The 140,800-nt window shown below is 42.1% G+C and overlaps 2 protein-coding genes and 1 pseudogene across 7 annotated transcripts; 1 reads left to right on the top strand and 2 right to left on the bottom strand.

Annotated features, from left to right (window-relative positions):
* Positions 1-3,879: 3,879 nt before the first annotated feature.
* KCNE5 (potassium voltage-gated channel subfamily E regulatory subunit 5) lies at positions 3,880-5,364 on the bottom strand. Its single transcript, XM_008272870.5, has one exon. The coding sequence runs from the start codon at positions 5,190-5,192 to the stop codon at positions 4,773-4,775; it is 420 nt and encodes a 139-aa protein (XP_008271092.2). The 5' UTR covers positions 5,193-5,364; the 3' UTR covers positions 3,880-4,772.
* Positions 5,365-13,502: 8,138 nt separating this feature from the next.
* On the top strand, positions 13,503-14,026 carry LOC100340185 (peptidyl-prolyl cis-trans isomerase A pseudogene; annotated as a pseudogene).
* A 10,527-nt stretch (positions 14,027-24,553) lies between these two features.
* ACSL4 (acyl-CoA synthetase long chain family member 4) lies at positions 24,554-115,054 on the bottom strand. 6 transcript variants are annotated; one of them, XM_051827238.3, is made up of 16 exons: positions 114,850-115,054; positions 80,163-80,216; positions 65,337-65,576; positions 64,935-65,112; positions 61,757-61,866; positions 61,131-61,269; positions 57,223-57,373; positions 56,961-57,084; positions 52,063-52,134; positions 46,750-46,889; positions 45,184-45,356; positions 42,293-42,367; positions 39,404-39,595; positions 37,524-37,638; positions 34,328-34,485; positions 24,554-27,477 (listed from the first exon to the last, which is right to left on the bottom strand). In XM_051827238.3, exons 3-16 carry the CDS (start codon positions 65,562-65,564, stop codon positions 27,320-27,322), a joined length of 2,013 nt encoding a protein of 670 aa, XP_051683198.1. In that variant the 5' UTR covers positions 65,565-65,576; positions 80,163-80,216; positions 114,850-115,054; the 3' UTR covers positions 24,554-27,319. The 6 variants fall into 6 exon arrangements, with proteins under 6 accessions (XP_051683198.1, XP_069922518.1, XP_069922516.1 ...); XM_070066417.2 differs by having other exon boundaries at positions 65,337-65,573; positions 80,159-80,216; positions 114,850-115,033; XM_070066415.2 differs by having other exon boundaries at positions 65,337-65,867; positions 80,159-80,216; positions 114,850-115,028.
* Between the last annotated feature and the right edge of the window lie 25,746 nt (positions 115,055-140,800).

Raw genomic sequence — 140,800 nt, 5'->3', positions numbered from 1 at the left:
CTCTGCACCCTCCCTGACACATGTAAACATTTCAAGGTCTCTCTCCTAGACCCCACTGAAACTCACAACCAGACATTCTCTCACTTTCTCCTTATCCTCAGTGAATATGAATACCGTTAAGAGGGGGAGTCATCTGAAGGAATGATTAAGCTCTGTGCTTCTGTATGAAGTAATTTAGCTGTGTGTCTCTTTCTCTGACTTAATAGGGCACCGTGGCCCAGTAATGTGAGTGTACTTATGTTGTGGGCTAGGCTGGGCCTAAATTCCTGTCCCAGACTCTTGCCTGTTACTTGGAGAAGAATTCTAAGTATAGGCACAAACACAGCATGCAGAGTGATAAGGTTTATTTACAAAATGAGAAGAATACAAGGCACTTGAGGGCTTTATTTAGGGAGATTGAGCCAGGAAAGGTAGAGAGATTTCCACTCCTTGCTAGCTAGGGGCCACCGGGTCGGGTGGGGAGGTTGGAGGGGGGTGGAGAGAGAGACCCTTCCCTTTTACCAGGCTTCTTATGGGCTTCAAAAAGGGGAGTGGTTACATAGTACCGCCCCCAGGTCCCAGGTAAGGGGAGGTGCACCCGGGGGAGGGGTCATCTGATGGACAAGAGGGTGGATAGGAGTACGTGGGGGAGGGGCAGGTGTGACCTCCAGCTCATGAACTTAAACTATCTCCCTGACTGTTCCCACATCACTTACACTATTAAACTGTACACCTAGGAAAATGACTGACATAGTAAATGCTGTGTTTTATAGATTTTACCACAATTTTTTAAAAGATGTTTTGGGCCGGTGCCGCGGCTCACTAGGCTAATCCTCCGCCTTGCGGCACCGGCACACCGGGTTCTAGTCCTGGTCGGGGTGCCGGATTCTGTCCCGGTCACTCCTCTTCCAGGCCAGATCTCTGCTGTGGCCCGGGAGTGCAGTGGAGGATGGCCCAGGTCCTTGGGCCCTGCACCCCATGGGAGACCAGGAGAAGCACCTGGCTCCTGCCTTCGGATCAGCGCGGTGCGCTGGCCGTGGCGGCCATTGGAGGGTGAACCAATGGCAAAGGAAGACCTTTCTCTCTCTCTCTCTCTCTCTCTCTCTCTCACTGTCCACTCTGCCTGTCAAAAAAAAATGTTTTGGATCTATTCCCCTGCTTGCTCCGACTGCCCGCTCTGCAGAGGATGAGGCCTGGGTTGTGGCTTTGACTCTGACTCTGTCCTCCCTCAAGACACAGCTCTTGTGGCACAGATAGAGCCCCCAGGCCTCGTGCTCTGAGCCCTAGCACCGAAGGAGGAGTTGCCTTCATCACATTACTCCTCTTCCTGAAAAGATTATAGGTTGTGTTCGGCAATCAACAGGCTGAGAAGTGACTTCCCATCTGTCTTCTCCCAAGGCCGTTTTTTGGATGAGCGGCTCAAGTTGGCTGGCCCACAGTTCTGGTCCTGCACTCTCTCTCAACCCAGCTTGGTGCATTTGCTTTAGCTGCCAGGCTAGACCGTTTGGAAAGCAGCCCAGGCCCTTTTATCTTTGTGGATACAAATTATGTGCCAATTGTTTAAAAGCAGTGGCAAATTAAGAGAAGGTGGTAGCTACAAACAGATGAAAAACCCCATTTGCATTCCTCTACAAAAATCAAATTGACAACACAGAAATACATTTGTAATGGAAGAAAAGCTTCCATTTATTTTTGTACTGTCAAGGAGCACTTGCAGACATTGGAACGCAAAACATCTCCTAGTGCATCTTTGTTGAAAGTCTGAAGTTACAAGTAAGGAAGCACAGGTCTTCTGCTTCAGTATTTTTATTGAGCAAAGATCTGAAGCTGAACTGAAACAGTTCTGCTTAGGCAGAAGGGAGAAACAGACTGCTGAGTGGCGAGAAAAAAATAATGACTTATTACAATGTGTAACATTTTTAAAATCACTGCAATTTCTGCAGTCAGCCCGTGCTATTTGGAGATGTAGTATCAGAACTGGGAGTTGGCTAAGCACTTCATTTTTCTTTCTTCTATCTTTCCCAACCGCAATAGGATCATTTCAATGTTGTTGCTACCTTCTTTGGCCGGTAGAAAGCAGAGGGTCCAGACATCTTGGAAACTTGATTATCTGAGACACAGTTGCAACACTGAAAATGCTTGGAAAAAAAGCAAAGCACTCCCAGGAGGCCGATTTAGGAGAGTTCTATGGTTACTTCCTATACATGTTTCTTTTTTTCTTTTTCTTTTTGACAGGCAGAGTTAGTGAGAGAGAGAGACAGAGAGAAAGGTCTTCCTTCTGTTGGTTCACCCCCCAAGTGGCCGGCGGGCTGCACCAATCTGGAGCCAGGATCCAGGTGCTTCCTCCTGGTCTCCCTGCAGGTGCAGGGCCCAAGGACCTGGGCCATCCTCCACTGCACTCCCGGGCCACAGCAGAGAGCTGGACTGGAAGAGGGGCAACCGGGACAGAATCCGACACCCCGACCGGGACCCCAGTGTGCCTGCACCTCAGGCAGAGGATTAGCCTAGTGAGCCACAGCGCCAGCCCTGATACATGTTTTTAATGGATACCCAGCATCATCATAAAAGGCCCAAATGTTTTTGAAAGTAGGAATATTTCTCTATAGCATTTACTTCCCATAGCTGGCAAATTAATGCTTCCTTGGGAATTGTCCCAACTACTCCCAGATTCCATTATTCTGTTTCAGACAATATAGTATTTTAAATGTCTATGGGAAACCGGTACAGATGTGATTTGCAAAGTTTCACCACCTAAAGCGGTGATTAGGGCTCATTCTCAAAATAATCTTGTGTCTCCAGTTCTGCCAGCTAAATAAAGAGCACTACTGTATTTAAAACCCAGGGTTGGATGCCTGTGGCATCTCTGTACCTGCTACCCTCCCCTGACACAGCCTTCAGGCCTCCATGTCTGGCTGAGATGCCCTCACTGCATCCTCTCTTCCAGTCATTGTCTTGGAATTTGGCCCAACCCCTGGCCCCCACCATCAAGGAGAGGGGGTGGCCTTACATGGCTGGATTAGGACTGGAAAGAAGCCAGTGAAGGGCGATGCGAGTATAGCTTCAAGGAGTGAATCCTGGAATGAAAGTACATTCAGTGAATTTACTAATAGCTCCAGTAAAATACCAGATGGGCTGGGAGGTCAAAGCCAATGCCTCGAGTGAGGTTTGTATATTATCAATGCATTCATGTTAATCGTAATATCTTTGTCCTGCGATTACTGAAAAAAACAGCTGCATTTAGGCAAATAGGTTTACTGCTAAGCCGTGATTTTACGTGTGTCTGATGAAATCCAACCAGCATCATGTATAAGCATTTCCAGGCCTAAGCAGGCAAGTTTCTGCCAACTTTTTGGAGACAAGAATAAATGAATGAACACCTCTAACTTTACCCATCAATTGTTAAGATTGCTAAGCTCGAGCCTCTTCTCTCGGACTCAAGATTTACAGTTCGATGGGTTTTTCTTCTTTAACATGCCCCATTTTGTGATAGTTAATAAGGTAGCTTCTAAAACTTAGCTTTGACAATAGCTCCTAGTGATGGGTTCGGGGAGTTTTGGTTTTGTTTTAGTGCATCCTGAAAAACCAGAAAACGCAAGTGGACAATCCTTATTTAGCATTATGATATTTCTAAGGGCATCAGATTTAGAAAGAGGAAAGGGACGTAATAAAGCAGCTAATACATTTGAAATACTTGACATAACAACTCATTTAGCCATGTAAACCTTTTCATCACCCACAATCACACCTATAGTATTAGAATTGGATGTTTAGATACACATATCGTAACAACCCAAGCCCAAAGCCAAACATCATTTCCAAAAAAAAGGGGGGGGGTTCTTCTCTGCTTCTCTGTATGGTACTGGGTCTCAAGGCTGGGGTCTTGGAAAGAAGACTCTTAGGTTACTGCTTAAACAATCTTTATTACCTGCCTCTGACAATCCCCTAGGGTAACAGAGCAGGGTGCACCTGAGCCTCAGGCGCCATGGATGAAGCAGACACTGCGCTACCAACTGAATCTGTCTAGGAGAAGTTTGGAAGCACTGGAATGACACACCCACTAATGTCTCCCCTCTGCAGAGGACAGCAAAGCTAGGAGAAATCAGCTAAGTTACCTCTGGGATGACAACTGGGGAGGCGAGAAAACCATACAGTTGGGCTCATGGATCCTCCCCTCCCCACTGGGACTCCCTCCCTCAGTCCCCACGAAGTCCATTCCATCCCAGTCCTAGTGTCCGGGGAGCTCCCTGCTGAAAGACAGAGGGCGGGGAAACGGTGTCTGAGGCCTCTTCCTTTTCTTTGTCTGTGTCCCTAAGGCAACAGGAAGCAGGAGCTGCTGCAGCCGGCCTGGCAGGGATGGCAAGCCCGTTGGCTCTGCAGAGTGAGCAGTCCCTGGCTGCCCCTGGAGCAGCTGCCAGTTAGACGGCCCAGAGTTTTGATAGGACTTCATTGCTTCAGTTTAACGCCAAGTGTTGGACGTGTCAGATTCAGTTCCCAGAGGGCTGGAGCGTGATGTTGGAGCTGTCTGAAGACAAGAGAGCAGAGGCAGTTTAGTGCAAGCTGCATGTGCCGCGTGGGGGTGGAGGCGTGAGAGGAGAGAAGGGTGAAAGCGGCCAGCAGTGGCTAGGTGGGGTGGTGTTCTCCTTCCAGGTCCTTCCAGACAAAGTCTCCTGGCCTCTTATTGTCTGGGCCTCAGGTGAGGCGGGCCCTGGAAGGGGAGGAATGGGCAGGAGCTGCACTCAGGGAGAAGCAAGGAGATGAGGCATGCGCGAAGGAGCAAGCTAGGGTAGTGGTGCTTAGACCCGCTCGGCACCCTGGGCGAGAGCAGGCAGCCCCGCGGAGGAGAGCTGGCGGCAGCCCTCGGCCCGGGAGGAGCCGGCGGCAGTCTCGGCGTCGGCGGCCGGGGCCCATTCGTGCTCAGCGCAGGTCTGGGACAGCTCATCCTTGGCCTCGACGAGCTTGCGGGAGCGGGTGTAGGCCAAGATGAGGCCTCCGGCCAGGCAGGCGTAGAAAATCATGATGAGCAGGATGTAGAGATAGGCGTCGTCGCCCTTGGCGCTGGTCACCTCGCGGCCCACGAAGGGGTCAGGCACAACCCCCATGCCCATGCTTGGGCCGGGGCCGGCGCCCAGGCCGCTGGCGTTGCCCTGGTGGTGCAGCTGGAGCAGCAGGTGACTCAGGAGGGTTTGCAGCCGTTGGCTCTCGCTGCAGTTCATGGCTGTCGGGGAGCGACACGGCGGCTCCAGGTCGGTGCTGACCTTTCCCCCTGGGCGAGGGGAAGGGAGCGGAGAAGAAGGCCGAGCGCGTTGACGGCGACGGCGATGGCGGCGGCACAGGGCTCTGGAGCTGGCGCGCAGTGACAGGGGGCGCCGGCCGCCGCCGCGTCCTTATCCCCTCACCCCCGCCCCTCCTCCCCTTCCCCACCACGCCCCCTCAGGCCCGCGGCCGCCTCTTCCCAGGCTCCGGCTGTCTCGCCGCTCCGGGAAAAGGGGACAGCTGGTCGGGCAGAAGGAGACTGGGAGGGGGTGAGACCGGGGGAGGGGCATAGGGGGCGGGGGCGCGGAATGTGCGAGGCCCCAGGCAGCCGAGGCTTGCAGGGGCAGCTTACTGGGGCCAAGCCGGGACCCTGGGCTACGGAAAAGAATTCCTTCCAAGGTTCTGGTGCTTTGGCTCTGCTACAGCATCTGGCCCCCTCAGGGGGTCCGCTCGAGTGCGACCACAGACGCCTTCCCTTCCGTTAGCTTTCCGGAAACATGGCAGCAGACTCCCCTTGTGCTCTGTGGCAGTTACTCCCAGAGCTAAGGATCTTGCTTGGCCTATCTCTGTAGCCCTCAATACGCACATTCAAACCCCTCTCCCCAAGCCCCCATCCTCCAGCCCTGGTCCGAGGGGAGCATCTTATTCAGAAGATGGACAGGTCAAGTTCGGTGACTGAGTGCTCCGACACCTGGCTAGAATCCACACCCATTCCTGCTGATAGGACCACACTCCCTGGAAGTAGCTCCGCCCTGACTCCTAGCCCACCGTTCAAGGGGCAGTATATGTTAGCGTGTGCGTGTGTACCATGCGTGCCCTTGGTAAGTCATCTTCCCGGAAGTGAAAGCAAGTTCTTTCATGAAGAGGAGGGACATGAAAAAGGCCCTTTGACTACACTCTAGGTGTCTCAGGATCTGAAACGTGCCAGCTCTGGGGGATATGCTCACCACACTCCTGCTTAGATTGGCACACAGCTCTGTGCCCCTCCAAGGGCTTGGGAACCATCTAGATCCCGATGGCCTGTGCGGTGGCCTTTTTTCCCCTTCTTGTCAGAGGGCATTTTTTTTTTTAGGAGAATACAAGGCACTAAGGCAAAGCTCATTCCAGACTGTTAAACCAGACACAGACACAGAGTTTCACAAAGCAAAAGGGTGAAATTTCAGGTAGTAAAGAATAAAAAAAGGAGATTGTACTGCTCAGATCTGGTCGGACATAGTCACCAAATAAGAATAGAAGGAAGGAGGGAAAAAGTATTATGACCTTACTCATTCCTTGAAAACCAAGCTATCTGTTCAAGATCATTTAGTCCAGGGCCAATCAATATGTAGGTGCCAGAGTTGAAAAGAAAAGAATACTTTCTGGTTCCTCTGCCCTGGTCATCCATTGTCCCTCCCATCCACAGGCCTCAGACACATTCCACCTGACCCTGACCACTGGCTACCTTCTAATCACCATGCCCAAGGGCTCTCACCTCAGAGTGGCTCATGGGAAAATTGCTAGAGTGACTTGGCGTGAATGCCAGAGAACAGAGCTAGGGGATTTTTTCAAAGCCATCCCAACCCCGGGGATGTGACTGTTGAACTGAAGGATTCCCTTTATCTGTTAAAACAAGCCCAGAAATACCGGGTGTTTTTTCCCCAGGGGCAGGGTAGCGGAAGAAGCCCTTTCAGTATAACATATAAATACTCCTTTAAACTTCATTGTACTTTTCAACAGCCTTATAAGCTAGTAGGATTATTCCCTTTTTCAGAAGTGGGAACAGGTTCAGAGCGGTTAAACAGCAGGACTTGAATGAAAAGGTTTGACCTTGTGCTCAATCCTTAGACATCACTCTAGCCCTGTGACTAGTCCTCGCAGTGCCTCCATTTCTCCACTGCCACCTCCCCCGGAACCCTCTAGAGTCCAGACTTTCTGCCAAAACTGTTCCCTGTGAGTTTTCCAAAGACCTACTACAAGTCCAATTGAAGGGTCTCTGCTCAGTTTGCATCTTTGACCGGGAGGATGAATTTGATTCCATAAACCACTCACTCCTTCCTGTAGCTGCAGTACCCTTGCTTCTCATGGCATTGCATTCTCAAGTTTCTCTGATTCTCTCTCTGACCCATCATTCTCTGTGTCCTTTGCTAGCTCCTCTTCTTTCCTCTATCCATTAGCTGTTGGAATCCCTGAAGGGTCAATCCTCAGATATTCTCTCTTAATATCGATTTCCTTGGAAAATGTCTCCTTACATAGTTTTACCTACCTGGCAAACATTTAGCTAAATCTGAATCTGTCGCTTCAGTTTTTCTTGGTAGAACTCTAAAATGCATCTGTTTCTTCCTTTCTGGCTTTATTGCCGTGAGCTTAATCCAAACTCTCATTACCACAGGTCAAATATGCAAACTGAGAATCTCCTGGCAGATCTCCCTGCCTATAACTCAACCCACCATGCTATGATTAGAATAGTTCTCCTCCAACATCATTTCCGTCAAATCACCTCTATATTCTGAAACCCAGAGTTGCTCCTCATTGGTTCTCCCATAGAGCCCGATTCTCTTTGATGGATCTTAATTCCTTGCCACTAATAGACACCACCTTCTCTTTGAATTTGAAGAACAGCATGTTCCCAGAGTTCTTCAATGTTAAGCCTTTTTCCTCCCTCAAAGTTGACTGATTAAAGGAAGCCTTGCTCAGTATCCCTGTGACTCTTTACAATGCGCTCCTCCTGGCTCTATGCTAACTCCGACTGCAGCATTCAGAGCAGAAATCATGGACAACATGGAAAAGCACCAAGAAAAATGTGACTAATAGTATACACAGATGCAAACACATACAGTCATTGTTTCATAGCCCATCTTTCTCACTTTTTTTTTTTTTTTACAGGCAGAGTTAGACAGTGAGAGAGAGAGACAGAGAGAAAGGTCTTCCTTCCATTTGTTCACTCCCTAAATGGCTGCTACGGACAGCGTGCTGCGCCAATCCAAAGCTAAGAGCCAGGTGCTTCTCCGGGTCTCCCATGGGGTGCAGGGCCCCAAGCACTTGGGCCATCCTCCACTGCCTTCCCGGGCCACAGCAGAGAGCTGGCCTGGAAGAGGGGCAACCGGGACAGAATCCGGTGCCCCAACTGGGACTAGAACCCAGGGTGCGGGTGCCGGTTCTGCAGGTGGAGGATTAGCCAAGTGAGCCGCGGCGCCGGCCAGCCATCTTTCTCACTTAATAACATTGTGATTTTTCTCATGTCATTTACTGTTTTTCCAGAACATCATTTTACTGTGTACACAGTATTCCAGACTATGAATCTGCCACAATGTATTTAAATTAGCCCATATTGCATGATTTCTCTTATTTCCAGGTTTTTACTATTAATAATATTTTAATGAACACATGCAAGGACACTTTTAACCCCACTAAAAGAAATAATTACAGGACAGAAAGCAGAAGACTAATGTGGGAAGTGATAGATGTGTAGAAGAGGGTGGAGACAGAAATGGAAATGGTCATAAAATTTAAATAGGCACAAGTCTCAGAAAAAAACAACAGATGTGTGTAGGGGGATTCTGGCCTTTTTTTTTCACACCAGGGGCTGCTGGGTATCCTTTTAAATCCCAGTCCCAGGCCAGCCCTGAATGGCTGAGATGCCGACCCTTTTCCCTGCCACACTTAATGAAATAGCAATTTCATCAAACAAGGATCGGTCCTCATTCCTACCCACCCTTCCATCCCCCACTCCCTCAGCTTCACACCTGCCCCCATACCTATCATACAGTCATCTCTTTATCCGTCACCCAGAATTCACTTATTTCCTGAAAGGTAATCAAGTGTGTTGACAAAGGGAACTCATTTATAAGCATGTGTTTGGACTTTCAGAAAGTCTGGAAAAATGTTCTGATCCCTGCCAAAATTCTTTCAAGAGGACAATTGAGGCGCCATGGACTAGGAAATGCTTTTGCCATTCCTTAAGGCTGTGAGTGCTTCCTGCCAATAGTGCAGTTCCATGGGAGTGCGTTGAATGGAACTAAGTTGAGTTTGGCTAGTTTCCAAAGGACAGGCACAGATGGTAAGCACTGTAGGCGTCCAGGAGGCTGGCAATTGCCATAATGTGCCCCAACGAAGGGGAGGGGAAAGGGTTTCATGAAGTACCAACTACAGACTAAGGAACAATCATTCATTCGTTTATTAATTCATTCAACAAATATTAATTTTGTTGCATGTTACTTTCTTCAAGGCACTATGCTGGGTCTTAGGCACATCAGTGATCAAGTCACATCTATGAACAATCTATGCCTTTATAACTCTCAGAGCTACTTCTTTGTGAACTAGGGACATGGAGCTGAGAGAGCAGTGGGAAGGAAGGCCAGCCTGGTTTGGAGAGAATTGTGACTCTGGACCTAAGCGCCAATCACTAGAGTCCTAAGACTTATTCTAAAAGAAGAAGACCCCAGGTGGTCTGAGTCCATAGTTTGCTGCCATGTTGCAACCTTCCTTACCTGCTGTAGTAAGCACCATCTTTAGGGTGTGGCCTGCCAGAAGTCCCCACCATAGATCTGTTCTCAAAAGATGAATGAGAATAAAATGTGACAGTTCCTGGGTCCAATTTGGGCTTCTCAGTTGTTCCATGAGAATATGTACCATATTTAGGGGCACTCATGGTTTGATAAAGCGCTGGAGTGGGCCTCATGGTCTTCAAGTTCCTACTTTAGAGACTTCGTGGGGATCTTATGCTGAGATTATTCCACACCCAGGCCATACACTGGAGTATCAAATATTGTCCCCAGTCTCACTTATCAAGGGCTCAGCATGTGTCACACATATTATATACAATATATTCAGTAGTCTCACAACAATCCTATGAGATGAGCAGAGGTGATATTTAAAATAGTTAACAGCAATGTATCTTGGGCACTGGTGAGCACTGTTGGCATCCAGAAGGCTGGTAATGCCATAATGGGTGCTGCAGGCAAGGAGGAAAGGCTTCAGGAAGCACCAGCTACAGACTAAGAAGTTATTGTTCATTTACAAAGGGATGCATTGACACGCAATCAGAATAGATGTTGGCTGTGAAGAACCAGGATGGCCTTATACAGCCACATCATCACAGGCCAAGAAGAAGGGGCGCACAGACTCTAGAGCGTCCCATTTCCCAGAGGATGAAGCCAGGATCTCAGTTCCTGGGGCATCATGGAGCGCTTGGGTCATTCTGGGCCTCCCTTGTCTCTCCGGATGCTTCTACTTGATCCCTGTGCTCGTTTCAGGTACCTGAAAGCTCCCTTGCCTGCCGGCCTCCCTAAAGCAATGATGTCTACTGCAGCTGCCATTCTTGCCAAGCAACTTCATAACATGTTATTCCTTGGCTCAAAATTCTTCACTGGGTCCGCTGGACTGGCAAAAGATCACCTCAGTGTGCCCTTCAAGACTCTTGGTGCTCTGCCTTTGATTTTCAACCATATTTCCAGTAGTAACTATCCCAGATCTCTTCAATGCCAGATACTCTAGATGAAGTCTCACTCTCCATAGCAATTCATTAGCTACAATACCGTTCCCATTACACTGATGAAGTAATGGAGGCCCAGAGAGGCTACGTAACCTGCCCATAGTCATGTAGCTCAGAGGTGACCAAGCTGAAACTTGAAGTAGCGAAAAGTGATCCCTGTTAGGAATTTGGAAAACATTAGGCTGAGTGAAATAAGCCAGTCCCAAAGGGACAAATATCATATGTTGTCCCTGATTGGTGACAACTAACTGAGCACCAAAAAGGAAACCTTTTAAAGTGAAATGAACACTATGAGAAACGGTGACTTGATCAGCCCTCACCCTGACTGTTGATGAACAGCTTGATACGTTATCCCTCCTAGTATTTTTGTTTGTTTGTTCTACTTAATACTTTTGGTTGAATACTGTAATCAATACACAGTTATTCTCAAGTGTTGAAACTTAACTGAAAAGTGATCACTGTTAAATATAAGAGTGGGAATAAGAGAGGGAAGAGATGTGCAATTTGGGACATGCTCAAGCTGACTAACCTCAAACGGTAGAGTTAGAAACATACCAGGGGATTCCAATTCAATCCCATCAAGGTGGCATGTACTAATGCCATCTCACTAGTCCAAGTGATCAATTTCAGTTCACAATTGATCATAATGATAGGACTAAGAGCCAAAGGGATCGCATAAACAAGAATAGTGTCTGCAAATACTAGCTGATAGAATCAAAAAGGGAGAGAACGATCCAACATGGGAAGCAGGATACACAGCAGACCCATAGAATGGCAGATGTCCTAAACAGCACTCTGGCCTCAGAATCAGCCCTTAAGGCATGCGGATCTGGCTGAAAAGCCCATGAGAGTATTTCAGGCATGGAATGCCAAGACACTCTGGCAAAAAAAAAAAAAAAAAAAAAAAAAAAAAAAAAAAAAAAAAAAAAAACACCACACCAAACCTAAATGAAAGATCTCCGCGAGTGAGATCCCAGTGGAAAGAACAGGTCATCAAAGAAGGAGGTACCTTTCTCTGAAGGGAGGAGAGAACTTCCACTTTGACTACGACCTTGTCTAAATATGATCAGAGTTGGTGAATTCAAAAGGCTTCCATAGCCTTGGCAACTCATGACAAGAGCCTAGGGTGATTACTGATGCCATTAACAAGAGTGTCAATTTGTAAAGTCAACAACAGGAGTCACTGTGCACTTACTCCTCATGTAGGATCTCTGTCCTTAATGTGCTGTACATTGTGATTTAATGCTATAACTAGTACTCAAACAGTATTTTTCACTTTATGTTTCTATGTGGGTGCAAACTGTTGAAATCTTTACTTAATATATGCTAAACTGATCTTCTGTATATAAAGAGAATTGAAAATGAATCTTGATGTGAATGGAAGGGAGGAGGGATTGGGAGATGGGAGGGTTGCAGGTGGGAGGGAAGTTATGGGGGGGAGCCATTGTAATCCATAAGCTGTACTTTGGAAATTTATATTCATTAAATAAAAGTTAAAAAAAAAAAGAAACTTGAAGTAGCATCTGTAATCTTTATGATCACTTATCTAGCAGAGGCTAACAGTGATGGAAGTGCTTTTCAATGGCCTCCGCCATCCTTTTGAGGACAGGATTTGTGTCTACCTTATTTGTATCTTTCACCTTCCTTGGCACATAGTAAGTGCTCAGGAGATATTTACATTGATCTGTTTACATTGGGCTCTGTCTTCTTCTAACAAAGCTGTGCAAAAAGTGTTTGAAAAATGATTTCGTTGCTTTAGGGAGGCCGGCAGGCAAGGGAGCTTTCAGGTACCTGAAACGAGCACAGGGATCAAGTAGAAGCATCCGGAGAGACAAGGGAGGCCCAGAATGACCCAAGCGCTCCATGATGCCCCAGGAACTGAGATCCTGGCTTCATCCTCTGGGAAATGGGACGCTCTAGAGTCTGTGCGCCCCTTCTTCTTGGCCTGTGATGACGTGGCTGTATAAGGCCATCCTGGTTCTTCACAGCCAACATCTATTCTGATTGCGTGTCAATGCATCCCTTTGTAAATGAACAGTAACTTCTTAGTCTGTAGCTGGTGCTTCCTGAAGCCTTTCCTCCCCTCATTCAGGGCCTATTCTTTGTGGAGAATGTGGAACATGTAGTTACATATTTTCTCCCAAAATATTATATAAAATTTCAAAGAATTTTACCTTGTTACCACTTAGATTCTGCCACAAATATTTTCTTGTCCTGGCCTATCCATCACTCACCTGTCCATCGCTCCATCTATTATCTTTTTATGAACTTGCAGACATCAGGATACTTCACTCTTTTTTTTAAAAGGATTTATTTTATTTGAAAGACAGAGTTACAGAGAGAGCTAGAAACAAAGAGAGAGGTCTTCCATCCGCTGGTTCAGTCCCCAGATGGTTGCAACGGCCAGAGCTGCACTGATCCATAGGCATGATCCAGGAGCTCCAAGGACTTGGACCATCTTCCACTGCTTTCCCAGGCCATAGCAGAGAACTGGATGAGAAGTGGAGCAGCCGGGTCTCAAACCGGCGCCCATATGTGATGCCATGCTTCAGGCCAGGGCTTTAACCCACTGCACCACAGCACTGGCCCCAGGATACTTCGCTCTTAAGCACTTTTCCCATACCTATCTTTCAGTTCAACATTTGCTGGTTTTCTTCCTTTTGAGGTAAACTGTACATACAATGAGATGTATAAACATCCATTGTACATTTGAGGAGTCTTGACAAATGTATCCTCTACTAAGATATAGCCCGTGATTACCATTCAAGAAAGGGTCCTTGGTTTTGCAGGCGCCATTGTCACCCGCAGCTGCTCGCCCTCGGCCATGGTCAACCCCACCCTGTCCTTTGACACTGCCAGCACTGGGGCGCCTGTGGGCTTGAATCTCCTTCAAGCTATTTGCAGAGCAAGTTCTAAAGACAGCAGAAAACATCCATGCTCTGCGCATCAGAGACGAAGGACTCGGTTATAAGGGTTCCTGCTTTCACAGGATTATTCCAGGGTTTACGTGCCAGGGAAGGCACTTGACACACCATAATGGCACTGGGGGCAAGTCCATCTATGGAGAGGACTTGCCCCCAGTGATGAGGACTTCATCCTGAAGCATACAGGTCCTGGCATCTTGGCCATGGCATTTGCCAGACCCAACACAACCGGTTCCCAGTTTTTCATCTGCACTGCCCAGCCTGAATGGTCAGATGGTGAGCACACGGTCTTTGGCAGAGTGAAAGGGACATGAGTATTGTGAAAGCCATGGAGAACTTTGGGTCTCAGAGTAGCAAGAAGATGAGCATTGCCTACTGCAGACAGCTCTCATCCATCTGATGTGTTTTCTCTTAACCACCAGACCATTCCTTCTGTGGCTCAGGCGAGCACCCCTCCCTCCCATTTGCTTGTCATGTCCTTTAATTGTGCTGTCACTCCAGTTCTTTGGGTTCCATGTTTTCCTTACTGCCTCTCCAAATGTAGCAGGATTTCAGAGATAAAGATATGATCATGAAATAAAAACTAAATAACAAGTTGTCCTTAAAAAAAGGTGGGAGTCCTCTTGTTTCTTCCTAGGCAATTGTCTCGCTTCACCCACGGAAGCAGCCAAGACACGGCCAGGAGCCAGGAGTTTCTTCCAGTCTCCTATATGTGTGCAGGGCCCCAAGGACTTGGGCCATCTTCTGCTGATTTTCACAGGCCATTAGCAGGGAGCTGGATCAGAAGTGGAGCAGCCAGGACCCGAAATGGTACCCACATGAGATGCCAGCGTCTCAGGTGGTGACTTTACCTGCTATGTCACAGTGCCAGCCGCTGGTTTGTAGTTTTATTACTTAAAACCTCCCTGTGTTTTGATAGCGACCAAATGTGTACAAGAAAACTCTGGACAGTTACTAAAATGTGAGTCAGTTCTATGTGACACTAGCTTTTACTGAAAGTTTATGTATAAGCACTGCGTTAAACATTCCATGTGCATTGTCTCACTTAATCCTTCAGAACAACCCAGTGAGGTAGCTATAGTATCATTCCCACTCTACAGATGAGGAAACTGAGGGCCAGAGAGGTTAAGTAACTTGCCCAAAGTCATGGACCTCATTGGCAGCCAAGTTAGATTTGAACCAGGGTCCAAGATCCTTATTACCATCCTTCTATAATGCTTCTGCCTAATGTCCTTTGTGCAGACGCTAGCAGGAAAAGCACAAGGTTTCCCAGATGGAAGTCTCACCTAATCCCTTTATTCTATAGCTGAGGATGTTATATATTGATGGATGTTAGCCGGCACAAAGCACACCAAACACCGGAGTAAGGAAAAGGTTTATTGGGGAAAACCCAGCAGGCTGGAGGGGAGGGACGAAGAAGGATAAGAGAGAGAAGAGAGAAAGAGGAGAGAGGAGGAGAGAGAGGGGAGTGAGAGAAGAGAGAAGCCAAGAGGTCAGGAGAGAAGAGCCAAGAGAGAGGAGCCAAGAGAGCACGTGTTCAGAAACAGGCCCTTTGGAAACTTAGCCGGGGGGGCGGGCAGGGAAGCAGGAGCAGTGAATCCCATTAGGATGGGGGTGGAGCTTGACCACAGAGGTTGGGCCATGTGGCCACCTGGCTTCCAGCAATGGCAGCGGGGGCTAGAGCTTGGGATGTAAATCAGGGTGTAGATCGCACCATAGATGAAACTGTGCCAGTTTCCTAACAGAGGACACGCAGGTCCAGAGAGGAGATGGGCGTGCCTGAAGTCCCCAGGAAGTTAATGGCAGTCCCACCAGAATCCTAGCTTGCCTCTAAGTCAAGGAAACTTCCCACTGCATCGCGCAACCTCCTTCAATACTTTGTGGAATTCAGATTTTATTGCTAGCTATTTAATGGGCCTGAAAACCACGCTGAGCTGTCTGAAAGAAGTGCAAGAATCTGAAAAGATGGGGGGTAAGGTCATCCTTTTAGGCCAAGACATAAGGTCTGCAATGAGATTGTCAAATTGGTGTCAATTCCTGCCTAAACAGTATCTTGAAAAGGTTTCTCCCACGCACTCAGCACTCAGTGTTTTCGGGACACAGGACAAGGAAGGAAAACCATGTGGACACTTGGCTTGTCTGTGGGAAATGAGTAGGAAAGACAGACAGTCCAGACTATACTTTCTCTTGGACTCCCACAGCCCCATCTGGTGGAGACTTGTAGTTTTCATTCCTCATCAATGTTTTGTAACTAATGCTTCTTGCTCCTTTCTGCGGCCTGCCCTGCCTTAGGCACTGGGCATCCAGATGATACTTGCTTCCTACAGGGACTGGGCTCCAGCTGTCATGGAGCTAACATCCTGCGGGAGTGGGGGTGGGCAGAGAACGTTACCCAGACCACTGCAACAAGGTGTGGCAAAAGCCCAGTTAGAAGTAAATAGTTGGGGCAGGCATTGTGACTCAGTGGCTTAAACTGCCACCTGTGATGCCAGCACAGTAACGGGTTCCTGTCTTGGCTGTTCCACTTCTGCTAGAGCTCCCTGCTAATGGCCTCTGAAAAGCAGTAGAAGATGGCCCAAGGCCTTGGGCCCCTGCACCCACGTGGGAGACCTGGAAGAAGCTCCTGGCTCCTGGCTTCGGATCAGCACAGCTCTGGCCGTTGCAGCCAACTGGGGAGTGAACCAGCTGATGGAAGACTTCTCTGTCTCTCCCTCTTTCTCTCTGTAACTCTTTGAAATAAATTAAATAATTTTTTTGAAAAAGAAAGAAGTAAACCGTCAACCTTAAGAACAACAGCTCTAGCCTCACACTAACCTGTTTTACAGTGCTGGCTTGGCCACCTATCAGCTGTGTTATCTTGAAGAGCCTCCCAATCTCTAGTTTCTTCATCTGCAAAATGGACATAATGATCAAAGTACTTAGCATAGCAAAGGATTAAGATAATGCTTGTAAAGTGCCTGGAAAACTTTTTTTTATTCATCTTTTATTTATTTGAGAGAGAGAGAGAGACAGAGAGAGAGGTTTCCATCTGCTGCTTCACTCCCCAAATGGCTACAACAATCGGGGCTGGGCCAGGCCGAAGCCAGGAGCCAGGAGCTTCCGCTGGATCTCCCACATGAATGCAGAGGCCCAAGCACTTGGGGGCCATCCTCCACTGTTTTCCCAGGCCATTAGCAGGGACTGGCACCCATACAGGATGCTGGCATCGCAAGCTCCAGCCTTACCAGTCATGCCACAACACCAGCCCCCTGGAATACTTTTTAAGAGATTTATTTTATTTGAAAGGCAGAGTGACAGAGAGAGAATCTTCCATCTTCTGGCTCATTCCCCAAATGCTCCCAGCAGCTTGGCTGGGCTGAAACCAAGAGCCAAGAACTCCATGCAGGTCTCCCACATGAGTGACAGGGACTCAAATACTTGGCCCATCATCTGCTGCTTTCCCAGGTATATTTGCAGGGAGCTAGATTAGAAGCGGAGCAGCCAGGACTGGACTGGTGCTCCAATATGGCATGCTGGTGTTGCAGGCGATGGCCTAACCCAGTGTGCCACATGGCAGCCCCCTTGAGAATATTTAATGCATTGGGGCCGGCGCTGTGGTGCAGCGGGTTAAAGTCCTGGCCTGAAGCATGGCATCCCATATGGGCGCCGTTCTAGTCCCGGCTGCTCCTCTTCTGGTCCAGCTCTCTGCTATGGCCTGGGAAAGCAGTAGAAGATGGCCCAAGTTCTTGGGCCCCTGCACCCGCATGGGAGACCCGGAAGAAGCTCCTGGCTCCTGGGTCCAGATCGGTGCAGCTCTGGCCGTTATGGCCAGTTGGGGAGTGAACCAAAGTATGGAAGACCTCTCTCTCTCTCTCTCTCTCTCTCTGCCTCTCCTCTCTCCATGTAACTCTGACTTTCAAATAAATAAATAAATCTTTAAAAGAAAATATTTAATGCATTAACTGTTGGTGTCATTTTATGATGAACAAAACGCATGAGGTGCTATGAGAACCAGAGAGGGGGATTTACCTCAATCTCAGCTCAGGAAAGAGTTCCCTGAGGGTGTGACGCCGGAGAGGAAGTTTGAGTAGGAAATAGCCACTCAGATCCTTCCTCTAAGTGGAAAGCAATGCTTCTAACATTAGGGGAGAACAACAGAGTTCCCTTCCCCCCACCCCCGCATCAGGAGGGATGGTAGAGCATTATGACAAGTAAATATTTGGTTCAAAGACTGAAAGTTACATGCACCTGAAAGTCCTTAGGCAGGCAGGAAGTTAGGCGTGGCCAAAACAGCTGAAACAAATACCAGGAAGATTGTAACCCCATAGTTACTCAGCTAGTGGGGAGGAGGGGCACGAGACCGTGTGCTAGCAAAGAAATAGCTTGCTATAAAGTGCCCCAGGTGTGCTGGCCCACGAGGCCCGCAGTCTTGCAAGATCGTTAATACAGCCTTGCTTTCACTGCACTTCCTGAGTCTCAGCCCATTCTCTTGAGTGGAGAGGCGAGGCTGTTTGTCACAAGCATCCTCTGGCTTTCATGACGGCTTTCAAATAAGAAATGATAAGGGACAATTTGGGAATGATTGGATTCAGACCTCAGACCATGTAAGAAATTGTCCCCATGGTGGGTAGACAGAGCTTGACTTGAAATTAGGTGCCAAACGACAAGTGAAGACTGGTTGTGTCAACTACCATTCGTTTAATTTTGATTTTGTTCTTGGGCAATAATGCATCAGTGACTCTTTGTTCAACCCGCATTATGTTAAAGTGGCATGATGGGGCCTGATCATTTCCCACTGCCTCAAAGCATGAGCAGTTCTGCGACCTTCAGCTGCTCTAAAATTGTGCCTGGCACACACCATGACCATAGGTGGCTCTGTTAATATTGTTCCTCTCCCCTCTACACCCTTAACCCTTCTCATGAACGCAAATCATACTTATCTTTTAAAGACCTAGATTTCTTCATTCATTCAGTAAATATTTTCTGGGCACATATATGTGCCAGGCACAGGCGACACAAGTTCACAAGACAGAAACAATGTCTACCTTCACACAGCTGGCGCTGTAGTGTAGCAGGTAAAGCCACCACCTGCAGTGCTGGCATCCCATATGGGCGCCAGTTCTAGTCCCAGCTGCTCCACTTCCAATCCAGCTCTCTGCTATGGCCCGGGAAAGCAGTAGAAGATGGCCCAAGTCCTTGGGCGCTTGCACTCCCAAGAAGACTGGAGACCCGGAAGAAGCTCCTGGCTCCTTGCTTTGGATTGGCACAGCCCCGGCCGTTTTGGCCAATTGGGGAGTGAACCAGCAGATGGAAGACCTCTCTCTCTCTCTCTCTCTCTCTGTGTGTGTGTGTGTAACTGTGACTTTCAAATAAATCTTAAAACAAAAAACTACTATTTATACCATAAGCAAAAAGGAAGAATTCACAAGCAAAGTGAGACCAGGGAGCCTCTTGAAGAAAAAGCAGAAATGAAACAGAAAACTCCACATTCTTTCCTTCACTTGGACTCCCTAAGAATGGTTATTAATTCTGTCCCAATCATGAGTCCCGATGCATAAGAAAATGCAGATCTACGTTAATAGAAGGTGGCAGGGGTGGGGGTAAGGCATATTTGACAGAGTTCAGCACCTGTCTCTCCATCGCTCCCTCAAGCACCTCAAGCAGTCACTGTCTGGGAAGGAAGTCCTCTTTTTCTGGCCCTGCCCTTCCCCCACTCTTTGGGAGCCACATTGTTATTTTCCAATGTTGATACAAGCTGTTCACCATTCCAAACTGAATGAGGTGCTTGCTTGGAGTGTCCTTCCTTAAAGAAATGTTTAAGACAGAGCTTAAATGAGAAAGGCATAGAAGTGCTGTTGGCCATAAAGAAAGCATGTCAACATGTCTGTAACATATTTGTGTGTGTTTGTGTGTGTGTGTGTGTGTGTGTAATCTGATTGAGCTTCTTATTAACTCCATGGGCCAGCAAAGAGCTAGGCACAAAAATAAATACCTGACATCAAAAGCATTGTTTATAGATTTCTGCCCCCAAAAGTCACTCTGGAGAGCAAAATGATTGAGTGAATTTTTTAACACCTTCTCTCTTCTTTTCCCTTTTCCTTTGTTCATAGGAATCTCTTGGTGGTTTTGTCAGATTGATTTGTTACAATCACAAGGCAAAAAACTGAATGGGGAAAAGTTGATGTTTAGTACTCCCAAGTGTCGCATCCGCGATTAGAGCCCATTTCTGGTTCTCCATACCCTTAGGGGCACCTTCCAAGAAACATCCTGGTTCCATATACCTCATCCTCTCACAATCTCTTAGTCTTTCCAGTGCCAAAGGAAACAGCTAACCTGACAAAGTAAAAGGAAAACAAATCAATCCTATACAAACAGGGTAGGGGATCCAACAGTTAACTGGGAGTGTCCTTCCTGGGTAATCTGAAAAGACCACAGCTTCCTCTGTTAATTCTTTTGTGGCTTGGTCCTAAACAGCAAGGGTCATGAAGGAATCTAGAGACATCGTAGGAAGGCCACCATTGGCCACTGAGAGATGAATCATGGACCCTGTTTTTTGCTTTTTGTTGTTACTGTTGTCAACCTTCCCAATGTGATTCCTAGGTGAATCCAGGGTGAAGAAGTGCTGGCAGAGAAGAGCTTAACATACTGGAAAACACAAAAGTGAACAGAATGCAAGGTTTCTGTGGGAGAAAGGTGAGGTAGAATGTTTAATGACAATGGGATGATACTTTTAATAGAGAGGAAATTCTCGATTCTTTTTTAAAAGATTTCATTTATCTGAGAAGTAGAGTTAGACAGAGGCAGAGAGAAAGGTCTCCCATCTGTTGGTTCATTCCCCAAATGGCCAAAAAGGCTGGAGCTGCACCGATCAAAGCCAAGAGCCAGGAGCTTCTTCTGGGTCTTCCACGTGGGTGCAGGGGCCCAAGCACCCGGGCCATCTTCTACTGCTTTCCCAGGCTATAGCAGAGAATTGCATCGGAAGAGGAGCAGCCAGGACCCGAACCGGTGCCCATATGGGATGCTGGGACTGCAGGCGGAGGCTTAGCCTACTACTCCACAGCACTGGTCCCTGGAAATTTTCAATTCTACACCCAATAAAATGATCAATTAAGGTCTCAAATGTACCTCTACTTGTAGGATGTGCTCCAACAAAAAAAAAAAAAAAACAAAACAAAACAAAACAAAAAAAAAACAAAAAACAAAAAACAAGTAAGTTAACAATCCAATCAAGAAGACATGGAATTCAGGGAATAAAAGGTCCAATACCTATTAAAGCTGAGGGGAAATCCCAAGATAATGGCCCTGCACCATGGGAAAAGAGGGCATGATCTAGATTGGAGTAGGTTGCAAAGTTATCAGAGAGACTGCCACATGAGGATGTTAGAATTCTTGTGATCTACAAGTCTTGAGAGGAGATTTAGACAATTAGTAGAAAGTCTGGGGTTGAATTGGTGATAAGTACACAGAAAACCAAGCAAATGGAAGAAAGACAGTTATTAGCTTCAAGAAAAGAAAGGAAAATTAACCCTAGTTTTCAGCTTTAAGTAACTTAGTTATTATAATACAAAGACTTACTGATCTAACTATGCATGTATACTGGGTGGATGGGAAGTGTGCCTGTTTGTAGTGAAAGGACAATGTATAGTGACAATATCAAGAGACAATAATACAAAGCATGCTATTTAGATAATAGTAAGTATCAACGGTCAACTAAGTGTTGAGAGTGGCTGTCTCAGAGGTGAAGCAAATGGAAGACAGGGTAGGGGGTAGCTGTCTTCCATAGACTTCATAGAATCACTCACTTGAAACCTGTGCTTTTCAAACTGTGGCTTGCAATCTATATAGAGTTGTGCTGTCCAATATGGATATAAAATTAAAAAATGCAATTCCTCTATCACACTAGCCACATTGCAAATGTTCAAAAGTAACATGTGTTAGTGGCTTTTGTAATGGAGAACAGAGATACAGAACATTTTCAACTTGACAGAAAATTCTATTGGACATTCATATTTTACAGGTTCATCACCTCAACTTAGCAGATGACAGCCAGCAGTTAAATAAATGAAACAGAAAATCAGTGTCAGGGCCAGTGTTGCAGTGCAGCAGGGTTTTAAGAAGCTGCCACTTGCAACACCAGCATCCCATATTGGAGTGCCTGTTGGGAGTCCCGGCTGCTCTGCTTTTGATCCAGCTCCCTGCTAATGAGCCTGGGAAATCAGCAGAAGCTGGCCCAAGTACTTGGGCCCCTGACATCCACGTGGGAAATCTGTATGAAGTTCTGGGCCCCTGGCTTTGGAGTGGCTCAGACCTGGCTGTTGTGTGCATTTGAGGAGTGAAAAGGAAGACCTCTCTCTCTCCGCCTTTCAAATAAATAAATCTTTAAAAAAAAAAGTCATGGCCGGCGCCGCGGCTCACTAGGCTAATCCTCCGCCTAGCGGCGCCGGCACACCGGGTTCTAGTCCCGGTTGCCCCTCTTCCAGGCCAGCCCTCTGCTGTGGCCAGGGAGTGCAGTGGAGGATGGCCCAGGTGCTTGGGCCCTGCACCCCATGGGAGACCAGGAAAAGCACCTGGCTCCTGGCTCCTGCCATCGGATCAGCGCGGTGCGCCGGCCGCAGCGCGCCGGCCGTGGCGGCCATTGGAGGGTGAACCAACGGCAAAAGGAAGACCTTTCTCTCTGTCTCTCTCTCTCTATCCACTCTGCCTGTCAAAAAAATAAATAAATAAATAAATAAATAAAAAAAGTCATGACTAGAGCCTGGGGAGATTGCTGACGCCTTACACAAGAGTGTCAATTTGTTAAGTCAACAACAGGAGTCACTGTGCACTTACTCCTCATGTAGGATCTCTGTCCTTAATGTGTAGTTCAATGTGAATTAATGCTATGAATCAAACAGTATTTTGCACTTTGTGTTTTGTGTGGGTGCAAACTGTGGAAATTTTTACTTAGTATATACTAAATTGATCTTCTGTATATAAAGATAATTGAAAATGAATCTTGATGTGAATGGAATGGGAGTGGGAGCGGGAGATGGGAGGGTTGAGGGTGGGCGGGAAGTTATGGGGGGGACATCTATTGTAATCCATAAACTCTACTTTGGAAATTTATATCTACTAAATAAAAGTAAAAAAAAAAAAGACATAAGGAAGTCAACCAGGAAAATTTTGAAGACAAATCAGGTTTGCTGTAATAGTATTTTTCAAAAAAACATCTTCATAAAATACTGTTACACACACACACACAATGCATGTATGCAGTCTGTGGATAAAAAAAAAACCGGAGGGGGACAGACTCCTTCGGAAGTAGTAGAATCCTCACTTTTGCAGTAGCATCATCCACAGCCTCATACCCCTGTGGGAAACTTGGGACCTACAGCATCATTTAAAATTAGCTTGGGACAGCGATATCAGAAACTGAAGCTAGATGTGATCGACCTTAGGAACTATCACATTCCCCATTTCTCCTGTCATTCATCATTCCCTTTTTACAAAGGACATCTTTTTTGGACACTGGCTTTATTTAATAGGAAGAAGAAACTAAGGCTAAGAGGATGTTGAGAGATTTGCCCACCAATACAAATTTAGTGATACAATGAGTCCAGGTTTGGGCCTCTAAATCCAGAACTCTTTCTACTACATCTTCAGAAGTAAGAAATCAATCCTTACACAGGTGGGGAATGTCGGGCCTGTGAACTCTATAAGGCCTGTGAAATCATTTGGTCGGGCCCTGACAAAGCAACTGCAGGTGGAACTCAAAATGCAGTAAATGTATAGCAGGCTAATTTTTCAGTTGATCATTTTGTATGGCCCATGAATGGATGTTATAAATATCCAAATGAGCCTTGGCAGATAAAAGGTTCCTGTGCTTTAAGGCTTTGAGTGTGCTAGTAATACTTCATAAATAACTGGACTGATGAATACTTGGATACAATAATGGTAATTACTATAATACCCAACATAAGGTATTGTTCCAAACACTTTACATGGATTGACTCTAACCTCCACAACAACACCGATAGATCTATCAAACCCATTTTCCCAGAGAGAGAAATGCAGCTGCAAGAAATTAATTATCTTGTACAAAGTCACACAAGTGAGCGGCAAAAGCAGAAAGCAGACTCAGGCAGTCTGATTCCAGAACTCTTAATATCATTTTACGTGCACCCTTGTATCACACAGATACATTAATTTCCCTAAATATCAGTTAGCTTAAAAGTAACGGATATCCTTTATTACCACCTAATAATAATTCACACAACGTAACTATGTTTTTCCTGCAACATCTGTACTCCAAAAGCATTATACTGTTAACTGTACCCATGTCACACACAACTTTGGGGTCAAATGCTCTGAACTAATGGATCAGACTTCTTTAAGCCAGGTTACCTGCTCTAATGGATTCAATAGGACTTGGCTCCCCAAACTCATGCAGACATTTGAAACTCAGTGTTCCATTACCATTTAACAGATTAATGCTAATGGCTGAAGGCTTAGGAAGGAAGCGCGATCCAATTACCGCAGGGCCAGTGATTGGATCAGATTAGGCTGCTGGGGAAGAGCCCATGATTGAATCCTGACCGCCTTGTGAGGATAGACTACATGGAGGGGCTAAGAGTGCACTCCCCGTGTCTCTGTGTTTCCTGGCTCATCATGTGATCTTTTCTCCACACATGTTCCCCCATCATCAGCCTCCACCAGATGTCAGGCTAATGGGACTGCCACCCAACCTTGAACTGTGAACCTCCAAAATGTCAACAGGAGTAAATGTTTTCCTTCCCAGTAAGTTCCTCTTGGGTATTTTAGTTAAAATAATAAAAAGCTCACTAATATACCTGCTTAATGTAATTTTGTAAACCTAGAGATGAGTACTTTAATAGTTGTGTGTTTAAAAGTTTGGTTAATAATCTTCAAGCTTATAGACTTTATCTCACATAATTAAGCACAAATTGGCTTGATAACATGGGTGGATTTATTTAAGATTTGAGTGCAAACTTAAAAACAAGAACAAACAAAGCTTTTCATCAAGAATAAACACAAAATCTAAATAACAATCCTGCAATCGTGCATTGTAACAGAAGGTACAAATATGAATACATTATAATTGGTAACTACATTTAAAAACTAAAATACTTCTCTCCAAATCCAAAACATCACAGACTCTTTAACCTGTTCTCATCTTGCTACCTCAGAAACATTTGTCATATGCTATGAGGAAAATATAGGCGAGGACTGCTCGTCACTCTCCATCATCAAAGAAACATTACTGTCTCTTTTACTTCTGACTCTTGGACTCATTTATCCGTATTTCCATTCTGAATAGCCATACAATTATTCCTCTACTACAGAAAAAAAAGAATGAATACAAATATCAAAGAGGCAGGATACTTTTTATGTCTTTAAAACAAAAGTCACAAGTGCTTGACTCAGAAATGTTCATACTTGTAGTAAATTTTTTAAGTACAACTTGGATGGCTGACATGTAGTAACTGTGAACAATTTAAACAGGTATAAAAATGTGAGATCAAAATCTTTAGATTCCAATACTTAAAAAGTCACCATGAATATGGAAAGATTTCTGTTTACACAAACATGTATATTTTTAGATGAAAAATCAGGGGGTAGTGGCATCTCCCTGGTCCCTTAACAATATTTGGATTTTCACAAAGAATTAGCAGCACCCAACCTTAAGTATTAATTACGTGTTTCCAAAGGACCTATACAACAGATTAGTTGGCAGTGTTCCAGCTTTCGGGAGATGGGGGTGGGAAAGGGCTGCAAATATCTGAGATAAGAGAGTATGCATGCACTCACACATTTAAAATCACCATTCCCAATGGGGGCAAAAGTCACATATTGGAAAAGTGTAAGAAAATCATCCTTAAAGGAGTGACAGTGGGCCAAAAACAGTAGAAGCTGACTAGTAGCCTACTGGACAAAAATCGTTTATCATCCTTCCAAGGTCAGGTGGGAAGAATGAGAACACTCATCTGTAACTTCGGAAAAACGTGCCTAGGATTTTGCTTTGTAGAACACTGAACCAAAAGAAATTTTAGAAAAAACCTTCGTTCTTGTTTATAATACCAGATTATTTTTTTCCTTATTACCACCATATACATAATATTTAAATATTTTCTTTATAAATACTTTAGAGAAAAAATTCATTTTGTTACAGTGGTGGCCCACATCTGTACAAAGCAATGTAAGCAACAATATGTGTTTGTGTATACACACACACAGACACACACACATACACATATGCTTATATATAAAACGATTAAGAAAAAGTGCAAAGAATGACAGTATTAAGAAGTTTTGCTTTCAACAGTTAACTATGGTTTGAGTGTGAATATCTACCAGGGACCTATGATCCCAGATTTTAATTAAAGATTCAAAAAGAAACCCACACTCCAAGTTCCAACTCAAATATCAGTCCCTTTTCAAGTAACTCTGCCCTTCTCCCAAATCTAGCATTTCCAGTTTCTAAACGCTTCACAAACAACAACAAAAAAGTGGTAACAGTGTTTTCTTCCCTTTAACCTCCCTGAAGTCATCCAAGTTAATTAATCACCCGTAGGTTTGAATAAGACTTAGGGGAAGTCATTTTTCATAACCCGCTTTGCTAAAATTAAAGCAAAATGAAAGACTTTCTGAAATGCAAACTACTGATTAAGGATCAAATCAGCAATAGCAAATAGACCATAAATTACAGAGATAATTTAACACAAGTACATTTTAAAGTCAATCCCTGTTATCAAAGACAAATTGAGAGCCTAAATCTTCTCCAGGTTCAGTGCTGTGCAAGGGTCTTAATTCAAAGTACTCATGATTTACCTTATGCAAAAGAAAAAATGCTTCCTTAAATTTTTATCCTTTAAATTTATCATTTAAATTTTTATCATTTTTCTCTCGGTCTCAGTCTCTTATGTTGAACCAGAATCACAGAAAGGCAATTTTCAGCATTTTAAAAAGTGTACTTTCCTCTTAATTCATTCAGATAATTACAATTACTGGTTTTTGATCTCAAAGTTTCAAAAAGGCAGTTCAAGTTCCCTTCAAATACATTACTAGGTATTTTTGGTATGTACGTTTGTTTTATTCTTACTGTAGGCACTGTAATTATTCACAATATTACAATTATTCTATGTCTAGCCTATGCGACAATTATAATCATAAGATAATACCTTCTAAGGTATTATTTGGTTCTGTATATTATATTACGGTTGAGTTTTCCCTTCAAGATAAATGGTTGCAAGAGAATTTTAAAGCCCTGTAGCACTTCTGCTTTGAGTAGTGTTAACACATATATATTTTTTTTCATGCTTGATATTTAAATTTCTCCTGAACTAGGAAGACAATAGATATTGGAAGTTGCAAATGTCTCCGAACTACATTCTACTTCAATTTGTTTTGTTCAACGTTGAATGTTTTTGAAAACAAGTATATCCTAGGCTAAGGTTTAAAAACAGAATTTCTGCTTTAAAATTAATGACACAGCTAAAGGGAAATGATTTCTCAATTTCAGCTTAACTAGAACTATGAAAACTAAGGTAAAGTAGATTCAACGGCTATTTTCATCAGTTTTGGTTTTTTTTTTAATTACTGTGTCTTTAGAATGACATAACCTGACATTCTAACAGATTGGACAAAGGCTTAAAATGCTAGCACTGAAAACCCACCAGGCCACCTCTTAGGCAACTGTAAATAGGAGAACAGCTGTTTATTTGCCCCCGTACATTCGCTCAATGTCTTTGAGGTAATGGTTCTTCAGTTCCTTCCTTTTCAGTTTGAAAGCATCAGTTACCAAACCAGTTTCAGGGGTCCATGGCTCTGGGCTTAAACGAACTTTGATTGGAATTTCAAATCGCTCCAATTTCACTGCAAGGAGGAGAGAGATGGGGAAAAGGGAGGACAAAGGGGAAAGAAGAGTGGGGAGTAGGGGAGGGGGAGAGACAAGCAATTAATAAAGCATGAATTTTGCAGAATTGGCTTACATGATACAGGATGAGGCAAACTTATTTAATTATATGCTACTTTATTAATGATACCACTACCTTATCATTTCACTATTTCTCAAAGTGTATATCAGTCATTTCAGTTGGACAGTTTTAATCTATGCAGTTTTTTATTCATACACACACACACACACACACATCAAGTGTATACTTCCTCTTCAGAGGAATATATACTTCCTCTGCCTATGACATTCTTACCTAATATAGAGTAGTTGTATATCTCACTTCCTTACTTCATCCAGGCAGCTGCTCAAATGCCACCTCCTCAGAGGGGACTTCCTAGACTACCCCTAAACAAAGAGTACCTTTGTCTCTTCTATCCGCTTACACTTTGCTCTTCAAAGTGCTTACCACCACCCATCATGTATTTGTCTCACCTGCTACAAAGTAAGCTCCATGACAGCAGGTCTTTGTTTTGCCCACTTCCATCCATAAAAACATACAAGTGCATGAATTAGATCATTCTACAGAAAATTAACTATCTACACGAACATTCCTCATAAGCTTTAATACCTTAGTCTTCATGTAAATGCAAACCAAAAAGGACATTGTGAATTTCACATCTGGAAATGACTTAAGAGATGATGAAATGCTTTTTTTTTTTTTTTGACAGGCAGAGTGGACAGTGAGAGAGAGAGACAGAGAGAAAGGTCTTCCTTTTTGCCGTTGGTTCACCCTCCAATGGCCGCCACGGCCAGCGTGCTGCAGCTGGTGCACCGCACTGATCTGAAGCCAGGAGCCAGGTGCTTCTCCTGGTCTCCCATGCGGGTGCAGGGCCCAAGCACCTGGGCCATCCTCCACTGCACTCCCGGACCACAGCAGAGGGCTGGCCTGGAAGAGGGGCAACCGGGACAGAATCCAGCGCCCCGACCGGGACTAGAACCCGGTGTGCTGGCGCCGCTAGGCGGAGGATTAGCCTAGTGAGCCGCGGTGCCGGCCCAATGGAATGCTCTTACATTTGACACAGACAACTCAATACATGTTGGAAGAAATATGAGCAAATAAGAAGACGGAGGCCATCAATACAGCACTCGGTAATTTTAAAATCTCATAAATTATTTTGTACCGAATTACTTGTTATAAACCCAAGATCATCCTTAAAATTGAGAAGGTCCACTATCAGTACTGTTAATCTGCTGAATTTTATTTTTATATGCAATTATTCGCAACAGCAGTTTTGAAAAAGCAAATATCTGAAGAGCCTAGAAGCCTTTAGAAATAATTTGGTTGCAATGACAAGCACAAAGAACTCAAACTCATGGAAATTCTTGTTCTGGTACTAGTGTGGATTTTAGGAAAACTTGGTTGAATTAGTGAGTTTCATTAAAACTGGAGAATACAAAACTGGGTGTGAAAAATAATGTTTCAAATATTACTTAGAAACAGCTTCCGAAAAATACTGCCTGAACAGGTAGTAAGTGAACACAGAGCTTGCAGAGGTGGAACACGTTTTGTCCGCTGCCACATTACAGCACGAGCTACTTGGAATCAGCCTATGTGCTCCCATGGCGACATCTGCATCTCAAGCAAACAGCTATATTCTCAGCTACAGACTGGGCCCCTAAATCTTTGATTTCATTTTACTTTTCCTACTTACAAAGATCCTATTCCAGAAACACTGACATGATCAAAACACAGCAAGTGCATTTTTCCAATTGTTCTCAAGCAAATTAATTTATAAAAGTCCCTATATTTAATCTTCAGTAAGTTTATTTCAAGCAAAAAAAAAAAAAAAGGCCGCTTAAGAGGTTTCATTTCTGAATTCCTAAACATTATCTAGCACCACAAGCTACAAAGAACAGGGGGCAATCATAGTTTCCTATAAACAGAATAAATCAAGAGCTAACAAATGAGAAAGATTAAAGAGAAAAAAGAATTACAGTTCTTTTTCATTTTTTATTTTAATTTTAATTCTTTTTAACAGTGTGACCTGCAGGTGGCAGCAAATATCAATTTGTATAGTCACTGGCAGTTGCTCAAACTGTCCCCAAAGCATTACTTTACATTTTTTTTTCTAGATTTATTTATAAGGCAAAGTGACAGAGAGAAAGGGGAGACACAGAGAAAGAGATCTTCCATCCACTCCCCAAATGCCCACAGCAGGCAGGGCAAGGCCAGGCTGAACTCAGGAGTCCAGAACTCCATCTGGATCTCCCGTGTGGGTGGCAGTGGGCCACCCTCTGCTGCTTTTCCAGGCACATTAACAGGGAGCTGGATTGGAAGTAGAGCAGCCAGGACTCGAATCAGCGCTCTGATATAGAATGCTGGAATCGCAAGTGGGAGCTTAAAGTGTCGTGCCACAATGCCAGGTCCTTTTCATTCTTATGACACTTCACACTTTTATTTAAAACATAAACAGGCATGTTGTAAAAGATGTGAAATATCAGACAGAATTGCTGAATACAATCAAGGTTATTTTGTGCTTTCTTGCATGTCTCTGAAATTATAATTTGAAGTGAAACATTGGCAAGTTATTTGTAAATCTTTTGTAAACGTATGCATGATTTATCCATTTAGCTCATAATCAGCATTCATTATCCAAATCATGAATTGTTCAATTATATGCTCACTATAAGCACAGTAAAGTTATGGGCCCCAGTCCTAAGATTTTATTCTACTTTCTATCTGCTTTGTGACCCAGCTTGGCTTTCTCCATTGCTTCTTTTTTAAAAATGTTTTATTTGAGAGACAGAGTTACAGAGAGAGAGGGAGAGAGGTCTTCCTTCTGCTGGTTCAATCCCCAAATGGCTACAGCCAGGCCCATCTGAAGCCAGGAGCCAGGAGCTTCATCTAGGTCTCCCACATGGGTGTAGGGGCCCAAGCACTTGGGCCTTCTACTGCTTTCCCAGGCCATAACAGAGAGCTGGATGGGAAGTAGGGCAGCCAGGACTCAAACTGGTGCCTATTTGGGACGCTGGCACTGCAGGCTCAGTCCACTACACCACAGTGCTGGATACCCCCCATTTTTTTACGCAAGTAAATATGCAATAATAATTATTCAGGTAACATTCTACTCCACAGAGTGACTGAGAAGAACTGCAGTACACTTGTGATAGCCCATTGGCTGAAAAACTTTTTGAAATACTACATTTAAAGACAAATCAGAATCTGTTTCTAAGGAAGTTCTTGAAGCATGGTGACATTAATATAAAAGGAGGGTATTAGGGGCCAGCATTGTAGCTCAGTGGGTTAAGCTGCTGCTTATGATGCCAGCATCCCATACCTGAGCACTGGTTCAAGTCCTCACTACTCTGCCTCCAATCCATTTTTCCTGCTAATGGGCCTGGGAAGGCAGGAGAAGATGACTCAAGTGTTTGGGTCCTTGCCATCCACATGAGACCTGGATGGAGTTCCAGGATCCTGGCTTTGGCCTGACCCAGACCTGGCCACTGCAGCCATTTGGGGAGTGAACCAGAGGATGGAAGATTGATCTCTCTTTCTCTGCCTTTCAAATAAATAAATAAATTATTAAAAATATAAAAGGGTATTATATAAATAGTACTGTAAGGCTGTGTTTATAACTATAAAATAATTTTTCAATCTGATTACACTAAGAGACAACTGTTATTTAAGATTTTACAGTGTTCAGAGTTGTTCTTGGGAAAAGTTAGTTGTCAGGTTAAAGTTGGAAACCTATTACTATAAATCCTTTTCTTATTCTTGTTTTTAATAAAGATTTTTTTTTAATATTTATATTTTATTTTATTTAATGAATATAAATTTCCAAAGTACAGCTTATGGATTACAATAGCTTCCCCCCATAACTTTCCTCCCACCCACAACACTCCCCTCTCCCACTCCCTCTCCCCTTCCATTCACATCAAGATTAATTTTCAATTATCTAATATAAAGATTTTTTAAATGTTTTTAAACATTTAAAAAAGGCAGAGTGATAAAGAGACCCACAGAGTCTGAGAAGGAGATGCTCCACCTGCTATCTCACTCCTGAAATGTTATACTCAAGAACGGAAATGTAATCATAAAGTACTACGTAGCTCAGATGTGAATAATTTCATGGCCATGGAAATGTAAACATGAGTATAAAATGTAAAATCTACTCTCCCGGGAAAGGTAGTGTCTGTATGGTGTGGGCTGGATGCAAGACAGTTTCCTTCTGTGATAGGAGGTCAATACACAATATCTCAACATGAAAACCTCAAGACAGTGCAATATAACCATTTTCTTTAGAAAAGTGGAGACAAAATGCCATACACTAAAAAGCTGCTGAAGTTGAAGGGGGTAGGCCCTGGGGATGAGGAAAGGTACAAAACAGGCTGCTATTTGATGCAAGTCTTATAATATGATTGGATATTGTTAAAATGATATACACTGATTAAAGCATGAAAATTTTAAAAAGGCTATAAAACTGGCAGAGCATGTAGCTTGAGAGTTAATTTTCAATCTATTTTATTTCCCAACCAATGTTCTAGTAAGCTTTCTCAGACCTTTCTGCTAATTTGAAACTGGTGACCCCTCCCTTTATGGAAACTCTCAGCAGTTCCCTGCACTGTCTTTGTACCACCTGTCCATCAGGCCTTCCGTGCGTTCCTCTTCCTCCCTCTATTTCCTAAGTGATGGCATTGTCTGCAGACCCATCCTTAGCTGCCTTCTCACACTTTACATTCTCTTTTCCCCAAGGTCAGCCCACCCTCTTCATAGCTTCAATTATCCCCAAGTCTGTAAGTACAATGCAGGCCTCTGCCATGAGATTTGGACCAATATACACAACTGTCTCCTGGATGCTTTAAATTTGATTATATCCAAACAGCGTTTCAAACCACATATGCCTCAACCTGACCTCACCACCCACTTCTCATAGAAACCAGCTCTTCCTCCTGTGTTTTCTAGCTGCAGCAATAGTGATATCTAGCATGTCATTTGAGCTACAAACCTAGGGGCCACCCGGAACTCCTTTTCCCTTACTGACATTACCAATAAATCATCAAACTCCGACAGTTCTGCTGCCTAAATGTTTCTTCATTCCATACTTCATTACTTCATCACTCTCAACCGACATCTAAATATCTACCATACCCGTCATGAACTGGCCTCCCGTCTCAGGCTGGTCCCCCTCAAGTGCATATCCAGCATGGGCCTCAGAGTGAATACATCTATAACCTGGTAAAATCTGATAATGGCTCCTCACTGCCTATAGGATTAAGTTCAAAATTTTTTAAAGATTTATTTATTTATTTGAAAGGCAGAGTTACAGGGAGGCAGAGACAGAGGGAGAGAGAAAGAAAGAGAAAAAGAGAGACAGAGAGAGATCTTTCACCTGCTGGTCCACTCCCCCAGTGGCTACAATGGCTAGAGCTGGGCCAATCTGAAGCCTGAAGCCAGGAGCGTCCTCTAGGTCTCCCAAGGACTTGGGCCATCCTCCACTGCCTTCCCAGGCCTTAAGCAGGGAGCTGGATCAGAGGTGGAGCAGCCAGGTCTCGAACCAGCACCCATATGGGATGCTAGCACTGCAGGTGGCGGTTTTACCCACTACAGCACAGTGCTGGCCCCAAATACAAATTTCTGAACCTGGCATACAAAAGTACTCTGTGACTTGGTCTCTGCTCACCTTGGCAGCCTCACCTGGTACTTTGGGATATGTTATGGTCACATCCAAGTCTTTGCAGTTCCTGGACCACATCACCTTTTTCACACCTCTGTGCCTCTACTCCTATCATTCAATGTCCTTGAATGCCCTCTCCAGTTAACTTCTAGTCAACTCTCAAGAATGAACCTAAGTGACATCTCTATGAGACAACCTTTCATAAGCCACACACCCCTCAACCCTGGGAAGGGTTAGGTACCCTTCTATCATGATTCTCTGTTCATACTGCTCTTGCTAGTAAGAATGCTGCTTCTCTTCCATATCCCTCTTAATGGATGAGTTCCTTGAAATCTGACAACATGTCTTACTTGCCTTCTGTATTCCTACTGCCTAACACAACATCTGGCACAGAGTACACATTCACATGCTCTCCAATTTGTTGTTAATGTATCATCTGAGGTAATCAATTCAAAGAGCAAAAGGATATGCACAGGGGCTGGTGCTGTGGCGTAGCAGGTAAAGCCACTGTCTGGAGTGCTGGCATCCCATATGGGTGCTGGTTCGAGACCTGGCTGTTCCACTTCCCATCCAGCTCTCTGCTATGGCCTGGGAAAGCAGTAGAAGATGGCCCAAGTCCTTGGGCCCCTACGCCCACATGGGAGACCTGGAAGAAGCTCCTGGCTCTAGGCTTCGGATCAGCACAGCTCCAGCCGTTGCGGCCAATGAGGAGTGAATCAGTGGATGGAAGACCTTTCTCTCTTTCTGCCTCTCCTTCTTTCTGTGTGTAACTCTGACTTTCAAATAAATAAATAAATCTTTTAACAAAGCATAGTCATAGTCATGAAATTACTTACTAAAGAGTTGTTAGTTTCTATTTTGCAGATATTAAACAGACCCATATAACAGATCTATCCAAAGATGGACTAGTCCAAACACATGTTAAATGACACTTGGCAGGGTTGTTTTAGCATACCATAAAGAACTAGACTGGTTATTCTATTAAGTGACATTTAAGTTATCTTTCATATACAAATTCATATGTGTGTGTATCTCACACGCACACATACATGAGGTAGGTTTATTAAGCTTTGCATTCTATTATTAAAACAAACATCTTGCAGCTGTTTTAGGGACTTTAGGGACTTCAAAAGACTAGCAATTTCTTACTCACTGGCATTTGCAGCTTCTCGAATTTCTTTCAGTATTTCAGCTTCCATGGCAGGGTCATTGCAGATATCAACCCAAGTTCCTTCCACCCCTTTCTGTTGTGCCAAAAGTGTCAACCTTTTCTGATTAGGAACCACAAAGCTGATCACATAGGACTGGTCACTTAAAAAAATAGAAAATAAAATAACAAAAATGAGAATTTAGAGGAAAATTATCCATAAATTATTCAATGAAACAGTACAAGACAAATAATTCAAAACATGTATTTCTTTTATTGGTTAAAAGTTTCATGAAAAAGTAATAAAACTCACAGTATTGGCATAGAGACAGACATGTAGACCAATGGAACCGAAAAGTGAGTCCAGAAATAAACCCTCACATTTGTGGTTAAACAATGTTCAACAAGGGTGCTAAGACTCCTTAATGGAGAAAGGGTAGCCTATTCAACAAGTAATGCTGGGGAAACTGGAGATCTACATGCAAAGGATGAAGGTGGACCTGCACATTATCATATATACCAAAGCTAACTCAAAATGGATCAAAGACCTTTTTTTTTTTTTTAAGAGCTACAACCAGAAAACTCCTAGAATAAACCAGGAAAAAGATTCGTGACAATAGATTTCACAACGTTTCTTAGATCTGATACCAAAAGTATAGGCAAGGAAAGCAAAAATAAATAAATAGAACTATATCAAAAGTAAAACTTCTGTGCAAAAAAGAATGCAATCAACACAGTGAAAAGGCAAGCTATGGAATTGGAGAAAAGATCTGCAAATCATATATCTGATAAAGAATTAGTATATATAATATACAAAGAACACTTATAACTCAACAAGAAAAACTAGCTCAATTAATAAAAAGGCAAAGAATTTGAATAAATGTTTCTCCAGAGATGATATACAAATGGCCAAAAACCAGATGAAAAGATGTTTAACAATACTAATCATAAGGTAAATGAAAATTAAAATGAGATATTCTCCATACCCACTAGGATAACTAGTTTAAAAAAAAGATTTATTTACTTATTTGAAAGCCAGAATTACAGAGGGGGAGGGAGGAATGGAGGGGGATAAAAGGGGAGAAAGAGAGAGAGAATCTACCATATGCTGGTTCACTCCCCAAATGGCCACAACAGCCTGGGATGGGCTAGGCCAAAGCCAAGGGGCAGGAGCTTTATCTGGGTCTCCTACATGGGTGGCAGGGGCCCAAGTACCTGGGCCATCTTCCGCTGCTTTTCCCAGGTGCATTAGCAGGGAGCTGGATTGGAAGTGGAGCAGCCAGGACTCAAACCAGCGCCCATCTGGGATGCCAACATTGCAGGCGGCAGCTCAACCCACTACACCACAATGCTGGCCCCAGGATGACTACTTTCAAAAGAAGGAGAAACAAATGTTGGCAAGGAGGAGGAGAAACTGAAATGTTTGTACAATGTTGGTGGAAATGTAAATATTTGCTGTCACTCTGAAAAACAGTATAATACTTCAAAAAATCAAAATAAAATTACCATCCTGATAAAAGTTAAAATAGAATTACCATATGATCCAGCAATTCCAGATCTGAGTATCTACCCAAAAGAACTGAAAGCAGGATCTTGAAGAGATATTTGCATACTCATGTTCACTGTAGCATTATGCACAATAGCCAAGAGATAGACACAATCCAAGTGTGAACAGATGGATTAGTAAATACGGTGAGTTATATATGTATGACTGGATATGATTCAGCCTTAGAAAGAAAGGAAATTCACAGGGGTTGGAACTGTGACCTAGCGGTTAAGCTGCCACCAGGGATGCTGGGCAACTCTAGCTTTAAAGTAAATAAATGAATCTTTAAGGAGGAAAAAAGGAAGGAAATGCTGATATATGCTAAGACATGGATGACCTTGAGGATATCATGCTTTGTCAAATAAGCCAATGATAAAGACAAATACTGGGGCAGATATTATGGTGCAGTGGGCAAAGCCATTGCTTGGGACACCTGCATCCCATATCAGAGTGCCTAGGATACAGTCCTACCTCCATCTCTGCTTCCCATCCAGCTTTCTGCTAATGCACCCAGGACAAAGCAGATGATGGCCCAAGTACTTGCATCCCTGCTACCCACATGGGAAACCCAGATGGAGTTCCAGGCTCTTGGCTTCAGCCTGGCCCAGCCCTGGCTGTTGCAGCCATTTGGGGAGTGAACCAAATAAGTAAAAATCAACTTTAAACAAGACAAACAGTGCATGATTCTACTTGTATGAAGTATCTGGAAAGAGAAAGTAGAATGGCAGTTGCCTGGAGCTGGATGGAGGGGAAACGAGGAGTTGTTGTTTAATGGGTACAGTTTCAGTTCTGCAAATGAAGTCCTGCAGACTGGTTACCTAACAAGGTGACTATACTTGACACAGCTGAACTGTACACTTAAGAAATGATTAAGATGGTAAATCTTATGTGTTTTTTACCACAATAAAATTTGGGAGGAAAACACATAAAAATAAAACATTAATATATAAAGAAAAAATGGTTCAATCCCTTAGGATTTTTTAAAAAGTTTTATTTATTTATTTGAAAGGCAGAGACAGAGAGAAAGACCCCCTTCCTCTAGTTCACTCCCCAAAAGCTCAGGAGCTGAGAACTCAATCCACGTTTCCCATGTGGATGGCAGGGACCCAACTACTTGAGCCATCTCTTGCTGCCTCAGCAGCTAGAATGAGGAGTGGTACTGGGACTCCAATCCAGGCATTCTGATATAGGATGTGGGCACACATCACCTGCACTGCCTCCCAGGATGCTTATCAGCAAGAAGCTGGAATTGGGAGTAGAGCCAAGACTTGAATCCTAAACTTTGGTATGGGATGTGGGCATCCCAAGCAGCATCTTAACCACTGCATCATTAGAGCAAGTCGGCTTCAAAACTCACCTCGACAGGTACTAGCCATGTTACCTTTTGGGGAAAATTACTCAGGCTGTCTCAGCTGTGGATGTTAACTGACTTTTGCGGCATGTTTAGAAAGATGTAGTAGGTGTTCCATAAATAGTTAAAATGTCTAAGTTTTCTCAAATGATCTCTGAGCTGCTGAATTCAAGAACTTTCATAATGCCCCAACTGTGGTGAAGGTTCTAAGAGTTTGATGCTATTCTCACAATCACCAATAACCAAATCATGTTCTCATCATCCTTTAAGTGTATGAAACAGAAAACGCAACTCCCGAAAGTTACCTTTTGGCAAAAGCACAGATATTGTCAATAAGTGGACAGTTCTTCAGTGCCGCTTCCACTTTCCCAAGAGATACATATTCTCCAGCTTGTAACTTCACCAGGTCTTTCTTACGATCTGTAAATCATGAAGAACCTTAAGTTATCCACAGTCTGTTTTTCTTAATGTATGCTTTCATTGCCTTCATCTTTACTTACAAAAGCACTTCTAAAATCTTGTCATACATAATGCATCTCCTATAGAGTAGTTAAAAAGAAAATGCCTGAAGAAGTACTGGCTAACAATTATATCTCATACCCAAAGCTTTAACATCTTATTAAAAAATTGTAAGGAAGCTAATGGAAGGAACAAGGACTTCGGAGCATTAGGCTTGAATGGTAGTACTACTTGGTACTAGTTATGACATGTCAACTAACCTCTATCTCCCTTAAATGTTATCAGAGATAATGATGCCTACTTCATATAGGCATGTAGAAACAGTGTCTGCCAACTAGAACACACTTGGCAAATATTCATTCCCTTTTACCCACATGTGACATTATCTTATTACATGGCAGTGCTCTCAGAAAATGTTGGCACAGGATAGTTCCACTTGAATTGTCATCCATTTACCTTACAACCTTCACCTGAGTGCTGATTTGCCTGCCTATAGCCTGGGAACCCACTTACCAGAAACAACCTTCAAGCCAATTCAAGAACAATTCAAGAGCAAGTGGGCAAAAAGACAAGGCTTGTTTGTTCTCAAGTGAACCATATTTCTGGGGAACTTCCCCAGCATATCAAACTTCTAGATGAAGCCTCCGCCTGCATCCTATATGGGTGCTGGTTCGAGTCCCGGCTGCTCCTCTTCCATTCCAGCTCTCTGCTATGGCCTGGGAAGGCAGTAGAAGATGGCCCAAGTCCTTGGGCCCCTGCATCTGCATGGGAGATCCGGAAAAAGCTCCTGTCTCCTGGCTTCGGATCAGCCCAACTCCAGCCATTGTGGCCATTTGGAGAGTGAACCAGCAGACGGAAGACCTCTCACTCTCTCTCTCCCTGTCTCTGTGATTCTGCTTCTCAAATCAATCAATCAATCATAAAAAATCAATTTTCCCAAGGGATCTCTCCTATATTCAGGTCAGATTTTGGGAGGTCCAGTGGTGGATTAAAATGGGTCCCAAGAGCTATGATAGATGAAATTGCATAGTTAGCAAAGGACCTAAGGGGGATCCTGCAGAGTGGTCCTTATCAACCAGGCAATTTCTGTTTTATTTGATGCCAAAATAGCATAGGGATATTTTGGAGTCAGTTTTTTTTTTTTTAAACTTAAAGGTCTATTTCAGTAAGCTCAATGTAAGCAATGCCTGAGCAACTGACATTCTCAGAAGAAGAGATTAATATTGAGGCTTGATATGATCATTTTCCATGGTTCAGGGCTAGTTAGTGCCATATAAACAGCCACCAGGGGAAAAAAGCATGCATGCTGTCCCTTCGATGGGGAGGGAAAAGGTAAGTAAGGTCTAGAATAGGGTGTATTACAGTAAATACTTGTGATGTAGAGCCACATGCAATCAACTAAAAAAGTTCTCATCCAAGCTACTCTTGTTTTTCTCATTGACAATATGTTATTTTCCTGCCCATTCTCCTCACACCTGAATGTTGCTGCTCCTATTACTTAGTAGAGTTCAGGCAAGCCTGTCGACGTTTTATCTATGTTAATGAATTGACTCCTAACAATGACCCTATGTGGTTGGCAGCATCTCGATTTTACAGAAGCAGCAGCTCAAGTTATTTAACTTACATACCTTGCCCAAAGTTTGAACTACCGGGACCACAGATCCTATTTATGATGTGTTGAAGTTACAAAAGCAGAAGAAAATCAGAAAGAAGACAACGCACTGACCTATAATCTGTAAACATCCATCAGGATGGAATTCTCCAATATCACCAGTGCAAAACCACCGCTGCCCATTTTCATCCACGGTATAATCCTCTGCTGTTTTCTCTTCATTTTTAAAATATCCCATGGAGATATTTTGCCCACCAATTACAATTTCACCTCTGGGATTTGGCTTGTCGTGAATTGTATAACCGCCTGGAAATCAAAAAAGTACATCAGTGATTGTTTGAAATAAAAATTTACTTTCACTAATTCTTAAAGTTCCTTGGTTAGTATGCTTCTGCTGGTGCACTTTTATCACTTCATGGGGGAATACTAGCTTATATTTATTCAGGTGTACATGAGGCTAGTGGGTGATTCATTTCAGAGCACCAGGGAGGGCTCAAGGACAATCAACACCAGCAACCAAGCACTCCGAAGCTTCCCATGACCACAGAAGTTCACACTTAGTGCATCACTCAAGTTTAGCATTCCTAGAGTTCTATTAAGTTAAAGTCATCTCCAAGCTGGGTAACAGCTGAAGCTGCTATAAATAAATCACTAACAGGTTAACAGCAATGCCTTTCCAATCCTTCCTAAGGAGGGTTTAATCAAAAAACGGGCGCTAAGTTCTGAAGAAAGGCTGCACCATCGAGTGAAAAGGAAAGGAAGGCTCCGGGATACAGGAGGGAAATTCTCAGGAATTTTGTCCGTGACCAGCAGGGACTTTGAAAGTCAAAATACTTGAGGGTGGGAAGTATCACTATGTTCCCAAATCTGTATATATGGAATACATGAAACTTGTAGACCTTAAATACAATTTAAAAAACAAAAGTCAGAATACTGAAATAACTGACAATAGCTACTAAGATATTTTATCAGACTTACTACCTCTTTATTATAGAATAAAGCTTACTTGAAGGAAAATACTACAAAACTCTGAATTCATAAACAGACGCTGATTACATTTAATGTCATAAAAGGATTAGCAGCATCATTCTCTTCTGCTGTTAATTGCTCTTATACATTTAAAACTGCGCAATATTTCAATGTGATAAAATCCACTGTACTCAAAACATTAAGATCATTCCTACGGCAAGGAAAACACCAAATACATTTCCAAAAATTAACCCACTTTCCCCAAACTGACATTAAAGCATAACACCAGGAGATTGAAAAATAAAAAATAAAGAAAAATTCTCCTTACCAAGTTTTAGTGCAAGTTCTCTGAATCTGCTAGCTAAATCTAATAAAACAATTTTGATATTGATACTCACATACATATATGCAAAAAGTTCATGGAAAACATATATTATGAAAAAAACATGAATTTTTATTTTTTTTTTGGTACCAAAATAAACTTCTATTTCCATCCCGTGTTTCCAAAGACTTTCTAAAGTCCCTTTGTACTACTTGTATTTGCTTCATATTTTCATTGTAAATAGGAATGGTATCATGGGAAAAAGAACTTAAGTCCCAAGGTGTAAAACTCATGGCAATACAATTTGGCACTTAAATGTAGTTTTTAAAATGAAAAATCTGTTTGATCTATAGAGCACTGACAAAAACACAAATAACAAAGTCACAAAGGAGAGGCCCTTTTAGAAACTTAGTTCATGTTATTTAAAGCCCATTCATTTTCCTGGGGTTTGGGTAACCCAAGGGGTACATCTTACAATGTAACTTAAATTCCTTTTACATGTTCAGTTTGCAGCTCCATCCCTAAGAAAATACTCTCTTATTTAAAAGTTTTAAGCTTTGGGGGAGCTGGCACTGTGCTGTATGGGGTAAAGCTGCCACTTGCATTGCCAGCATCCCATATGGGTGCTGATTCAAGTTCTGACTGCTCCTTTTCTGACCCAGTTCCCTGCTAATGTGCCTGGGAAAGCACTGGAAGATGGTCCAAGTGCTTGGGCCCCTGCACCCTAGTGGCAGACCCGGAAGAAGCTCCTGGGTCCTGGATTCAACCTGGCCCAGCTCTGGCCATTGTGGCCATCTAGAGAGTAAATCAGTGGATAGAAGATCTCTCGCTCTCTGCCTCTGCCTCTCTGTAATTCTACCTTTCAAATAAATAAATAAATCTTTCCAAAAAAAAAAGTCTTAAGCTTGGGACCACCATTGTGGCAAGTGGGTTAAGCCTCTGCCTACAATGTTGGCATCCCATATGGGCACTGGTTCAAGTTCCAGCTGCTCCTCTTCCAATCCAGCTCCCTGCTAATAGCCTGGAAAGGCAGTGGGAAATGGCCCAAGCGCTTGGGCCCCTGCACCCACGTGGGAGACCTGGAAGAAGCCCCTGGCTCTTGGCTTCAGATCAGCCCAGCTCTGGCCATTGTGGCCATTTGGGGAGTGAACCAGCTGTTGGAAGACCTCTCTCACTGTCTCTCTCTCTCTCTTTTTTATTGCCTTTCAAATAAATAAATAAATCTTTAAAAAAGTCTTAAGCTTTTATATTAATCTATATGGCTAGGCATTATTTATTTAATATTCCACTTTGGTTATTTATTTAATATTCCACTTTACTGCAGTTAATGCATTGTGCTTAGTATCTTTCATGACATCATAAGACTGGTATACTCTTGTAAAAAAATTTAGCTTATTTGTAAAATAAGCTAATTATTTGCAAAAAAATTTGTAAAAAATTATTTGTAAAAAAAAATTACCACCAATGTCACAAACATGCAGGTTTGCTACAAGCAGCTTGCTTCTGCAGGTATATAAAAAATTTCAACTATGCAAAGCCTGGCGAGCTGACTGTTGTTTATGAAAATGTCTTCTGGGGTCAAGATCTTCTAAGAAGTTGGTATATGCATAATCAGTCACTCTACCACTTTTCAAGGAATGGAAATCTGGAGGCTTACAGAGGTTTTCAGCATCTCTAGAATCACTCACTATAGCGTGTCCACGAATTCTTACCTTCCTGCCAGTCTTTTAGTTTAATTTCACAGCAGATTAGGGGAGCTCCGACTCTGCCAGTGGTATAGTCAGTAACTGTACGGGGAAAGCAACAAATACATTAGCATAGTGCATATCAGATTCACAAGAATACCATTCCAGGAACACGTTCAATTCGGGTCAGAGTCCAAAACACAGTGAAAGGGAGTGCGAGTCGACATCATTTTTCAGCATTTCAGTTCCATTTCAACCCCATCTATTTGCTTATTTTCATGGTTATATTTCACATAATCAAGTCCAAAAATCTCTGTGAAAGGAGGAGGACTGGCCCCACAGTCACCTAACTTGCATAACTTACCCCAAAGCTCCGTATCTTCATCTGGTAAATGGTCGTAGTAACAGAACCTACTTCATATGGGGATATGCTATGAGGATCATTACATGATATGATGGCGTGGGGACTCTGGTTAACAGTTCTTGGCAAACACTCAATGTTCGGGAAATTATAAGCTGCTATTATCAAACACGATGATAAGGATGATGATATGATATTATCCCTTTGTAATTTGTGACGGCTGCTGGCAATAATCACACGATTACAGACGGCTTATTATGTATGTGCCTCACACTTTATTAAATATTGTGAAGAAAACATGTAAGAGATCAGTGACTTACAAAATTACCTGAAAATCAATGCCTGGGAAACAATTTAGAGAACATGTGAATACTAAATTGCACGGCATGAACAGTGGGCACAACAGTACCTTTGAGACCAGAAAGAGAAATATAAAATGAAGCCGCTGGGAAAAAAACTTTACTGAAGAGTTGGGCATTAAAAGGCATCTGTGAACAGTCAACACTACTCAGCCATAAAAAGGAACAGAATCCTGTCTTTCAGAACAAAATGCGTGCAACTGGAGATTTCTCCGCTTAGTGAAATGAGCCAGTTCCAAAAAGACCAATAGCATATATTTTCCCTGATCTGTGGTAATTAATATAGAGAGTACAAAAAATGAAATGTATATGAGTGAAACTGAAATTTTGAGATTTGATTCTTGTTTATAGCCCTTGCCTATACTCTTCAGGGACAGTGGTTTTTCTACTTACCACCTGTTGAATTCTAGTTACTGGAGGGTTAAGCTTGTGATTATCAAGCAAACTGAAAATATGTCACCATAAAAATTGAAAGAAAAAGAAGAATGGAGGGTAAGAGTGAGGGCGGGAGGAAGGGAACGTACAGTGAGATGTATTATGATGATCCTAGAACTGTATACATGAAATTTGTTACCTTTATATAAAGAATTTTTTAAAATAAAGTTATGTCAAAAAGAAAGCAGAAGGGGCGGGCGCCATGTCTCAATAGGCTACTCCTCCGCCCGCAGCGCCAGCACACCAGGTTCTAGTCCTGGTTGGGGCACTGGATTCTGTCCCGGTTGCCCCTCTTCCAGGCCAGCCCTCTGCTATGGCCAGGGAGTGCAGTGGAGGATGGCCCAAGTCCTTGGGCCCTGCACCCCATGGGAGACCAGGATAAGCATCTGGCTCCTGCCTTCGGATCAGCGCGGTGCACTGGCCTCAGCGCGGTGCGCTGGCCACAGCACGCAGGTCACGGCAGCCATTGGAGGGTGAACCAACGGCAAAGGAAGACCTTTCTCTCTGTCTCTCTCTCTCACTGTCCACTCTGCCTGTCAAAAAAAAAAAAAAAAAAAGGAAAGAAAGCAGAAGTACATTCCAAGAAAAGGGAATCAAAAATAGAGAATGAGGCTGAAAGACCATTTTAGAAAGGGAACAAAAAAACAGAGAGAGATGAAGCTGAAAGACTGTTTTTAGAAAGAGGGAGAAGAAGACTGGCTTATCTGGGAAGAAGAGCCAGGTGTAAGTACAAACATGTGGGCAATAATGGTGGACAGGTACAGTGGTGCCAGATTAAAGACATCTTGAGCACAGAGTACAGGCACGTTTGATTCGGCACGCTAGCTATCAAGCAGTATGTGAGATGGATGTATCAGAAGTGATAGAACAGAGGCAGACACAGTTGTTGAAATGCTGCTACCTCAAAGCAGTCTAGTAATACAATGCTGAATGGCAAAGGTGAAATGGAGGGGGAGGAGAACCTAATGAAGGAATGAGACGTTCTGATAAATGTAAAAATAACAAAATAAGCGCCTGAGTGACTTTAAGGATGCTTACACCACTGACACACTATATAATTAGATAAAATGGAGAGACAGTTTTGAATAACAGCATTGATTTTGGACACACCGAATTTAAAGTGAAAGTGCGATCATCGAAAAAAAAAAAAACAAAACAAAACCGTTTTGTCCAGCAGTGTTTCTCAACCCAGAGTGATGTCGCTCCCTGGGGGCTACATGGCAATGTTTGGAGAGGTGTTTCATTGTCACAGCTAGGGCGAGTGGGTTACTCCTAGGGTCAGGCTGCTCAACGCCTTCAATGTCCAGAAGAGCCCTCAAACACAAAGAATTGTCTGGCTCACAATGGGAACAGGGCCAAGGTTGAGAAGCCCTGCTTCAGGCTGTTGAAAATCCCAGAAGAGAAAGCAAACGAGAATCAGCACAGGAATGTGGATTCGGTAGGCAGCACGGAAGCAATGCTTCATCCCAAGAGGACTGTTCTATAATGAAGTGATCATTTATAGAAAGATTCACGGCCCAAGGTGAGAAAGTAAAACATGGGACTTATAATGTGGCACAAAGACTTAAAAGGCTTTAAAGTAAAGGAGACATGGGATACCCTCAAGTATGAGTTCATAAGGCTCAAACTAGGTAGGTTTGCATTGAATCTGGTAAGAATTCTTTAGGAGGCATGATAGAGTCGCCATGGTTTCCAAAGGTAATGCAAATGAATTTCTAAGTAGTGGCTAATAAAGAATTATTTGCGACGTTGGTCATGCTTACCTTCAGTAACTGTCCCAGCACCACAAGATTCTGTCAGTCCATAACCTTGGCCGATAGGGCAGCAGAAGCAGACATTCATGAACCGGTGTGTCTGGGGGGACAGTGGGGCCCCGCCAGACAGCATCATACGGACGTTTCCTCCCAGCAGCGCCTTCACCTTTTTAAACAACAACCTTGATGGAAGACAGGACAAGTGATTTTAATACCGGCATACATTGTCCGTGGCAACATACAAATGGGCATCTTTTAATTCCCAACTCTTCATGGGGAGGATCGAACATCTAAATGTCAGAATCATGGTGCAAAGTAAAAACTAGTAACACCTTGGAAAATAATGCCAGAAGAAAAATTTGGTTTTTAGAGGAAAGGTTTATTGCCAGGTGGGGGAAGACTGACGGGCTCAGGGGAGAGGACAAGATGGTAAGAGAGAGGGAGAGAGAAAGAAAATAACAGAAAGAAAATAACAGCTCCTTTTAAACTTTGCTGGGGGGTGGGCAGCGAAGTAGGAGCAGTGAATCCCATTAGTGTGGGGGTGAAGCTGACACCTGTGGTTGGGCCATGTGGCCACCTAGCTTCCAGCAATAGCCAGAAATACTCTTAAGAACGAAAAAAAATACTGCACTACTGGACTGCTCTGACATCTAGTCGGTGAAAGAAACTGATGACGTCAAATGGAAAAAATTCAAAGTTATCTTTGGAATATCTAACCACTTATCTACTTTCCCTGAAAAATGCTTCCCAATCATCACCTCCCAGCACCACCATCAAAACAACGTTTATGGGGGGGATGTTGTGGTGCAGTGGGATAAGCTTCTGTGTGGGCTACCAACAGCCTGTATCAGAGAGCAGCAGGTTGGAGTCCAGGCTACTCTGCCTCTGATTCAGCTCCCTGCTCAGGCACCTGGTAAGGATGCAGGTGATGGCTTAAGTACTTGGGAGACAGGGATGGAAGTTAAGGCTGCTGATTTCAGCCTGGCCCAGCCTGACATTTTGAAGAGGGAACCAGCAGATGGTAGATTATCTTTCTCTCACTCTCTCTACCTTTCAAGTAGATGAAAATAAATACACATATAAAAAGAAAATAGTCTATCTTTAAATAACTGTTATATTCATATATTTACTATGCCACTGATGAATATAATAAATCAGAAACTCCCACAAAGAATAAATCTTGACAATCACTTCTCATAGTTTGAAACAACAGTTTTTAAACTCAAATTGTCTTGTTTCAAACCTATATTCTAGTTTTTCTCCATAAGACCAAATTTTGTGATTAAATATATTTTTAAACTCTAAATGTCTTGTTTCAAACCTATATTCTAGTTTTTCTCCATAAGACCAAATTTTGTGATTAAATATATTGACTGATAATTAGAATTTGTTAAATTGCCAAGATTAGAGTTCAGGGTCCTCTACTTGTTATATAAGGTTTATAAGGTAGAATACAAGGAATTGAACATTATGATCATGGTGGTGGTATTCAAATTAAATTAACTTGCCATTTACTTATTCAACTTCCAGATTTAAAAACACAAAAATCTTTAAAGAACTTGTGAAACTACTTACAGATTGCAAAGTGGTGCATCATATCCCTTTTTGATCTGTTCCAATTTGTAATCATACCCTATCTTGAACAGAGTTTTCTGAACATAATTCATCTCTTGGACTTTGCTCATAACATTCTTATAAATTCTATCCATGATTTCCTGAAAGGTAAACAAAATATTCAATAATTTGAAAAGAATTACATCAACAGTGAGACAGTCTTTTTTGCAAGCTTCATTTATTTGAAAGGCAGAATTACACAGAGAGAGAAGGAGAGGCAGAGAGAGAGAGAAGTCTTCCATCCGATGGTTCACTCCCCAGTTGGCCACAATGGCCAGAGCTGTGCCAGTCCAAAGCCAAGAGCCAGGAGTTTCTTCTGTGTCTCCCACATGGGTGCAGGGGCCCAAGGACTTGGGCCATGCTCTACTGCTTTCCCAGGCCATAGCAGAGAGCTCAATTGGAAGTGGAGCAGCTGGGACTCAAACCGGCACCCATATGGGATGCTGGCACTGCAAGCGGTGGCTTTATCTGCTACACCACAGTGCCAGCGAGACAGTCTTTAATTGAAGATATCTTATTTATAACATCCTAGATAGGTCTCTAGTATCAATAATGGACACACATTTTCCTATATCACAGAATTAATATCACTGACTTTCCTTGGTCACTACTTCAAAAAGACTAAGGATAATACATATATTAGAATATCACACTATATCCATAAATATATGATTATTACATCAATCAAAACTAAAAAAATAATTTTTCAAAGACTAAAGACAAGTATAGGGCTTATCTTTAGTTCTATACACTAAGTTTATGGACAATTTTAAAAAATGTGAACTAGAGCATAGAGAACTCATTCAGCTTTCACAGATTCTTTTAAATTTTCTTTTTTCAACTATATTCACTTATTCTCAAACAGTACCAAACTATTCAACTATGCTGAATCTGAATCTGGTCTTTTATTATGAAGACTTGTTTTCTCTTCATTCTTCCAACTTTGTGAACCTGTTACAACATGACAGAGTATTATGGTTTCTTAAAAATTGTATGTCCTTTGTGGCACAGCAGGTTGGGCCCCCTGCCCATGATGCCAGCCATTCCATGTGAGTGCCAGTTTGAGTTCTGGTTGCTCCACTTCTCTTCCAGCTCCCTGCTCATGTGCCCAGGAAGGCAGCAGAAGATTGCCCAAGTGCCTGAGACCCTGATACCCATATCAAAGACCCGGATGGAGCTCCTGGCTCCTGCTTTGTTGCAGCCATTTGGGGAGTGAACCAGCAGATGGAAGTACCCTCTTTCTCTATCCCTCTCTGTCACTCCGCCTTTCAAATAAGTAAATATTTTTTTTAAAAAAAAACTATATGTTCTTATACATCAGGCATTTCTATTATATTTTAATAGAAGCAAAGGTAACAAAAAAGAACAGAGTTCTTGCTCAGAGCTACTCAGAAAATTAAGAGGTAGGACCAGGTTTGTGATCTACTGATTCTCATGCTAATACAAACAAAACAAGCAGCTCAGACTATCAAGGAAGGATGCTTTCTTGAAATCACTGAGCACAAATGAACAAGAATAACTGTATAAAGAACATCTGTTTATAAAGAGCTGCCGGTTCTCAATATTTAAAGTGTCTATTATCAATATAAACTAAGTTGTGCTATAATGAATAACATTATGGATGGTTCCTTCAGTCTCAGAATAGAGCCATTCAAATGAGGACAGTAGATCCATCTGTAAAAAGCTACCACAGCATTCAAACATGGTACAGTGCTGTTTTCTCCATTTCCACAAAAGGATTCATGTTTGTCTAACTGAAGTATTTCTCTAGATCTGTGTCTGAGCAATCCCAGAGGAGCCCCAGAAGGACTTTAATATCCTATAACTATTCCCACTCAAAAACATACGGGATCTTAAAACAAAAATAAAAAGCAAGCACTTGGGAGTGAGACAGACATGTAAGAACCACTTACACTGCTCCTTCTAACACTAGATACCAATCACAGGTGCTGAAAGCCCTCAGTTTGTAAGGAACACAATACCACCGCAATAAGTTGGCAGGATTTACTGTTAGCTCATCAAGTCACCCTTTGTCTCAACTTAACATTACATGCTGTTCAACGGAGTCACTGCTTATAAGTAGAAATTTATTTTGAATTTTCACATTGTGAAAATTATAGTAGTAAATTGGTATTTTATTCCAACCCAGGAAAGAAACTCAGAAAATAGAATTGGGGCAGACGTTTGGCACAGCAGTTAAGTCACCACTTGGGACACCTGTCTCTCATATTGAAATGCCTGGTTTGAGTCCCAGATCCTCTGCTTTCAATCCAGTTGCCAGTGAATGCACACTCTGGGAGGCAGCAGGTGAGGTCTCAAGTACCTGCCACCCACATGGATGGCTCAGATAGAGCTCCTGGCTCCTGGCTTCAGCCTGGCCCAGCCCTGGCTGTTGCAGGCAATTGGTGGAGTGAACCAATGGATGGAAGATCTCTCTGTCTATCTCTCTGTGACACTACTTGTGTCTCTCTGTTTTTCAAATAAAATGACAATAAATAAATCTTAAAAATAAGCTGCAATCAAATCTTCAAAAAATATAACTTATCAAAAACAATTTTCAGCGCTGTCATTTTGACGGACTGGGTAAAGCCACCTGGTCTGCAATGCTGGCATTCCATATGGGTGTTAGTTTGTAACCTGGCTGCTCCACTTCTGCTCCAGCTCCCTGCTAACGCACATGGAAAGTGGCAGAAGATGGCCCAAGTGTTTGGGCCCCTGCACCCACATGGGAGACCCCCAAGAAATTTCTGATTCCTGGCTGTTGCAGACATTTGGAGACTGAACAGGCAGACAGAAGATTGATCTCTCTCTTCCTCCTCCCTCCCTAACTGTGCCTTTCAAATAGATACATAAATCTTAGAAAACTAATTATCAATAAAAATATCCTTTTAAGAAAAAAGAAAAAAAGGGTGGGCTATGTGTAGAGGAGAAGGAGTTAAGGGAAGCAACAGCAACATAAATTTTACCTCCTAGACCTAAAGAAGTAAGAGGAGAGTGTCACTAGAACCTGGATGAGGACTACAGCTATTCAAGAGACTGGTTATAACCAATGGAAAAGAGACCATCTGACTGCTGCTGGACAACTGCCGAAACTCCAGCCCAGTTGGGAAGGAACAAAAGGAATGCATCTGCAGACCTCTATCGCCCTGCCCTCTGACCTCTCAAGATTGCCCCTAATTGACCCAAACCAAAGCCTACAAAGCAAGAAGGCTCTGGTGATTTGCCCATAGAAGTTAGCCTCAAGACACAAAGTAGGGCGGGAAAGAATGGGCAATAGGCCTTCAGCTGATAAATAACTGATCTGTAACTCCTGTTTATCCTTCAGGCCTAAAATCAGATTACTTTCTTGACACCTTTGCCCTTTCCCCTCCCTAACTATGTTCTCTGATAGAGTTTACTAGGGAGTCTTGGGTACTTTGGGTAATAAAACCAGTATGCCATTTCCCCAAATAAAACACCACCAAACTTTCCCAACTAGACAGTCATAGGGGTTATAGAAGCCTTTGATATTGGATTGGCAGAGTTCCAACTGCATGTGTGTGACTTTGGGCAAGTTTCTTTTTCATAAAATGAGGATAACAGGGCCTTTCTGTCAGAATTTTAGAGAGAATTAAGTGAGATAATCTATTTACGGCACTTAGCACACTGTACGCTATATTCTAGCTATTATTAGTACAGCTTTATTATGTTTTTCAGCCAGAAGCTTCTCCTTTCAGAGTGAACACTTGCTGAACTCTACAGTACTTCTAAATAAAATGGCAAAGGTTCCTCTGATCTATTCTAATTATCTGGTTGTGTGAGAATTTTATACTTAGATCATGAAGTATTTTCCATTCTTAGGAAAACCAGGAGGGAATCACACTTTATTATCTAATCTCAGACTGTCCACGTACAAAAGGAAAATTGTGAAAGATACTGGGGTAAGGTTTGAAGTCTAATTCGCAATACAAGCAGCAGTGACACACAGCTACACTGAGACTTCCACAGCATAAGCTGGAGTACATTCCATTCCTCACATTTGAAACACTGCCCAAAATGTTTCAAAATTCATCATTACCAATCTATAAAATGTAATCCCTTCTTTTTCTTAAAGGCTGCATTTCATGTAAAGATCTTGAATATCTAGAATTAAACAGCTTTTCCTGGGGGCAGGCTTTTGGCATAGCAGTTGAGCTACCATCTGAGACACCATTGTGCTTTATCACAGTGCCTGGGTTCAAGTCCTGGCTCCGTTCCCGATTCCAGCTGCCTGCTAATGCACACCCTGGGCAGCAGCAGGCGAGCAAGTAGTTAGTTTTCTGCCATCCATGTGGGATACCTGGATGGAGTTCCTGGTTCCTGGCTTAGGCCTGGCCCAGACCTGGAGGTTGCAGCCATTGGGGAGTGAACCAGCGGGTAGAAGCTCCCCCTTCCCCATGCCTTTGAAATAAAAACATGAGAAAGATAAACTTTGTCCTTTGGGGGCTCTGTTAATTGACAGTTGCCCTCAGTTACCATATAGAGGGTCAGAAGGCTTGGATCCTAAATTCAGCTCTGCCACTTGCCTGCTCCATAATCTCAGACATGCTGCCTCAGCTCTCTAATTTGGCCTGGGGTTGTCTCATTTTTAAATTTAAGACATTAAACAAGATGATCTTTAGAATACAACCTGTCTTAAAATATTATGGCCGGGACCAGGGCTATGGTGCAGCAGGTTAAACCACGGCCTGCAGTGCCAACCTCCCATATGGGCACTGGTTCAAGTCTCAGCTGATCCACTTCCAATCTAGCTCTCCACTAATGCACCTGGGAAAGCAGTGGAAGATGGCCCAAGTGCTTGGGCCCTTGCATCCACATGAGAGACGCAGAAGCTCTTGGCTCCTGGCCCAGCCCTGGACATTACAGCCTCTTGGGGAGTGAATCAACAGATGGAAGATCCCTCCCTCCCTCCCTCCTTCCCTCCCCCCCCCTTATTCTTTTCCTCCATGACTCTGCTTTCAAACAAATAAATCTTTTTTAAAAAATATTATGGCTAATTCTCATACTAGGTAATTTGAACTAGGTAATTTTCATCATCTAATGTTCAAGTATCACCAAACACTGACAGGCAAACACTGCAGAATCTTGCCACTGCATGATTTAAAAGAACACATTTACCATGGTTTCAATAGAGCAAATTTTTTTAAAAAAAATATGCACATATATCTAAGGGTATTACTTTCATAAAAAGTTCAAGTCTGAGCAATAAATTACATAGATGACCCTTGTCTGTTCATTTTCATATTCTGTACTCACCGGAACAGCAGCCATAAGTGTAGGCTTCAGTACAGTACAGTCTCCTTTGCTTCCCTTTTTAATTTTGCTGGACTGCATGAAGGAAAAGTAAATACAATCAGGGAAACCAGCCTGAGCAAAAAGATGTCCTAATTCCAGTACTAATAAGGGACACAGAAGTTACACATGATATCTGATCTTCTAGCACTCTGAGTTACCTGTCACAATGATCACAACCTGCAAGTCAGAAATGCAAGTGCTTTCATACTTTATTCTGCAGATTATAGCTGCCAATCCATTTCAGCCTTCTTTAGAGAAACTGATCTAGGGTGATGAGAAAATGGCCTACTTCGGTGAACCAAACTGCTTATTAAAAACACATCACCTACTAACGCACAGACTACTACCACAACCTAAAAAAGCAAAACCTGGATTAAGTCAGACTTAACACTAAAAAAAATTGAAGATAATTTTAATTTTCTTGGATCACTATATGCAAAGCCACATCTGAAAGTCAGCACTATGAGCATCAATTAACAACATGCAGAAGTCCTAATTTGATAATATTCCCACTGGTAGCATATGAAGGACACCAGCAATGGCTAAAAAGGCTGTGTGTGTGTGTGTGTGCGTGTGTGTGTAACTATGTATATATTCCCTTTTCCTTTCTTTCTTATCTACAAAAATACTAACTCTAATTTCAAATGTCACATCAGTAGGAAGGAAAACTGACAAAGTCACCCACTGAGAGACCTAGAAGAAAATAAAAATCTGTTGAAATGTAATTCATTAGACTTCAAGTTAAGATATAGTACATGTTGGTCATGGTCAACACAAGAAAGAAGAAAACCACCTCTTAAGAAGTATTGTGATCAGTAAGAACCAACAGCTTAGCCACACATAATGTTCTGCTGGGAGAACTAAATTGGTTTTCCTGGGGCTAGTACCATGGCATAGTGGATAAAGCCGCCACCTGCAGTGCTGGCATCCCACATGGGCGCCGCTTCAAGTTCTGGTTGCTCCTCTTCCAATCCAGCTCTCTGCTATGGCCTGGGAAAGCAGTATAAGATGGCTCAAGTCCTTGGGCCCCTGCACCTGTGTGGGAGACCTGGAAGAAGCTCCTGGCTCCTGGCTTCGGATGGGCCCAGCTCTGACCATTGCAGCCAAATGCAAGTGGCAAGACCACTCTCTCTGTCACTCTACCTCTCAAAATAGATAAATAAAATCTTTAAAAACATTGCTTTTCCCTTCTTTTCTTGAATATAGATAAAAAGTATAATGTAACTTCTTGGATTTTATGTATGCACGTGTGTGTGTGTGTATATTTTTCAGTGCAAATCTACACCCACCCACCATGCATGGACAGGCTGCTCTATGGAGAAAATGGCATTCACATCCTTCACATTGGAGCTGTCCTCCACATATTACTGAGCAGTTTTGTTACTGAGAGCAATTCCAGGGTAGCAGTTCCTGTTTACCGCTTTTAGTAATATAGTTTGACTATCCCTTACCCAAAATGCTTGGGCCCAGAAGTGTTTTGAATTTTGTATGGCTTTTGGAATATTTGCATATGCATAATTAGTATCTTCAGGATGGGGGCCAACCCTAAAGATGAAATTCCTGTATGTTTCAAAGGCACCTTATACTATATATCTTGATGGTAATTTTATATAATACTTTAATACATCTGTGTTTTAACTGTGACCTGTCACATGAAGTCCAGTGTCGAATTTCCCATGTGAGGTATCATGCCGGTGCTCAAAAAGTTTTGAAGTATTTCATATTTTGGATTTTCAGATTAGGGTGATTCAATCCATATTATCAGTTCCTTTTTTTGTCATATTGTGATCACAATAGCCCTGGTTATAAGAACATTGCTAGCATCTGCTAACTCCAAATGTGGTAACTGTGGGCTCTGATATTTCCTATGTGAGGGAGATTCCTGGGGTTTAGACTCGTAGGAAAACTAAGAGGCTTTATAGTAAAGTTGATTTAAAAAGTAAGTGGGAATTTTATTTAACAGGCTTCTAATGTGCTAGCTTGGCCTTAGAGACTTCAAGAATTAAGTCAGACCAGAAATAGACTCCGATTGTCCCTCTTTCCCCACACTGAGGCTATTGTTCTAGGAAAGGCAATGCAAAAAAGGTTGTTGGTCCCCTGGCTTCTGAATTTCCCCAAATTGGGGGAAAATCTTTCTCAAAACTTAGTGAAATTTTTTTTACAATTTAATAACATCTCTGAACATAAGAAAGTCCATGACAATCCCTCAAAACATAATCATCACAGGTTGTTCTAAAAACGAAAGTTTAGAATTTATTCTCCAGTCTCATTTATAGGTCTATTTTTACTTCACTAGATCAAGTTCTGTTTACTAGTTTGTTTGATAGTTTACTTACTCTCCATTACTAGTCTAGCAGAGTTTATGTGATATTAACATTTTTTATTTACTTATTTATTTGAGAGGCAGATGGACACAATGAGCTCCTAGCAATTGATACGCTCCCCAAATGCCCAGGAGCCAGGTCTCCCTTGTAAGTGGCAGAGACCTACCTACTTGAGCCATCACCACTGCTTCCTAGGGCATGCAGTAGGGGGCTGGAGACAGGAACCAGAGCCAGGACTTGAACTCAGGCACTCTGACACAGGACCTGGGCATCTGAACCAGCATCTTAATCACTAGGCCAAAATGCCCACCCCTAGTCCAACAGATTGTAAATGTGTTCTTTGAGCTGAGTAGTGTAGTTACATTAAATACAGCAGCACTCCACCTTACAAAGAGTTTGTGTTCCTTGAAGAACAAAGTTGGTAGCTGTTTAGAATAGAACTTTTGTCTCGCAGAAAAGACCGCTTTAAAAGGAGATGACTGACTGGCCAGCAGTCAGTACAGTGGGTTAAGCCTCTGGTTGTGACGCCATTAGAGTGCCAGTCTGAACTCTGGTTCTTCTGCTTGCGATCCAGCTCCCTGCTCACGTGCCCGGGAAGGCAGCAGAAGATGGCCTGAGTCATTGGATCCGTCACCCACCCACACAAGAGACCCAGATGGAGTTCCTGGCTCCAGGCTTTGTTCTGGCTCAGACAGGACTGTTGAGGCCATCTGAGGAATAAACCAGCAGTGGAAGATCTATCTCCTCCCTGCAACTGGGTATATATGTGTGGCTGTGTCTGTGTGTGTGTGTGTGTCTGTGTGTGTGTGCATGTGTGCGCACACATGTATCTCTCTGTGTTGCTCAGCCTTTCAAATAAATCTTTTTTAAAAATTAAAATATAGGCTGGCGCAGCGGCTCACTAGGCTAATCCTCCACCTGCAGAGCCGGCACCCCGGGTTCTAGTCCTGGTTGGGGCGCCGGATTCTGTCCCAGTCGCTCCTCTTCCAGTCCAGCTCTCTGCTGTGGCCTGGGAAGGCAGTGGAGGATGGCCCAAGTGCTTGGGTCCTGCACCGGCATGGGAGACCAGGAGGAAGCACCTGGCTCCTGGCTTCGGATCAGTGCAGCGTGCCGGCCGTAGCGGCCATTTGGGGGGTGAACCAATGGAAGGAAGACCTTTCTCTCTGTCTCTCTCTCTCACTGTCTAACTCTGCCTTTCAAAAAAAAAAACTTTAAAAATTAAAATATAAAAGGATATTGGATTATCCTAGTGGGGTAGCTGTAACTATGAGGGGTGAGAATGGACATTCTAAAGTGCTGTTCATTTTGTCTTACCTAGATGTTCAAGATCAATTTATGTGTGTATTCATACATATGGACTGGCATGTATATATTACATGTATATATTAAATTTTTTTAAATTTTTTTATTTGACAGAGTTAGACAGTGAGAGAGACAGAGAGAAAGGTCTTCCTTCCGTTGGTTTACCCCCCAAATGGCTACCACAGCTGGAGCTACGCTGATCTGAAGCCAGGATCCAGGTGCTTCCTCCTGGTCTCCTATGTGGGTGCAGGAGCCCAAGCACTTGGGCCATCCTCCACTGCCTTCCCAGGCCACAGCAGAGAGCTGGACTGGAAGAGGAGCAACTGGGACTAGAACCCAGTGCCCATATGGGATGCAGGCGCCACAGGCAGAGGATTAACCTAGTGAGCCACAGCACCAGCCCTATGTTAAATTCAATGAAATATTATGCTTAAGACTTGTGTACTTTAAGTTATATACCAAAAACGAAAAAACAAAATGTGGTAAGAATCTCAGTTCAAAATAAATCTTTAAAATACTCGACTATGGACAAAGGTATTAGATGTGGGGTTTCAAATGGGCTTAAAACATATTAATTAGCCATACCCATTGCTGGAATTTCTGCTATGAACAACAGAGAAAAGAGGAAGCTTGGCTCAGTGTAGTAAGCTGAGAGCTGCCCTTGAGCTGCTGCAGTGCTACCCAATAGAATATTCTACAATGACGGAAATACTCTGTCTCCATGCTATGCAATATCATGGCCACTGGCCACATGTAGCTTTTGAGAACTTGAAATGTGGCTAGAGCAAATGAGAAAATAAATCTTTTAAACTTAATTTTAAGTTCCCACCTACATATGTGGCTAGTGGCTAGTACATTGGACAGCATAGGCCCAGAGAAACCTCGGAAGAAAACTGAGCCAGAACCCTACCATCCCATCCACTTCCCCAGAAAACAACCAAAACTCATGGATCATATGTCAAAAAGTTTGATACGTTTATATTCTCTATCTTAGCTCTCCAGAATAAAAATCTAATAGATAAATACAAGATGAAAGTAAACAGTCATTTTAAATGAATTTTAAAGTATGTAGATAAAACAATGCTAAACAGATCTATAGAGTTGTTTTCATGGAAGCTATTGTTAAAGTCAAGGAGAAAGATTACCTGAATTAAAATATCTCATGTTTTAGTAATATGTGTTCAAACAATGCAACTTAATATGACCATGTCAATATACTGAAAGATTTGTCACCTGGTCAGACAGCGTAAGTGGAGAAGAATATCCAATCCTACAGCCATAGGTAAAGCAAGATATCTCTGCTGTCAGTTCCAGCACATGAGCCAGAGGCAAGTAGCCAATGTATGTGTCCTTTGGTCTAAAACAAAATATTACAAACATTTTAACCACTGTTGAAAAGGCATTTTAAATTCGAAACGTCAATCACTTTCATCATTTAATATAGTTTAAGTTTAGAGAGTGCCACACATGAGCTCTGGTTTCTAAGAACTCTTACCCTAGTCCAGGTATTCGCTCACACTGGCCTGTCATCCCAGCTATCAGATTGCTATGATGCATCATCACTCCCTTAGGTCGGCCGGTAGAACCACTGGTATACATGACAATGGCCATGTCTGATGGCGTTGGTCTATTTGGAGGAATGCTCGCTAAATGAACAAAACAGTACATTTTCTTTCATTTAAAAGTTCAATCACGAAACACTGATATTTCAGATAAATCTCTTAAGGCAAATATTCTTCATTCATAATCAAAGCAAAAACAATTACCAAATCCTGGTTAATTACAATGATAATTTCTAACTCAATTACTGGATATTTTTCTGGATATTTACCCTCATCTCTGTTTGCTCATGCCCCCTTGCCCCTCCCCAGTATTGTGTACAGAGTAATGTTTTTGGGAAAAAAAAGGTCTAGGACTTCATTGAATCAGAAGGATAGAGTATTAGGTTTAAGCTCCTGAGATGTCAGTTTTCTCAACTCTAAAATCAGACAGTTGGACTAGATTGTGGTTCTTAACTCCTGGTGGACATCAGAATCACCTATGGAGCTGAGACAAAAGATTATTTCTGAAATTTTGGATTTCATATATCTGGGATGGAACAAGAGGTGACTGAACCTGCAGATTGCACGTATGCAATTGCAAACAGCCAGACTCTATCTTTAAGGTGACTTCAACTCTAAAGCTCCATGTTAAGTTGTATACCCTAGAGCTTCCACTTTCAAGGTAGTATAATGTGCTTATCTAGTAATTGTTTTCCTTTCCAGAATACATTGAAATGGAGAATTCACAGCTATATTATCAGAATTAAATACAAGTGTAATAAGATAAGATTAAAATGTCCATTTACAAAATAACTTATGTTGTCCTATATTAGCTAAGATAAAAAATTTAAACAGCAAGATATACCAATGAAACAAAGATAAAGTTATACTTACACTGGCTAAATCTAATGCTTCTTAAAGTTAGTGTCCTAGTTTACAAAACAAGCAAAGACAAACCAAATATCTCCTATGATGATGATTAATACAAGCAGCAACAAGAAATATGTTGTTTTTCCCAGTTTAAGCACATAATGTGACACTTTGTGCCTGCCCAAATTTGCATAATCATGCAAAAAGTGTCACCATAGTAACAACTCGACTGAAGTACCAAAATAAATGTATCCTATCTACTAGAAATGAGTGCAAGTGGGATATATGGCCTATCATGTTTTTGCTCACACAGAATTATGAGGACTGACACCTCTTTAGTTTTCTGCCAATACCCCTCGGTGAATCATTAAAATTAGCAACAAATTTCTACCAAACAGAATTTCTCAGTCAAGTTGACCACAATCTTGCAGGGTCAATCAGGTGTTCAGAGACCGTTCTCCCTTGGTTTCTTATGTTCCTTCACATGTTACCAGCAGAGGCACTGACTTTGTTCTGGACTATTTTTTCAAAGACATTTGCCCAGAAATAGTTCCTCCCTCCAGAGCTAACAACAGGTGCACCGCTACTATACAGCACAAGAAAGATAATAAACTATTTGGTTTCTCTAAGCTGTTACAGCCATGGGTAAAAAGATTGTTCTTTGGGTCAGGCATTGTGGTGTAGTAGGTAAAGCCACTGCCGGCAACACCAGAATCCTATATGGGCTCTGGTTCCTGTCCTGGTTGTTCCACTTCTAATCCAGTTCCCTACTTTTTTTTTCCCCTGGGAAAAGTGACAGAAGATGGCCCAAGTTTTGGACCCCTGCCACCCATGTGGGAGACCTGGCTGAAGCTCCTTGCTCCTGGCTTTGGCCTGGCCCAGCACTGGCCACTGCAGCCATTTGGGGAGTCAACCAGATGTGGCTGGAAGCGCACTCTCTCTCTCTCTCTCTCTTCTCTTATTTATTTATTTATTATTTATTTATTTGACAGATAGAGTTAGACAGTGAGAGAGAGAGACAGAGAAAGGTCTTCCTTCCGTTGGTTCACCCCACAAATGACCGCTACAGCTGACACTGTGCCGATCCAAAGCCAGAAGCCAAGTGCCTCTCCTGGTCTCCAATGCGGTACAGGAGCCCAACCACTTAGGCCATCCTCCACTGCCCTCCCAGGCCACAGCAGAGAGCTGGACTGGAAGAGGAGCAACCCGGCACCCATATGGGATGCTGGTGCTGCAGGCGGAGGATTAACCAAATGAGCCACAGCGCTGGCCCCTTTCTCTCTCTCTCTCTCTCTCTCTCTCTCTCTCTCTCTCTAACTCTATCTTTCAAATAAATAAATAAATCTTTTTTTTTAAAAAAAGACCGATCCTCATCTCTGACCCAGAGATGTCTCCAAGACATCTGGCGGACTCACTTGTATGCAAGTAGGGTAAAATCTCAGACTCTGCCATCCTTGAAACATGGTAGAAAGCTATAATCTATACCTGTTATTGTAAATACATGTTTACTTTCCAATGATAAAATACTCAGAAGTTGAGTAGAGGTTCAATTTTCAGCTACCAAAATGAATCCTTTCCTCATCTAGTATGGCATAGCTACCTTCACATTAAACATGAGAAGAAAAGTATTCAAATGGAGCATTGATTTCCTCAATTTTCTGTACTAATGACCAACTGAGGACTTTTGGCTATGATGTGCATTTATCTGTTTCAAATGAAAAGTTCTAGTTATCACCTCAGTAGCAGAATAAATCCAAGCATTAATCTTCGTAAAGAGTTTTGCATCTTCTCAGATACCATTAAGATCACTAGCACTAAGCATTAAAAAAAAAGGGGGGGGGGTTGGGGCAAGCGCTGTGGCATAGCGGATAAAGCCACCGCACCCTGCACTGCCAGTACCTAATATGGGCACCAGTTCAAGCTCGGCTGTTCCACTTCCAATCCAGCTGTCTGCAATGGCCTAAAAGCAGCAGAGATGGATGGAATGCTTGAGCCCCTGCACCCACGCGGAGACCCTGAAGAAGCTCCTGGCTTCAGATCAGCCCAGCTCTGGATGTTGCCACCGTTTGGGGAGTGAACCAGTGAACGAAAGACCCCTTTCTCTGTCTCTCCCTCTCTCCGTAACTCCACTACTCAGATAAATAAGTAAATCTTCAAAAAAAAAAGGTTACTACATATAAGGTCTGAGATCTGTTCCTGTTATGAAGTCCAAATTGAAAGGTTACAGAGGCTTATTTTTAAAGAATAAAAGTTTGACAGCAACTGCTATAAAGTCTGAACCACTGATTACATCACAACTGTTTAGTGAATTCTAAACAGTGGTTAGTTTCTTGAAGGGAAAAACAGAAAAATCTTAATCATATTCTTGTAGGTAGTTTTTAATTGTTTTAAAATATCTTTATTAAAAAATGGCTGGCCCGCACTGCGGCTCACTAGGCTAATCCTCCGCCTTGAGGCACCGGCACACCGGGTTCTAGTCCCGGTCGGGGCACCGGATTCTGTCCCGGTTGCCCCCCTTCCAGGCCAGCTCTCTGCTGTGGCCAGGGAGTGCAGTGGAGGATGGCCCAGGTGCTTGGGCCCTGCACCCCATGGGAGACCAGGAGAAGTACCTGGCTCCTGCCATCGGATCAGCGCGGTGCGCCGGCCGCAGCGCACCGGCCGCAGCAGCCATTGGAGGGTGAACCAACGGCAAAAAGGAAGACCTTTCTCTCTCTCTCTCTCTCTCTCTCACTGTCCACTCTGCCTGTCCAAAAAAAAAATGGCTTTCAGAGGGCAGCAAGCAAGTTGGCGGACGTCTCCCCAGGAGCAGGTGCTGGCATATCCCCTGCTCTGTTCCCTTTCATGTAGTAACCAATAAAGGCCGTTCGCACAGGAAAAAAAAAAAAAAAACTTTAACACTTTAACATTTTCATTGCCGTCATTTCTCTTTCTAACCTACTAACATGACAAACTTTGAGTGCATTAGTAAATTCGCTTTTACTGCTTTACTTACAGTTTTCTGGCTTGGATCCTAACTCCTCTACTGATTGCATGCTGTGAATCTCAAATCCTTCAGGATACTCTGCTTTATTGATAGTCTTATTGTCCACATAAATGATGTGTTTAACACAACTGATTTCCACCAATGCAGTCTGTTGAGCAGGAAGAAAACCCAGTTATTAAATTTGAGCCTACAACAAAAATTCACTTATTGAACATTTCCCTTTCCTGCCAGATAACACAACTACAAATTAAAAGAAAATGTTGGCTGGCGCTGCGGCTCACTAGGCTAATCCTCTGCCTTGCGGCGCCGGCACACCGGGTTCTAGTCCTGGTCGGGGCGCCGGCTTCTGTCAAGGTTGCCCCTCTTCCAGGCCAGCTCTCTGCTGTGGCCCGGGAGTGCAGTGGAGGATGGCCCAAGTGCTTGGGCCCTGCATCCCATGGGAGACCAGGAGAAGCACCTGGCTCCTGCCATCGGATCAGCGTGGTGCGCCGGCCGCAGCTCACTGGCCACAGCGGCCATTGGAGGGTGAACCAACGGCAAAGGAAGACCTTTCTCTCTGTCTCTCTCTCTCACTGTCCACTCTGCCTGTCAAAAAGAAAAAAAAAGAAAAGAAAAAAAGAAAATGTTGTATTTACCTTAAGTTTGCTTTCGAGAAGTTCAACACTAGTAATCAGATAGGAAGCCTCAGATTCGTTTAGCCCATGAACTACTGCTTCTTTGCCAAGTGTGGCATATAAAGTCACAACTACATAAAAAAACACAGATATTAAACAGTGAATGTTTATTAGAAAGACATAGCATGATAGATACAATCACAGTCAAAAAAGATATTCTATAATTTAATTTTATCTTGTGCTTTTTGCTTTTACCCCATAAACGTGCCTCAAATGCCCCAGTGGCCCAAAGTTTTCCTTACAAATTCCCAGGACTCTGACTTCCTAAACCTGAGGAGACTCAGAAACCCTGGGTTGCCACAACAGGGCTTTAAAACTCAGTCAATTAAGACGCTCAAGACTAACAGATCCTGGCTGCACTGTGGATTGCGGTCAGAGGCAGCCCACCTTAGGGCTCTCTTGTGGCCCACACCTTTGATGGTCATGGCCCTAAAGCGTGATAAGACCCTAAAAATGCTGAGCTCTCAAGTCAGATCAGCCATGAACAATGTTCTCACTTCTACCAAGAATCTTCTTTTGTGGGTCCAATGTCCAATCAGATTGGGGTCCTCTTCGCCTTACTTGGAGGGGCTAAGGAGATCTACTTCTTAGGAGCCACCGAAGATAATATAAACTGAAATTAAGATCTGTTAGAATTGAAGGACAAGGCCGGCGCCGCGGCTCAACAGGCTAATCCTCCGCCTTGCGGCGCCGGCACACCGGGTTCTAGTCCCAGTCGGGGCGCCGGATTCTGTCCTGGTTGCCCCTCTTCCAGGCCAGCTCTCTGCTGTGGCCCGGGAAGGCAGTGGAGGATGGCCCAAGTGCTTGGGCCCTGCACCCCATGGGAGACCAGGAGAAGCACGTGGCTCCTGCCATCGGATCAGTGCGGTGCGCCGGCCGCGGCGGCCATTGGAGGGTGAACCAACGGCAAAAGGAAGACCTTTCTCTCTGTCTCTCTCTCTCACTGTCCACTCTGCCTGTCAAAAAAAAAAAAAAAAAAAGAATTGAAGGACAGCCACTAAACTCAGAACAGACAAGGAACAGCTCTAGGCTGGGAATCAGAAAGGACAATGTGGTTGAAAAGAGCCACTTTGGGGCCAGTGCTGTGGCACAGTGGATTAACGCCCTGACCTGAAGCGCCAGCATCTCATATGGGCGCTGGTTCATGTCCCAGCTGCTCCTCTTCCAATCCAGCTCTCTGCTGTGGCCTGGGAAAGCAGGAGAAGATGGTCCAAGTCCTTAGGCTCCTGCACCCACGTGGGGGACCCAGAAGAAGCTCCTGGCTCCTGGCTTCGGATTGGTGCAGCTCCGGCCATTGCAGCCAATTGGGGAGTGACCCAGTGGATGGAAGACCTCTCTCTCTCTCTCTCTCTCTCTCTCTGCCTCTCCTCTCTCTGTGTAACTCTTTCAAATAAATAAATAAATCTTTTTTTAAAAAAAGAATAGCCACTTTGCAGGAGTGGTCGATTGCTGAAGCTTGGTGATAGATCCATAGGGGAACATTTTTTTTTTTTGACAGGCAGAGTGGAAAGTGAGAGATGGAGACAGAGAGAAAGGTCTTCCTTTTGCCGTTGGTTCACCCTCCAATGGCCGCCACGGCTGGCACGCTGCGGCCGGAGCACCGTGCTGATCCGAAGGCAGGAGCCGGTGCTTCTCCTGGTCTCCCATGGGGTGCAGGGCCCAAGCACTTGGGCCATCCTCCACTGCCTTCCCGGGCCACAGCAGAGAGCTGGCCTGGAAGAGGGGCAACCAGGACAGAATCCGGTACCCCGACCAGGACTAGAACCCGGTATGCTGGCGCTGCTAGGTAGAGGAGGGATCATTTTCATATTACCTATTTTTGTCTGCCTGAAATGCAAATTCTTGACTCCAACACTAATCCTATAGTGTTCTATTTTATTCAACAAACAACTGAAGGCTTAGCATGGCACGGGGCATTGTTCTGGACTCAATTATGAAATATTGTTTCTTGCACAACAGCAGAAACAAATGCTGAAGAATCAGAAATATACCCAATTTTGCATTCTAACATATCAACCAACAATTCAATCTGCCACATGCTTATTTCTTGTGTAAAATGGAGTAACAAGTCAAATAAGAGGCTTCAAGGTGAAAAAATGAACTAGACTTAATCTAAGTCATGTTTTTGGTTATTTTCATCATTATTGTATGTGTCACCTCCAAAAATAGTCCCAAATCTCATATCTTTCAAGCATGGCTCATTTCCAGTTGAAAAGCAAAATTCTAAATTATATCCATTAACCTGCCAATTTCCCCTGGTAGCCCTTAGAAGTTTACTATCTTAGGGCCGGTGCTGTGGTGTAGGAGATAAAGCTGTCGCCTACAGTGCTGGCATCCCACGTGGGTGCCAGTTCAAGTCCCAGCTGCTCCACTTCTGATCCAGCTTTCTGCTATGGCCTGGGAAGGCAGTGGAAGATGGCCCAAGTCCTTGGGCCCCTGCATCCATGTGGGAGACCCCAAAGAAGCTCCTGGCTCCTGGCTTTAGATCAGACCAGCTCTGGCCACTGTGGCCATTTGGGGAGTGAAACAGTAGCTGGAAGACCTCTCTCTCTCTCTCTTTCTGCCTCTCTTTAACTCTGCCTTTCAAATAAATCTTTAAAGTAACTATCTTAACAGGTATTATTGGATAACTTTTAACCATAAAATTACATAATATTTTATGGATATAATATATACAGAAATAATGGCTAAAGAATGCCTGCTTTGAAAGCAGGAACATCTCTTTTTTTTTTAAAGAGATATTTATTTATCTGAAAGTCAGAGTTACAGAGAGAGAGGAGAGGCAGAGAGAGAGAGAGGTCTTCCATCCGATGGTTCACTCCCCAACTGGCCACAATGGCTGGAGCTGTGCTGATCTGAAGCCAGGAGCCAGGAGCTCCCCCCGGGATTCCCATGTGGGTGCAAGGGCCCAATGACTTGGGTCATCCTCTACTGCTTTCCCAGGCCATAGCAGAGAGCTGGATAGGAATTAGAACATTTGGGTCTCAAACCGGTGCCCATATGGGATGCTGCTGCTTTAGGCCAGGGCATTAACCCACTGCACCACAGTGCCGGCCCTGAAAGCAGGAAAATCTCAGAACAACTTTCACAAGTTAGCAAAGCCCTCTCTCCTCCCCCTGCAAAAACACAAGGCACTTACGAGGAAAGTTGTACTTAAAGCAAGTCTGTGCTGCAATCATCCACTCAGCCCTGGTCTCACAAAAAATGGCAATGGTGTTCTTTGGTTTTAGTCCCAACGCAGTGAGTCCACTACCAAAGTTATTCACTCTGCGGTTCACTTCGAGATAGTTTATCCATTTATAATTCCCGAGAATTAACTGTTAAAAGTGAGACATGTTCTCATATTAGTGTATTTATCCAAACAAGCAATCAAAATATTATTCAAGGTGTATGATTCTAAAAATTCCCTTAAATGAATATACAGAACCTCTGAGATTTAGTTACATGGTCCCAACAGAAACCAGCATATTTCAAAAGTACTTGATTTATGATAATGCAAAAGGTACCTTGTTAAAATAATTAAAGCACAGAAATACTTTACCTTCTTAAAAACCTTTCCATTTGGCTGCATTTCATTTTCTTCACTTAAGATTTCCCTGGTTCCAAGGCTGTCCTTCTTCCCAAACTTGGATACAGCATAGTCAAATAATTTATCCAGAGTGTCTGCTCCAGGGATGTCTATGACAGCTAGCGAGTCGAAGTGTGTGACAGAGCGATATGGACTTCCAGGTTTGTCTGAAGTGGGCTTAGCTTTTATTCTCTTTGCCATAGCGTTTTTCTTCTTGGCATTGGTAAGAAAATACCATGGAATAAATATAAGGGCACTGTATATTGTTATCAACAAGTGGACAGGCAGTAAAATAATGGTGAGCACATTTAGCTTAAGTTTCATAGTGGAAAGGCTTCTAAAACGGTGCTTATTTCTTGTTATTCTTTGGCTTCTGAAAGCCTTATTCTGACGAGGAAGGCAATAATGGAAGCAGCAGTGAGAGCAGCAGTATAGCCAAGGCAGTTCAGTTTTAGCGATATAGATAAAAGTTAGTAACCTTTGGAAGCCGACAATAAAGTACACCTGTAGGTGAAGACAACGAACCAGGCAGAGAGCAGAAAAAAAACAAAAACAAAAAAACAAGAGTATTAACAAGTTGATAGCACAATCAATTTAAAATACTCAGGTCTTTATTAGTTTATATCATTGATTTGATACAGAAAGCCGAAATAACTGGTCTGAAAGACTGGCATTTCCCATTTTTCATCATTATTGACAAAAATGTTTAGTTAGTGTACCGACTTCTGAATTTGATTTTTTTGTAGGTTTTCAGCTGTGCTGGTACTCTGCACATCATTTTCTAAGTCAGTTGTGTAATATGACCTTAACGCATACAGAAATGCATGAATGTAACATTTAAGTTTGATCAAATTTTGCAAGGTTAAGGTAAGCCAATAATGAGGCATTTTAAAAATACATGTACGTAAACCAGATGGCTTGAAATAGGATTCCATTTTGTGGATATCTTAGCAAGGCTGCCATGATCACCTCTGCTCTCAAATTTTGCTGTGCCACCCAAGGGTGCCAAACACCAGAAAGTCAGCCAAGAAAGATAAAGACCCCACAACCAAGTCAGCAAGGCCAAAAAGAAATGCTCCAAAGGCAAAGTTTGGGATAAGCGTAATAACCTAGTCTTTTTTGACAAAGCTATGCATGACAAACTCCATAAAGATGTTCCCAATCCTAAGTCTATAATCCTCCCTGGCTCTCCGAGAGACTGCCTATGCAAGAGTCCCTGCCTAGGACAGCCCCTCAGGAGCTCCTCAGCAAATGACTAATCACACTAGCTTCAAAGCCCAGAGCTCAAATAATTGATACCAAAAAACACCAAGCTGGGAGAGAGCCCAGCTGCTCGTGGAGATGTAGAAACAGTTTACACCAATTGCACATTTAGAAAAAAGAACATTTTATGAAGTCCAGAAATATTATACTGGGTTCTTCATTAAAGTATATTCATTCTATTAACCATTCCATAGTCCCAAAATAGGAGCAATACAATTGTAAGATCATTTTCTAAGTGTCCACTTTGTGCTCATAACTGCACCAGTTGTGCGGCAGAAGTACTATTATTAAGTCCTGGTCCTCACCCATTATGAGTTCACATTTATGTTAACACACAAGATCGATCCAGTGTTTCAAATTTAAGACATTTTTAAAAGTAGGGCAGGGAGAACAGCTAAACCATTTCTTCAAGTAAAAAAAAAAAATCACACAAACTGCCCATATATAACATTAAAATGCAATTGCTCTGGGGACAGGCACCTGGCATAGTGCTTGGGACATCGGCATCCCATATCAGAATGGCTGGATTCAAGTCCTGGCTCCACTTCCAATTTCAGTTTCCTGATAATGTGTATCCTGAGAGGTAGTAGGTGATGATGCAAGTGATTGGGTGCTGATCACCCACATGGACACTTGGATTAAATGTTTGGTCCTAGCTTCCACCTGGTCCAGCCCTGGCTGTTGTGGGCATTTGGGGAATGAACTAACAGATAAAAGCGCGCTTGCACTCGCTCTCTCTCTCTCCTGCCCCCTCCCCCTCTCCTTCTCCCTCTTTCCCTTTAGAATAAATGAAATATTTGTACAAGTGAAGTTGCTCTGGCTGAAGCATGGATTGAGGATGTCCAGACTCCCAACCTGGGCTTCCTGGAACCTCATTCCCCAGGTGAACATAAAAACATTTCCACTGAGAAGCAGAGTTAATATGTAACAAAGTGCTAATGATGTACCATACAAGCAATAAACACAAGAGTTCAGAGGCAGGACAAAATGGCCAGGAGTAACCAGGAGGGCTTTTGTAGAGATGAGATATTAGCTGAACCTTAGGTTGGGTATTTGGAAATGGAGGAAGAACAGGGGGCGTTTCAGGCTGGGAACCATAGGAAGGAAACACAGAGCTGTGAATGAAAGGCCTCTGGGAGAGGGGTGAGTACTAGTAACAGGGACATTAGTTTGACATGGACACAGGGTACATGCTGGCTAGGTTCCTACAGTACACGATTTGAATAACCAGGCAAAGTGATTTTGATTTGATGAGGCAGGAAACTGGGGCCCCTGCAGGTCAGGAAACCAGTGACCCTGGGGACAAAACTGCAGAAACAGCCTCAGGTATAATAATCTCTCTCAGGGAGTTTGCCCTCAGCTGAGAAAGCTATTTTGGTGAGTATTAGTGTGTTTCAGCTATAAAAATTACAGTAATTCATTCACTTGAAAGAAAGCAGCTGAAGCCCCTCCTTCTGCAAGTCTTGTGGGAACAGGAGGACAGACTTAATTCAGTTGACCCCAGGGTAGCTGTTTTTACACCTGTCACTACAAAATGGTAGCTCAATCCTGCCTGTGCCTTTGGCCATGTCCTTCAGCTGAGAGCAATCAAACTGCATGAAACTGGAAGTCACTGGATTTCTGTCCTCGTCTCTGCCATTACCTGGCTCTGGAACCAGGAACAATCCCTCTGTCTGAGTCTGAGATCAGAAAGATACACAAACAAGGTGTACATCATTTCAGGAGATCGAGTTCCCTGAAATCCATCCATGAACCCAAAAGGTGACACCAACTCTGAATGAAGATTTCTTTACCTCGATGATTTCCCATGGTCCTTCAACTTTTCTTTCTTTAAGATTTACTTATTTATTTGAAAGGCAAAGTTATAGAGAGGAAAAGAGACAAGCAGAGAGATCTTTCATCTGTTGGTTCACTCCCCAAATGGCCACAATGGCCAGGGCTAGGCCAGGCCAAAGCCAGGCGCTTCTTCCGGGTTTCCCACATGCATGCAGGGGCCCAAGCACTTGGGCCATCTTCCACTGCTTTCCAAGGCCATAGCAGAGAGCTGGATTGGAAGTGGAGCAGTGGGGACTCGAACTGACATCCATATGGGATGCTGATGCTGCAGGCAACAGCTCAACCCACTACACCATAGCGCCCAGCCCTCAACTTTTCAATTCCATCATTTGCCCTACCTGGAAACTGCTTTCCCATGTTTCTGACTAGTCAGTTCATTCAATTCTTCAAGGTAAGTTATCTGTAGCATAGAGCTAAGTCCTCCATGTGCAAGATCCTCTCTTAACAAAAAATCCTCTCTTCCATTAGAGATTTCGTAACTACCCAAGTTCACAACCATCTTTCCTTTTTCTAAGCCCCTACATCAGGAGCAACACCTACCACTAATTATATTACCACAAGTTTCATTAGCTGGGTACCTAAGTATAGAGCACAGACCCTACCTAGGTAGTTCTCAACCCTATCAAGCCCAATACCTCCTTCTTGTAACAAATATTTGGTAATGCTCCTTTATGAACTTTAAAGGGCAATCACAGATGAGCATCTACCTATACACAAAATTTAAAAGAAATAATTCCTTACTGGCAATATAGGGAAATACCAAAATGAAATTAATTTGAAATAAAAATACTTATTTCAGGTTATAAATTCTCAGTGACAATATTAGGGAAAAAAACCCATGTCTTTAAGGGCAGGTGCTTGGTAGAGTGGTTAAGCCACTGCTTGAGATGCCCACGTCCCCAGTCAGAGTGACTGGTTTGAGTCCCAACTCCACTTCCAATTCTACTTCCCTGTTAATATGAATCCTGGGAGGCAGCAGGTGATGACTCAAGCACTTGGGTTTCATGCAAACCACATGGAAGATCCAGATTCAGTTCCCAGCTGCCAACTCCTAGCTCCCAGCTCCAGCCTGGCTAAGTCCTGGCCATTTGCAGGCATTTGGGGAGTAGACCAGCAATTAGAAAAGAGATCTCTTGATCTCTCGATCTCTCTCTATCCCCCTAATAAAAGCAAAAATTTTAAAAACTGTTTTTAAAAAAATACGTCTTTACATTTATATAATGTCCCTAAGTGTTGAGTACCATCTACCTTCAAGTGAGAACCTGTCAGACTTAAGGCTGCAGATATATAAAGAAGTAGAAAATAACTTCAGAGAGCTTAAAATTTAATTGGATTTAAACTGAATTGTATTTTTTTTAGTTATTCACAATGTTATGTACATGTACTTTTGCACTATTTGCTTAAAGTATTGGAGTTCGGTAAATCCCTTCTACATAATCCTCATAGACTTAGTATACACACACATGGAGAAAGAGAGAGAGAGAGAGAGCAAGAGCAAGCAGGCAAAGCATTCACGTGAGAATAGACCAGAGAGACCATTTAATCGAGAGGTTTTCAAATTGGTTCTGGTAGTGACAAGGGGGTCATGGGTCATCCAGTTGAATAAAATCTTGCATGGATATAAAAAACGCCAAGTATAGATGAGAGCAAAAGTAAAGCAACTCTGCTAGGAGAAGCTGTGATAGCCCTCGCAAGGCATCCTGGCAACCTCCAGCTAAGCTGAATATCTGAACCACTGTTACTGTCTGATCCCTCATCCTACACTGAAGCAGATGAGATGCGGAGCACAAATTAAATACCCAGCACCCACTCAAGCACACTAACCAGCCTGTGGCCAATTTTGCCAATCATCCTCCTGAAATCCTTCCTTGCCAAAGGTTTTCTGGTGTTCCATTCAGTCTACTGCCAAATTCATTCTCTTAAAAATGTGCACGTTTTATTTCACTTCAAAAAAGGGGGTGTTATGTGAGAGTAGGGTCTGCAGCATTGAATCCAAAACGGAGTAAAATACAAACACATGATTTCAAAAAAACGTAGTACCAAAATAAACTTATCTTCTAATTCCATTTTCCACAAAATTCTGGAAGTACATGCATATGCACGTGTGCATGTACGTAAATGTTCATATGCACAGTAGGGAGCAGAGACCAGCTCACAAACAACCATAAGGCAGAAGGTACATGTCTCATAGAGAAACATATACTTAAAACGCTAAGGATATTCAAAATGGGGGGGGGGGGTGTTACATCTGGTTTGGGAGAAGAAAAGGATGAAGGAGAAATACAGATCGAGTATCCTTATCCAAAATGCTTGAGATCAGAAATCTTATGGAATTTTTCAGATTCTGGAATGTTTCATATAATGAGGCATCTTGGACATGGGATTCAAGTCAAAACACAAAATTCATTTGTTTCATTTGCACCTTATGTAAACTGAAAGTAACTGTATACAGTATTTTTTTTTTTTTTGGATGCCTGCCTTCTGACTGACCTGTTATGTGAAGTCAGGAGTGAAATTTTCCACTTGTATCATCATGCTGTCAGTCAAAAAACAAGAATGCTTTAAAAACATTTATTTATTTATTTGAAAGACAGAGTTATGGGGGGAAGGGGGGGAGCAACAGATTTTCCATCTGCAGGTTCACTTCCCCAAATGGCCTCAAGGACCATGGCTAGGTCAGGCCAAAGGCAGGAGCCTGGAACTCCATCAGGGTCTCCCATGTGCAGCAGAGGCCCACATCCTCTACTGCTTTCCCAGGCACATTAACAGGGAGCTGGATCAGAAGTGGAGCAGCCAGAACTTGAAGCAACGCTCATATGGAATGTTGGCTTTGCAGGCAGTGGCTTAAGTCAAAGTGCCACAATGCAGGCCCCAAACCTTCGTATTTTGAAGCATTTAAGATTTCAGGACAGGGATGCTCAATCTGTCTAATTATCAAGAAAGATTTGAAAACAAAAAACCTTTGTATTTGAGATAAGCAAGAAGGATGGGTACTATTTTCAAAGTGAGGGGACAAAGACTGGGAAATGAACACAATACTACCAGAGAGAACAAAGGAATGAGCACATGGATGGGGGCAAAACAAACAGCGCAGGATAGATTTGAAAAACAGCAAGCAGCCTAAGACATGCTTTACCACTTTCTGTATGAAATGCTGCTCTGCCCATCTAAATCAATGGGAAAAACAGTGGTTTCATAAGCACGCTACTATGAGGAGTCAGGTTAATAGGCAGTTAAGTTGGTCCAAGTTGCAATGAGGAAAAGGGGAATCCCTCAAAGAGGGTGCAAAATGCTTGCTTTCCCCAAAAGTTATCTTTAGCATGTGCCAAATCCCATTGCCTGCATCTCCCCAAAAGCTGTCTTTAGCAAGAAACACATGTCTATCCCATTCCTTGAGAGCTTCCAGTGTTATCAAGAGAATAGCAAGGAAGCAGTGATTCTACACTTCTGAATTTTCAGTGTATCCTGAAAACAGATCCCACCTTTCTGATGGCTCTTCTGTTTTATCTTGAGTAAGCTAGACAGGGCAAAAATGATTACAAATCTGACCTTCCGATCTCTTTTGTCCCTGCCTTTTGATTGTTAGCTGATAGTTTTTCCCAAAAATTGTGCTTAAAAATCCCCACCTCCACCAGCTTCTCAGGTTTGCCTCTCTTGGAGCCCCTCCTCCAGGCTGCTTTGGCAGGAGGCTTCTGACTTAAATAAACCTTGCTTTTCTCTCTGTCTTGTCCTTGTGGGGATTCCTCTTTCACATGAGACAAAGAACCGAGGTCATCTTTCTTTGTCATCGTTTCACCCTTAACACTACTAGGATGCAGCTAGACCACAAAAGACACATGCATAGGATGATCTGAGAATTCAAGATTAAATGTTCTACTACTATATTAAAGGCAAACAACAAAAGAAGAGCAAATCTGATACCCTGGGTGGTAAATGTGCTTAAGTAAGTTCAGAGCTCTAAGCTCTAACCTTCCTGTCTGCTGGTAAGTGTGGCTTTGTGAACAACTGATATGACCTCTCACTCAAAAGTTCTGAATCAGTGGTCTCATCTGTAACACAGGGGGACAACTATATTTCCTAGCACAGTTGAGAGAATCCTGTCTTCCCCCACTTAAATTCTATCGGCAGTTACAATCAGTACCCTAGCAAGTACTCTCCACTCTCCTGCCACTCTCTCACTTAGATGCACTTACTCAGCTAACCTGCATCACCTACTTCACCTAGTCTGCACCCATCCCCAGGCAGCTGGCTTTCACTGGGCAAACGTGACTGTGCTGAATGTCTCGCTGTCGGTTCCTGATTGCTACCTCAAGTGGGCTCTCTCTGCTGCACAGGGACCACATTTGGTTATCCCGCATACTGGCCCACACTTCTGGGTTCCATACCTTATTCTCTCTCTTCAGACCTGACCCTAAGGCAGAATATGTAAGAAGCTGATGTGGCTCGCCATTTTGCAGAGAAAATAGACACACTCCAAAGAGAATCTTCACAGACTTCTACCATTCCATCTACTCATCTCCTCATCTCTGTGGCAATACACTTTTTTCTCTCGTGTGGCTATGGATGAATATTGATGGGCCGAGCTGAGGCCAACCCCTTCACGTGTGCACTACATCCTCGTCTATACCTGGACAAGGTGGTGCTGCTGCTTTACCGATTCTATCCTCGCTCTCCTGCCTCATTCATTCTTCCTGCCTTACTGAATCACTTTTGTCAGTATAACGTGTTGTTATCTCTTTCTTCTTCAAAACACTCCCCCTCTTGCACCTTCTTCTCTCCTACAGCCCATTTCTTCTCTATAGAACTCCCTCAAAAAGTTATCTATGCCATCTGTCTTCTGGTTGCCTCCTATTTTCTCTCAAACCCACTATACTCAGGCTTGCTTTCACTACCACTCCACAAGATTACTCTGATCAAGGTCACTGGTGATTCCCATGTTGTTAGATGCAAGGGTCAACAAAGCTCAGCTCTCCATTCCTCATGTCCCTTGGCCCACGGGCAGCCTTCATCACAGCTGACACCTCATCACCTGCCTGAAATGGCTTCATCTGGTCTCTAGGGAATCACATTCTTCAGATTTTCTTCCTACTTCTCTCTGTGCATTTCTTTTCAGTCTTCTTTGCTGCTTCTTCCTCATCCCCTTGACTTTTAAATGTTACTGTGCTCAGTTCTTAAACCTCCTGAGCTACACTCACTCTCATGGTGAGCTCATTTAGTCCCACAACTGTAAATACTACTGAAATTCTCCCTCAAGCCTGCAGACCTCCCTTCAACGACAGATCCACCTTGATGTCTATTAAGTACCTCAGATTTCTCATGGTCAAAACTTAGCCACTGTTCTGAAACTACAAAGAAAAAAGTATATGCGAGTACAATCATCTTAAAGCAGTTAATCTTAGTTATCTAAAAAATAATCACTTGCCCATGACAACATTCTAGGGAATTATCTTAAAATCCCTGGTGATTAAAATAAATTTGAACTAGCTTCATAGAAAATATGAAACTGGAAAAACTGTCTGGTGCGCAGAGGGAATAGACTGGAATTATAAATGCGTGAAGGTGGCACAAGCAGCACCATGCGCTTCTTCACTGATGCCTTTCACAAACGTGCGCTGTGCTTTCATGTATGAAGAGTGATACTGCTGTCCCACCATTAGGAGGACATGAATTCTAAGTTTACTTCCTTGAAATCAAAGAATGTGTGTGTATATCAGCCATAAAAGGATAGTCACAGATAGTTAACTGTTCCTATCAAAGTTTACCATTCCATATGGTTACCACATTAATAACCACGTACTGAGTATTTACTGTGGGCAAGGCACTGTGCTAATAAGTCCTTTCAATGTATTATCTCCTTTTCAGTCTTCTTCAGCTAGGACCCTCATTTTCAGGTGTCACAGACTCAGACAGATTAAATAATTTTCCAGAGTTAACACTGTTAAGTAGAGATTTGGTTCCTATCTATCTGATTTTAAGGTTCCTGCTTTTAGCTCTATTACTTGTGATCCTGATCATACTGGTATAATCTACATAGGCAAGAGTGACAACTTTTTATGTTCCGGAAACAGTTTTGAGCACTGATGTGTCCTGTATCTTAAAGTGCTTAATGGGGAGAGGTGTTTGTGAAGCTCCTTAGATATCCAGTAAATCCCAGAAGGTTTAGTGAAAAGTTAGAAGCAATTTTATTTTTTGTTCCAACATCAAGTTTAATGTTAAGTATTTCATTCCAGTTACTTCAAGCACTCTGAGATAGGTTAAACGAACAAACAAAAAAGCATTAGTGATATGTAAAGCTCTAGTACAAAAAGTAAACAACTATTACATACTTAAAGTCTCTATTTAAAAGAAACCATCTCCCCCAGAAGCATATGACACAACATCATTTAAAGAATGAAAGAGAAAAACTAAAAAACTGAAGTTGGTTAATGCCAAGACATTTTTTCAAGTTTTAGAAAATGGACTAAACCAAGCAAAGATCAATGAAAACCTGCCAAGTTGAAACACACAGTAGTGACAAATTAATTTCCTTTAACCCTGACATAAGATCTGACAAAATTTTTTTAAAAAATCAATTTTAAAATCAATCAACTATATAAGTGTGACTTTAAGAAATCACATTTTCAAGTCACATTATTTGAGTAAATACCAGGTAACAGATCATTTGCCTTCTAAAAAGCTCGTTATACCCCACTAAACGTTAAATCAGAAAACAATTATAAAAAGTTCTAAGAGATTAAGTAGATAAGAATACCTGTTGTACTTTAAAAGATCTTATTTCTACATAGCTGTTGCAACACCAAGACTTCTGTAAAGGGGTGGAGTGATTTTTAAAAATCTTACTTTCTTTCACACACTATTGAAAACTTCTAAATTATTTTAAAACACACAAGAGAAAGTTCAAATACTATGTTAAAAATAAATGGTTGCATTGGATAAGCCAAGTCCAACTTTTCAGGAGATACATTACAATATAATTAACTTTATATTTTAATATTAAAACTTACAAAATGCTAACATTTAAGAAAATAAAGACATTAAGAGCAGTTAGGATCTTGTGCTATCAGTTTATAAGACTTAAAAAGCATATAAAAATATATATGCGCATATACATTTATATATCGGTTTGTCCTCTAAGTCTTGTCTGACTCAAATTGTTTTACTGCAAATAATGACCAGTCTGACCAATATGATACACTTGCACAATTAGACTTTAAACTTAGGTACACAGGAATTATAGTAAGTACATTTTAAGACTGAAAAAAAGCGAAACGAAAACCCGAGACGAATATATAAATGGCTTACACAAACACATTACAGCCATGCCTAGCTAGTTTGACTCAAGGCATCTCACTACTGACTGAACTCTGGGTGCGTCTCACAAAATTAACCAAGCCTGTTTAATTCATCACCTGGAGAAGCATTATCTCCTGCAGTCGCCATCCTGCCAGTTTCTTCCCAGCTTTTCCCAGCAAAGAAAGCACCTTGGCAGCCATGTTGAAGATGCTCTTTCATGTTCCAGCACAAGCTCCCTCCCATAATGCCTTAAGAACATCCCCAGCATGCATCACATTTTTTTCTAGGTCATAGGTTGGTATAACTGGGATCCTACCTCTGTATGTTGAAATGAGGAGATATGGGAACCAATGTTGCTGCCTACACACTCCATATATGCTGTGTATGGTTATTTATCCCTTCCTCCTTCTAAGCGACTGAATCAATTGATATTTAAATATGCAGATTTCTAAAGTCAGAAATTGGTTGTGTATAATTTAATCCAAAGCTTACATTTAAGGAATTTGGCAGATAAATCTTATTAAAAGTGGTGCCTCCTAGCAAAGCATGATGCTACAGTACAATTTTATTAAACATCATGGAAAAAGGAGAACATCTAAGTTCTGAGATTTACATGTTTGGAGAGAAAGAGAAATGGTTCAGTGCCACAGAATGGGAGCATAATAGCATAAGGGCAATTTCAACATTCTACCCTGCTGCTCGAGACTAACTGTCACAGCCCCCTGTACATAAAACCTTGCTGCTACATTAAACTGCCCCAGCACCAGACTTTCATTTCATTTGCGAAATCTTCAATTTACTGGGTGCTTTTTCTCTATCAGAACACATTTATGATTTTAACATTTATCATTTATTTTTAATAAGTTAACCCCAAATACCTGAGGTATAGAATTAACTGTTTCAAATGTATTTATCTGAAATGCAGAGTGCAAGTGAGATTGAGTGACGTCTTCCACTTGCTGGTTCATTCCCCAAATGCTCGTAACAGCCAAGGTGGGCCATGCTGAAGCTAGGAACCAGGAGCTTCACACAGGTCTCCCACATGGATAGCAAGGACACAAACACTTGGGCCATCATCCACTGCCTAGCTCTGATATGGGATGCCAGCAAAGCAAGTGGTAGCTTAACTTGATGCATCACAACACTGGCCCCTATAGAATTATCTTTAAAATTAACTTAAAATAAATGTGTTTCGTTAAAGTGAGGAAAACACAGACTATGTCTACAGGTTATACATATATCTCTAGACATCTTACGTGTTTATTATAATAAAGTAATACAACTGAGGGTTGTCAACCATGAGTGTAGGTTCTTAAAAAATAAATCTGTAAGCAGCAGCATTTCCCACAGGAATCCCCTGTGTTACAGGGAGAATTTTGCAACGATGCCTTTCTTTCACCTGCCCTGCCCTTCCCACGTGCTACAGGAGGAGCCTGTTTATTAGGTTAGTTCTTTCCAAGTGTTATTTCCCATACTTTATACAGCTAAAAATTATGCAACAATGTAGTCTTAAGCCATTTCTTATAAATTGGTCAAATAACTAGTAACTACATCATTTTTTAAGAGCTCACTTTGCTCTTCAGTATTAAATAAATCTTACGGAGCAGACATTTGGCCTAGCAGACATCATTTGGGATGCCTGCATTCTCTCTCAGAGTGCCTGGGTTAGAGTCTCAGCTCCATTCCTGAGCCCAGTTCCCTGCTCACACACCCCTCAGAGGTAGCAGGTGATGGCTCAAGTACTTGGGTCCCTGGTACCCCTGTGGGAGACCTGGACAGAGTTCCAGGTTCCTGGCTTCGGCCTATCTCAGCCCTAGGTGTTGCGGGCATTTGTCGAGTCTGTCAGTGGATGAGAGATTTCTCTCTCTCTCTCTCTCTCTCTCTCTCTCTCTCTGCCTTTCCAACAAAATAACTTAAAAAATTTAAATAGTTAAAAAATGTATCTTCTAAGTGTGACTAATAAAAGAGCTCGAAAACTGATAGATCGGTCAAAGAGTGAAATCTTACGGGTATCCAGTCCACACTCACATATTAGTACTAGTAAAAAGAAGAAAAGGTATGGCCGGCGCTGTGGCATAACGGGTAAGGCCACCACCTGAAGCGCCGGCATCCCATATGGGTGCTGGTTCAAGTTCCGGCTGCTCCACTTCCAACTCAGCTCTCTGCGATGGCCTGGGAAAGCAGTGGAAGATGACCCAAGTCCTTGGGCCCCTCCACCCATGTGGGAGACCTGGAAGAAGCTCCTGGCTCCTGGCTTCAGATCGGCATAGCTGCGGCCATTGTGGTCATCTAGGGAGTGAACCAGCAGATGGAAGACCTCTCTCTCTCTCTCTCTACCTCTCCCTCTCCCTCTCTCTGTAACTCTGACTTTCAAATAAATAAATAAAATCTTAAAAAAGAAGAGAAGAAAAGAGAAGGCCACATATACCAAAGACTGGAGATAATTTAAAACTGCACTTGATTCTCTTTGACTTTTCATTATGGGTGCGTCTGACATTTCAGAAATTAAAGACTTCTTAACTAGAGAAGGAAGCCACATACACACAGTATAAGAAGCCATGGACAAGTTCTCCTGGAGTTAACATCTCCATGTTAAGGACTGCAGTACATTCCATTCTATTTTTTCTCTCCTCGTTGATTTGTTTACCCAGCCCATGCTTTACTAACGTGAGTGCGCCAAGGCTGATAATGGAATTACTACTTCTGTTTTGTAACATATTTGGGATAGTTGAGGCAAAACCAGGACAACTGATAGAAAGTCTCCAAAATGCCACTGTGTGTAAAACTCCTGAGCACTACTGATCAGATGTCCTGCCTATGCTCCTGGCAACTCCTATTCTTCCCCATGGCAGTTTTCTTCCTTCCAAATCCACATGGGCTCTAAGCCGACCACTATCAATGTATATCTGTGGGGGAGGGTGCGTGTGTGTCAGAGACAGAAAACATACAGAGAATATTCTCTGTGGATAAATACTTTAACTATAGAAGCTTGAATACTACCACCCTCACAATAGCTTTGAGGTCTGTCAATTTCCCAAAAGAAATGTGAACCTTGCTGGTATCTCGCCCACTTTGTCAAGCATGAAGTAGCATACAACCTAAGTAGCTGAATTCAGAGACAGCTAATTCTGGTCTACTGATAAAAATCTAGTCCTATGTCAGATTTTTGTAATGCTGGCAAATCAGTGGGCTTCAGCACTTAACTGTATAAGAACATTAAGTCTTTTTAATTTCTTCACACTTGGAAATCAAAGAATTACCACCTAAGAACTATTATATCTTCTGTTTTAAGTTCACAATGAATACAATTCTCAAAAGACCAGAAGCAGCATCAGATACAGGATTTTGGTTCTAGTAGGTGACAAATTAGTCTTTCAGTGTCTCTTTCCTCATCTGTAAAATAAGAAAGTTGGATTCTGATTCTGAATTATCCCAGACCAGTAAAAAAAATTTAAAGAAGAATGATGGGGAACATGATATTAGAGCTACAAAGTTTTTGGAGGGGGGGCAGGGGATGCACATAAAAAAGAAAGCCTCTACCATTTACTATCACCATCATTTCATAAAATAAAGAACATATTTAATGTCTCCAAATTTAAGGATATATCCTACAATAAAAAGTAATCCTTTAAACTGAGAATGTATACCTTTAAAATATTTGTAACTTTCTGTCCTTCTCACTCACCATGAACCAGTAAAATTTTCTTCATTAACCAGAACTGGCCCCCAAAAATCAGTATTTAGAAACCAGTAGCCAAGGTAATTTTAGGTCCCAGGTTCAAACACTGGGATTTTAATTACAGGTGCCCCGTTGTATTTCTTTTACTCCATATTATGGTCTAGAGTAGATACACTAATGAAGGACAGTACTGATGCTTAAATTTATAAAGATTAGAAATATATTAAATCAATTTGCGAAATGGTCATTAAATCAGAATAAGCTTCAATTTATTGGGGCAAGTATGAGCAGCTACATGTTTTATTTTATCAATAATAATAATAAATCACTGACTGTGTGCTTACTGTTAAGCTCACTTTACAGATAAGGAAACTGAGGCAATGAAAAGCTAAGTACCTTGCCAAAGACATGTACTTTGTAAGCCTGGGTAGCCAGCACTGAACTCCAGTCTGTGACTCCATTTTTGGATATGATTCAAAGAAAAATCAACTTATTTGGATTTTAACTACCAATTCCCCTGATATAAATGAGTGGTAAATGGTTTAAATGTTTGAAGTAGCACACAGTAAAGTATTTTCCTATTTTAGTTTTCCAAACAAAGCCTTTTAACACAATCATAAACATTGGTAAGATTTTTTCCACTACAAAGAGACAAGATATCTGTTAGTGACTTTTCTCAAAATTCAGTAAGAATACACATTCACAATTCCTGAAGGACACATACTTACAGATTTCCTCCTTTTCTCTTAAGAAGAACACGTATTAGCTTCTGTGATTTCAATCTGTAGTAAGAGATTAACATTTATGAGTACAATGACATAAGAACCCATTTAAAGAAAAGTTAAGTGCTGTTTCATATTGCCAAAAAACAAGAAATGACTATAAAGATTAGTGTATGAGCAGAAGTAGTGCCATTAAGATCTCAGAAATGGCAACTGAGTCAGACTCAAAGAAACAGTAGTTGAAACTCCATGGGCAAATGGCAAGAAGTGGGAATCATGTCTTTAAAAGTTTCATTTGTAATTTTGACTCCTCCACTGTCAGAACTGGAGCCAAGTTCAGAGACAGAGATAATCCACCAAGATGGGCATCCCCACACCCAGATACCTACAGGCTTCTAGCTATTTTCCCATCAAAACCTAAAATTAATAATTTCCTGTAAACAAGCAAGGATCTTTCCAAATACAGAGTACTAACCCAAGTAAAAACCAAAAGATATTTCTGCCTTTTCTCGATTTAGAAACAGATATGAGGATTGATACTTTTGAACGGTGCAAGAGAAAACTAGCTATGTTCTGAATCCTTGCAACAGTAAAATGAGGCTCTTTGAGTAATCTGATACTGCTTCCTTCCATGTCAACAACCTTGGTCACCCTGGACATGATATTAGGATTCTAAAAAACTGAAGTTTTATTCCATCCAGCAGCATTCAGTACTACTTGCATATGATTATGCTATGAGAGAAATTCTTCAAGTTTTATTTTTTTAACCTAAACACTACAATGGAAATCCTAAGAAGAAATATCTACATAATTATAATAACCACAGTAACTAGCTGGTGTTAATTTTCTCCTTTGCTACCATTAAAATGATGGAGGAAAGAGTGACTCATACCCAGCACCCAACATGAACTAACAGAGGATGCCTTTTGTTTCATTTAACAGAACCACTTTCAATTTCAAATTAATATCCACAGTTTAAGTTTGGAGGGAGTGCTAGAGACAGTATTAACAAATGTTTGAACACAAATATTAAGACTACTTATAGAGAGACAATTTTAAATTTGTGAAATATATGATGTGATCATACAAGAATATTGGGGCAAATATGTTAGCAAGATCGATGTCACTCTGAGAAGCTAGTACATTAAAATCAAGATTTACAATACCAAGAACACAGCTCTTCCCACTTTCCTTTATTCCTATGACAATATTAGTCTTCAAGTATGTGCATCTGGAATTATATAAATTCTACAGGAATAAGCTTTGAATAAAATGGGAATCTCTTGTACATTCTTTAAAAAGATTACTGATAAACAGAAATCATGCTATTTCATATTTTCTCATTTTTCTCCCAGAGGGTCAACATTTGTTATTAACATGAAAGGGAGGGGGGAGTCTTTTATATATATATATATGTATTACAATAAGGTCCAAAGAGCTCACAAGGAAAATGTTAGGAAAGAAAAACTTCACAGTTCTTTGCACAAATGTATGTATTTCCCCAAAGAAAATTCCAGTAGCTCAAAAATGACAAAACTCCCTTCAATAAAACCACTTAAAGAGCTATAGGTAGCAGAAGGATGGGGGTAGAGATGAGGATAAAATGCAAAACTATCTACTAGTTTGCTTAATTTGGAAAATCATTCCATCACTTAGTATTTCCAAAAGGTAGTCAACACTTGACCCTTGGTGCTAACGAGCAACGAGATAATCAAGTGTCAGAGAAGTCTCCCAGCTGAATGAGAGCTCCAGCTTCATTCTCTTACTCATCTCCAATCTCCCAGACTCAAATCAGCTGAGCAGAAGAAGCAACATTCAGAGGTGTTTTTTATATAAACAAAAGATAAAATTTGTCTCACGGCCTGTAACCTGAAAGGCCATTTCTTTTATAATAAAAGGCTATCCAGCAGGAAAAAAAAAGGAAACCAAATTAGATTTTCTAACTTAGCTTGAGTTTTGTAACACAAAACTGATCCAGCACCTTCCTCTCTCCAGCCCCTCCCCCATAGCATCCTCCTCTTAGTCATTCTATCAAAGAATTTTAAGAAATAATTTAATATAAAAGAACTAAGCAGATTACCAACATGCAGGTCCTATTTACAGATGATCAGGAACAGGGATGGTGTGAAAAATAGAATACAGGGGTCGGTGTTGGGACACTGCACAATAAGCTACCATGGGGATGCCAGCATCCCATGTGAGCGCTGGCTGCATTTCTGGCCCTCCACTTCCAATAGAGCTCCTTGCTAAAGCTCCTGGGAAAGCAGCGGGAGATGGCCCAAGTAGATGGGCACCCACATGGGAGGCACAGATGAAGCTTCTCGCTCCTGACTTCAGCCTGGCTCATCCCTGGCCATTGTGGCAATTTGGGGAGTAAACCAGTGGATGGAAATCAATCAATTTCTTTCTCCCTCCCTCCCCCACCCCAACTTCCTAATAAATTTTTAAAAATTTCAAAAAAATAAGAATGCACATTTTTCACTTTTATTGATATTCAATTTCTTTGGACTACAAAGGATTTCAAGAAGTTCACGGAAAATAGAATTAAAAGATGTTTATTTTGGTGCAAAGAATTTTATATTCAGTTTTTTCATAACATGCATTTTCCATGAACTTTTTGAAGCCCCTCATATAAGGAAGTTGGAAAATCTTAGCTTAGCAAATTTTTAACAGACTTAAGCATAAAATATGGTTTGTTTCTACTTAGCAAAAACCCTGGTAGCATGAAAAAACATAATACAGTATCAAGGGTGTATCATCTTACAATCAGGGCGGAAGGCAGCTATGAGAAAGCCGATTCACAAAATACCAGGGAACAAAACAATGTCCATGAAGCTGACAGGAGAGTAAAATTATTTTAAGAAAGGAAACAGGATGAGCAGTTGGCTTAGCAGTTAAGATGTTACTTGATATGATGGCATCTCGTATAAGACTAGCTAGTTTGTGTCCCAGCTCCACTTCTGAAAAAAGTGGTATAAATACAAGACACTGTCGTTCCATTTCAAACAGCCCTCATATTTTGGGATGGACCTAGACCATTAATATGTTTGGCTTTGGCCCTCTCTGTAAATAAGTTGGTAATGTTAAGCAACATTTTGAAGACATTATTCCAAAAATAAAGTTAATACTAAATTGGTAATAGCATCTGCTGGAAATGTTTCAAGCATAATAAATAATCCTCCTTGACTTAATGTCTGAGGGACCAATATTAATAAGTTTAAAATGGAATCTCAGAAAATTTTGAAAAATACTAAGTCCTCAACACCTAGTGTTCAAATCTAAAAAAAAAATCTGGCAAGTTCTTTGCAAAACAATTTTCTAAGAAACAGTCTTTTAAAAATTTTTATTTTAATTTGACAGGCAGAGTTAGACAGTGAGAGAGACAGAGAGAAAGGTCTTCCTTCCATTGGTTCACCCCCTAAATGGCCGCTAGAGAAGCCAGGATCCAGATGCTTCTCCTGGTCTCCCACGTGGGTGCAGGGCCCAAGCACTTGGGCCATCCTCCACTGCCTTCCCAGGCCACAGCAGAGAGCTGGACTGGAAGAGGAACAGCTGGGACTAGAACCCGGCGCCCATATGGGATGCCGGTGCCGCAGACGGAGGATTAACCAAGTGAGCCATGGCGCCGGCCCCCATAGGTTTTATATAAATCACATATTGTCAAATATCAGTGAATAATTGCCACACTTAAATACAGTTCAACATTTAGATATGTTGATATGAAGAAATAACAAGCTTAAAACAGTATTGTGATTTCATACATATATTTGAATGTTACATATTCATGAAAATGTAATGCACATCTTTCTGAAGATGTACTTCAGAAAGTTCAAGTGAGGTGCTTAGCATTGTGGTGCAGCAGGTTAAGCCACTGATTGCAACACCTATATCCCATACTGGTCTGCTGGTTTCAGTTTTGGCTGCTCTGCTTCCAATACAGCTCCCTACCAATGCACCCGCGAAGGCAGAGGAAGATGAAACAAGTGCTTGGGCCCCTGCTACTCAAGTAGGAAACTCAGACAAAGTTCCTGGCTCCTGGCTTTAGCCTGGCCCAGCTCTGGCTGCTGTAGCCATTAGAGGGGAGAGAGTTGAACAGGAGGATATTAGATATCTCCCTGCATCTCCACACTGTGTCTCCCTCTCCCTCTCCCTCTATTGCTTTGTTTTTCAAATAAATATAAAAATCTTTTTAAAAAGTTCATGTGAGGAGGGCTAGCATTGTAGCATAGCAGGTAAAGCCACCACCTGCAATGTAGGCATAACATAGGGGCACTGGTTCGAGTCCCGGCTGCTCCATTTCTAATCCAGCTCTCTGCAAATGTGCCTGGGAAAGCAACTGAAGATGGCCCAAGTACTTGGACCCCTGCATCCATGTAGGGGATCCAGATGAAGTTGGCTTCTGGCTTGTATAGCTCAGTCCTGGCCATTCAGCCATCTAGAGAGTGAACAAGCAGGCGGAAGATAAATCTTTCTCCCTCTCTCTGTAGCTCTTTCAAATAAATAAATCTTTTTTAAAAAGGTCATGTGGAGCTGGCGCCATGGCTCACTAGGCTAATCCTCCACCTTGCGGCGCCGGCACACCGGGTTCTAGTCCTGGTTGGGGCGCCGGATTCTGTCCCGGTTGCCCCTCTTCCAGTCCAGCTCTCTGCTGTGGCCAGGGAGTACAGTGGAGGATGGCCCAAGTGCTTGGGCCCTGCACCCCATGGGAGACCAGGAGAAGTACCTGGCTCCTGCCATCGGATCAGCGTGGTACGCCAGCCGCAGCACGCTAGCCGCGGCGGCCATTGGAGGGTGAACCAACGGCAAAGGAAGACCTTTCTCTCTGTCTCTCTCTCTCACTGTCCACTCTGCCTGTCAAAAAAAAAAAAAGTTCATGTGGAAATGTAATTAAAAGGTAAGCTGCTTTTGGTGTAGGAAAATTGAAATTGTATAGTTACATACTAAATATTAACACTCGTTATTGCTGGGTAGTGATTTCAAATGAATTTTGTATGCATTAACTTTTTACATTTTTTGTGATTTCAAAGATCATAGAGGAACAAGAAAATGATTCAGTTGAAACAGGACTACACAACTGTTACAAACAAGTTCAACTACTGCAGAGTACTGCTCACAGTCTAAGCTGCGGCACAATCTTTTATCTTCCCCTAACAAATATATGCGTGCTAGGGCAGGAATTTGGGCCTAGCTGCTAGGGTGTTCACCTCACACATCAGAGGGCCTGGGTTCAATACCAGGCTCTGGCTCCAGACTCCACCTTCCTGCTAGTGTAGACTGTGGTATTCTGTGCTGACAGTTCGAGTAGTTGGGCTCCTGCCACCTACATGGGAGGCCCAGACTGAGTTCTTGGCTCCGAGCTTTGGCCTGGCCCAGCTCTAACAGCTGTAAAAATCTACAGTTTACTTCAAAAAGTACGCCCTCTAAAAAGGCAGGTATGTTTCATCTTCCCACCAGTGGTGTGTTAATGTGCCCATTTCCCCATGTCCCCTCCAACTCAGAACTGAACAGGTTGCTAGATGTCAAAAACACTGTTTTTACATTTTTATTTTTTCATTATGAATATATTTCACTATATCCAAATGTCTTATATGAACAACATGCTCAAGTCCTTTGCCCATTTTCCACAGTTATTCATGTTTTTTAACTGACTCATTAAAGACTTTTATATATTAAAGAATCAAGCCTTAATACATTGCAAATGTACTTCCCTGTATGACTGTCTTTATTTATACACACACATATATATTCTGTATTTTCTTATATTATATATATATATATCTCCTAATACCTATTCTAATGTATAGATATAGATATAAACAGATATTGGATAGATATCCTGTATTTCTATCCAGCCAGAATTTTGTTCAAAAGCTGCCTTTGCTAGGATACCTTCTCTAAAACCTCAAACTAAAGTTTCCGGCCTTCTTTGAATATATTAGCTTGCAATATTTATGACTTTGTTTTAGTTGCTTATCTGAACTATAAGCTCATTCAGTGCAAGGACTGTATCTTATCCTGTGTTCCATTTTGGCTTGTAAAGAGCATCAAATATTTGCTGGGATGGATAAGAGAAACTAATCAGAGAATACAGCTGTTTTATGTCATTTTCCCCCTCACAATTAATACCACCCCTGTCTTTTTTTTAAAGATTCATTTACTTATTTGAAAGGCAGAGTTACAGACAAGCAGAGGCAAAGAGGGAGAGTCTTCCATCCACTGGTTCACTCCCCAGATGGCCACAATGGCCGGAGCTGCACCCATCCGAAGCCAAGAGCCAGGAGATTCCTCTGGGTGTCCCATGTAGGCGCAGGGGCCAGAGGACCTGGCTATCCTCCACTGCTTTCAGGCCACAGCAGAGAGCCGATCGGAAGTGGAACAGCCAGGACTCGAACTGGCGCCCATATTGGATGCCAGCACCACTACGCCACAGCGCTGGCCCCTGCCCTTCACTGTTTTTACAAATGCTTTTTTATTGGAGACACACACACTAAGAGAGAGAGAGAAAAAGAGAGAATGAATGAATGAATGAATGAATATGAATGAGTTCCTAGCTGCTGGTTCATTCCCTAAATGCCCACAGTGCCAGTACTAGGGTGGGGGCCAGGGGCAAAGCCTGGAGCTGGGAACTCAATCCAACTCTCTCACGTGGGGGGCAGGGACCCAACTACTCCAGTGAGCCTTCACTGCTGTCACCCAGGGTGTACATTAACAGGATCTGGAACTGAGAGCAGCACTGGAACTCAAACCCAGGCACTCTGATATGGGATATAGGCATTCCAATCAGCACCTTAGCCACTAGGCCAAACACCCACCCATAACTGTTTTTAAGCTGAGATGCTTTTAATCTTAAGTTATCACCTTCAATGGGTATTTTGGAAAAGTACTGACAAAAAGCTATCAATATATTTTAAAATGATGATAAGCTGTTTTAATCAAACAAAATCCTTGGCTCTACTCATAACCCACAAATTATTCTCTTCAGTTTCAATGCTGGAAGAGCAGATGAATTGTGTCTCCATGACAACAGTCAATATTTCTTTGCATAGTAAAATCTGCAGTATTCTGATAAAGTTTCATTTCATTAGTTTTGAAGCAATGCTTATTTATACTAGACCCATTGTCTTCACCCAAGCTCAAAGATAGAGTCTAGTTTAAATGCCAAGAGTAATACTGCAACCCTAAGAATTCTGTTACCACCCATTTTGTTACATAACTTTCCCCTGTAATCAGTATGGAAACAGATACAGATACAGACCAGGCACCTAATCTACACTGCGAGTACCACACTTCAGCTGGGACAGGAAGGCAATCTTGGGCACACAAGTTCCATTCCTAACTTACAAGGTTATAGACTTTCCAAACCAAAATAAGCTTTAAGATGAAGGTAATGAGCCAGTATCTAAAAAAGAAACTCCCCTTGGATGAACCCGGCAGACTTTATACTAAGTGAAATAAGCCAGACACAGAAGGGTAAATACTATGTGATAGCACTTCTATGAGGAATCCAAAATAGCCAAATTCATAGAAGCAGAGAGTAGGATGGTGGCTACCAGGAGCAGGGTAGAGGGAGAAACAGAACAGTATTTATTAAAGGGTACAAAGTTGCAGTCAAGAGAGATTAGTATGTGCTAGGAATCTATGGACAGCATACTGTCTGTAGTTAACAATACTATATGGTATACTTAAAAGTTTGTTAAGGAACAGGTGTTGTGGCCCAGGTTAAGTTGCCTCTTGGGAAATCCACAACATGTATCAGAGTGCCCATTCAAACTCCAGTTTCTATGCTTCTGATCCAGCTTCCTGCTAATGTGCCTGGAAGGCAGCAGATATGGCTCAAGTGTTTGGGTCCTAGCCATCCACATGGAAAACCTGAATGGAGTTCCAAGATCTGGCTTCAGCCCTGCCCAGCCCTTGCCACTGTGGGCATTTGGGAGTGAACCAGCAAATGGAAGCTCGCTCCTTCACTTGCTCTCTCCCTCTCTGTTGCCCTGCCTTTCAAATAAAATAAATATATCTTTTTTAAAAAATTCTGAGAGCAGATATTTCTTGAGTGTTCTTACCTCACACATACACACAAGTAATAATAAATAAGACAGCAAGAGGAACCTTGGGTGTTATGCAGGGGGTTATGGCAGATTACAGTTATGGTTTCAACTGATGATGGCTTCATGGATGTGTATTTATCTCCAAGCTCATCAAGCTGTAAACATTAAATCTGTACAGCTTTTTCTATATCAATCATCCCTCAATAAGGCAGTTTTAAAAAATAAAGGACAGGGAATTAATTATTGATCAATGGTTTTCAAAGTCAAATGCTTAATTACACAGTTGTAAGCATTCCAAGGTGAAAACTGAATATACATTAGGACATGCAGGCCGGCGCCATGGCTCACTTGGCTAATCCTCTGCCTGCGGTGCCGGCACACCGGGTTCTAGTCCCGGTTGGGGCACTGGATTCTGTCCCAGTTACTCCTCTTCCAGTCCAGCTCTCTGCTGTGGCCCGGAAAGGCAGTGGAGGATGGCCCAGGTGCTTGGGCCCTGCACCTGCGTGGGAGACCAGGAGGAAGCACCTGGCTCCTGGCTTCGGATTAGCGCAGCGTGCCAGCCGTGGCAACCATTTGGGGGGTGAACCAACGGAAAAGGAAGACCTTTCTCTCTGTCTCGCTCTCTCACTAACTCTGTCAAAAAAAAAAAAAAATTAGGATGCGTAGCAGTGAGGCACCAAATGACTCTATCCACCTCTACTGGGGAAGTCTGCAGTGTAAATTTCATAGGACAGCTTTGCTAGAGGGCTTTTAAAAAAAAAAAAAAAAGAACATGTTCTGCTACCAGTGATGGAAAACAGAGTAAAGGAGACAAAGGAAGTAAGCAGTGGGAAATGGAATATGCTCAGACACACGTCACCTCACTAGACATTGTGTCTGGCTGGTTTCTTCTGCCCATCTGCTCCCCTGTACCTGATGCTTAGCTATAATCCACACAGGTTCTGAACAATGCTCCTTATCTCTACTTCCACATTTGGCTTAAGCACCTGCATTTTGGAATTTAATTAAATTTGCTATTTAATTGTTTTAGCCACTAATCCACACAGTCTTCCCTCATATTTAATGAAAAACAGAAGCTATTAACAACAGAGAGCTTTTCAAAATTTGCTCTAAGGCAAAAAAAAAAAAAAAAAGAAGATGAGGACAGCACTGGAAAATTCCATTTGCATCAATAAAAATTTTAAAAACTCAAAATTTGAATGAGTGTATTCCAGCTTAAAATCATTCATTACAAAACAGATTATGGAATAAAGTACTTATAGTAAAACTAAATAAACTATTTCTATTTATTTCATAGGATTAAGAATTAATTTTTTAAAAATTGTACATAATAAAAACTGCAAAATAGTTTTAGGACCTGCTTTCTAAAATATTATGAAAGTAAAAAGAAAACATTAGAAAAGTGCTTTATGTGATTCCCTATAGAGTAAAATTAAGAATCTCTAATCAATATTGATTATAGCTTTACTCTATTTTAAAGACTTACTTATATGAGTGGCAGTTACAGATACGATACGGCGGGGGGTGGAGGTGGGGGTGGGGGTGGGGGTCTTTCATCTGCTGGTTCATTCCTCAAATGGCTGCAATGGCCAGAGCTTCTTTCAGGTCTCCCACAAGCATGAAGGGGCCCAAACACTTGGGCCATCCCCCTCTGCTTTCCCAGGCCATAGCAGAAAGCTGGATTGGAAATGGAGCAGCCAGGTCTTGGACCTGCACCCATATGGAATGTCTGTGCTGCATGTGGAGGCTTAACCTACTATGCCACAGCCCCAGCCCCTATAGTTTTACTTTTTTATTTTCCTTTTTAAAGATTTATTTATTTATTTGAAAGGCAGCATTACAGAGAGTCAGAGGCAGAGAGAGAGAAAGAGAGACAGAGAGGTCTTCTATCCGCTGGTTCACTCCTCAGCCACAATGGCCAGAACTAGACCAATCTGAAGCCAGGAGCCAGGAGCTTCTTCCTGGTCTCCTATGTGGGTGCAGGGGCCCAAGGACTTGGACCATCTTCCACTGCTTTCCCAGGCCATAGCAGAGAGCTGGATTGGAAGTGGAGCAGCCAGGACTCAAACCAGCGCCCATATGGGCCAGGACATTAACCCACTGCCATCACATCGCCAGTCCCTACAGTTTTACTCTTAAGATCATCTCCTTTTTCTTCATTTTTTAAAAAGATCATATTTATTTGAAAGTCTGAGTTGCACAGCGAGAGGGAGAGACAGAATTAGAGAAAGAGAGAGAGAGAGAGAGAGAGAGAGAGAGAGATCTTCAATGGCCAACACTGGGCCCAGCTGAAGCCAGAAGCCAGGAGCTACCTCCAGGTCTCCCAACAAGGTAGCAGGGGCCCAAACACCTGGGCCATCTTCTGCTGCTTTCCCAAGTGCATTAGCAGGGAGCTGGACCAGAAGACACGAACCAGTGCCCATATGGGATGCCAGTGTCATGGGATTTATCCGCTTTACCCACTATGTCACAACACCAGCCCCCTTAAGATCATCTTAAGAAACTAAACAAAGAATGAACGTGAGGATATAAGAAAACAAAAAAGTATACTATTCTATCATTCAGTTATCTGGTATTAAATTAACAGTATCAAGAGGGGGAAAAGTAGCAGGCATTGTAGCCCAGTGGGTTAAGCCACCACTTAGGATACCCATATCCCCTATCAGAGTGCTGAGGTTCAAGTCTTGCCTGCTCCGCTTCTAATCCAGCTTCATACTAATGCCTCCTGGAAGGTAGCAGATTATGGCTCAAGTTCTTGGGCTCCTGCCACCTACATGGATACTGGGTCAAAGCTCCTGGCTCCTGGCCAGTCCCAGCCATTGCAACCATTTGGGGAGTGAACCATCAGATGGAAGATCAATCGATTGATTGATCAATCTCTCTCTCTTTCTCTCTTCCTCTATGTAACTCTTACTTTAAAATAATTTTTTAAAAAGATGGAAAACAATTCCATTTACAAGCTCTCAATGTGTCAATTCAGTTTAAATACAAATTTTTAAAGCAAAAAACATCAATAGATCATACTTTTGAGGTCCACCTAAGACATAGTTTGACTATTATGAAACAACCACTGGGGGAAATACTTCCAATTGCTGAAATTTGCTGTCACATGGGTAATCCTTGATTCAGAGACTCATGAATCTTATGACACTGATTTTTAAATATTCTGGACAAACAGATCACATCATAGCAAACAGTGAACTTACAAAATCTCACTCTTCCAAGTTTATTCAAGAAAATGTGTTGACACATGGATGAATCTGTATTTACCAGGTTTTCATTACAATATCAAAAATCTGAATAATACTTCAAGGAAGTGATTGTTTCCAGAAAAGTACTCCTGTATAAAAATCAAGTCTTTCAACAGAATTTGTGCAATTTTGGCCGGATATTACAATTTGTTTTTAAAAATTACAAAAATCTGAGTTACATACAAAGAAATGACTATTATAATAAACAATAAGCACTCATGGGACAATAATTTTAGGAGGAAAAAAATTGCATATTCCTATTTATTAAAACTGACATTGATAAACTATCTGAGGAAAAGAAATATATTTTTAGAAACAGATAAATACAGCCCATTTCAATGACTCTGAAAATATTATCTGGGGCTACTAGTTCCTTGCAGCACTACTGTTTATAATATTACATTCCCTACTTTACTTTCTGCCATAAATAACTTTTACTCACTAAAGCATACGGCCATGCACTGTGTTTCCACCAAAAGTAGTGCCAATTAATAATAAAGCTATACAAAATGCACTTTACGTACTGTTGGCAAAAGTGGAAACTGGTACATGCTTTATAGAAAGTTATTTGGCAATATGTATCAAGAAGCCTTAAGTAATACCTCATGACTGGGTAATTTCACTCTCTACTTCTAGGAATATTCTAAGGAAATAATCAAAGATGTACACATAAAAAAACAGAGTACAGTAATCAAAGTGGCATAGGTAACAGAAAATGTAGAAGCAATCTCAAATGCCCAACAGGAGATGGGTAAAATAATAATATAGCCATAGAATCAAACACTACGCAGCCACCAAATGGAGCATCATCCAAGAGTATGTAAGGATATGAAAAAATATTCAAAATATATCAGATGAAATTGGTTTAAGTTGAAACTTAAATTACAACATCAACTTCCTCAAATTTATGAAGGCTACAAACCAAAATGTTATCTCTGAGTTGTAGAATTATAGTTGATTTTCAGCTTTATTTTCAGCTTATATTTTCCTACATTTTCTAAACCTTCTACCATAAAAATACTACTTGACTTACTTTAATAAAAGTAACAATAAGGTGAAAATATAACACCAGCCTTTCAAGTAATACTAATGTGGCTCTCTGTAGGTGTGTTGAAAAGTGACAAAATGGTCCAAAAGCTGTTTGGCCCTACTCAAGTGACAAAGTGATACCGTAAAAGGGAACCAAAAGTTGACTTGAATAACTAAGGAAAGCAATTAGATACTTCTGTTTTTAAACCAAACTCAAGGTAAAATAAATTCTTCTTCTGCTTATGCAACATAATCTATGAAGCCAAATAAAATGAGAGTTCCTGTTTCTTGCACTAACATTGTTTCCTAAAGCTAAGCAGCCTTAGGATCCCCTGTGGGAAATGTGATTAACAAAATCTGACTACTATTGTGATCAGTGTGCCCAGAGTGCTGCTTTCCATACAGGTGGTGAGAGACCATGAAGGGACAGGCAGTCAGAAGTGACCCTTCCAACAGTACCTTCTTATTTACAACCTGGTCTCTGGATCTTCGGAGAATATCATCTTACCAAGGACCTTCTTGCTTCAGACATTCCAAACAACAGGGATATTCTATTACAAATGCGTACTAGCTGACTTCAAAAAGAAGTGGGAGGCAAAAAAAAAAAAAGGGCTGAATCATTTCTTTCCCCTAGAAGTTTTCATTTCAAAATATTTTGGGCAATGGTAAAGTATCATTAAGTAATCTCACTTCCTGTAAAGCCCACACAAGTACAAATGTGTCCTCAAATAACCTTGACAGGGGCCTAGCAGCCTGGAGCTCACAACCCAAAAATTATAAAAAGAATATAGCTGGGGTCCACACTATGGCACAACTGCAGTGCCGGCATCCCATATGGGCATCAGTTCAAGTCCTGGCTGCTCCACTTCCAATCCAGCTCCCTGCTAAAGCTCATGGGAAAGCAGAGGAGGATGGCCCAAATGCTTGGGCCCCTGCACCCACGTGGGAGACACCAATGACGCTCCTGGCTCCCAACTTCAACCTGGCCCAGCCCTGGCCATTGCAGCCACTTGGAAACTGAACCAATGGAAGGATGGAAGTACTCTTGCTATCACTCTCTCTCCCCCTCTCTCAGAAACTCTGGCTCTCAAATAAATCTTAAAGAAAAAAAAAAGAATACATTTGCTACACATACAATTCCACTACAAAATACAATATGTTTACTCAAAAAATTAATATTTGCACTGGAAAGTAATGAGAAGTCTCCTTGTGACTGATGGTTGGTTAATTCAACTGCGCAGAGCCAGGGCTTCTGAAGCTAAGTTCACAAACTTGATCACTGGATGAACTAGTTAAAACTATCATGATCACATAACCCAGTTTGCTCAGGACTGTCTCATTCCTTATCCCAGTGTAATTATTATCAGAGCAACCTTTTATTTATTTATTTTTTTGCAAAAATATCCTAGTGATGACCCCAGTTATGCTCTAACTCTGCTCCCATAAGAAAAAGGCAAGAAGTCAACCTTCACTAAATGGAAAAATACTTCCAACTACAAACTCCTGTTTTGATCCACAATCACATATGATGGGAAAGCACCAGCTATATGGCATTAAACACACACACACACCTCTGTTCAAGTGTTCCAAGAGCATCAATTTGCAATTTTAAATAGTTTATGTACAACTGAACATTTACATTCCAACTTCTAAAATTCAGATTAACATCTTAACTGATGACTTTAAAGTGAAGTCATTTTTCATCTTACAAAAAACATACCTGTATTTTAAGTATATAAAGATTAAATCAGATGTACTGAAAAAATTCCATTTGTAATTTTAAATTTGTATGACTTTATATAGTCCTGGGGCTGGCATTGTGGCTCAGCTGGTTAACCAAGGCCAGTGATCCCAGATCCCAGATGAGTGCTGGTTTGAATCCCAGCTGCTCCACTTCAGATCCAGCTCCCTGCTAATGCACGTGGAAAAGCAGGGGAAGATGGCCCTAGCGCTTGTACCCCTCCCACCTACATGAGAGCCCAGATGGAGTTTTAGGCTCCCAGCTTCGACTTGGGCCAGCCCTGACTGTCAAGGCAATTTGGAGGTGGAGGCTCGCTCTCGCTCTTGCTCTCACTCGCTCGCTCACTCATTCTCTCCCTTTCTTGAAGTCTGCCTTTCAAATAAATAAATATTTTTTTAATAAAGGCTATAGTTTGGGGCCAGTGCTGTGGCATAGTAGGCTAAACCACTGCCTGCACCCATCCCATATGGGTGCCGTGTCCCAGCTGCTCCCCTTCTGATCCAACTCTCTGCTATGGCCTGGGAAAGCAGTGGAACATCCACTTGAGAGACTTGGAAGAAGCTCCTGGCTCCTGGATTCAGATTGGCCCAGCTCCAGTAGCTGCAGCTATTTGGGGAGTGAACCAGCAAATATAAAACCTTTCTCTGTCTCTCCCTTTCTCTGTAACTCTACCTTGCAAATAAATAAATAAAATCTTATAAAAAAAAAGGCTACAGTCCTTTAAACTAAGAAATGGATACTGTCAAGTTAACATCAATAATCAAAATAATTCTAGCCTTGCAGGAAAAATACATTTCCAATGATCTTATTTTTTGTAAAAAACAACTTAAAATTTCCCCCTCTGTAATGTTCTGAAAATATGGGTTAGTAACCCTAGAGTTACTAGGGTTAGATGTCAACGTATTTGATTTCTAATCAATAGTAAAAGACTAAAGCAAACCTAAGTTTTTCTAAACTAATCCAATCCTGCAAACTCCAGCTCTTAGAGTAGTATGTGGTCAGTACAGCCTAACATTCAGTTCACTAAGAAAGATTTTATTTTAAATGGCCCATCAGAAGGGGAAAACAAAATTCACAGATTAGTAGGATGAGGTAGACATGAAAGCTCTGGTATAACATCATGGCCCAGCGGAGCAGCAGTCTGGTATGGTAGTTAGGAGCCAATAATGCCACAGCCAGATGGTCTGGGTTTAATTCTTGGCTCTGTCACTTACTAGATAGGTGATCTAGGATGAATTATTTAACTTCTTTGCCTCAACTGCCACAATGGAGGGAATAACAGTACTATCTACTGGGACTAAGGTGAAACTTTAAATAGTTGATCGCGGGACCGGGAAACTTGAAGATTTTGACCTTCTATGTTATGTTAGATGACCCTGCTATTTGCCCTCAAAGCACACTATAGCACAGCATTCCCCTAATAGGCTGTTAACTCCTTAAAGTTAGAGGTTATGTCTATAATGGCAGTCATAATTCCCGGATCCAGCACAGTACAGGTTCACAGCAGATGCTTATAAATATTTCTTGAATGAACATGGGCTGAAATAACAAGTCATACTTATAGAGAAAGGAAACCAAAGGCGGATTCCCAGGTTAAATCTTTCATTCTAACTAGAAGCCCATGATTCTTCCTCATTTGAGATATGCAGAACCGCTTTCCTCCCTCCCACACATCGAGGGGTTTGTCATTAACCATGAGAAATGCCATGTTCTGACCGAATGTAAACGTAACATGTATTTGGGGTAAGAACCATGACTTCATAAGCAGAGTGAGGAACAGTGTGTTCAGTGTGTCCATACCTATTATTTCATACACTACATTCCAAAGCCTTTATTTAAAAAAGAAGTTCACAGAAACATTTTTTTATTTGACAGATAGACAGTGTGAGAGAGAGAGAGACAGAGGAAGGTCTTCCTTCCATTGGTTCACCCCCCAAATGGCCACCACGGCCAGAGCTACGCCGATCCAAAGCCAGGAGCCAGGTGCTTCCTCCTGATCTCCCATGTGGGTGCAGGGACCCAAGCACTTGGGCCATCCTCCACTACCTTCCTGGGCCACAGCAGAGAGCTGGACTGGAAGAGGAGCAACCGGGACTAGAACCCGGCGCCCATATGGGATGCCGGCGCTGCAGGTGGAGGATTAACAAGTGAGCCACAGCGCCAGCACACAGAAACATTATATGGCTAGTTTATCCCCCTGACAATTATCAGCTGGCCTAACCAGAACCCCTAAGTGCCAATGGTATAGGTGGGGAGAAGAAAAGCAAAATGGGGCCATAAATAAGCAGATACAAGTTGGGGGAAAGTCACAGTCTTTGATAAGGCAGTGACAGGACAATATCAGTGGCTTGTCTATAAGGTGCCACTGGGTGGCACCAGTGGCCCTGGCTAGCCACTACAGATAAGGAACCAGGAACAAGAACCAAACCACCAGGCTAGCTTACAGTTTAGGCTGAAAACCCAGAGGTCTATATTCATTATATTGATGGGCAGATTCAATTCACTAGAGTTCAGATTCTCTGTGTATGCCATCAAAAGGAGGAATCGTCAGAGTGGGTGTGTGGCACAGCAGTTAAGCCAACTGCCTGGGACTCCCAAGAGTGCTTGGATTTGAGTGAGGACAGTCTTCCCTCTCCTTTCAAGCTTCTTGCTAACACAATTTAGAGGCTCTCTGTCTCTGCTTTTCAAATAAAATAAAATAAAATGTTTAAATGGGGATAGATCTTGAGGATGTTGCATTTATCAGAGACAGCTACCAACATTTTTGCCCAGTCAAAGATTCAAGTCAACTCATGTTTCTAAATGCAGACACTCTGCCCGCACCGCGGCTCAATAGGCTAATCCTCCACCTTGCGGCACCGGCACACCGGGTTCTAGTCCCGGTCGGGGCACTGGATTCTGTCCCGGTTGCCCCTCTTCCAGGCCAGCTCTCTGCTGTGGCCAGGGAGTGCAGTGGAGGATGGCCCAAGTGCTTGGGCCCTGCACCCACATGGGAGACCAGGAGAAGCACCTGGCTCCTGCCATCGGGTCAGTGCAGTACGCCAGCCGTGGCGGCCATTGGAGGGTGAACCAACGGCAAAGGAAGACCTTTCTCTCTGTCTCTCTCTCTCTCACTGTCCACTCTGCCTGTCAAAAATAAAAAGTAAAAAAAATAAATGCAGAAACTCTTCAAAATGTGAAAGGGAAAAGGGGTCAAAATAATCTTGAACGGTTTTTCAAAATATTTGGATGAAGCATATACAATTGTCAAGAGTCAAAACTCTGTTATGTATAAAAGTAGTGATGTCCAATGGTTCAATCTAATATAGATATATTTAGAATCACTGGCTTGTTGAGTCATTGTTACTGATGACAGAATGTCATATATCTCTAGTTTTTTGAGAGAAAAAGGTTCAGATCATACACACAGTTGGCCTTTTACTTAGTCACTTGAACCCAGGCACACCAACATACATGATAATTTGGGATCCCAGAACAGAGAAAAAAGAATTTGATAGAAAAACTAGGTAAATTCAAATAAATCCCATAGTTTAGCTATAAGTACACATTGCACCAGTATTATGTAATATAAAACATTGGGGTTTGGAGGAGAGTGGCTGGATACAGATTATACAGACCCTTTAAGCTATCTTTAACAAATTATCTATAAATCTAAAATAATTCTAAAATAAAAAACTTACTTGAAAACAAGAAGCAATGTATTAAGATAACATTTAAAAAATCTAGAAGGAAAACATTTAGTTAAGATATACATATAAGCAAGAATATGTTAAAATAAAACTTCTTTACCATACCTTCTAGCATTTCAACAGAAGTTATAAAGACAGTCACATCACGTGGCCTTTCCTAAATATGAAAGTGATGTCACCCTACTGGGCAGAGTCCCTGAAGCAGGAAACTAATGGTTAAGTCTGTTTTATTTGGTTTTTGTAAACATCACTGCTAAAGACTGCCCTCCATAATAACATGTTGATTGAGAAGGGAAGGCATTAAAAGTGCAGCCAGTGACCATCCTTTTGCTTCATTAGACTCTAGTCTCTCAACTTCTGGGTAGTCACAGGTGTAGTGCATGCATTTGCTCAAAAAATACTCAAGTGAGGGGCAGGTGTTGTGGCATAGAGGTTAAGCCACCACTTGGAATGCCTACATTCCATACTGGAGTGTCTGGTTCGAGGCCTGCTTCTGCTTCCAATCCAGCTTCCTGCTAATGCACCTTGGAGGCACCAGATGATGGCTCAAGTAATTGAATCCCTGCCACCCATGTAGGAGACCTGGATGGAGTCCCTGGCTCCTGCCCTAACCCCAGTTGTTTCAGCATTGCAGGAACCTGGGGAGTGAACCAGCAGATTGACGACCTCTCCCTGTGTGTCTCTCTCTGTCACTCTTCCTTTCAAATAAATAAAAATAAGTAAACAGACAAAAAATACTCAGTGAGAATGTACTATGTACGCTGTGCTCTGCTCTCATGGAACTTATTGTCCAATGGATAATATTTTAAGTGGACAGGAGACTAACACAGAGAGTGAGATATATAATAGGAAAGGAGAGTCATCAATGAGGCAAATCTCAATCCTATAACAACAGCCCAACCAGATGTCTATATAGACTTTTAAAAAAGTTAATAGTAATAACTACCCTCTGGGATTATCTAGTTAGACCTGTTACTGTTTAGGTATCAGCTGCCTTGTCTAAAAGTGAATTAAAAAGAAACACTTCCCTCAAATATTGGTGCAGAAAGCAGCATGCAGAGCTAAAGGATGAAAGTGAGGTTCTAAAAGAACAGAGGAAAGAAAGGAAAATGCAGACAAAAAGGAAACTTAAATGTCTTGACGAATTTTACCTACTAGGGGCAGGCGCTGTGGCGCAGCGGGTTAACGCCCTGGCCTGAAGTGCCTGCATCCCATATGGGCACCGGTTCAAGACCCCGCTGCTCCACTTCCCATCCAGCTCTCTGCTATGACCTGGGAAGGCAGTAGAAGATGGCCCAAGTCCTTGGGCCCCTGCACTCATGTGGGAGACTCAGAGGAGGCTCCTGGCTCCGGATCAGCGCAGCTCCGGCCATTGCAGCCAATTGGAGAGTGACCCAATTGATGGAAGACTGCTCTCTATCTCTGCCTCTCCTCTCTCTGTGTAACTCTGACTTTCAAATAAATAAATAAATCTTTAAAAAAAAAGAATTTTACCTACTGACTAGCTAGCTGATACAAAGAAGAACACCCCTGTCTGGTTATAATACTATTTCAGCAAGCATAAAACTTGAAACTAGTTCCACTGTAGACACACCCAATGCGGTTTCATTACCTATGCCTCAATACAAGGCACTTTTGCACAGTTCCAAATTAAGAAGCATAAGCAGAGATTTAAAGAAAAGTGTCAGAGTACAAAAATCCCCAAATAGAGCAGGAGTCTTTTCTCATCTCAATGAAATACGGTTTGAGGAAGGGGAGTTACGTATCTCACACAAAGGTCAGCCAAGAATGTGTTGCAATTTCAAGTGTTGACACTTTCTCCTAGTTCATACTACCCATGTATCCCTAATGCATTTAGCTTCTGCTGCATCTACAATGGAATATGCCTTTAAGATCTCTTTTCAGCTGTGTTTATTTAATCTAAAACATATCTTCTTTAAACTGGTAGCAATCCACTCTTCCTTAAAGCATCTGCAAACAATGTCAACAGCAGTAAAAGATAAAAGGTAGTTTGCTTTTTCATATATATGGAGCAACCTACTGCTTACTCTTCTTCAAAAGCAAAACTAATGTCAACACAGAGGATAGTTTCGAAATATTCTTTCTTACCACATATCTTGACCTCTGATAGTTATGTGACAGTGTTTTATAGGCCAGACTGTTAGAAAAAAATAGGAAAGGTAGTTATCAAAAAGCTTTCCATACCCCTATCTTACGGTTTCCAGGGCTGCTATGCCTGAAAGTAGAAAAGAACGACTCAGATTCAGGATGGAATGCCAAGCCCAGGCAACATCCTGATCTTTCAGAAGCAAGGAACCAGTGCCAGTAAAAGCAAGGAAAAATGGTCTGTCAATAGCAGGACATAGCTCCAGAGCTGGCCAAGGTCCAAGCTGCATATACATTCCCAAAGTTTAGAGGATTAGTCCACAGAACAATTTTACGCAACCCAACTAGGTAACTTTGAATATCACTGATTTTCTTTAACTTAAGAGGCAGAGGTCACAAGTCGACCTAATAACTAATTTTCTGTCCTTAAAAAATTCCTAGTCACTCCTCCCAATGCAAAATAAACATTCTCCCCTGATTTCATGACAAAATGTTATGATCGCGGAAAAAGACCAAAGAAAATTACCTTTACTGCTACCTTTGCTGAGAATAATGAAAAAATCAGAGAAATCACTCTAGTTTGAAAACTACTTTTGGGGGATGAGACACCTGCAACTCACATGGGCATGCCTAGGTTGGAGTCCCACCCAGCTCCATTTCTAATTCCTTCCTGTAATGTGCACCCTGGAAGACAGCAGGTAATTGCTCAAGTACTTACACCCCTGCCACCCATGGGGGAGACCAGAAATGAATTCCAGGTTCCTGGCTTTGGCCTGGCACGACCACAGCTGTTGCAGGAATCTGGGGAGTGAACCAGTAGATGGCAGAACTCTGTCTCTATCTCCATGTCCCAAATAAAAAATAAAAACAATACTTTCAACCCAAATCAGCTGCTTCAAAATGAGTTGCTTACATCTCATTAAAGTAACACAAAGTGTTATACAACAATCTTCCCACCTTTGAAAGAGAGTGATACGAGATTTCCTCAATTCTGCAGGTTCTGACTGTAGACTGTAATCAAACTAACACTGCAGGGCTGCTCAGAATTCTACTTGCATTCTAGAACCCCACAGGCCACAGCTTGTTTCTAAAATACATCTCTAAAGTGTAAACCGGATTTGATATTCCTGGTTTTCAAAACTCGAGGTACATTCTGGCTGTAAAACAAATTCACTGCCACTTCCTCTTCATGTCTGATAATGCTCTAGTACAGAACCCACCTCCTCTTTCCTGCCAGCAGGGCCTTAATCATACTTGGAAACAATGTTGCTAAGTATTTTATCTCCATGAAGCTAAACAAAAACAGCGAAAAAGAAAAACCTATGGTCTCTGGGGTTAGCAGTGTTTGGGGGAAAACAGCAGCTGTCTTGAAATCTGTGATCAACAGATCTCCCATCTCCCTGTTAGCATTGCAATCATAGGCCAGTCACGCCACAGAAAACATCGCATGCAACCAAACAACAATGGCAAAATTGCAGTATACACCAGAGGTAAGACAGAGTTTGGGGAGCTATTCTACCACCAGGGTGCTCTCCTCCCAAGCACTGGGCCTTGGTAGTGCATTTATGCCTACAGCAGCTTAAGGGTGATCCCTGCTGAGCTAGGGTTCCAGCCAGCCTGGGAGGGCTGATGCAAGTTCCTTTTAAACTAACACTATTTGTCCTTCTGTGACTATGAATCACTGGTCATTGAGTTCTACCCAATCCAAGCCTGAACATAGTGCAAACACATGGCTGAGCGGCAACTGATGTGGGGAAAATCCATTTCAGAACAGGAATATAAAAGAAGGTGGGGGATTCACCATGAAGGTTTTCATTTTGGGGCTGTCTCTTGTAGAATAGTCTTCAAGGGATAAAATCTGTAATAAAGTACTATCGCTCCCCACCCCCATTAGGGGATATATTCCAACACATTCCATGCACAGAGGCCTGAAACCTCAGATAATGCCAAACCCTACATACCATACATTCTTCTACACATACATACCTATGGCAGATTAATTCATGAATCAGGCACAGTACAAGATTCTTAACAAGTAACCATAAAATATAACAGTTATATTGTAATAAAAGTTGTGTAAAAGCTTATGAAATGCTTTTTTCTTGGCATTTTCCATTTAATAGTTTTAGACCGTGGTTGACTGCAAGCCATGGAAAATGAAACCACATATAAGGGGGAACTACTGAATGCTTTGGGGGAATATTCGTAAGGAAAGCGACTCTCCTATATTTTAATATTTAATCTCTTGATATAGTCCAGTGCTACATAATCAGGTCCTGGCCAGTGACTGACTATACATAGAGAGTGGTCCTGTAATATCCTGTTTTTCAGTAACACTGCAGCCATCTTAGTTTGTTTAAGTACACTCTATGATGCCTCTACTATGCAGTTCTCAGAATGTATCCATGCCATTAAGTGACACATACGTACATAAATTTTTTAAAAAAACTGCTTCCACATAAAAACCCTGGCTTTTATATTTGACACTGAAAACAAAATCTAAGGAGTAAAAAAAATTTCTGTGGGGAATTTTGAGTTATATGACAAACTCAGGAGGTCAGTCATTTTGCTTAAAAATGTGTAACATGCAACTGTATTTGAATGAATATGCTAATACTGGCCATTTCTTTTTATCTGAGGAAATAAACACTACATAGCTTCCCATCTGTAGGTTGCTATAATTCACCAACAGTGTGCCTGAGCCCTGCCTTTTCTGGTTTCCAGGTTACAGAAAGAACTTGCTTCACAGAAATTCTAATCTATGCCTGTAAGAAACTGGGCACAGAAGAAACTCTAGTGAGTCTCAGAATCTCTTGGATCTTCTTTTGGTTCCTGACACTATCCACGTCACAAACATTGCACCCAAGAATTGAAACTCTCCTAGACTGACCTTGCTATTGACCTGTGCCGACATCTGTTATGTTTCTACTGTTCCAGGTGGAGAAATATTCCTGGCTTGCTTTGCTCTGCTGTGTCTGAAACATCGGACAATTACTATGGCTACTTCTGCCCATTTCTACTATTCAGTAAAGGTTTCTCAACTACTCTTTTAAGGTTCTTCTCAACTTCATTATCTTTAGTGATCATGTGGATCATAGCATCTTTGGGATTCATGCCATGCAATGTTAGCGCTAGTTCTTACTTCTCAAAGCCATGAATGCATTTTAAGTTCATTCGCCATGTTCCTGCTCCCCGTCTGAGGGATGTTTTCCATTTCCAGTTCATGTGAGAAGTAGAAATGACTACTCTCCTCTGAGCACCACCTCAGCAGCAGCATCTCTGCCCATTTCTCCAGGTTTGCTTTGATGTTCAGTTGCTCAGGGGTTCCCAGAGAGTGGTCAATCCCAACCCTATCATTACTTTTTCGTGCTGTGAAAACACTTCACGCACGCATTAAAGGTAATAAACAGAATGCCTAAGAGAAAACAGAGATTACACCATGCTTCCCACTGCACTCACCTCATTACAACCAGGAGAATCCACACATTTCTAACAACCTAACAGTATCATCTCACATGCCTCTTTCATTGATCAAGTGAGAAATGAACTTTGACCCTGCCTCACCTCTGAGATCTGCCAACTTCACAGCAACTTTGAGAGAAAAACCTTCATGCTGTGAAATCAACTCCAAAAGGACCAAGAGGCAGATAGCCTTGGAGAATAAGGGCTGTTTCAATTACAATAACAAAAACGTGAGTAGCTATGCTGTGCCTTCATATTTATGCCATTACCTACAATGTGGAATCTCCCTTCCTAAAATGTGCCATTGAATTTGTGGGAAACAATCAAAACAAAGTCTTCAGCATAAAGTAAGGTATTTTTATCCCTCAGTCCCACAACCACAAATCCAGAGACTGTAATGGCTCTTCCCTGGATTTGTTTAACAAATGCTTCTAGATGGGGGCCGGCGCCATGGCTCACTTGGTTAATCCTCCACCTGCAGCGCCGGCATCCCATAAGGGTGCTGGGTTCTAGTCCCGGTTGCTCCTCTTCCAGCCCAGCTCTCTGCTGTGGCCCAGGAAGGCAGTGCAGGATGGCCCAAGTGCTTGGGCCCTGCACCCACATGGGAGACCAGGAGGAAGCACCTGGCTCCTGGCTTCGGATCGGCACAGTGCCAGCCGTAGCAGCCATTTGGAGAGTGAACCAATGGAAGGAAGACCTTTCTGTCTCTCACTGTCTATAACTCTACCTGTCAAATAAATAAATAAAAATACTTCTAGATGGTGAGAGAAAGCAGCATCTATACCTACTTGCCTAAATCAAACTTGGTCCTCCAACATAGTTCTCATATTCAATTTTGTTAACCAAGACATCATAAGCAAAGATTCATGTTACTAGAAATGCCAAGGTTATTTTTACCATTGTAAGTTGTAAAAAAAAAAAAAATACAACTATACATACATACATCTTTAACCAAAAACTAATCACAGCAGGTGGCTTTTCTCTGAACAAAAATAACCATTCAGGTTCAGTTTGAAACTCCTCATTGGGGTGGGAGGTGTTTGGCACAGGAGTTAGGATGCTGTTTTGGGGCACCAGCATCTCACAGCACAGTGCCTGGTTTTGAGTCTGGGCTTCCTATGTCAGTTTCCCGCTAATGCATACCCTGGGAGGCAGCAGGTGATGGCTCAAGTACCTGGTTCCCTGACACCCACTTGGGAGACACAGATTGAGATCCCAGCTCCTAGCTTTGGCCTGACTTAGCTCTGGCCAGTGAATGCAAGATCTGTCTCTCTCTCATTGCCTTTCAAAATAAATAAAACCTCCACCAAAATCAACCTCCACAAAACATTCCTAATGACATTTTCATATATATTGCTTACGTATCACCAGTAATTAGAATTTAAATAGTCATGAACTACACCATATTTTGGTCAATGATGGTCCATATACACAATTCATGGTCCCATGAGGTTATAATAGAGTTGAAGAATTCCTACTGCCTAGTGATAAAAGCCCCCTCTTAGCACAATGTCTTTGTGGTAGTGCTAGTGCAAATGGCACTGCACTGTCAGTCACATACAAGTGTAACACATAGAGTTTTGTACACCCGGTGTGTAGCTGGCCATGCCATCCATCTAGGTTTGTATAAAGTACACTTTGTGATGTTCCCACAGTGACAGAATTGTGCCTAAGGATGCATTTTTCAGAGTGCCACCCCACCATTAATCAACACATGACTGTAATGCATTCATAGTTAAAGCCAAAAGAGAACTGACCTGGTTCAATATTAAGAACTTAAAAATTCCTTGGTTATTTACTTTTGGTGACCATAACTTTTTTCAAGATTATACTTTGCGGCCAGCACTGTGGCTCACTAGGCTAATCCTCCACCTGTGGCACCAGCACCCCCGGTTCTAGTCCCGGTTGTGGCACTGGATTCTGTCCTGGTTGCTCCTCTTCCAGTCCAGCTCTCTGCTGTGGACCGGGAGGGCAGTGAAGGATGGCCCAGGTCCTTGGGCCCTGTACCCGCATGGGAGACCAGGAGGAAGCACCTGGCTCCTGGCTTCAGATCGGCACAGCACGCTGGCCGTAGCGGCCATTTGGTGGGTGAACCAACGGAAGGAAGACCTTTTTCTCTGTCTCTCTCTCTCACTGTCTAACTCTGCCTGTAAAAAAAAAAAGTTTATAATTTGTTCAAAACCAGCTATTTCTAACCAAAACACTATATTTACATGGCACAATGTTGTTCTCTTCACACCAGATGCCTTTTTCACTGTTACAGAGTTACCGACCCTGACAGATGAACATAATAATTAGAAATTATAGAATGTAAGTCACAAGACTCCCCTTGTGGTATAGTGGGTGGGTCCGCTGCCTGAAACACCAGCATCCTATATGGGCACGGGTTCCTGTCCCAGCGGCTCCCACTTCTGACCCAGCTCCCTGCTAATGGCCTGCGAAAGCAGCAGAAGATGGCCCAAGTGCTTGGGCCCCTGCACCCATGTGGGAGACCTAGAGGAAGTGCCTGGCTTCTGGCTTTGGTCTGGACCAGCCCTGGCTGTTGCAGCCATTTGAGGAGGGAACCAGCATATGCAAGACCTCTCTCTCTGTCTCTCCTTCTCTAACTCTGCCTTTCAAATAAATATATCTTTTTTTTAAAAAAAAGTCACAAATCAGTGCATACAGTAAGAAGCCATTTATGTACAAAGATTGTATATGTGTAAATGTGCATGCAAGTATCCATATCTACATGCACAAACATGTATGCATATAAGCATAAACATACAGGATTATGGTGCTTTTATTCTTTATATTTCTCTGTTGTAGAAAATTTAGAAAATACCAAAAAGTATTTCAATGATGGAAAAATCATTAAAAAAAATCCCAGAGTGCTCATTCAGTACAATGTCTTATATTTCTAACACAGTGTTGTTAATGAAAGAATCCTATTATATGTATCCTCCAGTGTGCAAATGTTTCATATTACTAATCTGCATATATACTATCAAAATAGTAATTACAAATTGTAACATACATTGTAGCATTACTTAGGATAAGAAGTAACTGTATCCCTGTACTACCTTCCCCTAACACCACTCCCTTTTCCTCTAGGGATTACTAATCTGGGTGTGTATCAATCAGACTTCTTATTTAGCTTCTGCAATTTATCAATACACATGATAAGAGCTTGTTTGTTTAAAGATAAGTGGAATCATGGTATACAACTGTTCTGTGGCTTCTCCCCTCATACTTCTCACTGTTAGTTTATACATATATAATTCTGTCTGAGGATTTTTAGCTGTAAAGTATTCCATAGTACAACCCCCTACTGGTAGACAGAGTGCTACCAAGTTTCCACCACCATGAACAATTTCACTACAGTGAAATCTTCCTCAGAGTTTTATATACGTGTGCAGATAATTCTGCTAGAATTGTTTTACCAAAAAAACTGCTGGGTCAAGTATATGCACAATTTAAAATGAGGGTTTTGGTATTATTTATCAAAAAGTTGTACAATGTACACTCTCATTAACAGTGGACGAGCATGCTCATTTGCTAAAAATGGATAGTATATTTAGTTTTTGCCAACAGTAAAAATCATTTGCATTTCTCAAGTTACTACAGTGAATTTCAGCATCTTTTAACACATTATTCTTATTTCTTTTCCTGGGAAATGCCAAATCATAGCCCTCTGCCACCTTTTCTAATGGGTACCTTTTTCTTATTGATCTAAAGCAACTGTTTGTATTTATGGATATCATATGGCAGAAGCCATTTTATTAATGTGACTTGAAACAGTTAGTTCATTAAAAAGGTCAGTTCAGGTTAGTAATTCTAAAAAGAGTACATGACAAACATTTCATTTTATCTTCACTCATTTTTATCACCAGCAAATGTACACTCATTCACCAAACTTTTAATGTGGTGCCAAGAGGCCAAGGCCTTTTCCTTTAACTCCAGGTCTACTGATTGTAAATTGAATTGCTAAGGTAAAACTTCCAGAAAAATTTTAAAATATTTACATAGCTAAGTGAATTCAGAACCCTTTTAGATTTTACTTTACACAAATCTTTCATAGTTGTCTTATCAATGCCTAATTAACAGTTTTTTTTAGCAACTTGCTGCCAAACTCTTGCCAAAACACTCGTTTTATTAAAATGAACCTACTATAGCTATAACCCAACTTCAGCATATTTCCTGTGCTCAATGTGTTTCCTTAATATCTACCCATTCACTATACCTGCATTCTCCACACTACCTCCATATATTAGGAAGTAAATCTCAGACTTCATCTAATTTCATCAGTAAAGGTGCAATAACTCTGATTCTCCCCTAGTTATATTTTATCAGGTTATAGAATATTAAACAAATTATGTGCTTAAGAAAACAAGTATAATCAACATATACAGGTTTAGTAATAAAAAAAAATCTGTTCTACTGGTGAGGATACAAGTGTGCTGAAATAGTGGAGCCCAGTCTACTGATATCAAGTGGCCTTGCGCAGAGTATTCTACAAAGGAAATGAAGACCATCATTTAATATGGTGAGTTAGGTAAGTGGAAGTCAATTAAGGTTACTACTGCATATATGTAAGTGATTTCTGCCCAGTCTGCCATTGCCTTTTTAACTTTGAGATGGTTCCATAGGCTTCCCTGACGTTTTTCTTTTTTTAAAAAATACAGACATATTTTTAAGCACTTATACATCCTTATTTTTGTATATGATAAGAGCTAGAGATTCCTCTCTTTCCAAATACAGAACCCACGGTCCTAACTCAATTTCCAATTCCAACAACATATTATGGCATGTAAAAGAACTAAAATTCGAGCTTCTAACTTATGAAAGAAACAAGCTATGCAAACAAAATTATAAACCAATGGTCTAAGTTCAGTTTGACAGGCTAATACAACTATATATTGAAAGATCACATAAAAGTTTCAGGAGTAAAAATGCTACCATGTCCAGCTCTTTCATTTCCACTCTGGCTCATAACAGATCTCCAAAGTACAACAGGACCACCCGGGCCTCCTTGTGAATCTTCCTAGCTGCCACCCCTCTAAATGTAGTCACATTAAAATAAGCCACATTTAACAACAAAAATCAACCTTCCCAAGTGTCTATGCACTCCATAACAAGGCTGTTAAACTAATACCTTGTAAACTTAGGAAAATATAAATTCACTCTTCTAAAGCACAATATCCCATGGAAATAGAGCCCAAAAGTGCAAAAAGTCAAGGCAGACTCTGTTATGTTTCCTACACGACACAGAAAATCACTAACTTAAAAGGCTGCCCTATCTTTGGGGTTTCCGAACTTTTTTGGTAAAGATCCAGAGATGAAATAGTCTTAGTGGCCCATAAGGTCTCTGTTTAAACTCTGACACTCTATTGTGAATGTAGCCAGATAATACATAAATGAATGGACGTGGCTGTGTTCCAAGAAAAGTTTATTTACAAAAACAGATGGTGGGCAGGATTTGGCTACAGGCAATATCTTGCCGGCCCCTGCCTTATACCAGTGTTTAATCTTTTTCAATAGAAATCCACCACCCTAGTTGTACACTTATTTGAGTAAATTTGGTTAAGTACTGGAGAGACAAGTAGTAATTTCAGCACTGCCAAGTAGAAATGAATATTCTCAAAATTAATCACCAATCTTTTCCTATATGTTCTTCTCATAATATGAACATACACATTTTTCAAAATACCAAACTGCAGGGGTGAACATTTGACACAACAATATAAGTTGCCACGTGGGATGCTTGCTTGCATCCTATATCCAAAGTGCCTGGTTCAAGTCCCTGTTACTCTGCTTGTAACTCCACTTTCTGCTAATACACATCCTGGGAGGCAGCAGATGGTGGCTCATGAACTTGAGGCCCTGCAACCCACACGTGAGCCTCAAATTGAGTTACTGGCTCCTGGCTTCAGCCTGGCCCAGCCCTGGCTGTTGTGGACATCTGGAGAGTAAATCTGTTGCTCTGTCTTTCCAATAAAATAAAAATAAATAAAACACTAAAAAAAGACATACTGCATTTTGTAAAAAGTACAAAATTGTATCACCTTGCAGCCAATATTTATTTTAGAAACCAATTATAATGAATGTTAAGTAGTCTTTCTAAAAGAAACATATGGAATCTAGATAGTCAACAATCTTGTTCATTATTCCAATAATCAATAGTGAATAAAGTCTACTAAATACATGGTCATGGCTTGTAATTTCACTGCTTGCAATGCAGACATAGACTTTCAAAGTACATTTAATGAGAACACAAGTTTGTTCTTTGGATTACTTACCAAAATCCTTGATGAAAAACTATACAGTTTTGCCAAAATATTTTTGTTAGAAAGTAAAACAAAAAGAAAAAAAGTTCCTGAACACATTGTGTATCCATTTAATGTTAAAATACAAATTTTATGTTGCATCTGATAGATTTTTGAGGAAGATACTGAATTTTATGGTACAAAGGGATGGCAGCCATTTTAAAACTGTGAGAGCATCTTTGAGTATGTGTTCACACTCTAAACCACCAAACCACTTGCTCACAGAATACATGTGAGCTGCAGGATCATTCAAAGAAAAACTGCTCACACTGCTCATAGAAATCATGGGGGCCAGTGCCGCGGCTCAATAGGCTAATCCTCCACATAGCGGTGCCAGCACACCAGGTTCTAGTCCCGGTCGGGGCACCGGATTCTGTCCCGGTTGCCCCCCTTCCAGGCCAGCTCTCTGCTATGGCCCGGGAGTGCAGTGGAGGATGGCCCAAGTGCTTGGGCCCTGCACCCCATGGGAGACCAGGAGAAGCACCTGGTTCCTGCCTTCGGATCAGCGCGGTGCACCGGCTGCAGCGCGCCAGCTGCAGCAGCCATTGGAGGGTGAACCAACGGCAAAAGGAAGACCTTTCTGTCTCTCTCTCTCACTGTCCACTCTGCCTGTCAAAAAAAAAAAAAAAAAAAGAAAGAAAGAAAGAAATCATGGGTAGTGTATTATGAACAGAAAAGAATAAAATTAAATAACAAAAGTATACAAAAACCCTTTGACACCCAAAGGGCAGTCCATAAACAGAAACATTAGGAAAAATTAAACTGGACAATATCCAAATTAAAAGCCTTCCTGTGAAGAGGTTGGAAAGGCAAGCTTCCATCCAGGAAAATGTTTTCAAACCATGTATCCGACAAAGGATTAGTATCTAGAATACATAAAGAACTCTCAAAACTCAAGTTATAAAAGATCCAACTAGAAAATGGAAAAGGACATGAACAGTCATTTCACTTGTAGAGACGACAGAGATGGAAAATAAGCACATGAAAAGATGGGGAAATGCAACAACTGGAAAGCTAAGAGTAAGGGAAAAAAAAATTAGTGACAACACCAAATGCTGGCAAGAATGAGGAAAATTTGTTCCTTGCTTGGAGAAATGTAAAATGACGCAGCCACTGTGGAAAACAGGACAGCAGCTCCTTAGAAAACTAAACCTAAGGGGCAGGCGATGTGGCATACCGTGTTAAACCACCACCTGTGATGCTGACAGCCCATATGTGTCCCAGCTGCTCCACTTCTGATCCAGCTCCCTGCTAATGGCCTGGGAGAAGCCATGGAAAATGGCCCAAGTGTTTCTGCCCCTGCCACCCACATGAGAGACCCAGATGAAGCTCCTGGCTCCTGGTTTTGGCCTGGCCCAGTCCTGGCTGTTGCAGGCATCTGGGGAGTGAACCAGTGGGTGGTTCGGTGTCTCCCTCTTAATTCTGACTTTCAAATAAATAAATAAAATATTTTTTAAAAAACTAAACATGAATACCATACAATCCAACAACTGTACTCTTGGGCATTTATCCTAGAAAAATGGAAATAAATGTTCACACAAAAAAACATGTACACAACTGTTCATACAAGCTTTATTCACAATAGACCAAAAATCAAAATAAAACAAAAAAAAACTTGGAATACTAGATAATCGTCAACAAGTGAACGTTTAAACGTGCAAACCACAGAGTATTACTCAGCAATGAAAAGGAACAAACTATTGCTAAAGGATATAGTCCCCGTGTGAATCCCCAGGGATTGAAGCTAAAGAAAAGCCCACTTGAAAGGTTATATTCCACGTAAACAGCCCTCTTGAACTAACAAAATTCTAGATATAGAAAACAGATCAGTGGTTTCCAAGAGTCAGGGAGGAAGGGAGATGGGTGTGACTGTTAAAGTGCAAAGGGACAGATCCTCTGGTAAGGGAACTTCTCTGTACCTTGCCTGTAGTGGCGACCACATGAATCCACCCATGATACCGCTGCATAGAACTAAACACATACACACAAATGAGTACATGTGAAACTAGTGAAATCCGTGTAAGGTGCATGGATTGCAAACATGAGTATTTCAATTTCCTGGTTACAGTTATACACAATGTTTCCTACAGTTATACACACAATGTTTCCTACAGTTATACACAATGTTACCATTGGTGGAGATTAGATATGAGGTATTATTTCTTAAAACTGTCACAAAATTCAAAAGTTAAAAGAGAAAGAAAGCCAAAGAGTATAGAAGGTCAGGCAATGGCAGGTGTGGAAAAATAAAAAGCTTTTATTTAGCTAAAGGCTAGGCAACTGAAAGTCAAGGCAGGCAATAAAAGTAATGATCTCCCCTCTGCTACGGAGTCTTAACTTTCCCAGGATTTTGCTCATAGACTTGATTTGGCTATTATTGTTGTTTTTTTCAGTAAAAATAAACTGTCTGTATACCTACCTCTCCATCACCCCCACCACCATCATCATAATCGAACATCATAATCGAACACCATGAACTAACTCACAGGGTAAGAGTTCGGTCAGGGCACCGGATTCTGTCCCGGTTGCCCCCCTTCCAGGCCAGCTCTCTGCTGTGGCCAGGGAGTGCAGTGGAGGATGGCCCAAGTACTTGGGCCCTGCACCCCATGGGAGACCAGGAGAAGTACCTGGCTCCTGCCTTCGGTTCAGCGCAGTGCGCTGGCCGCGGCAGCCATCGGAGGGTAAACCAATGGCAAAGGAAGACCTTTCTCTCTGTCTCTCTCTCTCACTGTCCACTCTGCCTGTCAAAAAAAAAAAAAAAAGAGTTGTCCTTTTAATCATCAAATCATGAGGACCTAACATGAAATAAATAACAGATGAAGGAAAAGAATGGCTGGAACAATGAATAAACGAATGAGATATGTGCATATTTTTATAGTTCCTTGCTAATTATAGTCATAAGGCACATTCCCTCACAAATGTCTAAAAGCCTTGAATGTGTAAGAAAAAAAAACTTTGATATACACTTTACTTGCAAGCAGAAGTGAATGATATTAAATAACCAACTTCTGTAAAACATTTCTAACTTGCAGACTTCTTCATATAGTGACCCACTTAATCAGGATGAATTAAGAACTAAGTATATCTAAATTGGAATTAATCTTGTACATCTTTGAGAAAAACATTCTAAACAATCAGTGTAACAAGATTTATGACATAGCCTTAAAGCAAATTGCATTACAAATACACACACACACACACACACACACAGAGTCTAAGAATACATCATTTCTATTGGGGGACTTGTGGATTCCACCAAACCATGAAGACCCTTCACAGATTTTGCATAAAATTAGAGGAAAAGTGACTTGTTCAAGGTTATACCTGCACATCTAGTAAGAGCTGGGATTGATATCTATGATTCTCCAGAGTCTCAACTCTTGTCTCCTTTCACCGAATGGGTAAGAATCTTCTGTCTCCCCTCCTTTCATTCCTACTCAAAATACTCAAACATCGTAATCTGAATCACTTGTATTTTTCATAAAAGGGTTTTTTAAAAAGCACCCTGAATTTATTCAGCCTCTTAATTGCTATAAGTAATAGCTATAGATTTTTAGGGGTTGAATTACTTCTATGAGGACAACAAGGTACCTTATCTGTAAGGTGTGAGGTGTAAGGCACAAAGATCCTGACAGTTTCATGTTTCATCTTCTAGGTTAAATGGCAGAGAGCGAGTTAACTGTTAATTCTAACACGAGTCTTGCGTGTCATGCTTTCAGCAGCTTCAATGGAAAAGATGAGCAATTTTACAATTTAAGGATGAGGCATGCATTAAACCAGTAAAATCTTGATTGGTATGTTCCTTGGCGGTACTGCAATTGGATCTCCACTAGCTGCCGTGTATCACAAACACTGACAAGGCTTTCTTGTTGGGGGCAAAAGAAAAAACTAAAGTGATAAGCAACTAAGGAAAACAGGGCTTTAACCAGGTGAAATCTACACTTACGCAGCAACATGTTTATGCTAAGCCTGAATTTAGAGATCCTGGAATCACAACACTAGAAGGAACCTGTTATGTCCTCCTCCAACATCCTTATTTTTGCAGAAGAGGAAATGGAGCCATCGATTAAACCATTAGCCAGTAAGAAGAAACTGCTTACTTTTTCAACAGGATTCATTTCAGTGCATTTTACCCTTATTCTATATCTCACAGTCGTTTCTCAGAGCAATGATTGACTTTTCTTTAAGGTGAAAAGAGCAAACGAAGCAAGTTAATTTCAAGAGGGTGGAAAAAATGCCTTTGAAGGAGGAGATGCTGGAGTGGAGAGGAGAAATGACGTCTTATTTCAAATATGTAACCCCTTGATGGGGTTAGGCAATGAGTCATAGTCTCTTAGACTCTTGTATGCCTATAGACATCAGCCACAGTGCTTTCAGGCGCTCAAATGAGAGGAAGAGGAAGTGAATAAATCTAATACTAAATATACAGCAGTACCACTGAAGGCAGGGATGTAGATAGAACGGGAGGGGTGGGGGGTGGGGTGGAGCATGCTTCTGCTAGAATCTAGCTCTTTTCTAATGTACCTAAAGGTATGGATGCTACAAGGATATCGGAAGCCAGTGCATCCATGGGTCGAATTCGCATGGGCAGATGCTTCTAAGGCCAGAAAGACCCCAGCCCTCGGTTACAGGAGCGAGTGGGAGGGGCCAAAATGGAGCTGAGGTCTAGGGGCGCCCTAAAGGTCGTTTGGAGGTCTAGAGAGCACTTGATGTACTGTCCTCGAAAGCCTCGTGGCAAAGCCCAGTACCCCGACTAGGAGGATGACTCTGGTCCTCCGGGTGCCGCGAGCGGGAGGAAGAGACAGGCAAGGGTCTGTAGGACCCACTTCTGCGGGAAAGAAACAGATGCGAGTACAGTGACCCCGGAATCCTCCCGCCCCCAAGGCAAGACGAGCGGGTAGATAGTCCGGCCTCCAAAAGAAAGCGAGCCGATACCAAGAATGGAAATGCCCACCCAACCTTTTCCCTGTTCAGGTGAGACGCTCTGGCCCCGCTGCAGCTGGGGTCCTGAGGCTGAAAGATAGGGGTGCCGGGGCCGCTAGCCTCCCCAGCCAGAGTTACTCACCGGAGGCGCAGCCCACCGCGTCTTAACAGCCAGCAGGCGCCGGGCACTCGGGAAGCTGGCGGAGAGCAGCCGCGTGCCCGCTAGCGCTGGGGCGAGGAGTGGCGCTCGGCGGAGGCCGGAGAAAAAAGCCGCAGCGGCGCGCGCGCACCCGGACAGCCGGCGGAGGCGGGGCGCGGCGCGGCGCGAGCCCGGAAAAGACGGGCCCGGAGGGGCGGGCGGAGCGGGGGCGCGCGGTGGTGTGGCTGCGCCGGCCGAATCGCAGGCAGCAGAAGACTCGGCCCACCCACGCGCCCGCCCCGGCTCGCCGAGGACGTCAGCCTGGGGGGGGCGGGGCAGAGCGGGCTTGGAGGGGCGAGGGAGGGGCGAGGCGGGGCGGCCGGGCATCTAACGGCTCCCCGCGGCTTGCCGCTGCTGCCGGGCTCGAAGGCAGCCTAGGCGAGTGTTTCCGTAGGTCCTTGCGCTTAATTGCCGAGAGATGCCAAACAGGCTCACGCCCGCACCCGCGCTTGGCTCCCAGGACTCCACCCTAGGATGAAAGTTCCCCTCGGGTCATCTTCCAGCTGCCCTTTAAAGATACTCATCTTTGGACCTCGTTGCTCTTCCTTTGGAGAGAGATCTTAACACGTTTTAACTGAAGGCATCCAGCTCCTGGAAGCCTCCGCTAATGCTTCTCATCCTTTTAGCTTGTCTCTCACTTAAGATTTCCTCTGCCTCCTACTCCAAAGGTAGCACAAGGATGCAGGGGCTTGCACGGTCTGCCTTCCATTTCCACGAGGGTACAATTGGCAAAAGAGCTGTGACATCTTACTGGCCCCGATCGTTGCTTGTAAGCCGCTCCTACATATGCTGTTCCTAAAAAATTTGAGAAATAGCTGCCGAAAATAAAATTCCAACGAACTGGCTCAGGACTTCAGTCCGCAATTGCAAATGAGTTATGACAAACTGCAGAGAACACATCACTAAGAGATAAGTGTCACGTATTCATCCAGTTTCTGATGCATCATGGTGGATTAGCGTTCGACTCATAATGTACATTTTACTTCACCTTGCTGCTTTCCACTTTGCCTTAGGATTGCCAGTTGTGTGTGTCTTCATGTGAGTGCATGCGCGCGTGCGCGCGTATGTGTGTGTGTGTGTGTGTGTGTATACATGCATTTCAAAATTTTTTGCAACAAAAAAATTCCGTTTTTCCACAAACTTTTTGAAATACCCTCATGTATGTCTCGTCATGCGGGATTACGGTCTAGAGTAGTTCTTGAACTTCAGTGTATATCAGAATCATCTGGACGCTTGTTAAAATGTGCATACCCACAGCTACAAAGTCTAAATATTGTGACTGAGATAGCAGTGAGACTGAGAAATTTGATTTTTTTTTTACTTTTTATTTTTTGACAGGCAGAGTGGGCAGTGAGAGAGAGAGACAGAAAGGTCTTCCTTTGCTGTTGGTTCACCCTCCAATGGCTGCCGCAGCCGGTGCACCGTGCTGATCCGAAGGCAGGAGCCAGGTACTTATCCTGGTCTCCCATGCTGGTGCAGGGCCCAAGCACCTGGGCCATCCTCCACTGCACTCCCTGGCCACAGCAGAGAGCTGGCCTGGAAGAGGGGCAACTGGGACAGAATCCGGCGCCCCGACTGGGACTAGAACCCGGTGTGCTGGCGCCGCAAGGCGAAGGATTAGCCTAGTGAGCCGAGGCAGGGGCCTGAGAAATTTGAATTTTAATAAGCATCCAAGGTGACACTCTTGGTGGTTGATTGAGAGCACAGAGCTAGCTACTCCGAAGACATTACTCACTCAATGTCCAACAGACCCACCTACTTACACATGATATACCTATAAATATTGCTATGGCTGTTATGTAGCTTCCTTTTTAAAGACTGACCTAGAAAATTCCAGACTTCAAACAACCAGTTTAATTGTCATGTTTATTTTACAAGATGCTGTTGTAATATCAGAAATAAGTAATCATTTGTCAACTATGTAATTCACTGGATACCTATGATATGCAGACCACTGTCAACTATACTAAAGTTAACACAAAAGAATGGAAGGAATGATCACCCCCTCCTGAGGAAACTTAGTATATAGTTGTGGGATTAAAATGTAAGCACAGTACAGACCCAGTGCAACACATAAATCAATCCATTGGGCTAAGATAGAAAAGAACATGTAATTAAATAGCACTTTTGCCCATTTCCTCTATTACCAGACTCTTTGACCAGACATTTTCAATTAGGTCATTTCCTCTGAACACTGAGTGCTCAGCTTACTGAAGTTCGCCGAACTTAACAAGGTATAAAGGAAAGAATCAGGAGCTCCTGAAGCTCTCAGTTTTTGTTTGAATGTCCATAACTGTATACAGTAGATACATACATATGTATATGCATGTGTGTGTAATACAGAGATATTTATCACATCAAGAAACTTGTTTGAATGATCAGGATTGCCATCACTTAAGCATGTCTGGCTGTCTTTATCACCTACCACATCTCACCTTTTCTACTCCCATTTAACCACACCCAGGGTGAAGAGGAAAGAAGAGTTACATCTCCAAAAAGGAAACAAAGTATATCCACGCTATTTCTAGCTTTTCCGTTTGGACTGTGTCAGGGTCAAAACAAACCTTGTTTAATTTCTAGTCATCAGAAATGCTCCAAGAACTGCTTCCCAGGGGCAAAACATTCCCCAAGCAGCTGTCTGACATTTTAGAGAGAACATTTGCAACATTGTTTACTAGCTAGGAAGACACGAGGTAATTGTCCCTATTTGACAGATGAAGAAACAGATGCCCGTTAAATGACTTGTCCAGCAGGAACCTAACTGATAACAAAGCCTGGATTTCCTACCACACTCCACATGACTCCCAGACCAGGGTGCTATCCACGACCTGAGGCTCCCTCAGCAATGAGTCCTACCCAGAATTACCAATCCAATTGGAAACAGAACATGTAAATAGATAGAAATGGAAGAGTTCAGGAAATGTACAATGCAATTGGTAGGTTCAAAATACAACATGAAGCATTGAAGGCATGGAAATGAAACCGGTGGAAGCTAAATAGAATTTAACAGGATGTCTCTGTTCACAGGCATTGCCCATTTTACTCTTCTGTAATAAGAAGCTGAAATAGATAGCCAGACTGCTCTTGGCATTAGTTATTTATGGCAGGGCAGAAAGCAACTGTTCTTCATTGACTGTGGAACAAGCCTTTGCATGTTAAACATATTTCATGGATTTGTCCAATAATAATTTCCTCCTGTGGTCCATCTACAAGCAGCAAGACCTTAAAATAATATTTGCAAAGACAAGTTAAGTTTTGCCATTAAGAGATCTCATTTTTGTAGACCCAATAACCAGGCCAAATATTGTCTTCAGTGGTGTGTCTAAAACAACTGGTGAAATCAGAAACCTAGGCGTCAGATGATCTCACTGCGAACACAGATAATAACCTAAGCCACTCCTTTCAAAAATGATTAAAGGCATAGTAGCCAGATCTAAATGTTATTTTTCAGCAATGGTTCATCTTTTCAAATAGCTGTTTCTTTACATTCCAATACGTTTTCATGGTTTTTAAATTATTTCAAAGACCAAAACAATGGAAAGATATCTAATGAGCCTGGATGGAAGACACAGTACTATAAAAAGTCAGATCTTTCTTTGCAAATAAATCTATTAAGTTAATGCCATCCAAATCAAAGCATCAGCAGGGTGTGTTTGTTTTGTTTTTTAAAATAGTTTATATATTTATTTGAAAGGTAGAGTTACAAAGAGAGAGAGAGTGAGGGAGGGAGGGAGGCAGGTTTCTTCCGTCTACTGGTTCACTCCCCAAATGGCTCCAGACAGAAGCCAGGAGCTTCTTGTGAGTCTCCCACCTGGGTGCAGGGACCCAAACAGTTGGATCATCTTCCCCTGCTTTCCCAAGAGCATTAGCACTGAGTCCAGCAGGATTTAATGTAACTTAGTGTAACTTAATTTCAGTTCCTCTGATGAAACTCATTCCTTGTCTTTTTTAAAAGTAACTCTTATCCCAAGTAACTTATTCCACAGTTACCCTTGAAACTTGACTTAACCACCTTCCTGAAAAGGAAATTACAAAAAGAATACAATGTTCCTGTTATCCTTAAGGCAGGGACAAATGAAAGGTGCTGTGATTGACATAAAACTTACAAAAAATTACCTTTGGTATAATTTTGCCTGCTGTCTATAATGATTCAAGCCTATTTCTGTTAGGCAAAAGATGAAACATCTGCCGGTGCCGTGGCTCACTAGGCTAATCCTCCACCTGCGGCGCCGGCACCCCGGGTTCTAGTCCTGGTTATTGCGCCGGATTCTGTCCTGGTTGCTCCTCTTCCAGGCCAGCTCTCTGCTGTGGCCTGGGAGTGCAGTGGAGGATGGCCCAAGTGCTTGGGCCCTGCACCCCATGGGAGACCAGGAGAAGAACCTGGCTCCTGGCTTCGATCAGCATGGTGCCCCGGCCGCAGCAGCCATTGGGGGGTGAACCAATGGAAAAGGAAGACCTTTCTCTCTGTCTCTCTCTCACTGTCCACTCTGCCTGTCCAAAAAAAAAAAAAAAAAAAAAGATGAAACATCAACCTCATAATTCACCTTTTTTTAAAGATCTATTTATTCATGTGAGAGGTAGAGCTACAGGCAGTGAGAGGGAGAGACAGACAGAAAGGTCTTCCACCCGCTGATTTACTCCCCAAATGTTCACAACAGCTAGAGCTGGGCCAATCCAAAGCCAGGAGCCAGGAGCTTCTTCAGGGTCTCCCATGTGGGTGCAGGGGCCCAAGGACTTGGGCTATCTTCCACTGCTTTCCCAGGCCACAGCAGAGAACTGGATCAGAAGTGGAGCAGCTGGGACTCAAACCAATGCCAATATGGACCAGCCCGTAATACACCTTAAATTTCTCTTTATTTTCCTTTCCCTTTCACATATACAAAATGATTCCAATACATCCTATTCTTAAAAGGGCAGTAGAAGGACAACAAAAATCTAAAATGTCCTTTACTCAGTCGTTAACTCTTAGAGCTAGCAGGTCATTTAAAGGCAGGACAGAAATCATATGAACTTTGCTCTGAGACCAAGCACCCTGGACCAACTTCCATAAACCCGTTCCAAGCCTCAGCGTCCTCTTCTGTCAACTGGGGATAATAATGGTACCTCACTCCTAAGGTTCTTCTGAAGGAGCATTAAATAAAATAATGCTTGTGAACTGCCTGATTTATGGCATATATGTAGAAAATAAGGACGATTAATTACCAAGTTCAACCTCCCCATTTTACAGATGAGAAAACAGGAAGCTAGTACCAGAAAGGGCTCTGTATTCTTCTTATTGAGGGACTTTCTTAAAAGCCAAGGGTTAACGTCTTGAGAAGCGGTCTACAGCCACTTCATTCTCAAAATCATTGTCCAAACACCAAGCTAATCCCCATTCATTTCAATCCCCCTTGCTAACACCATCTGTGTAATGGACAGACCCAATAACTATAAGTATTTACTCTGATTTAACTTTCAGATATTTATTCAAAGCAATCTTTCAAACTAGAATGCCCTAATAACATTGTTTGCTCCCGCTGGACACCACAGTATGTGGCATGCAGTATAGACCAAGTTATTGTAATTCAAATAGGAAATCTTTAGCAATATATTTGAATAATCAAGAGTCACCTTTTGGGTAACCCAAGGGGGGCATCTTACAATGTAACATATTTCTTTTAAATGTTCAGTTTGTGGCTCCATCCCTAAGATAAGTTTTAAACTTGGGGGAAGAGGGGTTGGCACTGTGGCATAGTGGGTAAAGCTGCTGCCTTCAGTGTTGGCATCCCATAATGGACACTGGTTTGAGTCCTGGCTGCTCCACTTCTAATCCAGCCCTCTGCTATGGCCTGGGAAAGCAATGAAAGATGGCCCAAGTCCTTGGGCCCCTGCACCCACATGGAAGTCCCAGAAGAATTTCCTGGCTTCGGATTGGGCCAGCTCTAGCCGTTCTGGCCATTTGGGGAGTGAACCAAGAGATGAAAGATCTCTGTCTCTCTCTTTGTGTGTGTGTGTGTGTGTGTGTGTGTGTGACTCTGCCCTTCAAATAAATAAACAAGTCACCATTTATGGAGCACTTGCTATCTGCAAGACACTACCCCAAACACATTACATTTATTAGTTCACTGAATCCTCACAACAAGCCTGAAGAATATAGAATCATTATTTCAGAGGAAAATGTTCACATGACTGAGAGAGTAATGTTTCACATGTCCATTGCATTATCACATAAACCTTCTTAAAGAAGAAAAGTCTCAGTGTGGAACATCCTACTTCTGTATGAGACCCAGAGTGATTCCCTTCCATAAAGAGAGCATTTATAGCAAATACCTTGGAGGTGAATCCATATACTTTAAGAAAGTCATTTTTAGCTGTTATATATATGTATCTAATCTGGACCACCTATACAGGCAGCTTTCAGAATAGTGGCTACCTTCAACTTTCTGCAAGTTTAGTTCAACAAATCGGCTTGAGTTACCAGGGAGCAAAAGCAGAGGTATGATGATCTAGATCACCTTATGAATTGGTTCCTTCTTGTGACTTTACTCTCTTTAAAATTGATCATTGGTGCAAATTAAGCCATATGTTAAGGTATCCAAATGGTTTATCAGTGTATATCACTGTGAATGGACTACATACATTCATGAGCTTCTATTTGTGAAGCAAATTTTCACTAAGGAAACCTCACTTTTCTGCTAATTGACTATTATTATTTTATTACAAAAGAAGTACACCTTGTGGCTGGTGTTGTGGTGTAAAGGGTTAAACCATAGCCTGCAAAGCTGGCATCCCATATGGGTGCCATTTCAAGTTGTGACTGTTCTACTTCCCATCCAGCTCCCTGCTAATGAGCCTGGGAAGGCAGGGAACGCTCCCTGCTAATGAGCCTTGGGCACCTGCACCCAGGTGGGAGACCCGGAAGAAGCTCCTGGCTCCTGACTTTATTCCCTCCCCACTCTGGATACCACACATTATTTAATTATTCATTTTTTCAGAGAAACCTTTTATTTAAGGAATACAAGCTTCATACATTTCATAAGTACAACTTTAGGAGCATAGTGATTCTTCTAACCGTACCACCCTCACACCCCCCTTGCTCCTCCTTCTTCTATTCCCAGTCTTATTTTTTTACTAAGATCTATTTTCAATTAACTTTATACACAGAAGATTAACTTTGTACTAAGTAAAGAGTTTAACAATTGGCGTGAAAAAAAAAAAAAAAAGAACCGTTCCTCAACAGTCAAGATAAGGGCTGTTCAGTCATTCTGGCTCCTGACTTTGGCCTCACCCAGTCCTGGCCATTACGGCCATTTGGGGAGTGGACCAGCAAATTAAAAATCTCTTTCTCTCTCTCTCTCTCTCTGCCTCTCAAATAAATAAAATAAATCTTTTATACAGAATGGAGTACATCTTTACTTCTTTTGTTCAAATCTAAGTATGCAAACTAAAGGAATCTCTGAGACTTCTGTATTAAATCATCCGTTATAGATCTTTCCAGATGTTTGCTGTGCACATATGTGGCCAAAGATGCTTGTTTTTTTTTTTCAAAATGAGAATATACTATACATATTAAGCTACAAATTGCTTTTATTTGCTTACTATATAACAAACATCATTCCATGTCATTATGCTTCACTGTAAGTATCTAGATAAGTATCTAGATAATCATACCTCTTTTTTTACTGTTACACAGTATTCCATAGTATGGGTATATGCATAATATATCAGCCATATCCCTATTGATAAGCATTCTGGGTTTGTGCTTAGTTTTTGACTACTAAAATAATATTCCAATTAATACCATTGCACATTTATTGTATATTTGTTCACATTTCTCTGGGTAGCAGAGCCCTGTCAGTGGACAAGTTGTCAAAGAGTATGTACATTCTGGATTTTATAATATAGTGTCAAAGATTGTCCTTTAAAAGAGCCCAACCTGTAAGGCCACCAGAAAACATACCAAACACTAGAGTAAGGGAAAGGGTTTATTGGGGAAAACCCGACAGACTGAAGGGAAGGGGCAAAGAAGGAAAAGAGGGAGATGGAGAGCGTAAGAGAGATCAAGAGAGAGAGCGAGAGAGGCAGAGACAGAGAGACAGGGACAGAGAGAGGGAGAGAGATCAGGAGACAGAGAGAAAGAGAATCACGTGTTCAGGAACAGGTCCTTTTAAAACTTTGCCGGGGAAGGGGGTTGGGCAGGGAAGCAGGAGCAACAAATCCCATTAGGATTGGGGTGGAGCTGACACCGGTGGCTGGGCCATGTGGCTACCTTGCTTCCAGCAATGGCAGCGGGGGTTAGAGCTTAGGATGGTGTAAAGCATGCCATAGATAAGACTGCACTGTTTTACTAACACAACCAATTTATACTCATACTCAGAAAGTGTAAGAGTGCCAGATTTCTCATATCCTTGTCACAATTGGATATTGTCATCTAAAAATCTTGCCGGTCTGATAAGCAAAAAATGCTATCTCATTGTTTAATTTGCTTTGATTAAAAGTGTTTAATAACTTTATATCTATTTCTAAAGGTATTTTTTTCTGCAGAAACAATTGAAATCATCAAAATAAAGAAATCTTTTTACTTTTTTGAAAAGGATTTATTTGAAAGGCAGAAACACAGACAGAGAAGGAGAGAGAGGGGGTTCTTCCATCTGATGGTTCACTCTTCACTCCCCAAATGGCCACAATGGTGGGGACTAGACCAGGCCAAAGCCAGCAGTCAGGAGTTTCTGCAGGGTCTCCCACATGGGTAACAGGGGCCCAAGTATGTGGGCCATCCTCTGCTGCTTTCCCAGGCGCATTAGCAGGGAGCTGGATTGGAAGTGGAGCAGCTAGGACTCAAACCAGTGCCCATATGGGATGGCGACACTGCAGGCAGAGGCTTAAGCTTCTTGGCCACAGAGCTGGCACTAGAATTCTTTTTACCTTTACAGTTATGTCACCCTGAGCCACTGTTAATATTTTGATATATCTTTTACAACTTTCTTCTAGTTCATATTTGTTCTGATATTTTAACCATCCTATATATATATATATATATATATGATTTTTTTAAACTGCTTATTTAACAGAGAAAGAGAAAAGGAGAGGGAGAGAAACAAAGTGCTCGCTTCTGAAGGTTCATTCCCCAAATGCCTATAATGGCTCCAGCCCAGCTAGGAGCCAAGGCTGCAAGCTCAATCCAGGTCTCTAATATGGGTGGAAGGAAGTCAAATCACTTGAACCATCACTGCAGCCTCCCAGCGCCCAGGAGTCAGAGGCAAATAACAAACACAGGCACTCTGATATGGGAGGGTGTTTTAACAGCTAGACCACATAGAGTATTGTGTACTATTTTTAACTTAACATTTAACTTGAGCTGTCCTGAATGTTACTAAGAGTTCTTTTAAAGACATAGCATTTAGCAGCATAATACTCCAGCACGTAATGTCACATAATTTATTTAACCAATCTACCATTTCTTGTGAGAGATTTAGGTAGATTCTTAAAATTTTCCAATGCCATAAATGGTGCTATTATCAACCTCTTTTAACATAAATTTGCATTTCTTTCTAGTTTCTTAAAACTAGATACCAAACTACCAAATCAGTTTGAGAAAATTGATTCATATTACCATAACATATTTGCTCTGATTTTCAAAAGGAACTGAAAACAACAATTTGTAGCAAAACTCTTGTTCATAAACAGATTCACATTCTGATCTGTGGTTGATTCACAGAGGTAATTTTATATTAAATTAAGTAGAATAATTCTTTAAATATATCACCAATCCTAAATAGTGTTCATTCAGGGCAGAGAGAATGGTCATTTATTTTGTTTAGGAAGTGAGTTTGGAAAGATTTTTGCATAGGTACTTTTTTTTTAACATTCTACTAGACAAAAATGTGAGGGAAGAGAAAACTTAATTTCACAGGACACACTATCTTTAACAGACAAGTTCAGTCTTACCTCTCTTTCCACACCCCACACTCTACTTTGTTTCTCAGCGTTTTGCAGAAGTTGCTGTTCATTTTTTTTTTTTTTCAAATGAACAAGCTGTCCTGGGGCTGAATGAAAGACTGAACACGGAAGCAAAAGAAAATCGTTGCTGCAAAGTATACAGGCAAACTAACAAAAAAGAAATCGCCATAAAAATGTCAAAATCAGGTCTCAGATAATGCAGATAAGTTCTCTGATAAAGTCATCTGATAGTGAATTTTGATAGAGACTTTATCTGCTTCAAGGTTTTAGATGAAAAAAAGAAAACAAGTTGGAAGAAAATACTATCAAGCATTGCGTCTTCCATTGACTTTTTATTTTAATCCCCAAGTTGTAAACAAGCTCATGCTGTGTGGTGCCCAAATGTAACATAATCCTTGATTTCATGCTCCTGATGCCTCACCAGAAACTGAAGTTGTCAATCGTATTTTCCTAGCAATGAAATGACACAGACCTCACCAAGGCCTGAGTTAGAAGGCCTGGAGGGAGATGCCTGGGGTGGCAGGTGGAATCACCTCATCATTTATCATGACTTGTCCTACAAGTGGAAGGAGGGAGATAAAGGCATTTTAAACCCAAAACCCTCCTGTAGAAAAACACAGACACATCATCAGATTAAATGCAAGTCAATATGTCGTCATTTGAGGTCACAGAGGTTACAGAATGAGAGGCTGGAAAAGTTCAGAAGATGAGAAATTATTTAGCCACTGACTAGGAAATAGAGCTACATCCTGTCTGAGCTGGTTGCGATATGTTTGATAAACAAACATCTATGACACACATTGCAAAACATAGATTAGGAAACCTCAGGGCAGATCATCACAGGAAGAAGCATACCAGGGCCCTTGGCCAGTACACAAAGGGGAGCGTGTCTTCGCCAAGGTGAAGTCCGTGTCCCTGGGCCTGGGTTTTTTTGTGTGTGTTTTTTAAAAAGCACTTTCTACTGATACAGGTTTCACTGGGGCAACCATTTTACTCTCTACACATGCAAACAAAGAGTCTGTATTTGCCTCTGAAATTCAAAGCACCTAACACACTTTTCAACTAGGGACTTTAGAGTTGTAAAGCACTTTGGAGAGACCCCACTCTTTATTTATTTACAGATAAGGAAGCTGGGGCTCCAAAAGTTTAAGTAATTTATCCAAGGTGATAAAACTAGCTACTTCAGAACTGGGGACTAGAGCACAGATCTCCTGAGTCTCAGTTCACGCTGATCCCACTTCTCCACATTGCCTCTCACATACTAATTTCCCAGAGGTTTACAACCTACACCTAAGCAAAATTACCTTAACCATACTTATTAAAATGTCCTGATTTGCTTAGGTAAAAAAAATCAGGAATATGTTAAGAGAACAGGAACATATGATCTGTTCAATTTGTATGTGTGTGTCTAGGGAAACAAACAGAAGTTTTTCAGGATTTATTATTTTTATTTGGAAGAGAGAGAGGGAGAGAGAGATGTCTTCCATCCACTGGTTCACTCTCCGAATGGCCGCAATGGCCAGGGCTGGGTCAGGTTGAAGCTAGGTGCTTCTTGAAGGTCTTACACATGATTGGTAGGCCCCAAGCACTTGGGCCATCCTCTGCTGCTTTCCCAGGTATTAGCAAGGAGCTAGATCAGAAGTGGTGCAGCCAGGGATCTAACCAAGGCCCATATGGGATACTGGCACAGCAGGTGTCACAATGCTGGACCTGCAAACAGAATTTTTGAAAGAAAATAAGAATTCTCCTTTGTATAATTTGTTAAGAAAAAAAAATCCCAGGGTGCAAGCATTGTGAGGCATCTGGTTAAGCTGGATCAGTCCTGGACCAGGTGGCAGGCACTCAAACCCATGCTGCTGTGGGATGCCAGTGTTGCAGGCAGAGGCTTGAGACCAAGGAACCGCTTCCTAGGCCCCTGAGGTTGCCACTGCCTGCGATGCCAGAGTCCAACTCCCTGCAAATGTGCTTGGGAAGATAGCTAAAGATGGCCTGAGTGCTTGGGCCCCTGCACCTCTCTCTCTCTCTCTCTCCCTCTCTCTCTCTAACTCTGCCTCTCTAATAATAAATAGAAAAATCTTAAAAAAAAAAACAGTGGTTTTTCTACTTTAAAAAAATCCCCACACTCTGCCAACTTATTCCTCAGTTATCTGCACATGCTCAATCTACTCTACAAAAGTCTACTCCTCTGCAAAGGTTGCAACCTTCTTCATATCCAATGGATTAATGGAGTCCATAGCTTGCCCCTATCTACCACTGATTTCTCTATTTCCTGTTTGCCACTCTGTGACCTTCTTACTACTTATTTTAACTGTATCAGCAAATTATCCTTTCCTGTAGAATTTATATCAGAAAGGAACTCCTCAATGTTGCAGAAATTTTGATATTTTGAAGGACTTGGCCCAGGAAGACATTTGGGGCATACACCAAACACAATTTCAAAATACTCGCTTTTGCCGTGGCATAGTGGGCTAGGCCTTCACCTACAGTGCCGGCATCCCATATGGGCACCAGTTTGTGTCCTGGCTGCTCCTCTTCTGATCCAGGTCTCTGCTATGGCCTGGGAAGCAGTGGAATATGGTCCAAGTACCTGAGCTTCTGCACCCACATGGGAGACACAGAAGAAGCTCCTGAATTCTGGCTTTGGATTGGCCCAGCTCCAGCCATTGTGGTTATTTGTGGAGTGAACCAGCAGGTGGAAGACCTCTCTCTCTCTGTCTCTCACACTCTCTGTAAAGCTGCCTCTCAAATAAATAATAATAAATAAAATCTTCTCATTGTTTCTGATGGTCTTATCTTTTACACCATATAAAAGAAATGGAAGAAATTTCAGAAGTACTGTGAAGAAAGAAATAATCTACAGTGAAATACATGAAAAGATGACTAGCGTTACTAGTCATTAGGGAAATGCCACGAGATATCTCTTCACACCTATTAGAATGACTAAGAAAACAACAAAAAGTCAAGTGATGGCATTTAGCCTAGCAGTTAAGATGCCCACCTCCCACATTAGAGTGCCCAGGGTTCAAAACCTGGCTCCTTCTCCTGACTCCAGCTTCTTGTTAATGCAGATCCTGGGAGGCAACAGTGATGTCTCAAGTGATTGGTTTCTTGCCAACCACATGGGACGCCTGGATTGAGTCCTGGCTTCAGCCTGGCCCAACTCCAGCTATCATGGGCTTTGGAGAGAGAACCATTAGATCACTGTTTATCCCTAATAAATAAATAAAATGTTAAGCAAATAGAAAATAATAGGAGTTAGCAAGGATATGGTGATATTAGAATCTTCCTGCACTGCTGCTGGGAACATATATGGTGCAGCTGCTATAGAAAACAGTGCAGCATTTCCTCAAAAAGTTAAACATAGTGCTGTCATGTAGCCCAATCATTCCAGTCCTAAGTATATTTCCCAAATAATTGAAAACACAAATTCAACTGCATGTACAAGCATGTTCATAACAATACGCTTCATAAAAGCCAAAAGGTAGACACAGCCCAAATCAAAAGATAATTGGATGGCCGGCGCCGCGGCTCACTAGGCTAATCCTCCACCTTCCGCGCCAGCACACCAGGTTCTAGTCCCAGTCAGGGCGCCGGATTCTGTCCCGGTTGCCCCTCTTCCAGGCCAGCTCTCTGCTATGGCCAGGGAGTGCAGTGGAGGATGGCCCAAGTACTTGGGCCCTGCACCCGCATGGGAGACCAGGAGAAGCACCTGGCTCCTGGCTTCGGATCAGTGCGATGTGCCGGCCACAGCGGCCATTGGAGGGTGAACCAACGGCAAAAGGAAGACCTTTCTCTCTGTCTCTCTCTCTCACTGTCCACGCTGCCTGTCAAAGATAAAAAAATTTTTTAAAAATTTAAAAAAAGATAATTGGACAAAGATATTTGGTATGCCCATACACTGGGATATCTTTTGTCCATAAAAATGGATGATATATACTACAACATGGGTGAACTATGAAAATAGTATGCATAAAAGATCACATACTGTATGATTCCATTAATATGAAATACTTAAAATAAACTTATAGAGACAGAATGCAGAATGGTGGATACCTGGAGCTAAGGGTAAGGTGGATAATTGCTTAATGGATAAGGAGTTTGACTTTGGAGTGATGGAAATGTTTTGGAAGTAAATAGAAGTGGTGGTTGCACAACACTGAGAATATACTAAGTGTATATTTAACTGTTTTAAAATGTATAAATTCATCTTATTTGAATTGTACCTCAATGAGTTATTATGAAAAAGAAATTATCTGCATTGAAAGAATGAATCAAAATCACTCCCTGGAGAAAGGACAGTCTTGTCAATAAATGGCATTGGAAAAATTTGATCTATGCATGAAGGTGTATGAAACAAGACCCCCTACTCTCTCTCTACTCTATACAAAAATCAACAGTGGATCAAAGATTTAAATCTATGACCATGTATCATCAAATTACTAGAGGAAAACATAGGGTAAATGCTTCAGGACGTTGGCATAGGCAAAGACTTCTTAGATAAGACCCCAGAAACACAGGTAATCAAAGCAAAACTAGCCAAATGCTGCACAGCAAAGGAAACACTCAACAAAGTAAAGAGGCAAATCGAGAGAATGAGAAAAAGTATTTCTAACTATGAAACTCAATAATGGTTAATATCCAGGATATATATGGAGTTAAAGAAATTCAACAACACAATAAACAATCTGGCTGGCACCGCGGCTCAATAGGCTAATCCTACACCTGCGGCACCAGCACCCCGGGTTCTAGTCCCAGTCAGGGTGCTGGATTCCTCTTCCAGTCCAGCTCTGTGCTATGGCCTGGGAGTGCAGTGGAGGATGGCCCAAGTACTTGGTCCCTGCACCCTCATGGGAGACCAGGAGAAGCACCTGGCTCCTGGCTTCAGATCAGCATGGTGAGCTGGCTGCAGCGGCCATTGGAGGGTGAACCAACAGTAAAGGGAAGACCTTTCTCTCTGTCTCTCTTTCTCTCACTGTCCACTCTGCCTGTCAAAAACAAAAACAAACAGTCCAACTGAGAAATGGACAACGACATGCACAAGCATTTTTCAAAGGACTAAATACAAATAGCCAACAGAAACATGAAAAATGCTCAGAATCATTAGTCATCAGGGGAATGCAAATAAAAACAACAATGAGGTTTCACCTCACTCCAGTTAGAATGGTTATCATCCAAAAATTTAAGAAAATAACAAATGATGGTGAAAATGTAGAGAAAAAGGTCCACTGATGCACTGTTGGTGGGAATGTAAACTAGTGTCACCATTATGGAAGACAGTATGGAGATACCTCAGAAATCTGAAAATAGATCTACCATATGACCCAGCTATCCCAGCCTGGGAACTTACCCAAACAAAACGAAATCAGCATATGAAAGATTTTTCTGTACCCCCATGTTTATAGCATCTCAACCCTCAATAGCTAACATGTGGAATCAACACAGATATCTATAAATTGATGAATGGATAAAGAAAATGTGGTATATGTACACAATTTTTCAGCCATGAAAAATAATGAAATCTTATCTTTTGCAACAAAATGAATGCAACTGGAGACCATTATGCTTAGTGAAGTAAGCCAGACCTAAAAACATTATATAATATGTTTTTTTCTGATTTGTGGTGGGTAACATCTAGAATACAAAAATAAATAAATAAATAACACCATGTATGAGTGAGATTGACATCCTGTGATTTTATTATTATTTATAACCCTTCCACTTTTTATTTGTTTAAAAATATATTTAGTGGAGCATTAAGCCTGTGATTATAAAGTAAGTTGAAACTATGTTATTGTGGCTGGCCCTGAGGTGCACTAGGCTAAGCCTCTGCCTGAAGCACTGACATCTCATATGGGCACCAGTTCGAGTCTTGTCTGTCCTCTTCCAATCTAACTTTCTGCTATGGCCTGGGAAAGCAGTGGGTGATGGTGCAAGTGCTTGGTTCCTTGTATTCATGTGGGAGACCTGGAAGAAGCTCCTGGTTCCTGGCTTCAGATTGGCCAAGCTCCAGCCATTTCGGCCATTTGGGGATTGAACTAGCAGATGGGAGACCTCTTTTTTTGTCTCTCCCCCTCTCTGTAACTCTACCTTTCAAATAAGTAAATAAATCTTTTTAAAAAAGAAACTATGTTATTGCAAAAATTAAAACAAAACGAAAAAGGAAGGACAGAGGGAGGAATTGAAGTATCCTTATGTTCTTAGCATTGTATCTTTGAAATGAATGAAATCTGTTATCTTTATATGGATAAAAATATTTAGAAAAGAATGAATGAAGCAAAAGATTGTGAACTTCAAGTTTTAAAAAGTTCATGAAGCTGAAGTCGGCACCATGGCTCACTTGGTTAATCCTCCACCTTGCGGCACCGGCATCCCTTATGGGCGCCAGGTTCTAGTCCCGGTTGCTCCTCTTCCAGGCCAGCTCTCTGCTGTGGCCCGGGAAGGCAGTGGAGGATGGCCCAGGTGCTTGGGCCCCTGCACCCGCATGGGAGACCAGGAGGAAACACTTGGCTCCTGGCTTCAGATTGGCGTAGCGCCAGCCATAGCGACCATTAGGGGAGTGAACTAACAGAAGGAAGATCTTTCTCTCTGTCTCTTTCTCTCTCACTATCTAAATCTATCAAATAAAAAAAAAATAAAAGAAAAAGTTCATGAAGCTAAGTAGCTAAGACACTACTGAAAGTAATATCTCAGAAAAATAAAAATGCATAGGCAAACTTTCCTTGGGGTGAAATTTGTGTTCAGTGAGTTACAGTGCTTTTCTTGCTATTTATCCTAGCCTTTTTTCTAAGAATGAATATTTTCTGTATCTGATAGGGTTCTTAAGTTCTAAAATCTAGCAGTTTCATTTGTTTTCCTGTAGTATTAATGTTTTCATCTGTATTCAATGATTTTTGTGTTTCTCTTAAATAGGCAAAAATTAGGAATAAAAGTTTAATTATTAAGAAATTCAATGCTAACTTCATCATATGTTCTCCCTGATCGGCGACAACTAACTGAGCACCAAAGGGGAAACTTGCTAACTTCATAATTACTTGAATAATCCATCATTTACATACCATATAAGAAATGTAATTTCATGATGTAACCAAATTTGCATATTATATAGTATGTTGCTAAATCATGTAGCATCAAAAGCATAGTTATTTTAAAATAACCCATAGTTTGACATTTTACTATGAAATTTCCATTTTTAAGAGACAAAAGAAGCAAAAATACATTTTCTAAATTTCAGGATTTCCAAAAATTTGAAATTTTTACTCCAAACTCATTCATCCATTCATTCAGTCATTAAACAAATATTTATAACTCTGACTCTGTTCCAGAATGTTAGTAGGACGTACACTCTATTCTGCAGTTTATAGATTAATGCCAAGGACAAAAAAAAATCCCCAAACTTCCAAAAGTGATAAGTGTCATGGACAACATAAAACATAACTGTGAGATCAGAAGTGGTTAGTATAAAGTTGTACTTTAGATAGGGTGACTTGGCAGTGCCTTCCTGAGACGGTGACGTTTGAACTGAGATATGAGTGTTGAAAGGGGCTCAGGCAGGAGGAGGAGTGGAACAGGCAGAAGGATCATCAAGTGCAAAGGGCTGGGCTTGGGCCTTGTACTGCTGGGTAGACCATACAGAATTAAGGGCAGACAGGCTTGGAAAGAAGTCAGAGAGGTGATCAGAGGCTGGTTTTTCAGGGTATTACAGTTCAGGGTAAGAAGTCTGATTTTATTTAAGGGCACCTATGCTCTGAAATGTTTTGCAACATGAACTCTAATTTGGTGAAAGCATTAGCAAAAAGGGGTTAGTCGCACACACACACACACAATATTTTAAAGGGTATAACAAGATATATACCATTCTGGCTGTGAAAAGTTATTTTAATCAACCTGAAAGATATTGTTTTTTAAAGATTTATTATTTATTTATTTGAGAGGCAGAGTTACAGAGAGAGAGAGAGAGAATCTTCCATCGTTGGTTCACTCACCAAATGGCCGCAACAGCTAGAGCTGGGCCTATTGGAAGCCAGGAGCCAGGAACTTTCCCGAGTTTCCCACACAGGTGTGGGGGCCCATGCACTTGGGCCATCTTCTGCTGCTTTCCCAGGAATCAGCAGGGAGATGGATCAGAAGTGGAAAGCTGGGATTGGAACAGGTGCCTACATGGGATGCCAGGGCCACAGGTAGAGGTTTAGCGTACTATGGCACAGTGCTGACCCTTGAAAGATACTTTTCGTTCCTCTAGTCCAGGAATTCTTGACCCTGGCACTATTGACATTTGGGGCTAGATTATTTGGGGAGGTGCCCCATGTGTTGCACCATGTTTAACAGCATCCCTGATGTATACCTACTAGATGCTAGCAATAGCCCTCTCCCCAGGTTGTGATCACAAAGACCATACACAGATTGACCTTGGTATAATACCACTGTTGTAGTGCAAGGCAAGAAAGTGAAAAGGTGCCATGTAGTGGAGATAGACTTTTGCCTTTCCTACTTCTTGGCTTGTTCAAAGCCTTCCTTAACTTCCCTGACTCTGAAATACATACACTGACACTAAGTAACTATTCAATAAATTTATCCAGTGCAGATTTCCAATCTGTATACTGAACCAAGATTTTTACACAATAATAGGGTCACAGGTGGAGGATAGCATGGGAATTGAGTACTCTGATGAGCTGCCTTAACTTTCCAACTCATTTTCTTTATACAGAACCTCAGAGAAACTAAACCTCTTATTGCATATCTACAGAATACTAATACTTCATTTATTCCAACAAAGTTCTGAAAACAGAACTCTATTGATTGCAATTATAAAATTAAGGTAGCATTTCCATATGCAGCATCACCTAAAAGAGTAGAACATCAGAGCCTCCAGAGAAATATTTCTCAACCTCGGCACTATTGACATTTTGTGCCAGATAACTCTTTTTGTGAGGATCTGTTCTGTGCATTGTAGAATATTGAGCAACATTCCTGGTCTCTGCACACTAGGTGCCACAAGTGTCCTCCCTACCTCTCCTCTCTGAAAAAATAACTTAAAAAGTCTGTAAGAAGTATCCAGGAGTCCACAGTGATATGAATAAATTATTAAGTACATAAGGGAGCAGAGACAAATTCCTTACCCAAATTCTAAACAATTTATGTATATACAGTCCCTTCAAGGACGTGGAGCGTAACTCCTCCCTCTTTAAGTGAAGGCTGTTTCCAATAAATAGAGTATAGAAAGGTAGACGAATAAGCATCCAATGAAGAAACCACATCAACATCTTGAGCAGGTGGTCAAGGTTAACATCATCAGTGGTGTCATGTTGATTTTTTTTTATTTGACAGGTAGAGTTATAGACAGTGAGAGAGAGAGAGAGATGGAGAGAAAGGTCTGCCTTCCGTTGGTTCACTCCCCTAATGGCCGCAACAGCCAGAGCTGCGCCAATCCGAAGCCAGGAGCCAGGTGCCTCCTCCTGGTCTCCTATGTGGGTGCAGGGGCCCTAGCACTTGGGCCATCCTCCACTGCCCTTCCGGGCCACAGCAGAGAGCTGGACTGGAAGAGGAGCAGCCGGGACTAGAACCAGCGCTCATATGGGATGCCGTCGCCGCAGGCGGAGGATTAACCAAGTGAGCCACGGCGCCAGCCTGTGTCATGTTGATTTGCCACATGTGACATAAGACTAGCGATTCACCTTGAGGTCCTTCCGCACCCCCACCCCCCACCCCAGGTCCCATAACATCAGTCTCATCATGAGCATAACAGACAAATCTCAATTGAAAGATAGTCTACAAAATAGCTACTTGGTACAGCGTAAAACTATCAAGGTCATCAAAAACAAAGGAAGTTTGAGAAACTGTTACAGCAAAGAGAAGTCTAAAGTTCTCTGGAAGGGGTCATGAAACAAAATAAAGACATTAGAATGAACTACAAAAATTTGGACAAAGTATAAATTTTAGTAATGTGCCAGTAGCCATTACTTGTAACAATGTATACTACATTTGTAGATATTAACAATAGTGGGAATTCAGTGGGGTGGGAGGTAAAGAAAAATATTTGTACTATGTTTGCAACTTTTTAAAGTATTCTAAAATGTTTAAAGTTTGTTCACTTTTCAAGGTCTATTTGTTCTCTTGAAAGGCAGGGTGACAGAGAGGGTGAGGCACACAGACATCTTTCATCTGCAGGTGCACTCCCAATTCCCACTCTCCAAATGCTGGGCCAGGCTGCAGCCAGGAACCAGGATCTCCATGTAGGTCTCCCACATGGGTGGCAGAAACCCAGGTAATTTGGCCATTATCTGCTGCTTCCCATGGGGTACATTAGCATGATGCTGGAATCAGAAGCAGAAATAGGACTCAAGACCAGGCACTCTGATATGGGATGCTTGTATCCCAAGGAGCAGCTTAACTCACTGCATTATGCCGCCCACCCCTGAAAGTTATTTTTTACAAAATGTGTTCAGATATTACCAAAAATCCTATAGAAAGCATAGTTGTCTTCAATTCTGTGTCACTATTCTAGATCAGTCTAGACTATTTTCTCCTTATAGCACTTTCCACCAATTACAAGCTGAATATCTCTTATCCAAAATGCTTGGGGCTGCAAGTGTTTCAGATTTCAGAGCTTTTCAGTTTGGGGAATATTTTCATTGATTTTACTAGTTGAGCATCCTTAATTTGAAAATTCAAAATCCAAAATGCTCCCAAATCTGAATATTTGAGCATTGTGTTAGCACATTTTGGATTCCAGATTTTTGGATTAGGATGGTGCCATCTGTACAATATTTTTTACTAACTTCAGGTTCTCCTCTATGTTGGCATCAACTCTTTTTTTAAAGTAGATTTATTTATTTATTTGAAAGGCAGAGTTCCAGAGAGGCAGAGGCAGAGAGAGAGAGAGAGAGTGAGAGAGAGAATCTTCCATTCACTGGTTCACTCCCCATAGGGCTGCAACGGCTGGAGCTGGGCTGATCCAAAGCCAGGAGCCAGGAGCTCCCATGTGGGTACAGGGACCCAAGGATGTGGGCCATCTTCTGCTGCTTTCCCAGGTGCATTAACAGGGAGCTGGATCAGAAGTGGAGCAGCCAGGGCTGGAACTGGTGCTCATAGGGGATGCAGGCAATGAAGGCAGCAGCTTTACCTGCTAAGCCACAGTCCCGGCCCCTGTCACCAACTCTTGATGTCCAACAATTCTTCTGACGACTTTAAGATCTCTTGTGTCTTCATCCATAGTTTCCAGAACTTTCATTCTCTTCAATTTTGCTTGGATATTCCAATTTAAATGGGGGTTCAATGTCATTTTGCTCATGGGTAACACTATCTCGCAACTCAAGTCTGCAAATTTTTCTACATAAAAACATGTACATGAGCACACTAAGATGATTAATTGAAAAAGGCTACTTGTACTTTATCACTTCTGCAATAATTGTAGTTCAAGAGTGATACTGCCTTCATATCAAGGCTGCTTTGCTCTATAAAGATATTCCACTAATTTATGGAATAGATGGTGTCAACTGTGGGTATGGAATAGAATTATTTTAAGACAAAGAGGTCTGCCAAACTCAACAATCACTTCTATTTCATTTTATTATAAAAAAAATCTAAATTTAGTAGTTGTTGTAGCCATGATTATGAATTTCTATTTTCTTCTGGGTATAAATACAAAGGAATAAAATAGTTTGACCTGATATTGAAATTAAGCCTGAAAATAAGAAAGATAGTAGTAAAGTAAAAAACAAGTGAAGTAACTGACCCTTGCAAGATTTAATTCTCTTAACTAAAGTGGCTATCACTTTCACATCACTCTTGCCTTCCTCTGATTTGCTCTCCCTATTCCCATTTCCATTCATTCATTTTAGAAATATACCCTATGCTTTGTTTTATATAAGTATATATATATTATATATAAAACAAAGCATAGGGTATACATGTATTTACATACATATATTTGTTATATATATATATATATATATATATATATATCAGAGTATCTTGGTTGAACTGAAGCTAGTGCTAGAATATTGTTGACTGAAATTAGGTGACATTTCCCCACTATTCCTTCCTTTACCCATGGGCATACGTCTGGGCTGAAGAGTGACAAATTGGTTTTTGCTTATTGTTTTTTATTGGGGCCCACAAAGAAGAGAAAGGAAGCTGAAAAAAATAGAGGAGAAGGTAGCGTGTTGGTGCTTTGGCTGGCCTTTATCCTAGAGGCCCACTAGAGAGAAGGGTATACTCACCTAGCCAAAAGCTGAGGGAACCATTTTAAGGAAGGACTTTTCTTTGATTCTTGCCTCAAATAATGGTGTTCTGAGCTGAAGTGACAAAATTATAGAGTTGAGTGAGGGGCTCAGATCCCAGTACCTCAGGGACTGGACATCTGGGGAAACCGGGGAGCCAATACCCTGACCCAGACGATGCTGTTTGCACTAAGGGCAGCAAACCACAGCAGCAGCAGCAGAGGGAGACAGTGATGAAGTACCCTTGAGTAGTAGGCTGCAGTATAAGGATGTGAGGAGTGAGCGCCTACAAGCGCTCGTGATAAATAGCCTGCTACGGATGGCCAGACATAACTGCACAGTCTTTGGAAGGGTATTAAGATTCCTCTGTGAGCAGGTGGAAGTTTGTGATGAAATTTAGATACTAGTGTTTATGTAATTTCATTTCATCAACTGGAAAAATCTGAGTTATTTGGATTAGACAATTGTTTTCTGGGCCTCAATTCAAATAAGAACTGAGCTGTTTTAAACCTGTCTCTATTTCAGAGGAATACTGTTCAACCCCTGAGCCATCATTTCCTTCCCAGTTGTAAAGGAAACCTATTGTAGGTTCCATTGAGAATCTGTTTGGCTGCCTTATCATAGTGACTGGCCTCAGCTGTAATCCTTGGTAAATTCTCTGGAGTTAATCTTCATCAGCTAGTCTCCTAATCAACAAGGATGCACCTCCTTCAGAAGAGTCATCTAACTTATATCTACTTTATCCCCACTGGTAAACTCTAAATATCCTTTTCTAAGAGCTTCCCTCGGGGAATCAGTTTTTTCTTTTAATTACCAGTGTTTCTTTTATGAAAGTAGGTCTCTTTCTGCCACTACTTTGCTGAAAAATCAAAACTTTTATAACCCATGTGTAACTATGATCATTATTTTGTTTTTTTTTTTTTTTTTTTGACAGGCAGAGTGGACAGTGAGAGAGAGAGACAGAGAGAAAGGTCTTCCTTTGCCATTGGTTCACCCTCCAATGGCCGCCGCGGCTGGCGTGCTGTGGCCAGCGCACCACGCTGATCCGATGGCAGGAGCCAGGTACTTGTCCTGGTCTCCCATGGGGTGCAGGGCCCAAGCACTTGAGCCATCCTCCACTGCACTCCCTGGCCACAGCAGAGAGCTGGCCTGGAAGAGGGGCAACCGGGACAGAATCCAGCACCCCGACTGGGACTAGAACCTGGTATGCCAGCGCTGCAAGGCGGAGGATTAGCCTAGTGAGCCACAGCGCAGGCCTCATTATTTTGTTTCTGGTCTCATTTTCTTTGAATTGCTCAGTCAATATGGAAAAACAGCCACTCATGTTCTTTGCACTGTCAAATACAGAAACAAAGTCAGAGAACATCACTACTGTTAGACTATATGAGGGTACTTCAACAAGTTTGTAGAAAATAAAATTCAAAGATAAATTTATTTTAATGCAAATAATTTTGAAATCCATGAATAGTTTCTTCATCATACACATTTTCAATGAACTTTCAATGACCCTCATATGCATAGATTTCAATTTTTTGCTCCAGAAGAAACTTACCTTTTAATTCCATTTCCCACATACTTTCTGAATCATACTTGTATTATCAACTGACAAAAGATGCAGAAACACAAGTTCCTTGGACTGCAGTCACAAGTCTTATTGCCTAAGAATTTAAAGATTCTTATCCTTTTAACATTCCATAAAATATGGTCAGCTATAATATAGAGGTTGGTCTCCAGACCATGACTCCTTATCACTAAAGAGGTGAAAGGTTATACAGCATGTTTGTTTTGACATTTAGTAGGTAGGGTTAATAAACCAACAAGGAACTTGGAAATTGGTCTTTGTACCAAATCTGCTTCTCAAATAACATGTTATTCATGCAAGATTCTACCTCTCTTGTAGTCCAAGTGCATACTATAGAAAAAAGTTCACAAGATGATATGCAAAAGATCAAGGAAATGAATATGAATACTACTGAGATCACATACTAGCCTATGTCATACAAACACACATAGCATCCTAAGATATTTATGGAGGTAGGCAATTGAGCATTGGTGCCAAATCTTGATATTTAGAGAAAGCATAACACAGCCGGCGCCGTGGCTCAATAGGCTAATCCTCCACCTTGCGGCGCCGGCACACCGGGTTCTAGTCCCGGTTGGGGCGCCGGATTCTGTCCCGGTTGCCCCTCTTCCAGGCCAGCTCTCTGCTATGGCCAGGGAGTGCAGTGGAGGATGGCCCAGGTGCTTGGGCCCTGCACCCCATGGGAGACCAGGAAAAAGCACCTGGCTCCTGGCTCCTGCCAGGATCAGCGCGGTGCGCCGGCTGCAGCGGCGGCCATTGGAGGGTGAACCAACGGCAAAAGGAAGACCTTTCTCTCTCTGTCTCTCTCTCTCACTGTCCACTCTGCCTGTCAAAAAAAAAAAAAAAAAAAAAAAAAAGAGAAAGCATAACACCAAAATTATACAGTGAACATCTTAAGAAATTTAAGTAAGCAGAAATAGTACTAAGGCAACATCAATCTAAAGATCATCAGAGTTAGATATCAGGTTTCTTTAATAACTACATCACCATTGCCTTAAACATATCCTTAAAATTAAATGCAAAGCAGGATCACCAAAAAAGTCTGAGCAAAGGTGTGTGCAATTACTCTGAATCTGAAATGCATCGCAACAGTTTTCACAGCAATCTCAAACTGGGTAACTATAAACAGGTCGCCCTCCTCCACAAGATGATAACATACAACCAAAGGAAGACATGGCTTTGAGAATTTCTTCATACTGTGGACTTTCAGATATCGATAGCAGCACGTACTCCAATATGGAAGGCAATAATCAAGCAAGTCATCAGTAAGCTGAAGCTGCTTTGTGTCTTCCACAAAGTGCTGTGGGGCATATGAAAGAGGCACAAGATATAATCTCTGCTTGAAGAGACAAGACTGAATATATAAAACAAAGGAAAGCTGTGGAACAAAGCAAACAGGCTACATGCTGTGGGAAACACTAGAAATGTCATAAGTCCAAAAAGGTCAAAGCAATGGGAGACTTCCCAGGGAAGTCTGGGTTTGAGCAGGGTGACAGAGAGAATGATAGAAGGCTTCCCTATAAAAAGAGACAATATTAGAGAGGGCAGACACTGAGCATGAACAGGGAATTTCAGGAAGAGTTTAGAAACTGGCCTGACACAAACAGAAGATTCATGTTGGAGTGAACTAAGTTTGGGAGAGATTGGCTGCAACTTAGAACACAAAGGTACTACAGAAAGTTCATAGAAAATGGGATGAAAAATAAGGTTATTTTGGTGCAAATAAAAATGAAATCAAGGCCTGTCCTCCAGAGAATTCGTTCTACCAGAAGTTAAATTTATTGGGGATATATTAGAATGTAACTGATCTTGACTATGACAACTTTGGAGAATTCCAGGAAGTAAAACTTACCAAGGAATGTTTTGCTCACAGACTTGTCCACATGGCGCCTCCAGCAGTCCATCGGTTATAGTTTAGATTTACCTACCCTGTACTGGTTACTGCTTGAGGATTTCTATTCAGATAGTGCTGTGATTCTATGGACTCATATGTTTATGTGTAAGTAAAACTAATGACAGCAATGATGCAAGGGACAGGATGGAAGGTTAGAAATACATTACTGCATGGTGCTTTCACTGTATGTGAGTCAGTGGGGATGCTTTTTGAAATTCACTTGAGTTAGTTATAAAACTTTATTTCAAACTCTAGGGCAAC

The sequence above is a fragment of the Oryctolagus cuniculus genome, chromosome X, assembly GCF_051225735.1.
Source record: "Oryctolagus cuniculus isolate XC-2025 breed Fujian yellow rabbit chromosome X, ASM5122573v1, whole genome shotgun sequence".
Classification (NCBI taxonomy): Eukaryota; Metazoa; Chordata; class Mammalia; order Lagomorpha; family Leporidae; genus Oryctolagus; species Oryctolagus cuniculus.
This window is presented reverse-complemented; position numbering and strand designations above follow the sequence as displayed.

What these genes read in the sequence shown, in the direction of transcription:
- KCNE5 (XM_008272870.5), bottom strand. Translation starts at nt 5,192, where the DNA reads ATGAACTGCAGCGAGAGCCAACGGCTGCAAACCCTCCTGAGTCACCTG.
- ACSL4 (XM_070066415.2), bottom strand. Translation starts at nt 65,687, where the DNA reads ATGAAACTTAAGCTAAATGTGCTCACCATTATTTTACTGCCTGTCCAC. An exon ending in GATGCACCACTTTGCAATCT is followed by an intron (nt 45,357 to 46,749) that starts GTAAGTAGTTTC and finishes TCTTCCATCAAG; the next exon opens with GTTGTTGTTTAAAAAGGTGA. An exon ending in TGGATGTTTACAGATTATAG is followed by an intron (nt 37,639 to 39,403) that starts GTCAGTGCGTTG and finishes CATGATTTACAG; the next exon opens with ATCGTAAGAAAGACCTGGTG.